Source organism: Vitis riparia, chromosome 14 (assembly GCF_004353265.1).
Source record: "Vitis riparia cultivar Riparia Gloire de Montpellier isolate 1030 chromosome 14, EGFV_Vit.rip_1.0, whole genome shotgun sequence".
In the NCBI taxonomy this organism is placed as follows: Eukaryota; Viridiplantae; Streptophyta; class Magnoliopsida; order Vitales; family Vitaceae; genus Vitis; species Vitis riparia.
This window is the reverse complement of record NC_048444.1, coordinates 13,665,611-13,809,789: the sequence shown is the minus strand read 5'-3', so window position 1 is coordinate 13,809,789 and position 144,179 is coordinate 13,665,611. Positions and strand designations below refer to the sequence as shown.

The window sequence follows — 144,179 nt, the reverse complement described above, 5'->3', positions numbered from 1 at the left end:
CAAGGCGTGGAAAGTTTGCAGCCATTTCGCAGCTGCGAAATGAGTGTACAGGGCTGTGAAATGGCACTCATGTGCCAAAGGGTGGTTTCGCAGTTGCGAAACACCCTTTGAAATGGTGTCTCAGCTACGAAACGGTGGATCTCAAGGCGTAGAAAGTTTGCAGCCATTTTGCAGCTGCAAAACGAGTGTACTTTGCTGCGAAATGGCACTCGTGTGCCAAAGGACCTCTTTGCAACTGCGAAAATTTTCGTAGAGGGAACTAGGAGGCTGCGAAACCATTTCGCAACGGAAGGCGATTTTCCCAGCAACTCACTTTAGGCTGCGAAATTTTGCAGACCATGCTCACTCCTTGCTTTTGAGCTCCTCTTGATTCCTAGCCTCCTTATTTCACTTCTTTTGATATTCCTCCTGATTTTGATCACCCAAAAACCTATGTTAAATCAAAACAAGTAAAATTAAAGCATTAAAATCAAAATTAAAGCATTGAAATCAAAATCAAAACAAGTAATAAGTAAAACAAAAAGATATGGACTAGCTAGTCTATTAGCCCAAGGGTTCTCCTAATCGGGTTTTGATGATAACAAACCATGGTTAAGTAACTAATTGGTTTAATGTTTAAGAATCTCAGGTATAAACTCGAAAATTCATCAAATGACCAAATGGATACAAGATCGAGATGCTTGGAAGACTTGAGATCATAGGAAATGAATGTAAGATGATAGCATGAGTGCACTTAGGATGTTCATACATTTTCATGCATCTTAGAAAACTCGATTTATTCTTTATAACTTGATTTTCTTTAAAACCCGAGTTTTATCAAATATACCTTAGGCAAATTGATTCAAAATTGGCATATTAACTCACCTATAGACCTTGCCTAAGTGTTAAAAAAGAAAGGAATCAAAAAATAGGTTTTTCGGGGCCAGAAAGGCTCAACCGGTCGATCGACTGAGGTCGTCCAGTCGAGGACCGGTCGAGGAAGGTTAAAAACCTTCTCTCTCTCTCAGTAGCCTTCTCTTCCTGGTCGAGGTGATTCCTTTACCGGTCGAGATCTGGTCGAGGCAACGGTAACTTTTCATGCATTAAATGCTCCAACGGCTAGTGAACCGGTCGACTCCTAGCTCGACCGGACGAGGTTGCCTTTTGCTGTTTTTGACTCCCGAGCTTAGAAACCTATAAATTGAGAGCTCCACTTCATTTATTAACAAGAGAACAATTGCATTCAAAGCCTACCTACCTGCTCTTGATCAAAAAGCTCTCCTTTCCTTCTTAGTGCATCAAACCATCACTTGCATATTCTTAGTGCACTCTTGTAATTCATCCTAGCTTTCTCTTGTACTTGAGTCATCCTTAAGCTAGGTTGAGAATTTCATTTTTGTGTAAACTGAGTGTGAAAGCCTTCAAGTGGTTCAAATCTTGAAGAGATTGTGTAAGAGCCCATTGGAGCCGGAATCCAAGTGTAAGAAGATAGAAAACTCGAGTTTGAATTCTCTAACTTATCTCTTTCCTTTATTTATTTTGTGCATATATTATTGTGTGGAAAACGATTTTGAAAAACCCAATTCACCCCCTCCCCCCCCCCCCCTTTTGGGTATTTTCCCTAATTATTCATAGCCTTTGTTTTATCAATTGGTATCAGAGCTAGACCTCTTGCTTAAGACTTAATCGTCTAAGAGGAAAATGGCTATTCCATCAAGCTCATCTCAAACTGAAAATTGTTCAAAACATAGAGCTCCATTCTTTACGGGAACTGACTATCCCTATTGGAAAGCTAGAATGACTTGGTTCTTACAATCAACTGATTTAGATGTATGGGATGTCATTGAAGATGGCCTAACTTTTCCCACTAAATTAGTTGATAGAGTTTTGGTTTCAAAACCCAAGAAAGAATGGAATGAGCTTGATAGAAGAAATTTTCAATTAAATGCTAAAGCCGTTTTTACTTTGCAATGTGCTATGGATAGGAATGAATATAATAGAATATGCCAATGTAAATCTGCTAAGGAAATTTGGAGATTGCTTGAAATAACTCATGAAGGAACTAATCAAGTGAAAGAGTCAAAAATTAATATATTTGTCCATTACTATGAATTGTTTTCAATGAAAGAATCTGAATCTATTGTTGAGATGATCACTAGGTTCATTGAAATTGTCAATGGCCTTGAAGCATTGGGAAGGGTCATAAATGAATCCGAAAAGGTGATGAAGATATTGAGGTATCTCCCCTCAAAGTGGCATACAAAGGTCACCGCTATTCAAGAAGCTAAAGATTTGACCAAGCTACCTATGGAAGAACTCTTAGGGTCATTAATGACTTATGAAATCAGTTTGACAAAGCAACTACAAGAAAGTGAAGACAAAAAGAAGAAAAGCATAGCTCTCAAAGCTACAATCAAGGAGGAAGAAGATGTTGAAGAAGAAAAACCAAGTGAAGAAGATGATGATTTAGCTCTCATCACAAGAAAACTCAACAAGTACATGAGAGGTGAAAGGTTTAGAGGGAAAAAGTTTACCTCTAGAAGAAATCCCTCAAGAAGGGAATCCTCATCACATGGTGACAAGGAAAAATGGGAAGAGAAAGGAGATTTGATATGCTTCAAATGCAAAAAGCCGGGACACATTAAATATGATTGTCCTCTCTACAAAATTGAAGCTAAGAGAAGAATGAAGAAGGCAATGATGGCCACTTGGAGTGAGAGTGAAGAATCTTCCGAGGAAGAAAAGGAGAAAGAAGTGGCAAACATGTGCTTCATGGCAATAGATGATCTTGATGAGATAAACTCTAACTCTAATGATGAAGATATGCATGTTATTTTTGAAGAGCTATATGAGGATTTTGAAAAACTTAGTTTGAAAAATAATTCTCTTAAAAAGAGAATTCAAGAACTTGAAAAAGAACTTGAGGAAGTGAAAGAAAAGTTTTCAATTGATGAAATCTCTAAAACTCATCTTGAAAAAGAGAATGGGATTTTAAGAAATGAAAATGAAATTTTGGAAAAGAAAAAATGAATGGTTGACCTCCTCTCTTTCAATTTTCTCTTGTGGACAAAAGTCCTTTGAAATGATCTTAGCAAGCCAAAAATGTGTTTTTAACAAACAAGGACTAGGATTCAAATCTCCAAAGAACCAAAAGTATTTTAAAAACTATTTTGTAAAAGAATCCTCAAGTGAATGTCCTTCCACTATTTGTAACTTTTGTGGAAGAGGAGGGCACATTAGTAGTACATGTCCCTTAAGAAATGGTGCTAAAAAGAATTCAAATGCTAAGGTTAAAAAGGTTTGGATTGAAAAATCCAAAGTCACTAACCCTCAAGGACCCAAAAAGACATGGGTACCTAAACCAACTTGAATTCTATTTTGTAGGGCTCAAAGGAGGATAAGTGGTTCTTGGATAGTGGGTGCTCAAGACACATGACCGGGGATGAATCCAAGTTTGCCTTCCTTACAAAGAGAAAAGGAGGATATGTCACCTTTGGAGACAATGCAAAAGGAAGAATCATTGGTCAATGTAACATAGGTAATGGTACATCCTCCCTTATTGAAAGTGTTTTATTAGTAGATGGTTTAAAAAACAATCTTTTGAGCATTAGTCAACTTTGTGACAAAGGTTTTAAATTAATTTTTGAAGCATCTCATTGTATCATCAAGGATATTCAAAATGACAAAACCATCTTCATGGGCCATAGATGTGAAAATGTATATGCTATAAATATTTCAAAATATGATGGCCATGATAGATGTTTTTCAAGCATGCATGATCAAAGTTGGTTGTGGCATAGGAGGTTGGGACATGCTAACATGGACCTCATTTCCCAACTCAACAAAGATGAACTCGTTAGAGGCCTTCCCAAAATTAATTTTCAAAAAGACAAAGTTTGTGAAGCTTGTCAAATGGGAAAGCAAATCAAAAACTCTTTTAAAAACAAAAATTTCATTTCAACATCTAGACCTCTTGAATTGCTACACATGGATTTATTTGGTCCTTCTAGGACACCTAGTCTGGGAGGAAAATCTTATGCTTATGTCATTGTGGATGATTTCTCTAGATACACATGGGTCTTGTTTTTAAGTCAAAAGAGTGAAGCTTTTTATGAGTTTTCAAAATTTTGTAACAAGGTTCAAAATGAAAAAGGATTTACAATCACTTGCATTAGAAGTGATCATGGGAGAGAATTTGAGAATTTTGACTTTGAGGAATATTGCAATAAGCATGGTATCAATCACAATTTTTCGGCTCCTAGAACTCCTCAACAAAATGGAGTAGTTGGAAGGAAAAATAGAACTCTTCAAGAAATGGCTAGAACCATGCTAAATGAAAACAATTTGCCAAAGTATTTTTGGGCCGAAGCGGTAAACACTTCTTGCTATGTTTTAAATAGAATATTGTTGAGGCCCATTCTTAAGAAAACTCCCTATGAGCTTTGGAAAAACAGGAAACCCAACATTAGCTATTTCAAAGTCTTTGGGTGCAAATGTTTTATATTAAACACCAAAGATAATCTTGGAAAATTTGATGCAAAATCCGATGTTGGAATTTTTCTTGGCTACTCAACTTCAAGTAAAGCTTTTAGAGTTTTCAACAAAAGAACCATGGTTGTAGAAGAGTCCATCCATGTCATTTTTTATGAATCTAACAATTCTCTTCAAGAAAGAGAAAGTTTTGATGATGATTTAGGATTGGAAACCTCCATGGGAAAATTGCAAATTGAAGACAAAAGACAACAAGAAGAAAGTGGAGAGGATCCCAAGAAAGAAGAATCACCTTTGGCACTACCTCCTTCTCAACAAGTGCAAGGTGAATCAAACCAAGACCTTCCAAAAGATTGGAAGTTTGTTATCAACCATCCACAAGATCAAATCATTGGTAATCCATCAAGTGGGGTAAGAACTAGATCATCCCTTAGAAATATTTGTAATAATCTTGCATTCATCTCTCAAATTGAACCTAAAAACATAAAAGATGCTATAGTTGATGAAAATTGGATGATTGCTATGCAAGAAGAATTAAATCAATTTGAAAGAAGTGAAGTATGGGAACTAGTACCAAGACCTTCAAATCAAAGTGTTATTGGAACCAAATGGGTTTTTAGAAACAAAATGGATGAAAATGGCATCATAGTAAGAAATAAGGCAAGATTGGTAGCCCAAGGATATAATCAAGAAGAAGGAATAAACTATGAAGAGACTTTTGCCCCCGTAGCTAGATTGGAAGCAATTAGAATGTTGCTTGCTTTTGCATGCTTCAAAGACTTTATTCTATATCAAATGGATGTGAAAAGTGCTTTTCTAAATGGCTTCACAAATGAGGAAGTATATGTTGAACAACCACCCGGTTTTCAAAGCTTTAACTTTCCAAACCATGTTTCTAAACTTAAAAAGACACTTTATGGTTTGAAACAAGCACCTAGAGCTTGGTATGAAAGACTAAGTAAATTTCTTTTGAAAGAGGGTTTTAAAATGGGAAAATTTGACACAACTCTTTTCCTAAAAACCAAAGAAAAGGATATGCTTCTAGTTCAAATATATGTTGATGATATTATTTTTGGAGCTACTAATGACTCTCTTTGTCAAGATTTCTCTAAGTGTATGCATAGTGAGTTTGAAATGAGCATGATGGGAGAACTCAATTTCTTCCTTGGACTTCAAATCAAGCAACTAAAGGAAGGAACCTTCATCAATCAAGCAAAGTATATAAAGGATCTTCTCAAGAGGTTCAACATGGAAGAAGCCAAGGTGATGAAAACTCCAATGAGCTCATCCATCAAGCTTGACATGGATGAAAAAGGTAAATCTATTGACTCAACTATGTATAGAGGCATGATAGGATCCTTGCTTTATTTGACCGCTAGTAGACCCGATATCATGTATAGTGTATGCTTGTGTGCTAGATTTCAATCTTGTCCTAAAGAATCTCACTTAAGTGCCGTTAAAAGAATTCTTAGATATTTGAAAGGGACAATGAATATTGGTTTGTGGTATCCTAAGGGTGATAACTTTGAATTGATTGATTTCTCGGATCCCGATTTTGCCGGTTGTAGAGTTGAAAGAAAGAGCACTAGTGGCACTTGTCATTTCCTAGGACACTCACTTGTCTCATGGCATAGTAAGAAGCAAAATTTGGTAGCTTTGTCAACGGCAGAAGCTGAATACATAGTAGCTGGTTTGTGTTGTGCACAAATCCTTTGGATGAAACAAACACTTAGTGATTTTAACTTGTCTTTTGAGCATGTTCTTATCAAATGTGATAACACTAGTGCCATAAATATTTCAAAAAATCCCGTGCAACACTCTAAGACCAAGCATATAGAAATTAGACATCATTTTCTTAGAGATCATGCACAAAAGGGTGACATTACACTTGAATTTGTAAGCACAAAAGATCAACTTGCTGATATTTTTACAAAACCTCTAAGTGAAGAACAATTTTCCGATATTAGAAGACAACTAGAGGTTATTTCTCTTTGATCTGATGTTTGTATAATGAATTCTTATTGGAAATGCATTATGATTGCATAAATTTCATCTCATAAGCATCATATAGCAATTCCTTAGGAAATAGGTCAATTTTTGACCAAAATTCAAAATTCCCTTGGCATTGAACATCAAAAATTGGGGATTTCAACTGAAAAAGGCAGGGGGGGATCACAAGACAAGAAAATGCAAGAAAATTTGGAAAATCTGACTGTTGACCGTTGACCGTTGACCAGGCGGTCGACCGGTTCGTCGGGGCTGGGAATTTAAAAGGCCCCCGCGTGTCAGTTTCTTCCACTGTTCTCCACCGTTCCTTGCAGCCTCTTCATCTTCCCGCCTTCAGAGACCAGTTTGGGCTATTCCTTGGACCGATTTCAGGCTTTTGAGTGATTTTTTTACACGATTTTGAGGCTAGGGTTTCATCTCTGGACGGATTTGGACTTCGGATCTGGACGGGTTCATCTCTGATTGCGCGCCATCTTCTGGTTTGGTTCCTTTCCCGCGTACCTAGGGCTTATTCGGGTTGGTCTTCTCTCTTCGCCTGCTCGCTTTAGTTCTTCGAGCTTATTTCCATTTTTTTGGGATTTTGGATGGCTCCTAGGTTAGGAAAGCCGAGCGACAGGCCCAAGGACATGATCAGATACACCCCGGAGTAGAGAAGGAGGCCGAGATCAGAGAGATGGAGGATGGGTTGGACCCTCAGAGGGACTTTGAGCAAAGAGGGCCCGAGGTTGACATTCCGCCTCTACATCAGTCAGAGGGCATTCATGTTGAGGCTACCTTCTCCGAGCTTATGATGACTGAGCCGTCCTTCACAGCAGGCCCTTCATCTCAGCCATCCTTTACCGAGCTACCATCTCAGGCTCCTCATGCTCTGATCATTCACCTTGGATGGATTTGTCAGCACAGATCAGCTCTCTTGGGACTCGTATGGAGGAGTTAGCCGTAGTCCAATATACTCGTTTTTATTCCATGGAGGATCGCATCGATCAGTATCAAGTCGGCTTCACCTCTCAGTTTGAGCATCTCGTACAGAGGATTGAGCATCTTGAGAGCCGCCAGGAAAGTCAGCACGAGGAGATGATGGCTTACCTCCGTTTTGTGTTTCCACCACCACCTCTTCAGCCTTGAGTTTGTTTGGGATCCCCCTTCGTTTCTTTTTTATGTTGCCAAAGGGGGACATATTTATAGGATCTAGGATCTATAGGATCTAGGAGTCTCTCATGCATGTCATTGTTATCATTGTCATGTCTATCTTATTGTACATGTGAGATTTCCATATATATATGATATGATATTTTTATCCATTGATTCTTCGTGTTTTACATTGCTTATCGTTTGATTGATCCATGATTGGTTTGAGGGGGAGATTTCTTTCTCTCCTAGATAACTAAGGTTTGTCATCATCAAAAAGGGGGAGACTATTAGCCCAAGGGTTCTCCTAATCAGGTTTTGATGATAACAAACCATGGTTAAGTAACTAATTGGTTTAATGTTTAAGAATCTCAGGTATAAACTCGAAAATTCATCAAATGACCAAATGGATACAAGATCGAGATGCTTGGAAGACTTGAGATCATAGGAAATGAATGTAAGATGATAGCATGAGTGCACTTAGGATGTTCATACCTTTTCATGCATCTTAGAAAACTCGATTTATTCTTTAAAACTTGATTTTCTTTAAAACTCGAGTTTTATCAAATATACCTTAGGCAAATTGATTCAAAATTGGCATATTAACTCACCTATAGACCTTGCCTAAGTGTTAGAAAAGAAAGGAATCAAAAAATAGGTTTTTCGGGGCCAAAAAGGCTCAACCGGTCAACCGGTTGAGGAACAGGTCGATCGGTTGAGGTCGTCCGGTCGAGGACCGGTCGAGGAAGGTTAAAAACCTTATCTCTCTCCCAGTAGCCTTCTCTTCCTGGTCGAGGTGATTCCTTTACCGGTCGAGGACCGGTCGAGGTCCGGTCGAGGCAACGGTAACCTATCATGCATTAAATGCTCCAACGGCTAGTGAACCAGTCGACCCCTAGCTCGACCGGACGAGGTTGCCTTTTGCTGTTTTTGACTCTCGAGCTTAGAAAACTATAAATTGAGAGCTCCACTTCATTTATTGACAAGAGAACAATTGCATTCAAAGCCTACCTACCTGCTCTTGATCAAAAAGCTCTCATTTCCTTCTTAGTGCATCAAACCATCACTTGCATATTCTTAGTGCACTCTTGTAATTCATCCTAGCTTTCTCTTGTACTTGAGCCATCCTTAAGCTAGGTTGAGAGTTTCATCTTTGTGTAAACTGAGTGTGAAAGCCTTCAAGTGGTTCAAATCTTGAAGAGATTGTGTAAGAGCCCATTGGAGCCGGAATCCAAGGGTAAGAAGATTGAAAGCTTTATATTGAAGCTTCAAGTTAGTGGAACCCTCACTCGGTTAGAAGATTAAGGAAAGTGGACGTAGGCAAGGGAGTGCTGAACCACTATAAACCCGAGTTTGAATTCTCTAACTTTATCTCTTTCCTTTATTTATTTTGTGCATATATTATTGTGTGGAAAAAGATTTTGAAAAACCCAATTCACCCCCTATTTTGGGTATTTTCCCTAATTATTCATAGCCTTTGTTTTATCAATCTTTAGAAAGACTAAGTCCATCAAAAATTTTGATCCTGATTTAGCTTGCCCGGATCCCATATGAAGTTTGCATCTCCTACTTAAGACTTGCTCTGTATGATTTTGCCATACAAAGCTTGGGGGAAAGGAGGAGGCATGTGTTTCATCATTTCTTCCTTAATGACTATCCTCTGTGGTTCTTCATCTATATAGTCATCTTTCTCTATGCTTTTCCCCTTTTTCTTTCCTTTGATTTCCTCCCTATTTCCTTTCTCTGTTTCACTCTCTACCTTATGCTCTAGCTTGGATGTGGGCAAATCAACCTCTTTACCACTCCTCAAAGTGATAACCGTTTTAACTTCCTTCACCATTGAATATTCTCCCTCTTGAGCGTCCACTTGATGGATACCCTTAGAATTTTGATAAGGTTGAGAAGGAAAGTTTTCTTTCTCTTACACTGTGTTGAGGTTGGCAAAGCTTGAGATTGAATATTGGAGATTATCTATCTTCTGAGATAAATCATTTTGCATTCCATCCATCTTTTTGTTCAATGAACTCTCTACACTGTCAATTCTTTGACTGAGATGAGCATTGATGGATTTCTGAGCTCCAACAAAGTCTCCCACGACCTTGCTAAGATTCACCATAGCTTGTTCAAGGTTCGAGGCTTGCTGAGGTGCTTGAGCAGGTTGCTTGTACTGAGGTGGATGTGGTTTCCAAGAGAAATTTGGATGGTCCCTCCAATTGGAATTGTAGGTGTTGCAATCACCAAACATTTCCCTCACTGCTGGAATGGTAGGACACTCTTCCACCAAGTGCTCATAAAATAAACAAATGACACAAGGCATAGCTTGCACTAGTGTCTGAGAGATGGCTTGCACTTCTTGCATCTTCGTCATTTCTAGCTCTTCCAATCTCCTTGCCATAGCTGCAATCTTTGCCTTCATGTATATGCTGTCATTCAAAATATACATCTCACCCTTAGCATTAGGTTGAGACGTCATTCTCCCCATATCTCGAGCATTTGGTTCATCACATCCTCTTGAAACTTCAGCCACATAACTCATGAAGTTCATGGCTTCCTCTGCTATCTCGTATCTAATAGAGCATGCACAACTAGCAATTTGTGAATTAAAAACAGAGAAAACAAAAGAAAACAAAAGAAAAAGAATTCTAAGAAAAAAAAATTAAGATAAACTAAAAACTAAATAAAAGGTATACTAAAATATGAACAAAGAAAGAAAAAAGAACAAATAAAAAGAGTTAGTAAAAGGAAAAGAAAAGTCACCAAACTTGTGATGAAGATCACAAGTACTCTGGAAAGGTGATATCACTGTAAAGTGGCACCATCCCCGGCAACGGCGCCATTTGATACATTCCCAATTGGTGTCTCAGCTGATTCATGTCCTCTCAATGGTCCCTGACAGTGGTGCCATTTGATTCATGTCCAGCTGGTGTTCCTTGATTGTGGTCCTCAGAAGGGAGTAATCAACAAAATTTGTAACCTATTACACCATGTACTAGGATAGCCTTAGCTAGCATAGCATAGTGGCTCTAGGGTCGTTCACTGGGATGGGTTTTCATTTCACAATTGATATCAATTCAAAGCTGAATTGGTGTTTTTTCATTTCAAGGTTAGCTTTAAAAGAAAACATAATCGTTGGTGGAAAAAGGATTGGTTTTAAGCTAACCAAAAATAGTAACTGATTTTAATTACAAAGAAAAGTGTTCCTTGGAGTTTCAGATCACTAGGCTTAGATTCCTTGTACAAAAAGGGAGTTTTGGTCACTTGTTTCTTTTTCTCACATTAGAGAATTAACATATAGTTAATTCTCTAACCAGTGTGGTACAGATGCTTCCCCTTAATGGGTTCAAACACTAAATCTCTCTCACTGATGCATCTTGCAATGGCTCATGCCTCTCACCTAGCATTTTCCATTCAAGGTAATCCTTAACCTTGGATTACCCGTCAAAAGCTCGCAAGAGATAACTAATGGATGTCTTCTTGGAGTCCAAAAGCTTACCAAGTGTTGGCTATTCTAGAAAATCCTACCTTCAAGTCACCTCCCAAAGGCTCGCAAGAGGTAAAGTAGTGCATCTCAATGGATGGAGATCACTTGCCTTACCAAGTGTTGGCCCAGGTGATTTAAAGGCGTTTTAAGTTAACTAAAAAGATAAAAACCATTAACGGGTCACACTTTCTCTTCATTAAAAACTAAAACAACAAAACTTCCAATTTATTCATGAGGAAACTTACTCAGCTTTCTTCACTCCAAGAGACAAAGAGCCTAGCCACTCATCCTCTGAGAAAAAATCCTCAGAGTTTGATTGGCTAGAAATAAAAAGTAAATAATATACAATACAATCAAAACGAGAAGGTAAGGCAGAGCAAAGGCTCTGTATTTTACTTCCTTGCAAAACTGTACAAAGGATGCATATGAGAACAAGCTTCTGACTTGATTATTATGTAAAGAAAATTACAAACTATATATAAGAGGCTATTCACCCTTTGTTCTTACTTAAAGACTAAGGAATCCTATGATAGGTGGGTTACAAGGAGAGTTTGGGGATTTAGACATCAAATATTTAAAGCAAAAAATCTCAAAATGTCAGTCGCAAATATCGGGAAGCTTCAGGAGAAATTCCGTTGCAAGAGGGCTGCGAAATTTCGTAGCAAAAAGGACATCATTTCGCAGCCGTGCGAAATTTGCCTTCAGCTTGGAGTGATCGGCTTCCAATGGCTGTAACTCCTTCATTTCAACTCCGAATCGTGCACCGTTTGAAGAATTGGATTGCTAACTTCACGAGCTTCGAAACAACATATAGTATGCATAAATTGAGATCTAGGAAGTGCCCCAAAAGTGACTAACAGTGATTGTCCTCAGGTATACTTCATGGTAGATTTCTCTTTGCTTCCCCTCCTTGCATTCCAGATTTGCTTATGGCAAAGGACTTCAAAGCTTCAATACTTTGGTTCTTCATGTTTCTGAGCTTTCCCTTGCTTCACTATGGATTCCAAAGAACTCTCCTCAATCTCGGATTGCTTTGGTGATCAATTTACTAACAAAAACACCAAAACTTACACACTTTGATTAGAAATGATTGCAAAGGTCCTTAATATGTTAATTGGGTTAAAAGGTAATAACTACTACTCAAAAGTATTTAAAAGAGTTAATTAAAAGCTATTGCTTTGGTGATCAAATTACTAACAAAAGCACCAAAACTTACACAATTTGATTAGAAATGATTGCAAAGGTCCTTAATATGTTAATTGGGTTAAAAGGTAATAACTACTACTCAAAAGTGTTTAAAAGAGTTAATTAAAAGCTATAAAATAGCACATTTTGAGTAGTAATCAGTATTCAATTTGCATGTCATCAAATTACATAACAAAATGCATGTAGAGTAAATGACTACCTCGCCATGTCCGAAACTACCAAACTCACTGATCTTAGTAGCTAAGCGCTCCTTTATCAACTCATCTGACCATGCGGAGAGGAGGGGCACTATCATGGGAACATGAAATGAAGGAATCTTGAATTTAATTACGTACTAGAGTTGCACCATGGAAATAAACATATGTGCATTCGTTACTTGATGGTAATGATGTTAACAATTAAAAAGTGACCAAGTAATCAATGTAAAAGAAGGGCAATACCTGGAGAAAGAGGATGCAACCATGTACCCACACACTGTTCTGTTGCTTAAATCGTCTTATACCCTCAACAAGCTGGTCAACAACAAATTGGCCCCAATTGACATCGTTTCTAAAACCATCTTCATGGATGGTATGCCACAAGTTTCGGCATCCATCTATCCTTGAGGTTGGCGCCAATATCGTCACACATGCGTAGTAAAGGAAGCATCTACGGAACTCCTCCCCGACAGGTAAGTTGAGGAGTCTCTCCTCACAAGTGTTGAGTGTATCGAACGGATAATCAGATGGGTTGATGCAATTTGTAAAATTTGTCCGATTGTCGAGAGGCCAAAGACAAGGCCCACATCAGCAGTTGTCAGATCATAGCTTTTGTCAGATGATATGTCTATGCGTCTGAAGCCAACATTAAAATGGTCGATTAGCCATAGACATATATTATGTCGTATCTCCTTCAAATTTAATTTTAGAAGACCTTCAAACTGAAGGTCTCGAACCATTTCCAATTTCTCAATTGGGAGCCTATTGCATAGTTTTAGGAATCTTGAAGATGAACAACGTGTGAACAATCTGGTGGCCTGCATTAAAATTGTAGGAGATCATTAGTATCTTACACATGAATTTTAGTAATCTGCAAAAAAAATAAGAAAGTCAATATGAATAACTAAACGCAGTAAAAAAAGAAATACAATTGAATGAACTAATAAACAAAATAATGTGAATGAATAATTTACTAGTGGATGTTTATGTAATAATGAATCTTTAACACCCATAACAAGTAATTGTGTTAAGTAGGTTAAAATATCAAGTATCTGAAATAAGTGATGAAAATTAAAAAATAAGAAATAATGCATTACCTCCGCAGTGGCCATTGAAGAATGAATTTATTGTTGAATGCTTGAACCTTGGAAGAACTGATAACTTCAAATGGGTGCTATAGTAGTTATCGCTGACCTGGAGAAACTAATAATAAAGGGAAAGGTCATTTGACTATTCGTATCATTAATCAGTTGGATAAATTTGGTAATGGTCATTTGACTATAGTTGCTTTGATTAACCAAAAATGCTTGATAATGTAGACACACTAATGGAATTAAATAACAAGTGAAAAGAAACCACATTCAAATCGCACTTTCAATTAATTTGGTTAATCAAAGCAACTATAAATCATGAAAATAACAAAATAGTGCATCGTGCCTATAACGAGGCCAATACATAAGAACGAAAATCAACAACCCCGTACCATAAACCTTATAATAAAATGTATGGGATGATACAAAATATGAGAATCGTACAAGCACAAAAAAGGCACATGTCACAGCAACGGATTATTACATTTAGAGCGGTTGTGACCTATGTCATTGCATCGAGAGCAATGAATTGCTCTCTTATGACTAAACTGTGACTCAATGCGTCTTTAGTGGGGTCTTCCAGAAGGATGTCTCATATGAGGGGGTTGGAGAGTAGGAAAGAAGTCACCCGCGCAATCTTCCAAACTCCCATCGTCACAAACTTTCGACATATTGTGTGTTGGTAATGGTTGAAACTGACCCGAGTAAATCAAATGTTGTGTGGAGACATGAAAACATGGGTCAATAAACTCATACACGTCATGTCTCAGTGTGCGGATGACAGCACATACATGTGAACATGGCAAGCCGGACATTTTCCATGTCATGTAAGTACACGTACGTTGATTGATATCGACAACCAAATAAACCTCCCCAGTAAACACCTTAAAAGTCCCCCCCAAATACGGCAACACACTAATCAGACCAGACCTCATGATATTTGACATTAGCTTCTCTTCAGTTTTCGGTCCAACCACGCTCTTCCACTTTTGTGTACCACGCATATGGGTGTCCAACATGGCTAGCTTATCCATGTTCATTAACAATAACGTATAAATTGTTTGGTGACGCTCATCTCTTAACCACACATTGAAGAACTCTGCAATGTTAGTTGTCATTTTATCCCGTCGTTTTTTAAGAAACTTTGACATTGCCCAATGTTCGGGATTGTTTTCCGCAACCCATTTTGCGAGGTTGTCATTGAAACGCACAAGTTTTTCAAATGCCTCATTGTAGTCTATCTCCAACCTAGCATACGCAATGTTGTCTAAAAGTAACAAAGCATCTTCTTTCCCTTTCTTTCCTCTAATGTTTTGCTTATTCAAGAAGCTAGAAAAGTTTTCCTTCACATGTTGATAACAATATGCATGATTTCCTGTCCCAAACAACTCGGAAACACTACCAAGATTCCCTGATGTCTATCTGATATAATAACAACTTCTTTACCATCTAAGACCCTCTTTAATTTCTCCAAAAACCAATACCAGTTCTCATAATTTTCTGAACTGACCACACCAAGGGCTAAAGGGAACATTCCATCATCTGCATCATATGCAATGGCGGACGAAATAGCTCCCTTATATGGTCCGCTTAGATGGCAAGAATCGATAGCCAATACTAGTCGACACCCCATGATGAACCCTTGAATTGAAAATGCATGGGCAATGAACAATTGCATGAAGTGACCTTCATGGGAAGTGTACTCCGCAATTGTGTTGGGGTTGATTTCCCTTAGCCTATAGCATAACCAAGGGACAAACATGTAGGACTCACGTGGAGCTCCATATATGCGCTCTTTTGCCTTCTCTTTAAGGTGCCATGCCTGGTTATATGTCAAGTGAACTCCATGACCACGTTCAAAATCCTTACAAATTTGACAGGGAAGATAGTTTGGAGTGGTTCTAAACACATCTTCAACAACAACTACGCCTCTCTTTGAAGAAACCTTGACCTTAGATGAACACTCATCCTGAGCTATATGATTATGATTCACTTGGTAAGTATGAACTCACAAGATGACATTTCCCTCTACAGCGTGAGTTGTTATCTTCCAAGGACAACCCTCAACCAAACACTTCATAGACATATGCATAGGGGAATTTTTCTTGTACTTGTATTCAAACCTTCCACCTAATGACATCTGGTAAATTGCGTTGCAAAACTCCTCAGCATTTTTAAATGTATGTCCCGACCCTAATATTGCCTCACAAAAACGAATCGATTCCAAAGGGGTGTACTCACTATCTGCACAACGCGACGCAAAACCTCTTGATAGCATCATAGTATTAGGAATTGCATCACATGATGCATTAGAGGAAGGAAACGTCGCAGGTGGACCTCTACATTTACATACATTAACATAATTAGACTATGTGATGCGTAAAATTGATATTCACAAAATTTTAAATAGACATTCATGTTAAAGTCCATTACCCAATTGCCAACTCTGTATTCGATATATTTGCTTCAATGGCTTCCACATAGGGTAAGTCTACTAGGTATACATTTGCAAAGTCATCACTATGGGAAACCACGTCATCCAAGTCATCCTCATCTTCTAAATCTTGGATGACTCTGGGGTTGAACTTAAGGGTGTAATGCATCTTCATCACATCAAAGGAGATGTCGAATTTCTCTAAGATTTTTTTGGTGAATTCTTCAAATGGCATTCCTTTATATTTGTGAATACCTTTGCTTCTTCCACCCACGTATTCCCATTGCCCATCTTTTTTTTAGACAAGTTTGCCTCCCACGAAAATGTAGCAATATATCCTATTAGTTACACCCATCAACCTATACAAACATAGAACAAATTTCATATTATAGAACAAACAATTATGCATGTTATAGAAAATGGGGTTGATCTTTTCTCCTATGTGGGCTTTTGCTTTGAAGTTGAAATTATTATTAGTCGCCATGTCAAGTTTATCAGCCATCATTTATAAATATACTTTTCCTTTTGTTACTTCACTTATTTTGTTTTTTTCACAAATTGGTTGACTATTTCTCTATTTTTGCATATTGCTATGACCCTCTAGATTCCAATGGGAACATCACACTTACTTTTCACACTCATAAATGGACAAATGATGGCTATGCAGTTAGTGTTTTGACTCATGCTCAATAGTCAACTTCAAATTTCTCTGAATTTCATTCTGGTTGAATTGTATGCTGAAAATAATATTGACTTGCATGCGTTTGATATTCAGCATCAGTGAATAGTAAACATGGATTGTTGGAAACCGTTTTGGATTTCAATGAGAAATCCCTTGATTCATTTGTTATGTATTGAATCCCTAGTTGTTGGTCTGATTTAATAGAATTAAGGGTCATTGAACTGGCTTTGAACTGATTTGTTTCTTTATTTTCCATTTATATTCATGTTAGGTACAGATTTCATGAAGTTGGAAATGATAATCTATCTACACATACTAAGTAGCCCACAATATCTCATACTATAGGGTCACCAGAACTGGGGTTTTATTGAAGAAAGTTAACAAACGAACTATCGTACTTAACTAGACTACCACACGAGGAAGTCAATATAATGCTAAAAGATTTGATTTGAACCAAAGAAGGAAAAATATGTCTGTAAAAGGAAAATCAATTTGCATTGACTAATCATATATTAGAATCAAATTGCACGTATAAAACAAACTTCTTAAATGAATATGCAATGCTAAATCAAACAAACATCAGTGAACCAAGTAAAATGCAGGCAAAATCAAAAAATATTTATATGTCATCTTCATCATCACCATTATCGTTCATGCCAATCGCGGGTTGTCATATTGATGGAAAAACAAGTCAATCATGGTGAAATCACGGGTTAATAAAAAGAAGTGGGTTTTCCATGTCAAGCCTATCAATCATGTAAATTGAACACAAACATAATTATCTAAACAAAAACTGTTGATACCACAACATGCAGCTGCAATTAACCCATGAAGATCCTCACTATTTCAAACTGAGCCATGTCTTAGAAACACGATAACCCACAATGAAAGATGGCTATCAAGAGATCAAGTCATCCACAAAAAATAAAGAGTTGATAATCATAATGCTAAATCAAAAAATACCCATAAAAAAATATATGTTAAACCAAAAAACATCAGTTACGGGGTTTAAGCTTCAAAAAAAAGACTACTTTACCTTATGGTAAGAGAAGCTCCCTCCTTAATTCAGACAACAAGCAACCTCCAGAAAGTCCCACCTAACATCAAATATCCAACAATGCTCAACACGGAGGGCACCGCCGATGGGGATCGATGAGGGAACAATATATGGCAAATTGAAATCGCGAGATAAATTAGGGCAATGTATTTGGGCTGAAATCAAATGGTCCGGATAGCCGAAATGAAGCATAAAATGAAATTGTTGAACCTACTAACCTCAAATATCAACTACTTCGCCACAGAGCCCAAAGCCAGTGGTGATCGTCGACGCCAATGGATCGATAGAGATGAAAAACTCCACTTCCTACACCTAAAATTAGATGGCCGGGAAATACGAGATTGAGAGATAACGAGATTGGCATAGAGGATTAAGCATTCTTTGGGCGGAAGCGAGGGACGAAGTCAGGAATGTGAAAACGCCTAATGCAGACTCCAATTTGGGGAAAACAAAGGGAAAAATCCTACGTGGATTTTAGTTTTTTTTTTTTTTAAATACCCAACAAAGGGCATTTTCAGCAAATTATACATTGGATATCCTTCTTATCAATTTTGAGACTTTGCTTAGGTGGTGGGCTTAATTTTGTAACATCTATGGACCAATTGTTAATTTTTGGGCCCAGTTGGACCCAAAACACAATTCTCCCACAAAAAAAAAAAAAAAAAACTCCTACATAAAACGTCACCTTCAGGTGGCTAGCATCTCCATTCCAAAAAGTGAAAAAAACTCAATCCCTTCTCCGTCTCCTCTAACCGCCAAAAATGTGTTATCTACCCCTAGTAGAGATTGTCCCTCATATGCCATGGCAAAATATTCCTCCTAGAGTGGCAACCTATTCAAAAATATCTGAGAAAGGACATTGTGGGCACCCTAGGCAATGAGCCTGACAAATAGGTAACTCATTTCGTGCAGAGTTCGCCCAATTGAGCCCAATTGAGCGCATTTGGCCAAGCTTGTCCAAGCAGAACCGATAAGAGTTTGAAAGCAACTTTAAAAAGTAAATGTCAGACTTAAAAAAAGGTCATAAAACTACATGAAGGTTACAAAATACAAGAATGGCAAAGAATTTCTCCCCAAAAATCCATCAACTGCATAATTTAACTAGATCGTCGGAGGAGTTTACCCAAAGCACACTCAGACACACCTTTTTGTAGGAATCTCTAGAATTGGAACTCAATCAAGAACCAACAAATATATTTTTTATATTATCATTTTACTTATATTTTTGTATTTATCACATTAATTATATTTTAAATAATTATAATGTTAGTTTTATTTTAGAATTGTATATTATTTTCTTCAATAAAATAATTCCAGTATATATACTATTATCATTTTATATTATTTTCTTTAATAAAATAATATCAATGTATGTATATTATTTGTTTTATCATACATAGGTTATTCTTTTTAATAAAACAATTTCAGTGTATTTTATCATTTCCTATAGCTTCTTTTTTTTATTAATATTTTTATTAATTTTATTTTAATCCTTTAATCCTTGGTTGGGAGTTGGGACTATGCTAGCCTTTGATGTCCTCCATTGTGAGCGTGTAGAATTCCATTGCAACTCTCAAGCCCATGCTTTGCTTTCTTTCAAGGCTCCCTACCCATTTGAACACATTGTAATGCTAATAAGACCAACCATCCCTTCAAAAACAATTACAAATTATTCCATCAAATGGAATGTCAAGGTCTTAGTGATCTGGAATTCAGATGGTTGGACCAAATATTAGGAATTCGAAGTGTTTGGGCCAACGGGCAACAACCTCCCAGGGGTTCTCAAACACAAAAAAAAAAAAAAATCTTCTCCAACAAATCATTCTTTCCAAGCATAAAAATAACTTTAAATTTTTTCACTCTATTTCATTTCCATCCTTGTATCCATGTTCCATGTAAACAAACTACTGTAGTAAAATAAAATGTAAAACCACTATCATAAAATTAAAACAAGTCACTGCCCACTGGAATATGACTCTCACCTCAAAATCCCATTAGACCACCCTTCGAACTCTGTAAAATGTCAGCACACAGACCTCGCTGCCTCCCCTCCTATTTCTAATTCCACTAAACCCAACCATGACTTGTGTTTGAAACTTTTCCTCTTAAGAAAAAAACAAAACCTTCCTCCTCCGCCCCCTTTATTGTTGGGACATCTTACTTGACTCAACTATACTTGTATTGTTGGTACTAAATGCCATCCGCTGCTGGTCAACCTCTCTACAAAGACGATGAGGTCAGAAGATCAAACGCAGTTAAAACTTAAACACCTCCGGTAGCCTTTTCCAGTCATAAGATTGCAAGTTTGGGGACAGAAGTGCAAACCCAGCAGCAGCACCCAATGCTAATGCAGCGGATGCAAACACCTTGCTCACTGTACAACCATGGCCTCGTGACAATCGTCCCAAGATCACCTTGCAATACTTGTCTGCATCCTTAAGAGATGCATGGCGTGCACCATGTTCACCACCACCCAACTCTTTCTCATTCTGTCAGAATACAGAGGAAATTAGTTAGCTTAAACATTCTATTTATACCACTAGCAGCAAACCACACATCCACAATATCCGAGACTAGATGAAGTACTTTTCCTAAATACTTATATTTTGCAACTTAAAAAATAGATATCAGGTTGCTGTTGCCGCAACAAAAATTTAGATCCCAAATTCAAAATGTACCATCTTTAATCTCATTATACATACATGCCATAACTGAGATGACTTCTGCACACACAATTAAGTTCATCTCAAGAGGAAAACAATTGGCAAATTTGTTAAGATGAAAAAATAATGAAACAAGGTTGATGAATGAAGTCAAGGAAAAAAAAATTGTTTTCTTGTCTAGAAAATCTAAAAGATTGTTTACCTTCTGCTGGAAACTCTTTAGAGCATCTTTTAGAGGGTCAAGACTACGATTTTTAGCAGAGAGCTCCTTCCATTCATGGGAAAGCATTTTTAGAACAAGAACACTTGCTTCCAGATTATCAAGATAAATTAGGTCCTGGATACAAAAAGAAAACAACAAAACTTAGTGATGTATGTGCAAAAAAGAAAGAATCAGTCTCAAATAAACGAATAAAAATCAACCCAAATAACAACCAGAAACTGCTTACCCATTGCTTGTAACAGTCAGGATTCTGATTCAAACACCAAGTGAAAATATCCACTGCTTCCCTTGATAGATCAAGGATACCTGCATACAGCCAGTCCATCAAAGGTGCCAAAATCAAAGTTAGAAACCTAATCACTTGTACTTTCATATGAAGAGAAAAGCAATTAGAAGAGTTTGGTCTCACCTTCTCCAGCAGCTTTGATGGCAAAATTCATTATCTGCAGTAGAACTTGTTTCATGGCTTTGCTTCCGGAGGATCCAGCAAGGGCCACCTCTTTTAAGGTAGGATACATAGCTTCAAACCTCTCAGTTGCCTAAACAAGAGATAAAGTGAACTTTCTCAGACACCAAGTTCTGTTCAATCTACTGATTTAATTGCATATCATATGTACAAACACAAAAAATTAAAAATTAAACTTAAAACTTAAAAAAAAAAAAAACAAAATGCACCTTAACTCGAGCTGAAGGTGCTGGGAAAGTGGCTCGCATTAAAAGTTCAAGAGCTGATGGTGGCACCAGGCGCTCTCCCTTTCTCACAGCACCATTTATTAAAATAGTGCGAGATTTTGGGGAAGATAAAATTCTGCAAGTAGGAAGGGGTAAAAGTTTTAGATCCAAAAGAAAAGTTCAAAAGAGAGAACTCTTCATTCCTGGACGTCGGAATACATAAAGTTTTAGATCCAAAGGAAAAGCTTAGAAGAGGAGAGAAAAACTCAATTTTCATTCAATGCTATACAACCTTTCTACCAACTGCAAAATTAAGTCTCTGGACTGTGGATTACAACTTGATTTGCCACTCAGCATAGGCAACAGCATATGTGTCCACATGTACAGCCCCACAGCCAAATCTCCTTGAGAGGCCTATACAAACCAAAGTATGGCATCTGGTTCAGAAAACATGCTCATAAAGCAGCGACGTTATCCCCCGGAAAACCATATCCATTAGACTATAAAGGTTTATTCACCTGAGAAATCATCCATACTGTGACTGGCAGCTTATCTTGTGCTTGATACTTTGGATTTTCCTTCATTATTGGCAGCAAACTGATCAACACTTCTGGTTTTCGTCGTAACGACATTGCTAACACGACAAATATGGCAACCTACAGTTCCAACATTAAATACATCATATTACTTTACTAACCAAAAGAAAATATTTTGTGGATGGTGCCCACTACTATGTAATTAATCATTCCTTGTTGATAATTTGTCTTGCCTAAAGATGTGTTACATATCTTGATGGTTCGGCAGATGCTTTGTTTGAGTTGACCATTAAAAACGGTTCTACAAATACATATACATGCATGAAGGTATCCATGTTTCTCAAAACACAAACTTGCCAGCATCTCATGAGAAAGTTTAAGAGGCCAGTTATGTTTGGTTTGAGTTCATGGAATTAATGAGTTTATAATCACATCAAATTATTACACAAGTTATTTATATGATTTCCATGTAGTAGCATATATTCTCAGGTTCTCCACCAAACAAAACTTATAATGGCCTATATGTCATAATCTTCAAGAGATAAAAGCAATTGTTGCCTCTTAGAAGCTATCTACCACAAGTATTTAAAGAGGATACCAACATATGCATAAAGTTTTCAAGCCCAACCCATGATATTTCAAAGGTTAAAAGAGGAAAACACTGTAGAAAAGAAAATAGTGAATTGGAAAAAGGAATATCCATTCCTGGTTTCCTTTCTAATGAAGCTAACAATAATTTCTAATTATTCAACAACTTGCTTCAAAACTTCACCAGATATGGACACCATTCCCTATCAGTAATCTAACATACCAAACACTCATTGACATGGCACATCTAGCTACACATTTGCAATGCTATCATTTGCTTTTCAATTATGCAGGAAAGGAGTATTCATATCCACATTATGTTGGTCAAATTATGGCTAGAGTTAATTACTTCTCTAAAAAGACAATGTCCTAACTTTTAGGGAGTTGACATCTCCAATGCCTCATGTCCAGAATGACAAACACGACAACTGTATCCTTATCCAAGGTTCAGACTAGCTATATAACTTTGTAGCCAGACCCTCCTTTAAGATTTAGTTAAATCTTTCTCCTACAGTTCATGGCGAACATTTACGTCAAAAGTTATAACAACCACACCACATCAAGCTCATGAACAGATGTTTAACCCAAAAAAGGTAAGATAAAGACTAAAAACATAAAGATACCTGAGATTTTGACGGTGCTTGCTGAGCCACCTTTTTGGATCCCTTGACAGTTCCTTGATGGATTGCTAGATCAGCATGAATGTTATCCAACAACCATAACACAAAGGAACCAACCGCTTCAAAGGATCGTTGGTTGATCCAGTCACCTGATGTCTTATAAACAGGTTCGGGTATATGAGAAAGAGGAACCTGTTGCACAACAAAATAATTATTCAACTTTAAAGAATTCTGGAAAATCTAGTGACAGGTTTCCTTGAAAGTGCATAAAAATTTAAACAATAAATAAAAAATTAAATTAAATAAATAAAAAAGGGATAATGCAGCCAAAATCCTTCTCAAAAAATATAATTGAAGATCATCAAACAAGTCCAGGGATGGACATTGAAGAAATTACTAAAACTGATCATAATATGCAGCTCATTTCAAGACCCTTTATTAGCATTGTCTTAACCCAGAGTTAAAGCGAAGAAGGAAAGAGTTACAAAATCACCTAATTTATGAAAAATATAACAACCTAACACTCCCTTATGCGTTATAAAACATAACCCACATCACATAGCAAAATAGCCATAGCTTGTACTAGGGAATTTCCGCGAATTCGAATAGCTTGGGGTTTAGTTTCACGCATTCAATATCACATTTCAGACAAAGAAAGTATCCACCATAAAAAGATGTCACCTTTACATACGGGTCTCTACTCAGGCGAATTGCCCTTTGTATCAGAGTAGTGCTAAAAAGGGCTTTTTTTTTTGCCACATTTATCAGATAACATTAAATTGAATGGAAATGAGCAAGAAAAGGGGAAAGAGAAACTGACTTCAATCATCTTTGCAACAGTAGACTCCTTCAATATCTTCATCCAAGGGAATTGCGCTGCACTGACAGGAGCAAATGCACGGCCGAAATAGTCAGCAAACCGCATGAGCTGTATATCCTGATGAGTTTCATAGGAAGCCTAACCAAAAAGGGAAAAAGAAAAAGGGAAACTTTTTTTAATACAAATAATCCAAATCCATGAAAAACCAGCGGATCAGAGTGTAGCGTACGGAATCAAATCACAAAATTTCAAAATTGAAGCTCACAGATATATCAAGAAGGAAAGCAGCGAGATCATCAGCGTCCATCTTCGACGCCGCATCACCAACAGAAACCTTGGGCTTCTTGGGCTTCTTGGGCTTCACTTTCTTCACCTCCGCACCCCCATTGTCGACGGCGCCGGCTGGAATTTCGGCATCGCTGTCGTCGTCATCTGAATGCTGCTTGGATCTGACAGCGGATTGGAGGGCGGCTGCGGCAGCAGCAGCAGTAGCCGTGGCCTCCTGGGCGCGCCGGAGGCGATCCTCGGAGTGTTGGTCGACGGAGCGGAAGACGTCGGAATTGTGGAAGGGGGTGAGGGAGGGTTGGAGGGAATTCTGAGGAGGGTTCTTCTTACGCTTGGAATAGGAGACGGTTTTCCAGCCGGAGTCTTGGCTTTGGTGGTCATTGAGATTGGTGGCGTGGTCGTCTCCTCTGAGAATTGCTTCTATAATTTCTGAATTCTCATCCATTTTCTCTCTTTTGCTCACGTCGACGAGAGAGAGATCACACAGAGACACTCACTGTGAGACTCAAGACTCGGGGGGTGAAAGAGGCCTTGGGCATTGGGGCCTTTAACAGTAGGGGCGAGTTGGGTTTTAAAGGACAAAACGACAAGAAACACGCCCTGCGCCTTCGGACACGTGGATCTATGCTTTTCTTTTCTTTTTTTTCCTCTTTTCTCCTTCTCTCCTCCTCCTATTCACACTAATGCCATTATCCATACATTTGTGTTTCATCTCTTCCCATATTTGTTTGGATGACTATACCACCACTGTTATATCTATATCCGTTTTGTATTTCACCTCCCTCATCATTGGTTTCATTTTGGTGTCACCAACTCACATTATAGTGAAAAACCCTTTGTTTGAACACCCTTCAAGTCTTCAACTAAAATTTGAATAAGAATATTTTACTATTTACTAAAAACTGTGGACTTGGAATTTTCACCTAAAAAGTTTATTAAAGCTAAGCATGCTAGTTTCATATTATATGATTATAATTAATTATCTTCGATATTTTATCCTTAAGACACATGTAATTGCTTCAATTTTAAGATAAATTTTAACATGTTTAACGAATCTTTCTAACCATGAATCTGTTTACAGTTTATTTTTCATTAAATTGTAACTAAATGTGAAGTTCGTTGTTTTAGTTTTTAGTTGTTCCAAAACAATCTAGATAAATTTAATTACAAAGATTTATAAATTTTCCCTAAATAATATATTTAGATTCTTTTTTCCACGTGGTGATAATTTGATAGATCTCATGTACGTTTCACGTGCGCTAGGCGAATCAAGAGGGAATAGGAAAATTTACAAACTTGTCCTAGATAACATATTCAGATTCTTTTTTCCACGTGGTGATAATTTGATAGACCTCTTGTGTGTTAGATGTATGCTAGGCAAACCAAGAGGGAATAGGAAGATTTATAAATTTGTCCTAATTGACATATTCAAATTCTTTTTCATGTGGTGATAATTTGATAAACCTTCCGTGCATTTCACGTACGCTAGACGAGCCAAGAGGAATATGAGACAATGACATGGAAAATTAATCAATGAATAGCTTTTATTTTTCTTTGTTATTCATTTTATTATAATTTTGTTGTTTTTTGTTAGTTTGTGTTGAGCTAGATTCAATTAGACTACATTAAGAGCTCTACGCCGAGTTAGTTATAGATTAGAATAAACGAAGAAAGAGAAGAGAGAGGATAGGGGATTCTTTGGTTGAAAGTTATTGGGCCGGGTTTGTGGGAAGAGTTTGTAGACCTCTTGAATGTCTATCTTTGTATTTTTTTATTTTTTTTATTTTTCCTTCTTATCAATGCAATTTCCTAATTATTGGCTCTTTTTCCATTGCTAATAGAATTTTATTGCAAATATGTGGTGTAAATCTTATCATAATTTTAACCCTTAAGGAGCACACGTTTTTATTGAATGAAATCATTAACTTTTCCATCTAAATGGCACCATATCATGTCTGGGAAACTATTACGTTTACTTATTTAGTAATGTTATAAGTTTCAAATTTTAGTTATAAGACTTTGTATCAATCATAACTCATGTAAAAACATTTGATTTAAACAAATTATTTGCCAATAAAGAATATGAAGACCTTATCACCATAAGAAACCCTAATACTAACATTGGATAGAAAAGGTGCAGCTAATTAATCCTTGGTGTTATTTTTTTTCCCCTAAAATCATATATATATAATCGGAGAATCGTTATTTTACCATCAATCACAAATTTTTTTATTTGTTTCAATAAATAGAATAAAAATTTTCATAATTTTAAAATATAGATATATCTACACAATTCAATTAAGAACGAACCAATCTAATAGCAATAACGGTTTTCTTTTTTTCTTATAAATGGGAAATTAATAACATTATCGAGTGCAAATGAGAAAATACTAATGATACTTAGATTTAATAAGATATAATTTTGAGGATATTGTAGGTTTGTAGGTTGAGGTTTATAAGTTTTTCAAAGAATTGAAGTTATAAAAGAACTCCCCACTTTGAAAGAGAAACATATCAATTGGTAAAACCCTTGTAAAAAATTAAGAGATGGATAGAAATCTTTAAATTACTAATTGCTGTAATGTATAGACAATAGCAGATTAATATTGGAAATAGGCTACTAGTGTTATAAGCACTCATCACAAGGATGGCAGTTTGTAATTGTAATAGGCTGAGAAGGGCAAAATAAGGATAATATTAAATCCAATAACAACCGCCGTTGTGGGCCACCTCCCACACTAATCTGCAATTACTCCCAAAATCCAATAAAATCAGCTCGGATTTCTCTTCAATAACCCCCGATTTGCGCTCTTTCACGGTGAACCGTCTGATCTTTCTTTCTTTCTATCCACGACTTGGATCTCAGAACGAGAGGGTGGTGATGCACTGATGCTGAATCGAAGGGTTAAGATAGTTGGTTGTCTTTGGAGGGAGGAGGATGGGGAAGAGGGCATTTGCAAGGAAAGTTGGACATCCTTTTTTGTGTCAGGTTTGAGGATTAGGAAAGCTTTTACGGTTATGGATTTAGGAATTATCTGCTGCTCCCAAGGCCCATTGCCAATCGATTTATGCCACGCTTCATTTCATACCGATCCAACCTCGCATTTGAGTGGGTTGGAAAATTATTTTTAATATCTATGTTAGGCTTATGTAAGTTTTTTTTCAGCTGAATTTTGATGTAGGTCGAGTCAAATTTCAAATAACTCAAAACCGACCCACCAAAGTCAATATTTTCATCACATTTATAATTTAGAAGGATAGTGTGTTTCGAGCTTATTTATCTTGATAATTGACTATAATGATATGAGATAATAATGGATAAAAATATCTTTGACTTTTTTTTTATTTATTTATTCTATCACTCTTCACATGCCACTATCAATAAATTCATCATTATTTAATCATTTTTTGATTTTTCATTGTTTTTTTAAACTGTTTTATAAATTATTAAAAAATCAACATTATTTTCTTTTTTTTTTAATTATAAACAAACAAAAATTATATTAAGGATTCAAAAACTATTTTGGAAAATAATTTATAAAATAAAATTAATTTAAATAAATAAAAATTATCTTTTACATTTTAGAAATAAATAATTTAATGATTAAAACATTATTTAAAATAAATATATTCACTATTTTCTTTCCTTTTATATTAAAAAGTATTTTAAAGTCTTTTTTTTTACTATTATAAAATAAAAGGTTTAAATTTTCTTTTAATCTTCTTCCTTCCTTATTTTAATAAATTTTTGAATATGACTTTTGGTAATAAGTTATATGAAATGTTGGAAATTTGTTTACAAAGGATATTTTTAATTATTTGAATTAATTGAAAATTTATCAAAATAAGAAAAAGAAAAAGCAAGAAAGAGGAAGGATGAAGAGTTTTATTTTAAATATCCAATTAAAATGTTTTCGTATAACCTAAATTTAAAAGTAATTATATCTATCACGCCCCAAAACCCACTATAAGGGCATAACAGTCATTTCGCACCTCAAGCCCAAATGTTTAAAGTGGAAACAACACAAACATTCATATTGTAACTGAAAATTTACCAATTATCAAATTCATATTCAAAGTAGCAGGACAAAATTCTAAAATCTCCAAGTATCAACTTTAAAAAAAAAAACTAACACATCAACTAGAGTGTTATTGTTCAAATAACTCCAAATTCCAATAATTTAAATGAGAATTAAGTTTTAAAATCTAAATAATATCCAAAATAAATTTTGAACCAAAATCCTAACAAAGAAAAATTCCCCAGCCTAGCCATCACTCCTCACCTGAATTGAGAGTACCTGAATAATTATCAATGAAGGAGCATGAGCTTAAAGCTCAATAAGGAATATCAATGCAGTTTCATGGATCAAACATTTTCAATCATACTTACAAATAGGAGATATAATATATACTTATTTTCATAAAAACTTTTGAGTTCAAAATACTAATATATTCAAACTTTTCAACAAAACTTTCTCATAGCAATTTCAAAATAATTTTTCATCAAAACTAAATCAAATGCATTCAAAATATCTTTACTCTAGTTATCAAATAACAAATGGTGCTCAATTAGGTGGGACTTCACAAATGAGTGACTAGTTTCAAATTTGTTCTAGTTAAGGTGAACAAAACCAAATGTCAACAATTATAACTCGTTGACTAAGGCTATAAGGTAAACTATTATAACCCGTTGACTAGAGTCATATAATATCAACTATTATAACCCGTTGATTAGGGTCATAGAAATGTCGACAATTATAACCCGTTGACTAGGGTCATAGGAACCAGAGTTGAACACTTTATTCATTAATTCAAACTTGTAAAAGAAAATATCATATCTCCAAATTTTTTCATTTTTCATAAACAAATAAAATTCTCAAATATACTTTCCATACAAAATGCTCCAACAACCCCACCAATTCTACTCATTATTATTATTTTAATTTATTCCACTACCACTCTTTGCCTCTCACCATTATATATATATATATATATATTTTCCTTTCTTTAGTGCCTCAAATCCAAAATCTAGAAACATACAATTCTTTTTCTTATTATTTGCCAATCCCTTAAGCCACATATAATCATAGATTGATTTACTCATTTAATTTTTAAAATTTCATTGTTTAGATCTATTCATCTAAAAATAAATAAAATTGAATTTCCCTATTTTCATCAATGAAACAACCTATATTCATAATTTCAATCTTTTGATCTTAAAATAAATTAACTAAACTAACCCTAATCTAAATTAAAAAATTTCTAAAGAATATCTAATGTGTTCAAAACTAACTAACAAATATTATATATTAACTAGGGTTAGAATCTTACCTGAAAAAATCTAAACTTCAAACTCTAGACCTCCAAACCTTTAGCCCTACATTCTCCAATTATCTGATTTTTGGTTAATAGAGTTTTCTAAATAAAGAAGATAAGAGGAAAATCTAATTTATACCTGGGATTTTTAATTGTAAAATGACTCTTTTACCTTTAATGAGTTTAATTAATTAATTAATTAATTTTTAATTTATTATTTTGCCTCTAAAGTTTATTTTGGGGTGTTACATCCTCCCCTCCTTAACAAAAGTTTAGTCATTTAAACTTGACGTACATAAATCTTCAAATAATGAGGATGTTTTTCTCTTATCTTCTTTGCTAATTCTTGAGTGACCTCTTGAATACTAAGATTGCATCACTAAACCTTTATCAACTTGGCAATAATAGATTGAATTTTTATTTTTATTTTTCTATCATGCACCATATAAGCATATAACCCTTAACAACCCTTTCTAAGCAAGGAACTAGCCCATAAAGCTAAGATCATACACAATGGTCTAATTACATGTTTTTCCTCAAAACTAAATGCATGTTAGCTAGGAACGTGGATTGTCACCCTTTGTACCAAAATAATTAATATAGGCATAGAAAGAAACTAACCAATCCATCTCTAAAATCACATCAAAATTCTAATGGTCAAGAAGTACTAAGTCAACTAACATCCCCATATAACTAGTCATCATAAGATAACCTCTAAACATAATATTTTCCACAATAGAATGTCCATAGGAAAAACAATAGTCAAATCAAAGTTAAGAGACTGATTCCCTTAATAATTAGTATCAAAGTAGGCAATCCACCTAAAAGTCGGACCCCAACTGAATACCAACAAGCATACCCAACAAATCAACAAAATATATTGAAACAAAGAGTGTGTTGAGTTTAAGTCAATCAAGGTTCTAGCAATAAATTGCAAATTCGAATAGTACCTATTGCCACATCAGAAGTGGCTTGAGCATCTTGATGAGTCATAGCAAACATCCGCCCTTGGACTCTAGGTTTTTGTTTATCCTCCTTATTCTCCTCCTTAGACTTCCCAATTATAAACTTCTTATTCTTTGGACAATCCTGAATCATATGTCCATGCTTCCCACAACCAAAGCAAGCTCTAGACTCTTTATAGCAAGGTTTACCCTAATATTTCTTACCACAAGTAGAACAAGTCACATCTAAATTTTGCATTACTTCATCCTTAATCTAACTCTCAGTTGAAACAAACTTTTTTGGTGCTTGGTTGTCATGGGCATTATCACTCCTACCCATCTTCCTTTGTTGCTCTCTGTACTGCTAAAGCTCCTTATTATCCTTTTATGCTATAAGGGATTTATCTACAACCTCTGAATAGACACTAAGCTTCAAAATAGATATTTTGTTCTTCAAATAGGGTTTCAATTCATCTTGAAACTTTAATGCATTTTCCTCCTATGTAGCAATCAACCGTGGAGTAAAACATGACAATTCTGTAAATTTAGCTTCATATTAGGCCATCATCATATCCCCCTATTCCAAACAAACAAACTCTCCTACTTTTTGTCGTCTAACACTATCGAGAAAGTGTTTTTTTTGTAAAATGTTTCCTTAAATTGTCTCCAAACTATAGGTCCCTGATCCTCTAAAAGCCTTTTGGTCATACACCACCAATAATCTACTTCTTTATCTAACATAACTGTTGCATAAGAGGCCTTTTGCTCCTTAAAGCAATCTATAACATCGAAGAATTTCTCTATCTTAAGAATCCAAGCTTTGCTTCCGTTGGGTTTGAAGTAGCAAAAAAGTAAGGAGGGCCTAACTTCTTAGAGTCATCAAATGAGCTACCCCTAGAAGATGAGGGTTGTCCAAGAGCTTGAGTCTCAATAACTCTAGCTTGAAGCTCAACTAGACACAACATTCTTGTTGTGTCTTATGGGATTGCGGGGTCAAACAGATAAACACCTCTTATAGGGCCAAACAAACCCCCACACCGGGGTAAGGGATACCATTTGTAATGACCCGGTCCTAACCGTGTAGATATTGTCCACTTTGGGCCCAAAGGGGTCCTCACGGCTTTAAAACACGTCTACAGGGTTAAGAGAAGTTCATACTTATATAGCGCCAATAACTTTCCCCTCTATCCGATGTGGGATGTCACAACCCCTCCTATGCAGACACAACATCCTCATTATGTCCCATGGGATTGTGGGACCAAACAAACAAACACCCTTATAGGGCCAAACAAACCCCACATCGAGGTCGGGGATTGGCTCTGATACCATTTGTAACGATCCACTCTCGACCGTGTAGATATTGTCCGCTTTGGACCCAAATGGGCCCTCACGGCTTTAAAATGCGTCTACAATGTTAAGAAGAGTTCATACTTATATAACATCATAAACTTCCCCCCCCCCTATTCGATGTGGGATGTCACAATATCAATACATAGTATAGTAAAGATTGAATTTTTCTTATATACTCATTTTAGATGAAATCAAGTAGTTAAAAATTATATAAATTATGTTTGAGTTTAGTTTAAAAATATTTTTCTAGTTTTTATTTTTATTTTTTAAAATAAATTTTATTTTCTTTATTTTTTTCTTTTTGAAAATACGTTTAATTAAAAAATGAAAACTATTTTTAAAAATGAAAATTGAAAACCTTGTTTAATACTATTTTTTATATGAAAATAATAAAAAGAATTAAATTTCATTTATTGATTATTCTTTTTATTTTTTCTATTAGTTATTTTAATAAATAATAAAACAAAAAATATAATATATTCATAATTAAACAAATGAATTGACCAATTGTTTGTTTTTTCACAAAAATATTATATATTCACATAAAAAAGTTGAATTTAAGTTTTTTGTTTTTTTTCTCAACTAAACTACTGGAATCATGTTTAATACATTTATAGGCACACATTCACTATAGGGATATGAAATTTGTGCCACTATATAAAGGTATTCACTAACTATACAAGAGGTGTACAAGCCCCCATTTTGTGAAAATTTTCAATTGATTTTAAATCACTTCTTTATTTTCCTTGTTACCCATAAATTGTACACTCATCTCATACACTTTATTTAACTCCCACATGGAAATTTCAATACTTTCCCTAGTAATAATGTTTGAGGAAAAAAAATTGACCTTAAGTCATCCACCATTTTCCCAACCAAACCATCGAAAACATGGTTAACACAACTACGTAAACACATAACTTAGGAAGGATATGGATTTTGTGTCGCTGCACAAGGTTATTACACTAACTATACAAAGGAAATGTATTAAGTGTACAAGACTACCCTTTGTAAAAAATTTCAATTGATTTTGAACCACTCATTTTTATTTTCCTTGTCACCCACGGATTGTACACTCATGTCATAAACTATATTTAACTCTCACATGAAAATTCTAATACTTTCCCCAGTAAAGATGTTTAGGGAAAAAAATTTGACCCTAAGTTATGCAATATTTTCTCAACTAAACTATTGGAAACATGATTAACACACCTACATTGACACATAACTTATGAGTGATATAGAATTTGTGTCGTTGTACAAGGATATTACACTAACTATACAAGGGAAATATACTAAGTGTATAAGGGTGTATAAGGGTGTACAAGGTTATCCTTTGTGAAAAATTTCAATTGATTTTGAACTACTCTTTTATTTTACTTGTCACCCAATGATTGCACACCCATGTCATACATTTTAATTTAACTCTCATATGAAAATTTTAATTCTTTCCCTAATAATATGTTTGGGGAAAAAAATTGACCCTAAGTTATCCACCATTTTCTCTACCAAATCATTGAAAACATGGTTAACACACTTACATGAACACATAACTTATGAGAGATATGAAATTTGCACCACTATACAAGGATATTACACAAACTGTACAATAGAAATGTGTCAAATGTATAAGGGTGTACAAAACTCCTAATAAGTTTTGTACGATTTTTAAACAACTTAAGTTTGACATTGGGATGATGATCAATATATATATATATATACATAAACCCCAAAATTTGTCCAAATTTTATTTTTACATTAATTTTTAGCCCAATTTTACTCTTAAAATTAAATCCCGATTACATATGTTTTTTTTGCTCACTCACCATTTTATTATTATTACTTTTATTATTATTATATTTTATTTTTTATTCTTTTTTTTTCTTTTCTTCCTCTTTTTTTTTCCACTTTCTCTTTCCTCTCTCCTCTCTCTCTCCCCTACCTACCCTCACCTACCTCCCATCCCCCCACGTCATGGAGACATGCCCCCCTCTCCTTTCTTCTCTAATTTTCCTTTTTATTTTTTATTTTTTTTCCTACCCCCTCTCATTTTCTTCCTTTTTTCCCCACCATTCTTCTTCTTTTTCTAGCACCGTCGACACCCAAAGACGGTGTCACTCTCTTCTCTCTTCTTTTTCTTTCATTTTTCTCTCCACTTTTTGTTTTTTTTTTTTTCATTTTCGGATTTTTGTCCTTCCATTTTCACTTCCTCATCTTCATTTTTTTTCCTCTCTGAACACCCACTTCCAGCACACAGCCGGTCAAGACCGCCCCCCTCCCCCCCTCCCCATATTTTTTCTTCCCCATTCTTCTTCAGTTTTTTTCTCTCCCCCAACACCACACACGACTGACGACCCATATCTTCTCCCCATTTTTTTTCCTCTCCCCCAACACCACACATGACTGACGACCCATCTCTTCTCCCCATTTTTTTTCCTCCCCCACAACACACACTCCACTCTGAACACCCACACTGGGCCGACCCCCATTTCCTCTTGCATTTTTTTTTTCTCGCTACCCCAACACCCATTCTCGCCGCCACCCCTCCATCCCCATTTTCTTTTCTTTTTTTCTCTCATTTTTTTATTTTTATTTTTATTTTATTTTGTTTCCCAAAAACCCGTCAACCCTCATTGGTCACCAATAGGATCACCGGCCAGTCACCGCTGGCGAGCTACTGCCGGCGACTCCCCCTTCTCATTTTCTCTCATTCTCTCACTTTCTCATCACACCCATTTTCTATTATTATTATTATTATTTTTTCTTTATTTTTCTTGATTTGATTTTAATAATAATTGTTGTTGAAAGTGCATTTAAGTGTGTTTGTGAGTCTTATGTTTGAACTTTGTTAATTAGTATGGAATTTATGTTAATTTGTTTTTGGTAAATTAATATGAAATTTGTGATAATTTATTATTGGTGAATTAATTTAGAATTTACTAATTTGGGTTAGATTAATTGATAATTTATATGGTTGTGTTCATTTTAATTATTTAATTTGGATATGATATAATATTGTAGTATATTTTGGATGTGAGTTTGCATATTAAATTGGGTTTATTTTGGTTGTGGATTTATGTTTGCATATTAAATTGGACTTGGATTATGAGATATTAAATTTAAGCCTAATGGAATTTATTTTAATTTATCATATTTTGGGTTTGATTAATTGAGCTTATATTTTGGTTATTAATTTGAAAACTTTAAATTATGGTCTATGACATGTGAGATATTTTTGTTGGATTATATTTGTTAATTTGGGTCCATTTTTAATTGGTGTAATTTATTGGACTAATTTAAAGTTTGAATTTGGGCTTGAATAATTATTTTCGATTCTACATATTTTTGGATATTTCCATTTGTGCTATTTTTGTTTTTGCACGGGTCTATTATGCAATTATGTTGGCTAAGTACGAATTTATGATACGTGGAGCATGAAATTTTATGGAAGAAAGTGAGATTGAAAAAGTTGTAGGAAGACATTGAGCTTGTTGTAAGCTTATTGTGGTACATGTTTTATTTCCTACTACTATTTGATTTTATTTTTATTGATTTATGTAAATATTTGTTTGTATATATTTATTGAGTGTGTACAGAATTGGATATCGAATAAAGCAGATTTTTTTTTTTAAATAAGAGGAATACTTCAGTAAATATATTTTAATTAATTAATAATTTTAAAATATTTTTTTAATAAAAAAGTTTTTTATTAATAAAAATTCAAAAAAATGCTTTTAGAAAAATCCAAAAAAAAATTGTTTTTAATAGAATTTGAAAATTTGTTTTTAATAATAATTGTCCAAAATTGTTTTGTAAATAAATTTGTCCCAAAAATTATTTTTTAATTAAAAATTCTTTTGCAAATAAAATTGTATTTTTTTAATAATTTGTATAAGTCACTTTTCTTAAATGAAACCAAATTGAAATACTTTTTTTTTTAAAATAAAATTGTAAAAATTCATTATTTTTTAGTAAAAGCAAGTAAAAATAATTTTTGTTGTCAAATTGAAATTTTGTAATAAATTCTTTTGGTACAATAAGTGTAAATAACTTCTTCTTTTTTAAAATTAAATACAATTGAAATTGAATCAAATCATTTGTAGAAAATATTTTGTAAATAAATAAATTGAAGTCACTCATTCAAAATTGTTTTTAATAAAATCCTTTGAAATTTTTGGAAAACTATCTTTTAAAATATTTTTTTAATTAGTTCAATAAATCAATTTGTCATTTATTTTGTACATTCTTGTAATTTTATTTTGTTATCACTTTTGTATATATTGATTTATGTTATTAATTTTGGTATTCATGATTAATTAGTTAATTGTCACAATTACTTCAATTTGTTTAGTAGAGACCGTATGTATACGGGTTTAGAGGGGTGCTACAGCTCACCACCGTACCTTCCCAATAGGTAACCTAACCCTCGGACCCAGATTCGATTTTTCACAGACCTGTTTTTCCTTCTAGAGTCACACTTAGTGTTTTTCTTTCTTATTTTGTTTTTCCTTTTAAAAATAAAATAAAAATAAGTGGTGACTCCAAGTTTTTTTTCTAAAAATAAAATTTTCACCAAATAAATAAAAAGCGAATTGTGCCATTGAGTGGGAATGCATCGAGCAAAATGTAGGTCCACAATATATTTACCAAACTATGTCATTAAGACCTTAGCTACCAAACTTAACAAATAGGAAATAAAATTAAAATTAATCATGTTTGAATTTTTTATAAACTAAATGAAATATATATTTTTACTATTTTACCTTTATAAACATAATTTCATTGTCGTCAGTAAAGATTAAAAAAATCATATTTAAATGAAATTAAAAATAAACAAAAATGATTTTTGCAACATTTCTATTTTTTAAAATCATTAATTTAAATTATGAAATTAGTTTATATATATATATATAGTTTTGAAGATTTCATGATATTTATCTTATTACTTTTAAAATTTTGCTTTAATAAGAAAATATTTATTTTAATGGTTTTAAATATTTAAATCTTTATTTTAAAATATTTAGGATTAGTGTGAGGAACAATTAGGTAATTTTAGAATGGAGAAATTTTGAATATCTTGAAGTGCATGTGTGACTATTTACATTATTTCCGAAATAATATGGGAACTAATAAACACTTTGCGTCTAATTTGCAAGTTAAACTCTTTTTTAGCTATTTTAATTATTTAGGATTTTATTTTTTGCTAATTATCTACTTATTTGGTTATCTTTAGGAAAGAATGCATATGATATTTTATTTGGAAGGATAATTTTTATTGATTAATACATTAGTTATATAAAATTTAGAAAAAGAAATTAAATTTATATATAATGAATATGAGGTTAATTTCATAAAATAAATCATTTTATTAGATTCAATACTTAAAATTAAATGATATCAAATGTTTTTCACTTTTATTAATTCAACTTTGATAATATGTAGCTCTTAATTTTTAAGTTTTATCAAACACTCCCTTAGTATTTGTATAACCTATTATTCTCTCAAATCTTAAATCATATCCCGACCCTACTTGGCAACCATCAATATAATGTATTCAAGACAATGATCCCAAACAAGACTCCCCATTCATATATGGAACCCTTGTAACACATGAAATACCAAAAATGCCCTTAAGGCAAATGTTACATGTTTGCTGTAAACCTTCCTATTTTGACTCTAAACCATTCATGAGTTACCTCTATTAATCTTTGAACCATTTTTCATTGTCAATCATTTTTCCAAAACCAAAAGTATAAGTATGCACAAGGTCCATGAGAAACCTTCATCCTACCATTATTACATTGAATTTTCACTTGGATTCTTTTAGAACATTCCTTAGTTTTTATCTTTCATCGTAGGTATACGATGCATCTACTGATTGACCAAAGTTGTAACTATTCCTAACAGAAGAATATTCTCTGGAACTATATTGTCGTATTCATAATAATATGACTCATATCCATGTTCTTATGAATATGATCTAATGATCGTGTTCTCAAGAACACAGTTACAATTAGGTCAACTTGTATTTGTATCCGTGTTCTTATGAATACGATCTAATGGTCGTGTTCTCATGAGCATGAACTCCTGATCGTGTTCTTGTGGACACAACTTATCGGTCGAGTTCTCAAGAACATGGTTTCTATTAGGTCAACTTGTATTTGTATCCCAAGACGGCTATCCTATGACTCATTGTATTCACTATGGTGCCCACTTCACCTACTACTTGGCTCCTAATCAAAGATAACAATGTTCCAATCAATACTCATAGTTTCTTTGATGTTAATAAACTTAAGCATAACTTAGTGCAAAGTCATGGTTGCACTACAAAATATAGAAAACAGTATACTAAGACCACCTAATATTTGAAAAAGTTTGGATAGACGCTTTTAGCACTCGGGTCAAGCTTAAGTTGAATTTTATCAACCCAAACCCTGGTTGGACTTGGGTAGAGGATTTGAATAACTCAATCCTAATACAAACCCGATTTAGTATCTTATAATATTTCATAATTTATATTATTATATGTGATTATATTTAATTTATATACTTTCAAATAGTTTTTTATTTTTATGATCTCAAAATGATGTGTTATTTAATATTTAAGTTTTAATATAAATGTATTAAAAATAAAGTTAAAAAGGTCCAATTCTAACCCAACCAACCCAAACTTAAAAAATAGGAATGGATCAGGTTTGGATTAAGCATCTTGGATTAAAAGTCAAATTGAAATGGGATGGATTACATTTGAGTTAGGCATCTTGGTTAAATGTCAAGTTGGGTTAAAATTCAGTCATCTGTCTTTTAATTCAAGTTAGAGGTAAACCCAAGTCAACAACCTAATATTGAAAAGTACATTTTACATGCATATCTGAAAAAAAATTGAGTGTGGGTGGAAATGGGCAAGTGCTGGTTTGTTTTGGTGGAAGAAAAAGAAAATCTGATCGAAGATGGAGGAGGTTGATTATCATAAAATTAAGCTCGTCTAAGCGCACACGCGCACACACACCACACCACGATGCCGCTGGGCATGGAGGTGGAGCAAATCCATCCTCATTTCATCAAACACCTCTATGCTCCTCTGATTTTTAACGTTTGGAACACTAAACCTGTCTTGCAAGGCACTCCCTCATTAAGTAACTGAGATTGCTAAACTTAGAAGCCATTTCTGAAATAATAGGTTGTCTCCATCATTTTCCCCTTAAGAAGAACCTTCCTTTTTATGGAGGACATCTACACAATTTCTTTTAGGAATCTGTAAGGTTTCAAAAGTAAGATTCGGACAACATCCATTCAGAACTCAGGATTCAGTTTTTCTCAAATGCTACCCCTGCACGAATGATATATGATAGCATCAAATTCCTGCACATTATTTAACAATTTGCATTTTTCAAACACCAAAAGGCAAAATACTTTTGAAAGCCAGTTGCACATCAACTGCTCATCTTTCATTCCACTTCCCTGGGGTAAGTTTGTATTGTAGCCAATGCCCTTCTCAATTTCAGTCCTCCCTATATCACAGTAAAAGCAAGTTGTGCAGGGGGGTCAACTCATTAAGTTCCCATTGAAATGGGATCCACACAAGGAAAATGCATTAGGAGCATCCCGATTTCAGCACATTTTCCAACCATTAGACCCACCATTGCTTAAATTTCTTTCCATAAAAGATTTATTATCTAAATATAGATTTGAATTATACAAGCAGAAAGGGCCAAATGTTTAGCTTTTCTTGTCAAGAATAATTAGATGATAGGGATTACTACAAACTCAGAAAGATCATATAACTAATCATACTTTGTTCATTTTGTTTCTATAGATGTAACCAGGAACTTGCAGTTAGGATGTGGAGGTTTCTTCGCAATTCCGTCACAGAACACCGCGGCCACTCTTACAACCCTCTTCAAAACAAGTGGCCATGTTTGAGATTAGAAGCATAATGCAGGATAGTCTAGCCATAGAAGGTTACCAATTCCCCATTCAAGTTCTCCAAGTACTCGGATCAAGCATTAAAGTTAGTTCAGGCTCCAGCATAAAACTAAGCCCACCCAGTAGCATTGATCTGTTCATCAAGCCTCCCCCAGCCCCCAAAATCATCACGTCACAGGGGACCAAACCAACCAATTTGGCAATATGAATGGAAATAAAAAAATGAAGTTCCAACAACACAACCCCCAAGAAATTAACAGGGCATGAAATCAATCCAGGCATTCTGGGTCGAATAAAATCACAATGGCAGCTATACTCTACGACAAACACACACACGTATAGAGAGTAATCAATTGTCATTAAATAAAGTGTTCAACCAATACGGATGAGCTAAGTAGGATCTATGATGGAATATACAAAAAATCACCCAAAGGTAGAAAGAAAAAGGGAAATGATTAATATGGTAAAGTAAACGAATAAACAAATGGAAAGATCCATTTCATTTACAGATGAAGAGTATCATACCCACCGCTGTCCAAGAGAGTTCTGAAGAACCAACCTCAATCGACGAGTGAACACATCCAGCTCTGCCACCCGTTGTTGCCGCCACTTGTTTTCAAAATCCATAGCATTTCCCGGAGCTGACATACTATCTGGACAAAGGATCCCTCGGCGAACAAGGACCATACTGACCTCTTTAAGAGACTGATCAAACACATCGATAACAGTTTTGGCAGCAAGCCCACCAATCCCACCAGTGTCACCTGATTCCTTTTCTTGCGTGCCAAAATTTGGAGACTCCAAATTCACAACATCCACCTCAACAATGCCATCAACCTTATCAACTTTAGCATTATCACCATTATCATCACCATCATCAGTGGAATCCAAGATGTAATCCTCATTCCAATTGGAAAGATGAGTTTGATGAGAAGCCGAATTCAATGGCAATGTAGGTGAAAAGCTAACCTTCACCCCAACCAATGTAGATTTACTCTTTTTGCCACAAATGTTACTCAAATTGTTATTAAACGGAGAGGCAGAAGAGTAGTCAGGGTGCCACAGCCTCTTCGAGAGGTCAAATAACGCGCGATCGTGAGGTGAGAGCTGCGCCGGGTGGAGGCCGCGGGCGAGGCGGGCCGAGATGACCCGGAACTTCTTGCGCAGGCGGCGAAGCTTCTCGGAGAGCTGAGATTTGGAGTAGGGCTGGGACATAGTCTGGGAGAAGCGAGCATAGAAAATGTGGAGATCTCTGGGGAAGGAAAGGTCTTCGGAGGAACAATCGAGAAGGCCTCGCAGGAAGCGAATCTCGTCGGGCTCCGTCCATATACGGTGGAACTTGAAGGGCGGTGTCTTGGTGTTGCCGGAGTCGTCGGGGTCGTCGTCTGCGGTGGATTCTGTTTTGGGGATGAGATTAGGGTTAGGGTTAGAGTTAGGGCTAGGAGTGGAGGAGGAGGGGTGAGGGGTTTTGCGTTTGATGGGGAGTTTGCGAGCAGAGGCTTTGAGAGAGAAGTGCGGGGTTGGGAGTTGGGGTTGGGGTGGGGTTGGGGTGGAGTCCATGATGAATGGGTTTGAGGAGGGGCTCTGGCTGTGGCCGTGTGCGTAATTTGGTGGTGTGAGACGGTTCGTCTACTGTGTGTCTCTTGATCAAAATTTATTTTGGTTAGGGTTAGGGTTAGGGGATTTATGAAAACACTTGATGACAAAATTATAATAAAAAAATAAAAAAGGAAAAATCATCTCCCCTAAAAATTTTGTTCCGTTACTCTTCTTTCCTTTTAATAAAACAAAGGTTTAACAAATGCTACTTTTCACCCAAAAAAAAAAAAAAAAAAAAAAAAATTAAGTTCGATGTACATCACTACACTTCTTACCTTTTTTTATTTATTTATTTTTTATTTTAAAACAAAGGAAGACACCAATAAGATGTTTTTGAACATTTTTTTAACAAGGGTAAAAATCTTTTTATAAAATATTAGAAAACTAGCCCTTATATTTAAGGTGAAATATAACCCTTATAATTATTATTATAAAGGTTATTTGATTAAAAGGGTGGTTAGAAACCTAATTTTGGAAATTTAACTCTTTATCATTTTTTTAATCATATTTTAACAAAAATATCATTATTCTTTTCTTATAAAAATAACTATTTATTTTAAAATTTATATGTAAATACTTGAAATAATTAAGGACATTTATATAAAAAATGAGTTATTCTTCAAGTAAAAACATAAAAGAGGTTAAATTTACAAATATAAGAATTATTTCATTCCTTTTAACCAATTAATTCTTATTATAACACTTAAGTCGTATCAAGTTGTTCTATTAATAGATTGTTATATACAATTGACATATAGAAAATCAATTCATTTTAGCAATTTAATCATAAACATATTAAAATTTTTATTACATTATTTTAAAATAAAAGCAAGGAAAAGAAAATGAAAAAGAATAAGGAAAAACCTAAGTTATTATTTTTATTATTTTTCATCTAAGTGGTTATTGGTAAAACTTAATACTTATTACTTAAGGGCTTAAGTTGATTTTAAGATAAATTATTCTTAAATTGTTAGTTTAAAATTTATTACTTATTTTTATTTTAAGTATTAATATTATTTTGATAAAGTCAACTTAAAATTTATTATAAATCATTAAATTGATACATTCATATCCTTCCATGTTCATCACATTTTTAGTTGAATAAACAAAAACATCTCATATATTCATCTCTAAGGGCTATGAGATGAATAAAATATCCCAACAAAGATGAGTTTGTGCATCCTAAAATAGTTCTAGCATGCTAAATCCTATCCCTACCCTAGATCACTTAGGTGAATACAAACCATTCCCAGGGTTCTCTAATTCTAATTAGCAGAAGTATATGAACATAAAAACCTAGAGATAAGTACTTTATTTATGATATGGATGTTCACAAATCCAATCCAATTGGTGAAGAGGTGATGTAGATCTTGAAAACCAAAAGATCTTCTGCCTAATGGCTTTCCTTTCTTGGTTTTCGACATTGGAGGCGTTGGAAGCCTCATAGAGGGATGGTGACTAGGGCTCTCCTCTCTTTGAAGTGAATAAGAAGACTAAATTGAAACCAAACCCCTAGGTGGGTTTATATAAGCTTTCAATGGGCTTAATTGACTCGAGTCTATCTTGAGTTTAGGTCGCTTAATCCAGTCTATTTGGGTTATAATTGATGTAACTTTATTGGACACTAATTAATTAATTAGTCTAATCCAAAAACATTATTTATAAGATATAGTGCAACCATGCATTTTTATCAAAATACCCTTATGCACATATATGAATAAATAACTCATATATCCCTCAAGTGATGTGCCAATTAGGAATATAAGCTCCAATAGGACCATCGAGACCTATAGTAAATACTAGCTTCCAAATAATCAAATTTTAAAGTTGACTCGACATCCTACTATAAAGAGTCAACTACACTTTATTATCATATGATATTAAATTCAGACAAAAAAACACGGTGTTAGCCCAAGGGTTTTCCTAATCATGTTTTGATGATAACAAATCATAGTTAAGTTGCTAATTATTTTGAATTAAAAGAATTTCATATTTTAGTTTGGAAATTCAATAGGATATCTGATAAATTCATCAAAGGACCCAATGAATGCAAGATCGATACATATAGAAGACCTTTTAATCTTAGAAAACATATGTAAGATAAATGCATGAGTGCACTTATGATTTTCATTTATTTTCATGCATCTTTAAAAAATTCGATTTATACATTAAAGTTAAATTTTCATTAAAACCCGAGTTTTCTTGTACAAACCTTAGGCAAATCATTTTAAATTTGTCTTATTAATACTTCTAAAGGGCTTGTCAAAGTGTTAGAAGTGAATGAAATAGAAAAAAATAGGTTTTCATACCAAAATAGGAAAATCGGTAAAGAGACTAGTCAAACAGCTCAATCGATCAGGGTACCGATTGATCGATTAAGCTTTCTCGGTCGAGGACTAGTCAAAGGATGCAAAAATCTTCTCTTTCTTCCAGTAGCTATGCATTCCTTATTGATGGGTAGGTCTTCCTGATTGAGGTTTGGTCAAGGCCCAATCGAGGCCCAACGGTTACTTGTTATGCATTTATAGCCCAATGGCTAGTCAATTGGTTGACCCTCAGCTCGACCAATCGAGGTTACTTTTTGGCATTTTTTGCTCTTGATGCTAGAAACCTATAAATTGAGACCTCTACTTGATTTATGAGTATGAGAACACCTACATTTAAATGTTTAACTACCTATTATTCTCTTAAAATGGCTCATTCTCTCCTTTGTGCATTAAATCCTTACTTGCATATTCTTTAAGTGCACCCTTTTCATTCTTCCTAGTATTCCAGTTGTATTTGAGTCTTTATTGAACTAGGTTGAGAGTTTCCTTCATTGTTTTTAAGTGAGATTGTGTGAATAGAAAGTTTCAAGTTGGTGAATACTTGAAGGATTGTATAAAAGCTCATTAGAGCCAAAATCCAAGTGTAAAGACGTTAAAAACTTGGTTGAAACCTCAAAGATAGTGGAACCCACATTCGGTTAGGAGCTTGAGGAGAGTGGATGTAAGCAAGAGTATCGAACCACTATAAAATATGTATTTGTTTTCTCTAATCCTATTTCTTTATATTTACGCTTCTTTTGCTTGAATTTTTTGTTTGAAAAAGATTTTTTAAAAACCCAATTCAACCCTCTACCTATTTAGACTTATGGGATGTCAATGAAGATGTCCCAACTATTCCTTCAAAATTTGTTGATGAGGTCATGGTTCCAAAACCCAAACAAGAATAAAATGAACATGATGAAGAAATGTTCAATTGAATGTTAGAAGTATTTATACTTTTACAATTTTATTTTAAAAAATATCAACTTAATCTTTATTTAGGGAAAAAAATGATTTTACAAAGAAAAGGTTTTCACAAGTTTCATTACAAAATGAAGATTTCTATTCAATTTTATTAAGATGATTTTTCATAACTTTTATTTACAAAAATATTTTTAATTCAATTTTTTATTATTAAAATATTTTTATAACTTTTATTTATGAAAATTATTTCCAAATCAAAATTTCATTTTTAAAAAAGATATTGAATTTTTTTTTAAACATTTCTATTTAATAGGATTTTGTGTTTTTCTTCCTTAAAAAGCAATTTTACAAAATTTAATACAAAAAAAAAAAAAAAAATACTCCAACCCCCTTTTTCATTTACTAGAAATGATTTTTTATTCAATTTTATAAAGAAGATTTTATTCTTGTTTGGTTTAAGGAAAAAAATTTCAATTTTATATTAAAACTTTGCAAACTATAAATTTGTTAAAAAAATTATTTATTTGTTATTTTTAACAAAAGGGGTTTTAACAATATTTAGAGAAAACAATAAAAAAGGACCTTATCCTTATTTTTATTAAAAAAAAAAGGAGTTTTTCAATTTTATTAAAAAAAAAAAAGGATGATTTTGTAACTTTAAAAGAAGTTTCAACCAAGTTAATGGAGATATCATGTATGCATTAAAAGAGAAAAACTTGTTCTCTCCAAAGAAGAATAGGGAACGTGCCATATGATTTTTAATAGAGAATAAGGAAGGGATACACAAATTTTTGGAGCGGGCTACATTGGGGAGAAGGACACTATCATCAGTTTTGGGGATCTCCACCGACACAGCAAGGGAATGCAGATAGAAAGCAACAAAGAATGCAGCATAGGGAATGGTTCCCAACATGGCTGCATACTGTAGCACACTTGGAGATCTTTTGGGAACACACATCATTGGAGGAAGTCATCCCACACGCAGCAGATTGGCATTCTCCAAGACTTACATGCACATGCCATGCCGCCTCAAAGGATTTCCACTACGGTTGCCATTCACGGCTGCACCTGTTTTAAATAGAAACACCATGCTACAACATGTATTTTTAGGCTACCTGGATGCACTTTCCATGGGCTGCAACTTGCAAAATTTGCCCATAGCCACACTTAGGTACTCTCCATCAGTTTCAGAGCGATGTACAAAAATTAGATTAGAGGGACACACACAGTCCAAGAAAATCCATTCACGCCTACACACACCGTTTCGAAGAGGTAAGTTGTTTTCTTGTTTATTAGTTTTGCTTTTTTTTTTTTTTTTTTAAAAAAAAATTAAGTTAGATTTAGAGTTTTTTTTTATTCATTAGCTTTGATCCTTATTGTTAGTCCGATTTTTATTATTATTATTATTAATTTTGATTCATTTTCTCTAGTTTAGATTTTTTTTTTAAAAATTTTTTAGTTTATTAGTTTAATTAATTCCATGCAACAAAGTTTTTACTTTTACATGAGTTTAATCCGTTTTAGTTAGTTTGGCAGCTTTATTTTTTAATTTTTTAGTGCATTAGATTAAATAATTCCATGTGACAAAGTGTTTACTCTTAAACTTGTTTTGATTTTAGTTTAGTTTAGATGCATTAATATTTTTTTAGTTTGTCAATTTAATTCATTTCTATATGATAATATTCTTATTTTCTATTTTTTTATATTTAATTTGATTCATTTTAGTTGGGTTTAAATGTTTCTATAATTTTAATGGATTTTAGGTGATGAATTCTTATTTTTAATTTTTTTTTTTCTAATTTAGTTTGATTCTTTTAGTCAATTAAGAAGTTATTATAATTTTATTTATCTAGTTTTATTGATATTTTAGTCTTAAAAATATTAAATTTAAATTCATGATTCATCCTATTTTAGTCAACTAATGTGGGTTTAATTGACTCCCCATTATTTCCTTTAATTTTAGTGCCTGGTTGATTCTATCTAATTTATGTTTTCCAGAATCTAAGTTAAACAATTTATATAATCACATGTTATTGTTTCATGTTTTCAAGATTGGTAATTCTTAGCTTTTGATACATCTTGTTTAGTCTATCTACTTTTAAAATTCTAATGGTTAATTCTTGATTGTTATCATATTATTCTATTTTATCAAAAAATGCTTTGCTTATTGCTTTGGTGAAACCCTCTATAAAAATCATTTTCCAAAAAACCTTCTATCGTTAGCCTATTCAATTAATTGCACACTGAAAATAAAATTTGATTTGATATTGTAGACATCTTGAACATGAATTTAGAATTTTGTTTGAATTAAAAAAGTAATTCTAAAATGGAATATATAAATGAGTCTTTTGGGGGTTTTGTTTTCACCTGGTTATGGACACTCATTTTTAAAAAAATAAAAATTATTAGGTGACTTTATGAATCTGATTTGATATTTTTCTTGATTCTAGACTTCTTGAAATTGATTTTAGACACTTAAAATATTGAAAATAGTTTTCCCTATTGAAAGTTATAATTTTTCCTTTCTACGCTCACTGCACTACCCTAATTTTGAACAAAGAGACTATTTTATTGTTTCTAAAATTGATCTGTGTCATCTAACTTTTTCTTTGTTTTTCTTGTAAAATAGACATTCTAAACATGTTTCATGATTTTTTTAGCACTTCTATGTTTGTTTAAAAAAAACAGTTTATGCATGTTATTAAATTTTGCCTTGGTCTGAACCTTTTAGGATTTTTTTTTTTTGTAAACTAGAATCAATTGGAGCTTTATTAATTGTTTGGCCTTTTGGATGATAATCTAGACATATAGAAGAGGTTCCTTGATTTTTATTTTTTTGTAGTTAAATTCATATTCTAAACAATTTTTTAGGATTTATTCTATGAACCTTCCTATTCTAATTGCATGTTGTAATTTTTGTATAATGTTTGCTTTATTAATTCATGTAGTGTCGTTTGGCATATCTTGACTTGGTTTTAGCTTTCATTCTCTAATTTAGACATAATGAGGATGTTGGTTGATTTTTTTTCATGACAAAATATTGCTTTTAGATAATTGTTTAGGATTTTTCATGTGAATGCAATTGTTCTACCCTTTGCTGCATGTTTTTGTCTTAGTTATCGTCACACCTTGGATTTTAGACTTACTTAATACTTAGTGCTTCCAAAACAGGGAAGACAAAAATTTAAATGTTGAGTGATTTTGTGCAAAATGAGGATGTGGAAACCTCTAATAAAGAAGTATACATCCTATAATAAACTTTGTAACCATTAATTAACAAAATATGATTTTTTTTTTCACAAAAGAAAACATGTACCACATTACTTTTTACATACCAAAACCCCATGGTTCACTAAGAGTAGCCTATACTATAAGTGTACAAAAACAAATATAAATTACATCATTCCTTCAAAAATGATTTAGAATGCATTTGATAATGCTTCTAGAAAATGTTTCTAACCTTTTTAATACTTGAATTATAAAAAAAAATTTAAGTGTTAAAAATATTAGAAACACTTCTTAAAATCACTGTCAAATGAGCTCTTAGTCTTTGTATGATACAAAGGCAAAAACCTCAAAACACTTTCAACACAAACAAAACACCATTCAATCAACATACAAGCAATGCTCAAGCATTAACCCAACTGATGTCTTCTAACCTGCATCTAAAGGTGGAAGGGATAAGGTGAGTTCACAACTCAGTAGGAAAGTTTATAACCATCCTATGCATATTCTTAAAAACTTTGAATTCAACATATAATAACATGCATGATAAACGGTTTTATAACCACTAACACATGCAATAATGTCAAACATGTATGCATGTTGTTGATGGTTTCCTTTCTGCTTTGTCTCATATATCATCTCATACCTGATAAGTTGCTAACCCTCACCAATGTACATATCAAATATCAATACTCCAAAAGATACTCAGTCATAATAATGACTATTATGGGACTATTACCCAAGGGTAAGTTATATCATGTGTCTTCTGGGACTCATACCTAAGGGCATGACCAACCCTGTATCTTTTGGGACTACAACCCAAGGGCAAGACCAATCCCGTGTCTTTAGGGACTAAAACCCAAGGGCAGGACCAACCTCATATACTCACATCGGAGTGTCTTTCTTGAGGGCTTTAGGAACTTTCACTCAAAAACCTATGGTCCCATATAAACAATATATCGAAAGATAGTGTCTGTAACTTTAGATAAACACTTCCCACATATCAATCTATTCTCTAGTTATTATCTACCATTATTCCATATTGTTATTGCAATGCAACCATACCATGAACCATTTCCTCAATACTAAACCCATAAATCGTCATACCAATACATATCCAAAAATCATTGCATCATTTTAATACAATAAACTGAGAACACCATGACACATTAAAACACTGCATGATATCATAGTAATGACATGAAAATTTCAATAAATACTTCAAGAATTGAAAGCAAGATACACAATGGAATAGTGTAAAATTCCCTACCTTACACCAACTTCTCTTTTGCAATCATTTTATGTGGACACCCTTAGCTATTATAAGGAACTAAAATTAAACAATATAGTTTAGGTTTTCTGGTCATAAAAATTTCATTCTTAAAGCTTGACATTCTTCCCTTATTGTTAATTTTAACAATTTGATGTTGATAACTTAAATTTTCATATTCTCTAATCATCATACCTGCATGTTTACAAATCTAATTTAAGGTGAATTGAACAATCTTTGCTATGCATACTAATGTTTCCCAATTAATTAGCATACGCTACTTATTCTGATTTTTCTTAGACCTAATCTATTAGTAGCTCCAAGTATTCAGATAAACCTAATTAATTGCAAGATTCATTAATCTAAATTTTTTCAATTAAAGCAAACTAAACAAACAAGCATGTTGAATCTTCCATCAAGAGATATTTAAATCAAAATACTTAAAACCCTAATTAACCTTGATTTATAATTAAAATATGTTTATACCTAATTAAACTCAACTTTTAAACAAACTTTACCGTTAATTTGCTTCAAAAGATCATTTGGAACCCAAATATACCAAAATCACTACATTTATCTTCTTCCTTACCTTGATTCTTCACTTTCTCTCTCTAACTCATCTCTCTAAACCCACCAACTTGCTATAGAGACATGGTTGGAAATGGGAGTGGGAAACCCTTATAAAAGGGTCCCTAAGTTGGCGTGCATGAGGTGGCTAGCCCTAAGGTTGCCACTAACCTCAAGTTTCCCATATTTGAGGTTTTGTCCCTTTAGTTATGAGTTTTTATGCCCTTAGTTGCTCATTAATCCCTTAGGTTTTCATAATTCTAATTAACCCTTAAGAACCAGATAAGCATGCTTAAGTCGTTAACTAACCACACTTATCAAAAATCCCAAAAAAGACAATTAGCACAAAGTGCACAAAGCTCTCATATTTTTTCCCATTAGTAGGGGAATCTTGGGGTTTGAAAACCCATTTATTTTCAAATGACTTGCCCAAAACATAAGATTCCCATGTGGGTTAAGGTATTTAACTTATGACACTCCAAATGGGATGAAATTTAGCAAGCGAAGTGAGGGTGGGTTGGACATGTCACATGGGCTTTCATGTACATGTCATGAATTAGAAATGGGCGTCCAATAGTTAAAAGATTGGGCCGGCCCAGGTGAAGCCCATTATCATCTGAAGAGAGTGATAAACACAAATAAGCTTTCAATCATTTCATCTACAAATGCTGCGTTTCCATCTCATCTGAGTTGAAGTTGAAGACTTGAAGGTACGGCTTCAATCCCTATTCCCAGTTCAATCGATTCCTCCTAGGTTACATGCAATCTTTCTTGGATGCTGAGATAATAATGAGAAAACGAAACAAAATTTCGAGTCGTAAATTTTTCACCATTTTCTTAGACAAACTCCTTGGCTTAGTTGATCTCAGAGTTTTTTTTTTTTTTGGATTTTTGGCATCAAACAAACTCAGAAAGGGCATAGAAATCCTTTTTTTTTTTTTGTCCTTCATTTTCTTGGTGACCAAACGCGGGGGTCGAATTTCACTCTGAGTGCTTTATAAATTGGGAATGTTATTGCTGGAAGTTTTGAATTCTAGGGTTTCTCTTTGAACGGCCATGCTAGTTTCGCAGGTTTGGATTGGGTCTCAAACAAATGATAATGGGTTGATATGTGAATGGGCATGGCTCTCTTGCGTCGAGTGATTCCGTCTTTAATTTCTATATCCACCAACAATCCCACCCGTACCATACATCTTCACGTTCCTCAATTAACATTGGGTGAAACAAATAGCAATTCTAAAGTCAACATGTTATGTGATTCATTGAGAAGAGGCTTGAATTGGGATGCATTGAATCAAAGATTTGGCTCACTTGAGTTGACTGAATCATTTGTTGGTAGGGTTTTGCTAGAATTGAAGAAACCGATAGATGCAAAACAGGCTTTGGGGTTTTTTCACTGGTCAGCTCAGTGCAAGAATTTGGAACATGGGGTTGCCTCTTATTGCATCACAATCCATATTCTTGTTGGAGCTCACCTGCTCATGGATGCTCAATCTTTGCTTGAATCAACACTTAAAAAGAATGCAGGGTCAAGATTTTTGGTGGTGGATTCGTTACTCAGTAGTTATAATATTACTGGGTCCAACCCACGTGTGTTTGATTTATTGGTACAGTCTTATTCTAAGTTGAGGATGTTTGAGATTTGTTTTGATGTTTGTTGTTATTTGGAGGAGCATGGCTTTTCTTTAAGTCTCATCAGTTTCAACAGTTTGTTGCATGTTGTTCAAAAATCTGATAACTACCCTCTGGTTTGGAAGATCTATGAGCATATGATCCGAGTGAGAAAATACCCAAATGAAGTGTCAGTTAGTGTGATGATTAGTGCATTGTGCAAAGAAGGGGCATTGCAAAAATTTGTGGACATGCTAGATAGAATCCATGGGAAGAGATGCTCCCCAATAGTGATTGTTAATACCTGTATGATTTTTAGGATGTTGGAGGAGGGAAGAGTTGAACAAGGAATGTTGATATTGAAGAGATTGTTGCAGAAGAATATGATTCTTGATACAATCTCTTATTCTTTGATTGCTTATGCTAAAGTTAAGTATGGAACCTTAGACTCTGCATGGGAGGTATATGAAGAAATGCTGAATAGAGGATTTCGTCCAAATGCTTTTGTATATACTTTGTTCATAGGATCTCATTGTGTAGAGGGGAGGATTGAAGAAGCAAATGAATTGATGCAAGATATGGAAAATGCAGGTCTGATGCCGTATGATGAAACATTTAATCTTCTCATTGCAGGATGCTCCAAAGCAGGAAGATTGGAAGAAGGCCTAAGATTATGTGAGAGGATGATGCAGAGGGGACTTGTTCCTAGTTGTTGGGCCTTCAATCTGATGGCTGGAAAGCTTTGTGAGTCTGGGGTTGTGAAGAGGGCTGATGAGATGTTAACTCTTTTGCTAGATAAAGGATTTGTACCTGATGAGATCACATATTCTAATCTCATTGCTAGTTATGGAAAACTAGGTGAGTTTCAACAAGTTCTCAAACTGTATTATGAAATGGAGTACAGGTCATTGTCTCCTGGATTATTGGTTTTTGAATCATTAATCAGAAGTCTATGCCAATGTCGGAAGTTAGAGAAAGCAGAGAAGTATCTGAGAATAATGAAAGATCGGTCCATTGCTATAAGCACCTGTGTTTATGAAACATTGATCAGCGGCTACTTTGAGAAGGGAGATGAATTGAGGGCTTCACAACTTCACAATGAAATGGTTTCTAGAGGATTGAAGCCTAGCTGCTCCTATATGGTTCATCCATAAAAATGTTCTGATTCACAGTTGACAATGGTGCAACATCTACAACACCTGAAAAGGAAAGAGCTAATGTAAGTACAAGGGGCGTGGCAACTGTCAACCCAAAAAATATCCCACCCTGTCCCCAGTATACTTGCATTTACCAAGTTACTTTTGTATTATATAGAATTATGAATTTTCATTATATGAAGTTCCTATTTTCCTATAATCAACCAAACTTTTTTGATCAGTCCCCTTCTAGAGTTATTCTGTTAGCAGGTCATGTCTTTACTGCTACAATGTTCACCAGAGCAACACTCACTGTTGGCTCTACATTCTATTCCTTTCATGTCTCTGCCAAGCTATATTGCTGGAGCTTCATTGATGTTTGCACATTTACTTGCCAGTGATATGACTTGAAACTCTTTATGGAGTAGTTGCGAGGCTAGAGGTGTGCTTGTTAGCATTCCTACGATTATGGTACTGAAGAGATGGTGTTCTACAATATACACATCCTACAATCGTTGCAGAGGATGTTCTTGTTGACCACATACTAATTCTGATTCTGGCTGTGAGGTTTTGGGGATATGTTTTTAGCACCATCCTCTGGCTAGACCCATAGCTTAAGGTAAGGGTTCTACACATTTCTGTAGATACTAGGACTAAAATCAAGTTTTTAGTTTCCTGGTTGTCCTAAGCTGTAGCATGAATACTGGATTACATTTTAGTATTAGTATGCCCTTTTATTTTTTATCCATATCAAGTGGTTATCATTTTAAGTTAATCCTAGCTAGTTGTGTTCTATTCAGCTGAGTTCCACACTCAATTAGATTCTTTGCCCTGTACATCATATCTTCATTACATTGAACAAATGCGCATGGAATGCATTGGATTTTTCACTCACAAATTGCTATCTAAAGGTGTACAAAAATGGTTATTCAAGACTGGGAAACTGCTAATGAACAAGTGACGTAATGTTCGAAACAAGGTTTGTTTATCCCTAAAAGAAGGGGAAAACTGGAGTCCCGAGTAAAAAGCTGCTTAACTTGTGTTTTTTTAATTTTAAATTTTTAATTTTTATTTTCCCCTGCTGCCTAACATGCTGTGTGCGCTCTTCTGGCTTACATGCACATGCTACTCTCTCTGCATTTGTGTGCGTGAGGATTGATTGGCCTTGTCAGCATCGCAGGAGTAGTGGATGTTTTCCGCCTATGTGGAACAAGAAGTTATCCCTACATGCCCTGTGGGCTTTTATGTAATATTACATCCTTGGGTTGGTATCCCAGAACGACACTAAAATTGAGGCCAAATCCTTTGAGCCTATGAGGCTATGAGCGATGACCAGATGGACTCAACCTTGTATGATAATACAAATTAGCGTGTGCAAAATTAGGAAAAAAAAAAAAAATCACAAGAATTTTCTCACCATTTATATCCAGGCACCACTCCCCAAACAAAGTCACTCCATATTTGGGCAGGGAGCAAGGCCCGCTGGAGAAAATGGTTATGGAATTGAAGGATGAAGTAGTGATACTGTCATACATCTAGTTTGGGTGTTACACTAATAATAAGACCGACTATAGTATCTTCAAAATTCCAACATTTTCAACAAAATTTGAATTAGACATAAAAGGAATTGGAGAATGTGGATGGTTGCCATGAGCTCAGAGCCACTATTAAAATCAGATTGAATCTCAGTTTGTCGAAAGGAAAATCACCTTGTAACCTACGACGTCATTGACAAATCTTTTGAGAGTTTGAGGCAAAGTTAAATCACTGAACAAAAGTAAAATGGCATTGTTGTCCTAAACAAAAACAAATATCTCAAATGTGCTAAAACCCTCAAATAGGTTTTATTACACAAGTTTCAACAGTCAAAAGATGAGTAAGATTCTCACTTTACAGCTGCCGGTGAGTTTGACTGGTTCAGACTACAGAGATCAATTCGTTGACTTTAATGCTTGGTATCTAACGATGATACATGTGGAATTGAATTAAATTATCATGGAATTTTACAGGAGAATAAGGTCATGTATAAAAAATCAATTGTGGGCGGAGGCAGATCAAAGTTCATACACGAAATGCTGCTGAGTTATATATAAGTAAATTGTACATCAACATTCCCACACCTTCTGTTGGCAGCTTTGGGCTACAAGAGAAGCCAACCTCTGTATACGATTAATTACTACTTGGGGTCCACTGAAGCAACAACTACAAGCCAGCAGCGATTTGATGCAGATTTCATGATATATTTATTGGCCTCATCTTATTGCACTATCCGCCCTCTCAGCATACTGGTTCATAGCCCATGGTTACAATGCACAAGATCCAAAATTTGCATTATTAAACCATGGGCGAGTACCAAGAATGGTGCATTGATCTGGCAGTCGAGACAAATCCAAAGGAATGGGAACAAAAATAAAATAAACTTTGGGATTTCAAGGAAAACATGATGGAGAGCCATTTGGTTAACTATTTTGAGACCACAGCTGTTGATTGGAGGAAAGCTAGACGGTTTTTGGTGAGAGTTATCTTCTCTTCAGCTTCTGCTGCCTTTTCTCGAACCCCACTAACAATTTCTTCAGGAGCTTTCTCTACAAACTGTCCAGGGCAAAACAGAGATGTCAGGGGAATATTGTTTTTGTGTATTCGATTACAGCCATGAGGTGTGAGGTGTATTGTATTCATGCATTTGATAACAGCCATGATGTGGGAAGGTACCATAAAGTGATCGGCCATTTAACAGTACATCCTCTAAGAGGATATCCTAGATTACATTTATAGCTGGGATACGAGTTCTGTTGTTTTAAAAAAAGAAGGTATATGGTTGGTTAGTCAACAGAATTACAAAAGCAATATAGCCTCCCTTTCTTTGGAAAAAAAGGAAGATGATACAGTTCCAAATCAAAGTACTACACAATTATGTCACTACCTCATCTTTATATAATTCTAATCTCAAATGTCTTGAAGGTTAGGGTTTGGGTTTGCATATTTAGAGACAACAGATTTGGATTTGATTTGAATTCCCCAATTTGATTGGAAGAACATTTCACAATGTGGATTTATATTTTCGTTAAACATTTTATGTAGTTCAAAAGGAATTCCACTTTCTAACTTCTCTTCCTTTAGTACTGCAACTTCAGTTTAGAACTACACGTGCTAATGCTCACTGGTTGAAATAACACTACCCACCTCCAGATCAAAAGCTAGTAAAACACCTGCTTTTTACATAGGAAGTAGTGACTTCATTTCCAAGTGATTTTAAACTGGGGATGAGGCACTTATAGTTTATTGAAAATAAGGGAGAAAAGGGAATTTTGGTAATTTTTGTTAATTTGGCTCATGACCAGTAGTATAAAATAGATGAATCCCCTTCAGTAACAGATTAGAAAGGCTCATATCCTTTGATTGAGACAAAACTAAAAGTGATAAGATCTTTGCTTAACGCCCAAACCCTCTCTAGCAGGTTTGGAAAAGGCTCTCAACACTATACCATTAATCCAAGCTGCATTGGGCGGCTACCCAAAGAACATCTATTGAAGTTTAACATAACAAAACCCTCTGTAGATGGGGTTGACACTGCTTACACCTGCATATCTATTGTCTTGGATTTACAAACAAGGTTCCAATATGGCAAAAGGAGGGTTAAAGGCATGCCCTCAAAGGCTTTAGAGGCAGAAACCCAAAGAGAAGAGAAGAAAAAAGCTATATTCCATACTGTATCCAAACAGCTCCACATCCTCAAAAACTCTAGCATTCCTTTCCCACCAAATTAACCAAATCAAAGTGAGGCTAGCCACCCACTAAAGCACCCTACTTCTAAGGAGTCCCTCAAAATCCATGAAATAAATCATTATCATGTCTATCATGCTCCTGGGGTTACCTAGTCTCTTCCAAAATGTTTGAACAACCTTGAGTAAGCCCCAAAGCTATCGGGCAATAAAGAAAAGATAATCAATTGATCACCACTCTTCACCTGTAGCATGTCCTTAGTATTGACCTTATTACCACAAACCATGCAAAAGTCTAAATTTCCAGATGAAACTGACTGGGAAAACAGGGTTTGGAAAGAACTAAGGAAAACATTGACTAAGAATAAGCCTGAGGAGGTCAAAGACCAAACCTTCAGTAGGTGATAAGTATACATGGGTTATATGCATGAGGAATGCAGACTCAATTTCTTGATCAAACAAGCTGTGAAAATTTAGGTTATGATGAACTAGAAAAAGAGAGGCCTAACATGGAAGAAATAGAAACTCTTATAGATCTTGCCACTTTGAAAAGATGAGGGAATTGATCACCTAGGGGTTACTTCCTCAACCAAAGATGTTACTAGAAACAAATTTTTGTACCATCACTCACCAAAGAATAGGTGAAATGGGGAAAATCCAAGAGAACTTGTGCATTGCTTTCCAAGGGAATAACAATTACTACATAGGTTAATTTCCTTTTTATGGTTTATATGGTTTTAGGGTTTTTGGAAGCTTATAGAAGTCTTACTGCTATAAAACAAAAATATAAATGAATGATAATAATTTTTGCATTCTCAACATCCTCTAATGATAAAGACTCCACTATTTTCTTCTAGGAGAAACTCCTAAAAAGCCCAAATGAAACACTATGATTTATGTACCTCTTTTCATTATTTGCTTTTGCAAGTGAGACCCATAAGAGGCTAAAAGCCTTAATCTCTCTTTTTTCTTGAATTTTACTTTATTTTCCACTTCCATAAACCCTAATTCCTCATTCTTCACCATAAAGGCTAAAAAGGTGAACCCAAGTCTGCTGTTATTTGATTGTAGTAGCCACCTTAAGGCTTTTACATCATTTTAAAGTATCCCCCAACAGAACTGGTTTTTGTCTGAGTTCACCAACCTGTTTTAAGTTTTTGCACTTATCATCAAGAAACTCTCTCTATGCCTATTGACGCCTTTTTATGATCACAAATGACATGGCAAAAATTGAGCGGAATAGCCAGCTAGCCAGAGTGTAGCTCACAATTTGAATTGCTAGGAAAATTTTGACACTGTTATGTGTTAAAATATCTGCAAACATTTCATACTCTTATAAGTTTCATAACCTAAAACCATGTTATATAATTGCATCATTAGGCCTGCTAAAATACTTTGTTCATATGCATGTATCAAAATAAAGCTGAAGGAGTTCACAAACATAAGTTCAGTTCTTACTTTAGGAGAGCTAAGGCGAGCTGCAAGCCTGTCAAACTCTTCTTGCATCTTTGAAAGGCGCTTGGAAAGTCGCTCAACTTCAGCAGAAACATCTATCATATCAGAGAGAGGGAGATATGCCTCTAGACCTTCATCAGCAACAAGGTGGACCGATTGATTTGCATCTCCTGAAACATAGCAGCATATTTACATCCACATAAATAAACAATGGCTTAGCTACACATAGTGGTAAGCTAAATACAGGGTCACAGCAACTACTAATTGAAGAACAAATAAATATCTCCCTAGCCTTTGGCTGAAAGAAGACAATATATAAGAAACGTGCCTGGAGGAGAATCAGTAAAATGGACGTTTTGCAAATCTAGCCTGGAGAGAAGAGCTAAAACTTCCTTCTCTTTCTGTATCAAGCAAAAAATACAGATTAATGTGTAACCACACAGGAGGCACATGTGTGCATGAATTCTGCAAAGAGACATGCTTCCAAGTATATAAGTGAAAAACTTAGCAAATATTACACTAGGAGAAGAAAAGTAGGTTGACCTTTGATGACAACAAGATACCTTCGGATATTCTGAGGGATAAGGTCCTATATATCTTCTAAATGTCATGCTGATGAAGGTCTGAAGTTTTGTTATAGATTTTCTTGGAACCTATGTTTTTAAATTTCATTTTTGAAGTTTGTTGGCTTGCTTGATAAATTTGCTGGTTGCATACTTCTCCTTAGAGGGGCCTTGGATTTGTTGCATACTTCTCTTTATAGGCACCTCACATTTGCTTTCCTTATCCATGTTCTTCTTCTTTCTTCTGGGCAACAGTTACAGTATCTATAACAGATGGTGATATTGCAAGAGCCATTTCTATTGCCTTCACAGCCTCAAACAATCACCCATCCAATGAGATAGATACTAGGATTTGATGTATAAAACAACAAAAGAAATCTGCCAATAACAAGGCCCAAAATCACGTATAAGTGAATAAAGTCCGTATAGGGTTTCTTATTTTTTTGCATTTTTGTCCTTTTTCCTAAATATTTCAATGGCCAACAAGCTTTCAATGCTTCCCTGTTTTTTGAAATCTTACATAGATCAAAACCAACAGAACCAAAACCAACCTTCAAAATGTAATTCTGAACCATGATAAAGTGCAAATCATGATGGATGTTTGAACAACACAATTTTCAGGAATTCAGTGAGCTCTAGCTAGTTCTCCTTCACTTAAAATAGTCAAGCCCAGTCAACAGAACGTTACTATTCAGACAGCACTATGAATGGAGTGCAATTGAATTTTGGCTCAACAGAAGCTAAGAACAGGATTCCTAAGAGGCAAATTCTCACTTAACCGTCAATAGTGCACCAAATACAAGGCATACGAAGAAAGCATGTTTGCAATAATGTTTCTCCTTTTTCAACAACACTCATAAGCAACCTCCCAGCTAGAGTTGTAAATAGATATCAAATACAAGGCATTGATTTTCACAGAGATCATGGGGAAGGAAATCTATAGCACTTACAGAAATATACTGGATGACTTCATTGCCTGCAACTATAGATGCAGATATTCGCTTTGCTGGTTCAACAGAGTATTCTGCTCGAGCATTTCGGATTGCTCTAGTCTAAGTCCCACAAAATAGACCCAAATAAAAAAAAATGATGATTCTTTCAGGATGGCAACATAAGGTAATAAAAATTTAAGCTATGGTGGGTTGGGTGTGGAAGCATTGGGGCATTACTGAAGAGCATATTTATTACTCACCAAAGATTGTAAATTTTCAAACTTTTTTATTGAGCTTGCATGCATTGGCAATGAAGTCTGAGGCCAAGAAGAATTCATAAGAGCTTCTTTTCGATTGGGAAGTGCCTGTATATAAGTCAAAGGAAAAATAATATTAAAACATGAACAAATTAACTGTTATATCATACAGAAATCTCCCAGGAGCACCACAGGGCAACATTGAATACTATCTTTTGGAGTTTATTCATTAGCATGAATGATTGTAGGTCAACCATTATCCTTGGAAGTTGAGATACAATGCGACATAAAGATAAGGTTTTAGAGGAAACATGAAAAAGCCACCTCCTGCTTATGTTACAAATATTGGGTGATGCAGTATTTGACTACAGAAGTGCTTTTAGTGCTAATGGGTGTTTTAGGAACAAGTGAAGCACAAAAAGTTAAAAAAAATAATCATTACAGTCACCCATTTACATACTATCTTTCAGCACTAATAAGGTATCTTGCATGTAGTCTGAAAAACATGTAGAAATATACATGAAATGGTATCAGCAACAAGTGATGCATCATATCACCTATTCACATATATTTAAGAAAAGGCCTATCAATGTAGACATCTGCTACCTATAGTTTAAATTGAAGAAATACTAAAGAAACAACCATAGAAACAAGGCATTTAGCCAAATTTGGTATGCCATTGCATCCTACAAATTCCTTGCATCTCTCTCTTCACACTAATCATTGTACCGCATAAAGGAACACTTTTGAAATAACTTGATTCATGATACACCATATATGAGATATGTCTTATTAGCTATCACAATGAACTAGGCATGACTGAATAGATCTCAAATTACCTTGGATACGTTTGCTGCGGGCTGATACCAGACAAAGAATTAGCAAATACTTTCCATATTTTGAGTGCAAATGAAATGGTTTCAACTAGGCTAACTGGCTAAAGTTGAATCTAATTTGGTGATTGATTTCTGAGACTGCAATAAAGAAATGCCAGTAAGGATGTTTTCCTATTATTTCTACTGGTAGAATTTTTTTTACCAAGGAAACTTCACTAATGGCTAGGCTTAGAGTTAAATAACAAACAATAATTTTTACAATTATAATGTATAATGTCATTCACCAGCCTTTGAAGTCAGCAAAATATTGGTACAACCTCTGTAAGACAGTGGTTGAGCATAAGCTACAGATACTGAACTTTGAGCTTTCAATCAAAAGCATGGTCATTATGGCACTGCCATGTAAAGGACATCTATCAATTTTCAAAAAAATCCTCCCAATAAGATATCTAAGCAGAAGATCACATAGAATGAGCGACTAAGAAATTATGGTGTATAGCTAGAGGAATTTAAATTAACATATTATCATTAAAATAACAAGACCATTACCTGCCATAATGCCTCGGTTACAAACGGCATGAATGGATGTAGCATTTTAAGTATATTTTCAAAAACATATAAAAGAACTGCCTGAGCAACTGAATGACCTCCAGAGTGATAAAGGCGAGCTTTACTGGCTTCAATATACCTAGAAAACAAATTCAAATCATTGACCATTGCTAGAAGAAATAAAGTCAGGAAACAATTATGCAAAACATTTGATTCAAACAAGGGGGGCTCAATAAAGAAAACACAACCAGTAGTGATCTCCAGAGTTTGAAGAGTACCTACATTCAACTAATTATTTTTCTTTGGAAAAAATATTCTGATAAAATTTCCTTCTTTACAATTTTCACAAGAGTTTTTTACTTTGATTGGGAGATTCTTATATCTCAAATTATACTGGAGACAACAAGAAAAACTATTGTGAAAGGTGACTTCTGACACTTAGGTGTACATGAGGCCCTTCCAGCCTATGATTTATATTTGGCATACACATAACAAGGCTAGGTATATGACTCAAAAGAACACGAGTTTGAAACATCATTCAACCCATGATGATCATAAATCTACAAGAAAATTATCAGTTTGACAGCAAGAATTGAATCTATACTTTTAAATATAGCAGAATACATGTGGGCATGAGTTTGTTGACTTGGAAGAAAAAAAAAACAAATTTTAAACCCTTAATAATCAATATTCTATCTCATTGAAGTGCTTTTTTGTTGTTTTGCCCCAAAATTCTCTATTTGTATTTTGCTGAAGTGTTCATTATCATATATCAGAAAATGTTTTCTTATATCTGAAAAAATATGAACAAATCAAGCTATAGATAATCAATATGTTGACCATTTATTTTAAAGGAATAACAAATTTTCTCCACTCTGGCTGAAGCCTAAAGCTATTGAAAATTATAGAGCACTGCCTTGATGGTTCAGAAATCAGACATTTTGTTCTTTCTGGTAATTTTATCACATACCTCTTCCCACCATTAAAAAAAATGTTTTCAAAAAGGTGTTATAACCCTTATTTTGTCTAGATTCAAAGGAAAGGAGTACTATATTAATTTTCTAATTTGAGAACAGTAAAATAGGACAAAAGAGCTTCATTTTGTTGCACAATAAACCAATGTCTAATTACTTTTACCTTTAAAGGCTTTTACTTGTGAAGTCATTTTCATCTATCTTTTCCAATGTTTTGCTAATGGTAGAGAAAGAGGTAAGAAATTGATAATTTTACTCCCATCAAATTTGTATGCAATTTTAACTTCATAAAACATAAGAGATTGGAAAGCATAAATTATGCCATTATTTATTTCAATTTGGAGCAAATATTTTAGAAATTCCACATTTGGGAAACCTTCCACTTCTAGAATCCTTCTCTTCAATTGTCTTGCCCTTTTTGACTTAAAGTCAAGCTGTTAGGATTTTGGCCGACAATGTATATCATGGCCTAAGACACCCTCTCATGCACATGGAAAGATAAACAGGTAGGTAGACAAATCACAATCTTGTGATCATAGGTAATTAGATCGATAAATAGATCAAAGAAGGGGGAGGACTCAAACTTGAGACCTTTGCTTAACAATAACTCTGATACTATGTTCAGTTACCAATTTTTCTAAAAGCTTAGGTTACACATGGAGTTTTGTGATCATAGATAACTAGAGAGATAAATAAATTTGTGGGGGGTTGTTGAGGGGATGAGATTCAAACTCGAGAATTTTAGCAAATTAGAACTCTCATAACCGTGTTGAATAACCAACTTTTCTAAAAGCTTTAACTACTAGGACTTGTAGGTGGAGAGACAAACCAGTAGACAAATCACTAATTTATAATCATAGACAAAAAGATAGATAAATACATAGGAGGATTGGAACTTGAGACCTCGAATTATCCAAAGTTTTGGTCTACAATGCATATCATGCTTGGTGTGACCTCATATCCTCATGTAGAGAGAGAAGCAAACAAACAAATCACAAAATTTATGATTACACACGAAATAAGGGGATGACTCAAACTTGAAAACATTGGTAACCGGAGCTATGATACTATAAGTTACCGATTTTTCTAAATGCTCGAACTAGTAGGATTTAAACCCACAAAATATATTATGCTCTAACATTGAACCTCATGTGCAGCTGTGAGGCCTCATAGCTGCACATGGGAAGACAAACAAGTAAACAAATCACAAATTTTGTAATCATAGATAAATAGAAAGAAAAATGGATTGGGGAATGACTCAAACTCAAGCCCTCTAGTTAACCAAAACTTTGATACTGTGTTAAAGCTACCAACTTTCCTAAAAGCTTAAGCAATTAAGATTTGGCTTTAGAATGTATATCACGTTGTTCACATGTTTTGTTTTTAACTATTTAATAATAATAAAAAAAAAAAAACACCTTTTAATCTTGCATACTATTGCCTATGATTAAACAATTAATTTTCTTAAAAACTTAAGTTGTTAGGATTTGAGCCCATAGTAGTATATCATGTTCTCCAACACCCTCCTTCACATAATATGTACCATGTTCTCTAGCACCCTCCCTCACATGTAGTTCCATTTCCGCATGTGGAGAGACAAACAAGCTTGTAGACAAACAAACTATGGACAATCTCCTTTAGACTTACACATAAACTCAATGAATCGGGGAAATAAACATGTAGTAAGATTCAAACATAAGGCCTCCCGCCAAACGAGACTTTGATACCAAGTTGGACAACCCATTTTCCTCAAAGCTTAAGTTGCTAGGATTTGGGCTCCTAATGTATACCATACTTTCCAATACTGATCATTCTAACTCTTCTATGACGCAACTTGAAGTGCTTAACTAAGCTTTCTTGATCAGTAATTTTGCATTATCTAAATATTGATTGATAAAGATAAAAAAAAATTCCATGCACAAAACAGCAAGAATATTAAACAAACATACCAATCAGCAAAATCACCCCAAAAGAAATCATATGTTTCTCTTCCTACATCTCCAAAGAAATATTTGTCATAGCTAGTGGTGACCATGTCAATGAGACAATGAAGTTTCGAGACCTGAAAATTAAAGAAAGTTATTTGGTAAACTACAAGGGTGTCATGAACCAAGAATGCAGAGAACACATTACAACAGCAGTCTTACCACCCAACATTCTGGTAAAGGTAACCTGAGTAGGGCCTCCTCTTTATCAAACTGAAAAAAACATAAATAATTTTAACTTACAAACAGAAAATTATCAACCTTTCTCAAACATATATGCCATGATTGCTGCTAAACCAAAATAAAGCAAACATCTTCCATATTGCATCAATATCAATGTGCAGAACAGGGTTTAACAAAAAGGCTGGTGGTAACTGCAAGTTTTTCCTACATAGCATGGGCATGAACAAGGGTGATGCTCAGGAAAATACTTGGATTTTTATTTTTTTTTTGATAATTCAGGAAAATACTTGGATATGCTGACATGGAAAACCTATTAAGGGTAGGAAATTGGGATAGAAAGATCAACTGCGCTATAAAGATAAGTTGTCTAATGTAGATGAGGTGAGGAAACGATTATTTGAATGCATGGATAAGATGTAGGATTACTATGAACTTTCAACAGCTGACATCTTATGTGACCAAGCAAGAGGTGAAAAGCGAGAGGTGAATATTTGTAAGTCGTATTGCAATTGATTGTTGAAAATTAAGAAGTCCTATGAGTTGGTGAACGTGTTTCTGGCTTCAAAACTAGAGTTGCCAAAGTTTGCTATTCAAGTCCTTACCCTCACTTGTAGAGCTTTGGGATGTGAGAGAAATTGAAGCACTTTTGAATCGGTAATACTTCTAATTTTTAGTAAATATATTTCTATTCTAATGTTAGCTTTCTTAGATTTAACATTTTAATATTTGGATATTTCAATCTTAACATATGCATTTGGTATTTATTTATTTATTCATTTGTACATTCATACAAAAAAGAAAAATAAACTTGAACAGAAGAGGATGAATGCTCTAGTATGTGAGGTACAACACAAGATTGGGAGAGCAAAGTATATAGAGGAGACAAAAAATTGATCCAATATTGGTGGAGGAGATTGATTCAAATGATGAATTGATTGTCGAGAAAGAAGTTTCCCTCCTCCTACTTGATACTATTTGGCTTGAAGATGATGAATTATTTAATCTTGATGTCATTAGAATTGTGTCATCAAAAGGAGAAGAGATTCAAACACCATCGATCAACATTGTTCCTTCACATTCTTGCAAAAGAAAACATGATGACTTTGCAAGGAAGTACTAAAAAAATTAGAGTTATAAACTATAGTAAGTTTAATCATCAGTTGTAATATTTTACACCTGCATTGTACTTTATGACAGGTAAAAGTGGAAGCAAAGGCAAAGAGGAGGTGAACTCGGCACTAATTGATGAAGATGAGGAATTAAATGAAATGAGGGATTTAATAGTGCAAGCTTTCCTACTATGGATACATTGGATGAGGATGATGATGATGATATTGGAAAGGAGGAATTAAATTGATACATTTTAACTACATATATTTGACTTATGATTGTTATTTTTGTAAAATATTATAATTTTTTGTTCAATTGTGGAAATATTAGTATTGGTTTTTTTGACTTAAATTAATTTTCTAGAAAGTTTTTCATTTTTTATATTTTATTTTATTTATATATTTCTACATATTTATTACTTATAAAAATTAGGGTCTCAAAAGGCTTATGCCTCAATGATTCAAGGCTTATGCCTCACTCATGGGAACAAAAATGCCTTGCTTTACGCTCTTGCATTTAAAAACTTTGCTCTAGATTGGCAGTAGAGGCTGAGATTATAGCTTGGTTGGATGGTTTAGTAGAAGCAAAACTTATGGGAATTATCCAATTTCAAGTGAAAGGGGATACAAAAGTTATCAGGAACATAGAAATGAGATGCATAAATTTGAAAATTCTTTTACATCTTTCAAGAGAAATGGTGCAATGCTCTCATCTTGAATCAATCATCAACCATAAATAAGAAATCCAGCTCCCTTTCCCACATTTTAAATAAGATCTATGTTGGAATAATAAAGGTTCCTTCTTTCAGTTTGGTTCATTCACTGATTTGAAACTTGCACTTGTTTCCTGGATGGCCTAGATCAACCAAGCATGCAGCAAATCGGTTCGCTAAGAGGGGAGGATCATAAGGGCATCTGTTGGGAACTTACTTCCTCCTAGAGTGATTATTAGGACATAGATGCGCTTGGTGATTATGTCGTAGGGTCACATATCTGTGTAAACTCAAAGGGTCTTCACTTTGCAATTTTTGCTTGCTTGACTTGAAGAATAGCTAATTTATCCTACACCTTTGTGATAAATAAAGTGTTTCTTTCTTCTTCTTCTTCTTCTTCATTTTTTTTTTTTTTTTTTGGGTTTTACAAGAAAAAAGAAAAAAAAAAGCAAAAGAAAAGTTGCCACTTTTTTTATTTGATAGTAAATGTGTCTTTGATCTGAATATATCTTGACTTGACATAGTTACAGTGACGTCCAGGGAATTACTGACTTGTAAAGAAGAGGATTATATGCTGCTAAACATTCAAGAATGGAAAATGTTCTTTAGATTTTATAGGTAAGCTGAGAAAAGAGATACCTGTGTATCTTTATGGAGAGACTTTGTTCTTCAAAGGAGACCATTTTTTATGCTCTCTTATCTTCTACTGGATTGTAAACTTTGTAATGTTGAGAGATAGGGGAATTTCATATTTTAGTTTTCACACCTTTGGGACATTTTGTTTATCCTATACCTTATGCATACTGAAGATTTTGCATTTGGATCCTCAATTATACACTTACTTTTCAAATCCCCCTTATTTTATCCATAAGGGAATTATACACACACACACATATATATAAATATTTCTAAAGTAGGGTTTTGTCCTTGAGAAACCAAAGTTACCAAACATGATTTAATTGACCTCAAAAATGAGCAAAACACAAACCTTACAAGCCAGTATAGTTTCCCAAGCAGAGATATCACTTTGACTAGGCAAATTTTGCAACACAAACTTCCCAGCATTCCATAGTTTGTTAGTGAAGGCCTTGTTAGAGGTCAATCTCTCAGTGGATAGATTAAGGTCCTGGAACAAGAGTGCAAAATTAGTTGTTAATGAACCATTGCTATCAGTTAGGAACCAGCCAAGTGCACAAGAAGCACTAAGGGAAACATATGCTGTCATTCTAGGATGCAAATACACAGCAAGCCTTGATGCAGTAGTTCTAATCATTTGAAGGCAAGACAAACCTGACCAGCAGTTCCTAAAGCAAGCGTAAATCGTAAAGCATCAGTGCCGAACTCCTTGATTGTATCAATTGGATCTATTACGTTTCCTAATGTCTTAGACATTTTTCTTCCCTGAAAGAATTCATTACATAGTTATTCAAACAGGGATTAGCAACAGCAGAATTGCAGGGTGTAAACTTCAAATGCATTGAAGAAAAGAGCCAACAGCTGATCAAAACAAATATGGTTGTGATTATAAATAGAAAGATATTCACAGTTGGAAGTAAATGTTCACTGACACAAGAGATCTAGGTTGTATTGTTCTTCATCTATACAAGTTACAGATACCTATTGATGTTATACCATGCTAATTTAACCAATAAAATGCATTTTTTTTTCCGGTCTATCTCAGGACCAAATGTTACAATATCAGGAATGCAGATTGGATCTGAGTCATCTGACACATATTTGAGCAAATGGCAACTCAGATTCGTACATTTAGGCAATTCATCTCTAGCCCATAGCTTTGCTACTCTTTGTACTTGTGTGCATGTGCATGTACATGCATACGCTCACACACACAAGCATGATTAAAAAAAAACATATATCCTCCATAAAGCAATATATAACAGAGAATCCTGATGTATAACCATGAAGTTCTCAGAAACCGAGGAAATACCCAATTCCGATCCTGGGTAGGATTCACCATTCTCTAGGCCATAGTTGTGAAAAGCGCATTTCAGGTGCGCCTAGGCGCAAGGCAGTGCGACGTGAAACGTCGGCGCCTTGCCTTACTCTAGGTGATGCTTGTTGAAGGAGGTGCGGCTTAAGCAAGCAAAGCGCTCGCCTTTGGCCAGGCACAATGCCCCAAAAAGGTACGCTTCCTCCACAAACCACAAATGAGTTGCAGAGGCAGAGCAAAGAGCCCTAATCTGGGCCTTCTTCTTCTTCTTCTTCTTCTTTTTTAATTGGGTCAAAACGCTGCGTTTTGACCCAACAAAATTCAAAAAAAAAAAAAAAAAAGGCTCAGCCCAGATTAGGGCTCCCTGTCTCATGCGTGCAAAAGAAGAAGAAGAAGAGGAAGAAGCCACTGAGTAGAGGAAGAAGAGAAGAATAAGAAGCAGCAGCAGTGTACCTTTCCAGGCATACTATATAAAATTATATATATAAACTAGGGTGCGCCTCACTTCACTAAAGCCCACGCCTTAGTTGCGCCTTGCGCCCTAGGCTCCAAGAGGACTTTGCACCTTGAGCCTTTTAAAACTATGCGCTAGACATACCACATAGGCCAAATAGAAGACCAATTGCATGGTGTTCTGTCAGATGGAATGATGACCACAGTCTGCAATTATCATGGACACCATCCCTTATTCCCCTACTGCACTGTCCAAGTTAAGGGCTTAGGAATAGGGGCAAAAGCAGGCCTTAAGGTAGAACTCTCTTTTAGAAACAAGTGTTGCTACTTTACTACACAGTATAAAAATTGAAGAGATAATTTTACTCCTGCATTGTACTCACCTGTGAGTCCCGGATAAGTCCATGTAGATAAACATAAGAAAAAGGAACAGCCCCTGTGAACTCAATTCCCATCATGACCATCCTTGCCACCCAAAAGAACAATATATCATGCCTGTACAAAAAGGATAGGTGGTGCTAGAAAAATTAGGGATGAAAATGCAAAACCAGATTCATCAATAATAAAATCTATTTTGCATTCCATGAGCGTTGGGGGTGGCTCCCTGTCTAAAAAGAGGATAGGTGGCTATACAATGTTATGGGCATATTTATTGATCAAGCCTAGAAACCTGTTTCTACATATGAAATCATAATATGCAAAAGTTATTTACTTAAAAAGATGTATATTATTCATGATTGATACAGTTTCTTAAGAACTTGGGCATATAATATTCAAATATACTTGCATTCAGCATAGATGCAAGGCACCAATTAGGCACTTAGCATATATCTTTGATTCAACATATATCTAGGCAGCAATTCACAGTATTTTTTGAAATGAGTATTATACATATGTATTTATGTGTGCACACACACATGAGTGCACAAACACTTCAAAGTTTTCTTCCATATATAACAGAACTAAGTGATGTGGAGGCCATGAAAGATTTTTTTTTTTAGAAAATTTCTCACTTCTCAGAACAATTGGAATTTTTAATTTTCCATTTTAGTTCTTTTTCTATTTTTTAATATCTTTCAGGGTATAATACCAAAAATCATTATCAGGTTGCATTTTCCACATCTATTGTTCCAAAGTAGCTCCTTCCCCTTCTTTCCCTCGTTTTACAAGTCTGTAAAGAGAAGTCTTCCATACACTGTCATTTTAGAGGAAAACTGAACTATGCCTTATTTCTGAAATGAAATGCACAAGAAACAGCAATACTAGGGTAAAAACATTTTTTAATTCACCATCATGTTCAGTACTTCTCTGATTAGACATAATATCTTTAAGCCATGGAAGTTGTTCTAAAGAGCATCCATATCTAGAAGAATTGAAAGAATCCATATTATTTACTTTAGTCACAAATTGGTCTTTCCAGCCACATTTTTGCATCAATAAATTTAGTTGTAGACATGATACACAATAGAAAAAGAAAGAGGGAGTGCTAAGGCAGCACCCGTTAGTGATAGAAGTATATACCCAGTTTCAAGCACTGTAGTCGGATAAAACTTCTTAAAATCCTGTGTAGACACATCTGGCCATCCAAGAGTACTGAAAGGCCACAATGCACTGAAGAAAAACAAACAAGATACATCTAGTCAACATACATAGGATTCATATTGTTTGGATATACTATCATCTTTATGCATGCATGTAGAGTAGGTTTTCATGTCAAATGGAACAAGTCCAAGTCTTCACATGTTTTTTTTGATTGGAAGTCTTCACATGTTTTAACTCTCTTCATTTCAACAAAGCAAAAAATACATATAATACAATTAATATATTTCAACAGCTACAAAGTTTTAGTCATATCTACTAATTAACTATCACAGAAAAATTTTAAAAATGAATTAGACACCTTTGTTGCAGCATCTCCTTAAACCACAGAAAGAAGGATTTAATACAATAAGAAATTTAGAATTCTGAGCCATCTTGAATGCTATACTTTAGCTTTATTTTTTTCTTTTTTCTTTTTTTAATTAAAACTATGCATGTATTGTATTTAAAACAAAAACAAAAAATTGTGTAAAAGAATGAAGGATGAGAAATTCTTCAAAAATATATACATATATAAAGGAAGAAGAAGAAAGAAAGAAAATGTATAGGAGTATCTAAAACGCAGAAAAATAAGGTTTTGTTTGAAAAGTGTTTTCGAAAACAATTCTAAAAATAATTTTTTTGAAAATTGTTCTCTGATATTTTATAGAACAAGTCTATTTAGGAATTGAAATGTTTTTAACTTGTTTTCTATATTTTTAAATATTTCTTATAAAACCAACTTTTATTTGTAGTGCTTTATTTTCAATCATTCTCCATATTTCTATAATTATTTTTCAAAACAACCCTTGAAAAATAAGTGAAAACAACTAAAATATGTTATCAAAAAACTTTTTTTTTCCCTTAAAAACAGAAAACTGTTTTTGCAAAAAGCTTCCAAACATACCCCAATCTTATGTTCTTTTGTTCTGTTTTCAAGGAAAAAAAAAAAAGGTTTCCAAACATACCCCAATCTTTTATTCTTTAAGAACAAAAAATATGGTGCTTTTTTAATAACATATTTTAGTTGTTTTCACTTTTTTTTTTAGGGTTGTTTTGATAAATAATTATAGAAATATGGAGAATGATCGAAAATAAAGCATTACAAATAAAAGTTGGTTTTAAAAAAAATATTTAAAAATATAGAAAACAAGTTAAAAACGTTTCAAGTTCCCAAACTAACTTTTTTTTTCTACAAAAAATTGTAAAACAATTTTCAAAAACTATTTTTCGTAACTCTTTTCAAAAACACTTCCTAAATATTCTCCCACAATTCAATCACCAATCTCCTTGTATCCTAAAACTTATCACATTCCTTCCTATTAAGTTACTCACAAGCCCAGGAAGTAAACTAGGCCATCCTTTCTAATGAAACCAATCTATATAATAGCTTCAAAGCAAGGGTAGTTGGGACAATGGAAAAACAGATAACCAGAATGCCCAATCCCCAAGCACAAGCACAACATACTAACTAAAAGCTTGGTAGATTCTAGTTGGCTCGAGGAGATCATTGGTATTTTACCTTCTTACTAGCCTTCAAGCAAAAAGAGACCCAAATCTTTTGAATTTTAGGGTTCTAGTTAGGTTAACCTAGGGACAAAGGAGGAGGATTAACCATAGTTGTTAACATGTAAAACATATCATATATCCTTTTTTGTTTTTGGTGTTGTGGATCATATATCATTTATCATAGGTTTTTTATATATTGAAAATTAAAGAGAAAAAATATGCATGCATGTACATGTATATTGAAAATATAAACTATAGAACAATATGTAATTAGTTTTATGAAAGTTAATAGGATTTAAAGATTTTCAACTATATCACCATATGAAAACATTGAATACTAGAATTTTTAAAAAAAATTAATTTAACAAAATATGAATTTAATGTAGAGATTCACACTCATCACAAAAATAAACTTTTTAAATTTTTAGATAAAGTTTTAGTTCCAAATTTTACAAAGTATATGTACATATATGTGTTGACATATATGTCTTTATATGTCATCTTTAAACCTCCAACTTTTATATTCTCAAAACTAATATATTAAAAAAAAAGGCTTTTATACATCAATTACCATCATTTTCAATATTAAAATTCAAATCATTCAAATAAAATTCTATAATATTCATTCAAAGAATAAATTCATTTAGCTTCCAACATAACCTTTGAAAAAAAGAATGTAGCTTTTCATATAAGCCTATTTTACCTTTCTATCCCTTTTATGATCAATTTCTAATCTTACCATACATTTTAAACAATTAATATAATAATTCTTTTAACAGGAAATTTTTTAATTTGATTTTTCTTAAAAATTATGAAAAATAATTAAAGGTGTATGCATTGTTGTATCATTAGATCTCATATTGTATTGTGTGTCATAAGCTCTACTTAAGATATGATACAAGTATTTAGGTAATTTTGCAGTATTTTAGGTTCTCAAAAGTTAACATAAGTTGTTGAAATTTGAGTTTCATTTAGTATTTAACAAGCTTTTTGTTGAAATTTTCTCCTTAAAAGAAATTTGTATATTTCTAAAATTTTGATTTGGCAAAATGTCTTTTTTATTTTTTTTTTAGTTTTAAAAAAAGTTTCTATATTCGTGTCCTTTTTAGAATCTAAAAGTCTTCTTTATTAGAAGTTTCTAAAAGTTTTTATAATGTTAAGTTTTTAGTTCAAAAATATAGTTTCTATTTCCTATTTAGTTCCAATTTGGGAAGATTTAGGAGTGATAAGATCATAAGAGTCCTAATGAGTTACTATATAGATTAGGTTTTTTACTTGGTTTTATTGAGTTTTTAAGGTTTTCTAAAGCCTATAATAAGGCTACTTATTGTGAAATGAAATTGATGATGAATAATACTAAGTTGTTTTGCATGTTTTTGCAAGTTTCAATGGTGAGACTCCATTACTTCTCTTCTAAATAAGACTCTTAGAAGGCTTTAATGAAACTCCAAGGTTTCCTGTCTTTTCCATATTTTTGTTCTGGTTCCATACTTTATTTTTTTTTCCCCCTACTGCCATAATTCTGGTTCATTGTTTCTCTCCTTAATCCTAAAAGATTGAAGCCCTAGCACAACTTATTTGATTGTAGAAAACTATCCTAGGGTTATTCTACTTCATACTTGCATCAGAATTTTAAACATTAGCAGATAGGAGGTTGCAGATATGCACCAAATAGAAAAAGCTTGAGAATAAGCTTAATGTTGTGAATACACTTAAAAACATGGTGCCATCTGCAGCTTGAAGGTGAGCTACTCTCACAGTATCTCTACCAACTTGAAAACCACCCTCAACTATATTCCTCAGCCCTGGTTATCAATCTCACAAGTATGCCTATTGCAAGAGTGAACAAGAAGAATTAAAGAGAGGCACTTTGACAAGGCCTTCTAGAGGTGCCAAACCAGCATTTTATTTTCTCATTAACAACTTCAAAAAAATTTTAAAATGATGTACTTCGTTAAATGCACCTCCACTGGGCCATTTTAATTTTTAATATTTAAGGAACTGGACTTTTAATGTAGGCAAAATTTCTAGTACCTAGATGAAATTTCAACAGAAATTATGACTTCAATAATTATTTCAATTCCATTACAACAAAAATTAGAATTTGAAGAAAAGCACAGAATCATAGTATATCAGAAATCAGTATAAGGGACATATATAGAATGGAAAATATGGCAAAAATCTGAAAAATGTTAGCGTAATAGCAGTTGAAAGAAATACGCTACTTCTTGCCCCTTTTCACAGTTTTCTTTTATTTTTTTTCCAAATATTGGTTAAATGTCTAATATTATAATTTTTGGAGAAACTGTAAATACAACTGTTACTATAGCTTCCCACTAAAATTCAAAACTTCAAAGATGTATACAGAATTTGAATGAAGTTTCACATTGCAATACATAGATGTACTTAGAAGATACATTCTCAAGAAAGACTCCTATAACAATAATGTGCTTGAAAAAACCTGGAAGATATTGTCTTGAAACCATATTAGTAGACAAGTAATGTCAAGGTTTCTTAAAAGAGGAAAGACGACAAAAAAGGGAAAGATGGCACCAAGTGGTAAATAATTGCATCTACACTCAAACCACTCTTATTTTAAATGATTACTGTCCTGTCAGATGTGCCAGAGAGAAAAGCTTGAAGGCAATTTTTTTTTTTTTAAAAAAAGAAAAAAACAGTTGACTAGGTCTAGCTCTAAGACACAGTTTTCTTAAATTGAAAAATAAGTAAACATTTGTAGCTATATGCTAAAGCCAAGAGAAAATAAATAGATCATCCACCACCTGAACCAGACAATGATCATAATTATGACAAGGATGCTAATAAGATAAACTTTAGGATTTTTGTATGCAAGTAAACCATAACAAGAACGAACAAATGCTAAATTTCATGGATAACAAACCTTGAAAACCAAGTATCAAGAACATCTGGTTCCTGATAAATTTCCACATCTTTTCCATACTTCTCTTGAGCCTTCTCAAGAGCTTCGTTGGCATTCCTAGCAACTATATATTCTTCTTCACAGTCTTTTCCAACAATATACCAAACTGGTATGCGATGTCCCCACCATAGTTGTCTGCTTATACACCAATCCTTAATATTTGATAGCCAGTGATTATAAATCTGTAATTGAAGCAAACCCATGCAATGTTCAGTATGAGTGGGATACTATTCTGAAGAAGCAACTAAGGGTAGACTAATTTATTGATAACCAATCATATGAAGGTAGTTGAGTTGATGGTTAAAGGTATCTTTACATGAGTTCAAAAAGCATCCGCATGGTGTAGATTAAAATGACCAAAAAAGGAGGTCATAGAGCAGGGGCAGAGCCAAAAATTTAACCCAGAGACGACACCCTTCAATAATAGTAAAAGTATAGAATGATTGATAAAATAGAAATGATTAATAATGCTTATATTCAATAATTTATCACCAATGAGTCTTTTCAGTTATGCATTTATCTTCATTGAATTACATAATTACTTTTAAAATATATATTAAGACATGTCAAAAAATTTTCTATAAAAAATTAAAAGAATATTAATTATTTTCAATTATGAAAAGAAGACAAAGGATCCGCATTTGGCCAACAAGGAATTGGACACTTTGTTGGTAAAAATTTGTTATACTACCAATTTTCCTAAAAGCTTAAGCTTGTAGGATTTTGTTGGCCAATTCTTAGGAATCTGATTGTGAGCCTAGTCAATGAAATGATTTTCTATTAATTGTATTTGTTTCTTCCCCCCTTTTTTCTTGGTAGGTGAACTTGATCCATGATTTATGAGAAAGATTGTAGGATGACAAGTTGTAAGAGTAACTTTACTATTGGTAATTGTGTAAAAATAGGATGTACAAATTGTATTCTAATCCAATACAATTTATATGCTCCCTTTGTTATGCTCATAAGGAGTCTATTGATCATATGCTCTTGCATTGTGAGAAGGCAAGGGTGTTGTGGGAGCTTTTGTTCTCTATTTTCAGGGTGCATTGGGTGATCCATTCTACAGTTACAGAGACCCTTTTAGGGTGGCATGACTTTTTTGTTGGAAGAAAGCAGAAAAAAGTTTGGAGAATAGCACCTTTATGTCTTTTTTTGGACAATATGGAAGAGAGAAATAGAAGATATTTCAAGAAAGTGGAGCTCTTTGTTCAAAGGCTGAAATTCTTGTTTTGTGCAACTTGTTATCTTGGTCTAATTTGTTTATAGAAAATACAACTCTGTTTTTAGTTGATTTTATTGATTGGTTGGGGTCGAATTGAGGGAGGGAGTGTTTTTGTTTTCCCTATCCTTTTTTGTGCTCTTTGGGGCCAATGTATACACCATATGTACTTTGGTGTGCCCCTTTTGGTGCTTTCATATTAATACTATTGCCATTTACTTATAAAAAAAAATGAAACAGAATTTGTTTCAGTATTTTTGTCTTATAATATTGTTTTCCTTTTTGGGGATTTTCCCTTTTTTCCCCTCCCAAAATACTGGAATGGAAAGCATTCAGGTGACACTCATCCATGTATTACAATCATGCAATTCTAAGCAGGTCACCATTCCACTAGCTAGAAGCTGCTGAAAGTACAGAGTTGATTACAGCACCAAATAATAAAGAGAAGAAACAGAAGAAGTTCAAATCCACCTGAAGGAGTCATATGCTGCTGAATAAAAAGATAATTAATCATAAATACCTTCTCAAATCTTTCAGGCATAATGGTTAATTCTCCTCTTTCAACTGCTTGAAGAGCCTTCTCAGCTAATGGCTCCATAGTTACAAACCACTGCTTACTCACTAGAGGCTCTATTACCTAATTAGAAGGGGGGAAAAACGTGAGAAGAAATTCCTTGTAAAAGAGCATTATCCACCAATATTTAACTCTCAAATTTGGAAGAACATAAGAGAAAAGCAATGTAAACGCACTTCTCCACCACGCTGGGATCTGGGAACTCGTAATGTGTGAGGCTCCTTTTTAACAGCCAAACCTGTCTCCTCAAGATCTAACCACAGTTTCTTCCGTGCCTCAAACCGATCAAGGCCACTGATATTGCAAGTGCCATTACACACATTAAACAGAAGCAAAACACTTCTTTTGAATAAAACAAGCATTTAACAACCCCATGAAATTATTCCATAACATTACCAGTACAGTCCAGCAACCTCATTAAGTGTCCCATCCTTATTCATTACATTAAGGATTGGGAGACCAAGTTTTCTAGCAAGAAGGTAGTCGTTATGATCATGACCAGGGCTTATCTTCAGCACACCAGTTCCAAAGTCTTTATCAACATACTGCAACATTGGCAGTTTAGAAAATCTCTAGCAATCAGGTTGTCCATCTTCAATTGTTTGAAATGGATTTAAGGAATAACAAATTGAAAAGAAAAGGCAAAACAAAGATGCAAACTGAAAAAATTAAGAAATTGTAATACATTTAACTTTGAGGGACTATCTACCCTTAGAAACAATCAAGGAATCTGAAAGTGAGGATAGGTTTTGAAAGCACAATAAATCAACAGTCTAGAACTTATACCAATTTGAACTACTACTGATGTAGTGAAAGGCAATATACTGACAGTGTGAAATTCTATTTTGTTTAACAGATCATCTAGTTTTTTTCTATTATTTGAAACCAGACTTTGAATGCAATCCAGCATCTTTATTGTATAGAATACAATAGTAATAAATTAAATAATGATAGATCTAATTCTTTTCTTTCATTAAAAGAAAAGGGATGAAATTAATTTGATGGATTTAAATTTACTCTTTGCTCTATCAATTGTGAAATGTTTTTCTAGAATGCCAATAAGTATGTTATATCTTGTATTAAAATATGTTCAATTTCCAAAACATCTTCATGGAACAAAGCACCACCGAGCCTGCAAAACAAGAGCTATATGAAAATTTTATTTTTCTATTAGATAGTTGAAGATGGCACTAAAATTTGTTTTTGGGAGGATACTTGGTTTGGTGATCAATCTCTCAAGTATCAATTTCCAAATCTTTTCAGATTTATAAGGTTAAGAAATGTGTCTATTTTCAGCTATAGAACCGTCCTCTACCTATCAATCTCGGACTTTCAATTCTTGTTGAAACCTTTCTGACCTTTTTTTTTTTTTTATAAATAAACGCACAGATAATATATATATATATATATATATATATATATGAAGAGGAGGAAAGGGTGCCTGAAGGCTGACCCAAAGCATACGAGGGTATATAAAAGGCACCAAAAGGCAAGAACAAAAAGAAAAGGGGATACAAAAAATCACCAACCCTCATCTAGAACCCAACCAATCAAAAAGTTGATTAAAGGTAGAGGTCCTTCATCTATAACACCCTTTAACCAACTTTGTTTCATTTGCTAATCTTTCTGCATCTCATAGAGTGTTTGTTACCAAACATAATTTCATTGACATACCCAAAACTATTCCAAGAGACATTAAGGGATGAGAATTGGAGGAATGCAATGTAAGAGGAGATGAGTGCCTTAGAAAAAAAATCATATCCAGGAAATTGTGGATCTTCCTATTAGGAATAAAAACAAGTTTGGTGTAAGTGGATATTTATAATAAAATATAAGGCAAATGGGACACTTAAGAGATATAATGCAAGAATGGTAGTTAAGGATATATTCAAACTTATTGGATAGATTACCAAGAAACCATTTCTATAGTGGCAAAGATAAATACTATTCATATATAGTTATCCCTTGCTACTAACTTTGATTGACCCTTGCATCAATTCGATGTAAAGAATCCATTTCTCCATGGGAATTTAGAGAATGAGGTTTATATGGAGATATAACCTTGTCTAGAAGAAAATTTCAAGTGGAAGAAGGTCTCTCAATTGAAGAAGGCCTTCTATAGGCTTAAACAATCCCCTAGAGCTTTCTTTGGAAGGTTTGCAAAGGCAATGAAGAATATGAATTATATTTAGAACCAAGGTGATCATACTAGGGAGATTAGATGTGAAATTTAAGACCCAAAAGGACTGAAATACTTTTTTGGGATTGAAGTTGCTTAGTCAAAGGAGGGATTTTTTATTGCACGGCAAAAGTATATTTTAGATCTCCTTAGAAAAACCAAACTCTTGGGGTGCAAGTAGGCAAATACATCCATTGAGGTTGGTCACAAACTTGATTAAGTGCTGAGTCCTCTAGTTGAGAGATAGAGGTATGAAGATAGGTAAGTTAATTTACCTATCACATATTGTTAGTGTGGTGAGTGAGGTACACAGGGAGGCGGTTACTCGGACACTAGATACTTGAAGTCAACTCCTAACAATGGGATTTTGTTTCAAAAAGAGGGAGGAATACACTTAAGGTTTATACAAATGTTGATTGGGAATGATCAGTCACTGACAAGAGGTCAAAATCTAGCTACCGTATTTTCTTAGTGGGGAATTTGATAACTTTAAGATACAGTTTATGATTGCTGTCAAGTGCTACAGCAGAATTTCAAGCCATGGTGCATGGAATATGTGATCTTCTCTAGATAAAAACTATTATCAATGATCTTAAAGTAAGTTGGGAAGGTCTTATGAAGCTCTACGGTAACAAGAAGTTGGCTATCAGTATAGCTCACAATCCAGTTCAATATGACCAAACTTAGCATGTTGAAATTGATCGCCATTTCATCAAGGAGAAGCATGATAATGAATTAGTAACTACCCCCTATATATCCTCAGATAAGACAATTGACCAATATACTGACGACCAAGGGAATTGTAGCTTAACTATGGCATTTAATCAACAACTTGAGGGGGAGTTTGGTGCAATGATTTTTTTCTTTTTTTTTATCTCTACAGTTGATTTATTTTCTATAATTAGGACTGATTTATTTCTTATAATTGGTGGTTGATTTAGTGGAATAATTTTAGGCTTATAATAGAGTAGTTTCTTTGTTTTCTCACTACAAACATTATGAATAGATTGTAAATATATTCAGTGAATAGACAAATATTATTTCAATATCATTATGTTTTTCAATATGTAACCAATTTCATGAATGATAATAGGATTTAAAGAGTTAAAACATGTTATATCACATGAAAACATTGAAACTAGAGTTCTAAAACGTTCGATTTAACAAAATATGAATTTAATGCATAGGTTCATCACAAAATCCACAAAAATATATATATATATTTTTTAATTTTTAAACATGAATTTTAGTTTCGATTATAACTAGTTATATGTAATTATATGTTTTTTTGATAGGTAAGTAAAGATAGTATTAAACGGAAAACAAGAATGTATACGTACGCATATGTTGGCAATTGTCATCTCCAAAGTTCACACATTTCAAATTTGTCATCATTCCTTTCTTATCGAAAAAAAAAATCCAAAATAACAAAAAGGTATATTATGTAAAGGTTCTTATTTGCCAACCACCATCATTTTCAACATCACCATTCAAATCATTCAAATGAAGATTCCTTAATATCCATTGCACGAATGAATTTACTTAACTTCCAACATCTCATGTGTGCCTTTAACAACAAGAATGAAACTTTTCATGTAGGATTATTTTACATCTTTTTTATTTTTTATTTTTTTATTTATTTTTATAATCAATTTCTAACCTTACCATACATTTTAAACAATTAATATAATAACTCTTTTAAGAAAAAACCTTCAAATTTGATTTTTTTAAAAAATTATAAAAAATAGTTAAAAGTGTATGTATCATCATATCATGTATTGTATATGTATTATAAGAGATGCTTAAGATAAGATACAGACTACAATACATATCAATTTCCTTTCGAAAAATGTACCATATCTTACATCATATCGCATAATGTAAGTTTTTAAAAACTATGGTTCCAAGGCATCCCTCAAAATTGGAAACTCTATGCCATTGAAGTCCTCAATAATTTCTTTTCCAAAACTTCCACAAGTTTTTTCTACATTCATAATTTTTTCATAGCCTCAACTTATATATGAATTAGCCCATCCAAAATGCTTGAGAGGGCCATTTCCCATATCTTGATACTTCAACTCATAAATAGATTCTCATTACAATTTCATGTTTCTAAACATCATGTTATATACATTGTGATGTGCTTTATCCACCAATGCTTATAAGCTTCAGGAAAAATTAGCATTGTATTCACAACAAAACAACAATATAAAATAACATAATTACTAAGAACAATGGTATTCAGATGCCTTTACCCTGTCAGAAATAATAGGAACATGACGGCCAAATGTCATTGGCACAATTGCCATCCTACCAATATACCTAGAATAGCGATCATCCTGCACAAAGATGATCAAATTTAAGGAAACGTTTCACATAAAAACTGCTATCACTCTCATGCAAGAATTTATAGGTTAAATATGACATCAGGAATTCCTTCACATAAAAACTGTCGTCATTCTTGTTAAAGTATTTTATATGAACTAGCAAGAATATAAACACCTAGTGGAATACAAAGAGTCAAAATTCTGAGCTAATGATGTCAAGCATAGTTTAAAATCTGTTTGAGCAGCCATTCCTGTTTTTGCACAAGAACCAGTACAAGACTGATCTAGCGTCTAATTTCAGATCAACCATAATGCAATATATGGAATGAGAATCAGAGGAATTTACATATATCTATAATTCTTTCTTCCATGTAACAAAAAACAACAAAAAAAGAAAAAAAATCAAAGTCTTGAACAAAGGAAGGAGATTTCTCGTTCTCCATTCCACTCATCTTCTCAATAAAACAAAAAGGTATATCAGACAAAAATGAGCCAAAACAGAACATAATTCACACTTTTTGCTGAAAAAAAGCTTAACAGGAAAGGATGATTAGAACATTTTCATTATTCCCTAATAATAGGTGCAGAGTTCAGATATGTGAGAAAGTCAACCCTACTTACATTTTCCAGTATAGTTGCAAGAAGAAAGGTGTTTCAGTTTCACTGCATACCCATTCATACAAGAACCTTTCTCCATGTTCAAAACAGAGGACGGTATTTTCCCCATGTTCAAAGTCAAGCCTACTTACATTTTGCAATCTAGTTGCAAGAAGAAAGGTGTTTTAGTTTCACTGCATGCCCATTCGTACAAGAACCTATCCCCATGTTCAAAATGGATCTCGGATTTTCTAAATCTCATTCTATTTTAGAAGCATTAATTTTTATTTTTTATTTTTTATTTTTTTTATCAGAAACAAACAAATGTACTAATTAAGAAAGAATAAAACATAAGAAGGATGAGAAATCCACCCCATGATATACAGACTTGATAAAAAAGACTTGAAGAAACCTACACTATACAAGGAAGGCTAGGCAAAAGGTACAAAAAAGTCTATACAAGTATAACATCTCCTAACCCTGTACACCCAACCCTTGGGTGTACATATCGATAGCCATCTAAGTTGAATTATACTCGAAGGATAAGGTTTAAAAACGTTTGTACAGTAAACCCCAAAAGAAACATAGAAATGAAGCAAATCCCACATCATCTCTAGCATCTTCCAAGTGTCCTTGAAAATCTTAGCGTTCCTTCCTCTCCACACAATCCACAACAAAGAGAGACACATGATCCTCCAAAAAGTCTTGCCCTCTAATAGAGTTCCCAAAACACTTGAAAGAAATCACTATCATATCGCGAATACTACCTAGCTAAACCCGCGTCATTCCAGCCTATAATAATATCTTATGCCACAATCCCAAAGTAATCGGACAATGAAAGAAAAGATGATCAATCATCTCTCTACTCTGACATAGGATGCACCGGTCAGGACTAAGGGCATTGAAAGGCCTTCTCAACTATAGTATGTCATTAGTATTTACCCTCTTATATGCCACTAACCAGGCAAAGGCCATGACCTTAGAGGGGACTCTTGATTTCCACAAAAAAATAATTGGGTAGAAAGGAACAAAATATGAGAAATTGGATAAGGCTAAAAGAATTTTTTTTACTAAAAATACTCCTAAGGAGGACGATACCCAAGTTTTCACATTTGGAACAAAAGAAGTTAAATGTACATGGGAAAGTAAAGACATTAGTCTTTTAAGATCCTCAATCTCCACATCAGTTAGATTCTAGTGGAAGATAAGATCCCAATATGGCTGAAATGGAAAGGTTTTTAGTTGTGGTGACTTTGGAAAGTCTTGGAAATTGTAAGCATAAAGGTTGGTTCCCCCACCACAAATCTTTCCAAAAATGAATTCTGGTCCCATAACTCACCACAAAGCGAGAGTGTGCAGAAAAAACTTCGTGAATATATGCAATGGCCTTCCAAGGGTAACGATTTAACCATTTGACTATATTGTTAGCGTCTCATTCATTAGGATGTATCCTATAAAGACTCAAGATAACCTAACGCCAAAGGCAAAAACTTTCCTTAGGGTATCTCCAAAGCCACTTCCCTAATAAAGCTTGGTTCCTCAGAGTAATTTTCCAAAACCCTAGCCCACCAAACTCCTTAGGCCTACACACTATGTCCCAACTAACCAAATGATCCCTTTTACCCTCCCTAGAACCCAACCATGGAAAATATCTTTGTATTTTTTCAATCCTAAAAGTTATTGAACTTGGAATCTTGAAAAGAGATAAAAAGTAGCTCAGGATGTCTGACAAACAAGATTGAATTAGGGTAATTCCACCTCCTAAGGACAAAAAAAGTTTTTTTTCCATCCATGCAACCTTCTAGAGACTCCATCCAACACTAGATCCCAAAAGGAAATCGATTTTGGATTTCCCCCGAAAGGAAGACCCAAATACATTAAAGGCCACTCAAAGACTACATAATCTAGCAAAAAAGCCAACCTCGCGGTTTGATCTTGACTAATGTTGATTCCAAAAAGAGTGTTCTTATTTAGATTAATCCTTAGCCCTAACAGATGCCCAAACACCAACAGAATTAGCTTAAGAGATTGTAGATCTTTCAAGGAAGCTCTAGAAAAAAAGATAGTATCGTCAGCAAATTGCAAAAAGAAACCCCTCAAATAAACCTCTTTCCTCTGCTCTCACTACCAACCTACTTAAAACTTCGACCACAATGGTAAAGAGAAAAGGGGAAAGAGGATCTCCTTGTCTTAAGCCTCTGTATGCCTTAACCCAACCTTTGGTGTTTCCATTCACTAAGATTGCAAAAATCATCGACGATAAACATCCCCTCATCCAGGACCTCCATCTTGAACTGAACCCTTTTCTTTCAAGTATATGGTCCATTTCAGAAGCATTAATAACAATGTTTAAAAATGGACAATTACAATGAAAGGCAAGGTAGATAGCACATAGATGGACAAATGTCCCTCCATTTAATCTTTTACTCTTAATGATACCCTTGGCCTACCAACCTAGCCTTATTCTTCACTATGGTACACGATGGACAATTACAATGCAAAGCAAGATGGACAAGATATAAATCAACAAATGTCTCTCCATTTAATCTTTCACTCTTGAGTAATAGACTTGGGCTACTAACCTAGCCTTATTCTTCCCTATGAAACCATTCTCATATTGTTTGTTCCTAAATATTCATTTGGTACCAATGACATTAGTGTTTTTACGCCTATAAACTACGTACCACACATCATTCATAACAAATTGATTTAGCTAATGATACGATAATCATGATTCATCTCTCAAAGCCACCTCTACATTTTTAGGCTCTAGTTGGGAGATATGACACAACTATCCAATTTCAAGAACTTTAATTTCAATTCTTAGAGATCATTGGATCAGCTAGATTAAAAACATTTGGAATGGATGATTTTTTAGTACACTTGATTTATGTTTTTTAACATCCACAATTTTGTATCATCTTCAAGAGTTCCCAATTTTGTGTCATCTTTAATCTTACTATGGACCTCCAAACTTGGCTGATTTCAAGCTCTAAAAGACATCATTGTTGGTACTAACAAAGTAACAATAACTTCTACATCTACGACTTGATCATGACAAGGTAAGGGTCCCAAGTCATCTATGACTACATTGGTAGGTCTCTAAAACTACTTTGTTGCTGGGATTGTCAACACTATAGGTTTTTCTTTTAGGAGAATGACCTAGAAAACTACCTAAATGGACAGTCAAATTTACCCAAGTGTTCACTATCCCCTAGGATGTAGCACCTACCATATTAGATAGTGAATGGAGTGTATCATTGATCTTTCTAGAGGCTTAAAATGCCCCATTGGAGGAGACGAAGATGGCTAACTAGGAAATGTGTAGTTTAGGCTAAGAGGGGAACCTTTTGTTCTTAGAGTTTGTTTAGGACTTTCTCCCTCAATAAGGCCCTATGGCTTTTTTTTTATTTGGTATTCCATAAGGTTATCTAGTCTAGGTTTGGTGCATTAAATGAGTTCTTTTACTGTAGTGTTTCCTTTTGAAGGATCTCTCATCCTTTCTCATACATCCATTTTCTCCTTTATTATAATTCTCTTTTTTCCCTTAAAAATACAAAACAGTTCATCCTTTGAATCTACCCACTAATGTAGTAAAAATAAATGTTAAAATAAGAAAAAGAAGACCAACGACTAATCAAAATCCTATGTTTGAAAATAAAAATTAATAAGCGAAAATCCCAGGGAAAACATGTGAAAAAGTGACTATATCCTGCAACCAAAAGCAGAAAATGGTTCAAAGAATTTCATGGGCATAATAGATGCAAAACTTCTTTCAACTGGTGTACATATTTATCTCCTAACCAGATGTGTTGCATAAACAAGTTAACAGACCTGAGGATGTACTGCAATGGCGGTATCTCCAAATAAAGTCTCCGGGCGTGTTGTAGCTATTGTCAAATAGTCACTCCTTCATTCAAAAGAAACACCACAATAACAATGGTCATCAGTAACCAAACTATGTAAGGCTGCATGACATAGATGTAATTTGAAATTTAGTGGAATACATGTCTTAAAATGTTGACTAAAATGCCAAAAAAAAAATTAGTTGATCAATTGAAGATTATGTTTATTTAAGCATATTAAAAAGGAAAAGACTCAAGGTTGTGATATGTATGAAAATTACTTGTATTTTCTCTAGGTGATCCATCTCATGCACTGTTTAGCTGTCAATATGACAAGAAACAAAATAAAGCTTTGGATATCAAAACTTTGGAGAGTATGTTGGATGGGCTTGATGTGGGTGTCAGGTCCGAGTATGTATCTAAATGTCTGATACTTCACATCTACAAATTGTAGGATATCAGGACTTGGATAAAGGATCTCAAAAAAGAGTATGGAAATTTGGATATGACATAACAAAAGGGAAAAAATGAAAATTTAATAAGAAATCAATCAAAAGAAAAGATATCTTTAATAAGAACTATCCTTCCTTTCTCTTTCATCTCAAATCTTTTTTTTTTCCTTACTCCTAAATATCACCATAAAAATTCATTTAACAACAAACTCTCCTTTCTTTCAATATAATTATTACCTAAGGAAGTTTAAAATAAATAAATCAAAACTAGACAGCTACACCTGAAGCAAAATAGGAGACTTGAACAAGGATCTAACACCCACACTCATCATGTTATGCTAATATGGGTGCATTGAATGGAGTTGGAGAATCCAAATATCATAGTTTGGAAACAAAAAGCTGGTAACAAAGTTCTAAATGTTATTTCCTTGGTTGACCTTTGTTTGCAGGAGAGAACTTCAAGATATGTTTTTCTTTTTCCTTTTTTTTATAAGAAACAGCAATGCATTAAATTGAAATAGTAATTAAGAAGTATAATAGAAGGATGAGGAATCCTCCCACAAACGAGAGCTAAACATACTTAATACCAAAAGCAAAAAGTCATTTGGTAATTACAAAAAAGCAACCTCTCCTTACTAACCCATGCCCTTGGAGCTACACACCGCTAACCAATCTAGTTGAACCACATTAAGAGGAATGCCCTTAAAAGTTGTGGTACAAGATGCCCAAAAAGAAGCAAGGAAGTGAATGGTATTCCATAAAACCTCTTAATTCCTTGTCTTGTCCTAAAAAATCCTAGCATTTCTTTCCTGCCACACAACCCAAATTAAAGCGATACAAAGGATTTACCACAATACTAGACCTCTCTTGGATCTTCTCAATCCCTTATAATTAATGGTCATCATGTCACAAATGCTTCTCAAGGGAACTCAATCCATCTTGGCTATTTGAAATAATTTGTGTCATAGCCCCATCGTCAAAGGACAATGTAAGAAAAGATGATCTATTGATTCTCTATACTCCATACACAACTTACAGATATCAAGACTAAGAGCTTTATAGGGTCTTCTCAACTATAGCATGTTATTAGTATTTACCTTCTTGTGTACCACTAACCAAACAAATGACTTAACCTTAAAAGGGACTTGAGATTTCCAAACAAAATTAGTAGGGAAAGTAGGAGATGAATAAAAAAGGTGGGACAAGACTAAAAAGAAAGACTTAACTGTAAATAACCATTAAGAAGATAAAAACCAAGTTCTCACATCTAGAATAGATGGGGTTAAGTGCAAACAAGTAAGAGAAGACATGAGGCTTTCTAATTCTTCTATTTCGGAATTGGAAAGGTTCTGATGGAAATTAAACCCAAGAATTGAAGAGATAGGAAGATTTTTAGCTGTGACTATTCTGAAAAATCCTGGAAATTGGGAGCCTAAAGGTTGGTCCCCCCACAAAACAAATTCTCTCCCCGTCTCCCACCATAAACTGAGTGTACCTAGTAAAATCTTGAAAAACCTATGCAATAGCCTTCTAAGGGCAACGATGTGACCACCTGACTATAGTGTTGGCATCCCATCTATCAGTATGTGTCTCATATATGCTTAGAGTGACCTAATGCCGCAAAGCAGAACTTTCCCTAAGAAACCTTCACAACCATTTTCTTAAAAGAGCACGATTCCTTAGAGAAATCTTCCCAAGCCCCAATCCCCCTTCCACCTTTGGCTTACACACTAAATCTCAACTAATAAGATGGTCTCTCTTGCATTCCCCAACACCTAACCAAAGAAAGTCTCTTTACAATTTCTCAATTTCTCCAACCACTATAGTGGGAATCTTGAACAAGGATAGAAAGCAGCTAGGAATATGAGAAAGGCACGAGTGGATGAGAGTTATCCTTCTACCTAATGATAAATAAGTCTTTTTCCATCCATCTAATCTTCGCGAGATTCTCTCAATCACTGGATCCCAAAAAACACAAGCCTTTGGGTTCCCCCTCAAGGGAAGACCCACATAGGGAATAGGCCAATTAGAAGTCTTGCAATCAAGTGAAAATACCAACCTAATGAGATAATCCTGATCGAGGTTGATGCTACATGGGCCCTAGAAAAGAAAATGGTGTCATCTGCAAATTGCAAATGGGACACTCTTGTTCTATTCCTACCTACACTAAAGCCCTCCAACAGACTTCTCTCCTTTGCTCTCAACATCATCCTACTTAACACGTCAGTTGCGATAGTAAAAAGAAAAGGGGACAGAGGATCTCCTTGTCTCAATCCTCTAGTTGCTTTGACCCACCCTTTGGCATTAGCATTCACTAGGACTACAAAAGTTACCAAGGACAAGCAACCTCTCATCCAAGTCTTCCATCTAGGACTAAATTCCTTCCTCTCCAATACATGATCCAAAAATCCTAATCCACGTGATCATATACCTTTTCAAAACCAATTTTGAAAACCACTTCTTCCTCTCCTAAGTGTCTTTTCTCATCCATTATCTCATTGGCTATCAGAACCGCATCCAAAATCTCCTTCCCTTGAACAAAAGCTCCTTGAGTAGTATGGATAGTTTCATGGAGTATATCTCTTAATCACCCTTATAAGACTTTGGTTATTATCTTGTACAGACATGTGATCACGCTAATATGTCTAAATTCTGAAATTTTTTTTGGGCGCTAGAGCTATGCAGGTGGCATTAATGCTTTGATTGATTATCCCGCTCCTGTGAAACTCTACAAACACCCTCACTAAGTCCTCCTTGATCACATCCCAACATTCTTGAAACAAAGTAATGGTAAAACCATCAGGCCTTGGTGCCTTATTATCCCTATCTAACTGAAAAATGACTTTACAAATCTCTTCTTCGGTAAAAGGGATGTCCAACCTAGAAGCACTCTCTGTTGAGATGGGGGACCAATCTAAGCATTCTACCCTCTAAGACTATCCAGGGGGCTTGTATAAAGCTTTTTAAAAAAAATGCAATATCTCCTCTGAGATACTATAAATATTATCCAACACTATTCCCCTTTCGTTCTCCAAGATCTTGATAAATTTCATATTTCGTTTACCATTAGCCACCTTGTGAAAAAACTTTGAATTGCAGTCCCCTTCTCTTACCCATTTCACCCTAGCTTTTTGTCTCCAATGTACATCTTCCCTCAACGATAGTTCCTCCAACTCCCCTTTTCTCAAAGTCCTTTGTGTTGAAAGCTCATGAGAAAGATTCCCTTCTTGCTCAATAGCATCAATGTTAACAATATCATTAAGGATGCTCTTTTTCCTTTCCTTTAGCTCTCCAAATGATTCTTTATTCCTTTCTTTCGATTTGGACTTAACAAATTATAGCTTCCTCATGAACTTATGTCCTTCCCACCCATCACCCTAAAAAACTCTCCACCAACTACTAAAGCAATCTTTGAACTTTGGGTGTCGCAACCACATGATCTCAAATCTAAATCCCCACTTGAACGGATTGGTGTCTAAAACAATCGGGCAATGCTCCAAGGCCTGTCTAGAAAGAACTTCAAGACTTTAAGGAAAATTTTACTCCAACTCATTTGAGTATAGAAACCAGTCCAATCTCTTACACACTAGGGAATCTTGCATGTTTGACCAAGTGAAAGAAGCATTCCGTAAAGGGGGGTCAATTAACTCACTTTCTCTTATGAAACCATCGAAGTTCCTCTGCTCTAATTATCATCCTATTTAGAACATCTGCTACTAAGGTAAAAGGAAAAAGAGAAAGGGGGTCTCCTTGTCTCAAACCTCTAATGGCCTTAACCCAACCCTTTGCATTTCTATTAACAAGGATTGCAAAACTTGTTGAAGACAAACATCCCCTCATCTAAGATCTCTATTTTGGGTTGAACCTCTTCCTTCTTGGGCACCAAAGCAATGAAAGTAGCATTTGTACTTTGATTTATTATCTCATTAGTGTGGAACTCTAGAAACACCCTCATAAGGTCCTCTTTGATCGCATCCCAGCACTCTTGATACACTGCAATAGTGAACCCATCTAGGCCAAGGGCCTTTTCCTTATTCAATTGGAAAACTGCAAGGCGTACCTCCTCTTCAGAGAAAGGCTTGTCTAGCCAAACCGCACTCTCTCAAGAAATAGGGACCCAATCTAAACCTTCAACCCTCCAAGAAGCACCTACAGATTAGGAGTAGAGCTTCCCAAAGAAATTTACAATCTCCTTTGAAATAACTTCAATGTTGCTTAGAGTCATCCCTCCTTAGAGACCAATGACTTAATGAACTTCCTGTTTCGCTTTCCATTGGCCACTCTATGAAAGAACTTAGAACTGCAATCTCCTTCTTTTATTCACTTGACCCTAGATTAAAGCCTCCAATGGACCTCTTCCTTAACCAACAGTTCCTCTAACTCCCTTCTTCTTAAAGTCCTTTCTTTACTCAAACCCCCAATGACAATCCACCAATACTTGGTCTTGAATCACCAAAATCAAATAAAAGGCTACAAAAAGACTAAGTTACTCCCTCCTTTATCTCATCCTCCTCAAAAAGCCAGCTACCATTTACCTTAATCTTGGCTAAAAAATTCATCATTTTCTAAGCATTTTCCATTTTATGAAGGAATTTAGTGTTCTTGTCCCCTTCTTTTAACCAAGTTTCCTAGGACTTCACCTCCAAGATGGTAAGAGGCTGAAAGAGGACCTAAATGAATCCAACACTAAGGAACTCTAACATTAGAACCATAACAATGCTCAAGCAAATAAGTTTGTGCATAGTGTCGTTAAGCAACATTAGCAAAGTTGTTTCCTTCCACAAGGAAAATAGGAAAGAAAAGCCTCATTACAAAGTTAGGTCTTGATACCCATTTTGCCTTTCCAGGTTTACAGTTTATTTTATTTTTATCAATTTTATACTTTTTCTTAATATTTGAAACTTGAATTGTAAAACTTCTTTTTTCCTACAAAAGTTTGAGCCTTGAACATAGTAAATGGTGAATCCAATTTTTTTTTTTTTTTTTGATAAATAATAGTGAATCCAAAGCACTACATTAATTTGGTAGGAGCATATTTAACTATAATGAAATTTTGACATTCTTGGTCCCCAACCTTCAAGCAGAAACTGATCCTTTGATCATCTTTTTTTAACCCATAGTCTCTAATGCCTTGGAGAATTCCAGTTATCATAACTCTTGCAAAAGGACAAGTAAATTGTCCAAATATAGATAAAATGAGCAAAATTGCTTTATGCATTCCACAACAGACAAGAGTAATTACCAAACCACTATAATGCACCTGCATACTTGACATGTTACGTCTCAGAATACCATAATTACAAGTAAAACAACAAGAAACTTTTGAACAAAATATGTAAAAAGGAAATCAAGAATACTTTTTGTGCAAAGAGTAGGAAATGATAGTATAGTAATTACTTTGAACCTCCAGCAACGCGATACTTAATATAATAGAGAGTACCAGGTTCTTCAGAATATTCAACTTCCTAACACCACATAAAGAAGGTTTTTGTAACATGCTAAATTTCAAAGCATAAAAGTAGCAAATCAGTGGCACCCACAATAGGACCTATAAATACAACATACCAAATCTGAAACTGCAGTCTGTAGGTTAGGAGACCAGTTGACCATGTAAGACCCTGAAAGGAAGAAAATGTCACTTCGCATGATCACTAACTACAACTAGGTTATCAATGATACAATGAACTATTTTTAAACACCTTATGCTTGAGAAATATGTGACTTAGCTGTAAAAATAACCTGGAACGCCAAGAAAGGAAAAAGAGAAAATAACTTGAATATTATTTTCATTATCGGACTTTAACAATTCATTTTTTTTAAATAGGTAAATATTCATTGTATTAATGGCGTCTAACAAAAGAACGCACTGAAGTATATATAATGCATACAAAGGCACCACATAACTAGGTAAGGGGAACATAAGAAACAACCCCCAACCATTACATGGAGCTTAATCAATCGATAAAGTCGAACATCAACAATGAATCAACTCATATGTGCACTTTAACCCATTCCCAAAAAATTATACTTAAGGATTGTTTGAGTATTTGATATGTTTTTTTGGTATTCTTAAATGCTCACTTATTTTTCTCCTTCCTATGGTCCAAAAAAGGCATAAGGGAGCACTTATCTGAGCATTATTCCTCTTACTCGCTACAAAAGTTTCATGCTAACTCAAAAGATCATTCTTTACTAAGGAGGGTAATACCCACTCTATTCCAAATAGAGTGAAAACAATTCCCAAAATATTACCGCTTTCAAGTAGTGAAAAAGGATATGATCCATCGTTTCTTCTTTTTCTTTGCACATATAGCATCTTTGCAAAATAATACACCTTCTCCTTATAAGCTAGTCTAAAGTTAATATCCTACCCCAAGCAGCTTCCCAAGCGAAGAATCTGACTCTCACCTAAGTCCAAGAATTCCAAACAAAGACGGAATGGAAGGGTCTCAATGCTTCCAATGGACAAAGAGGAATAAAGAGATTTAACTATAAAAAAAATAAAAAACTTCTGGATCCTCTATACCATTTTATCCTCAATTTCCCTTTTTTTTTTCTTTTTTCTTTTTTTTCTTTTCTGATAAGTAATCTTCAATTTCCCTACCAATAGACTTCATTTCGAATTGCTTGAAAAAAGTCTTCACCCCCTCTAACTCTTAATCATGGAATTGCCTCAAGAATTGAGGATTCCAACATTCTCTTTCCCTTTCTTGATCTCATATCTCAGCTACCCAAGCATCTTTAGTGAAGGATATGAAAACAAGGTAGTAAAAGTCTCCCTAAGGGTAAAATCACCGCACCACTTATCCTTCCAGAATTTCACCCTCCACCCATTGCCCCCCCACCCGCCCCCCCCCCCCCCCCTCCCCTAACAAACCCGATCCTACTTCTGACACCCACTTCTTATTGTCTTTCACACTCCCACTCCATAACTTTCCCTAACAATTCTAGCACACCATCCTCTCACTTCCTCACCATATTTACTTTTCATCACCATCTCCCAAAAAGAATCCCTCTCTAATCCAAATCTCCCACACCATTTACCTAGAAGCGTTTTGATAAGGATTGACAACCTTCTAAAGCCCAATCCCCCCTCCCTCTTGTTTGTGCAAATTATTGACCACTTGACTAGATGAAGCTTTTTCTCCAAAGCCCCACCCACCATAGGGGATCCCTTTAGATCTTTTCCAGCTCTAAGCTAACCTTTCTTGCAATTGCAAAAAGTGACATAAAATCGGAACGGTAGAAGGTTGTCAATCCATAGAATAAAATCATTTTACTAGGGAACTTTAACAATTCTATCAACAACATGGAATATAAATCCCAATATTTTAGCAAAAAATTAGTCATTGGGTATCAAGGAAAAAATATTGACGGGTATCAAATCACTGTAAAAGAACCGGCTAGCTACCAATTAAAATCACTAATAAAATTGGGATAATCATTTTTTATGCGACAACCATTATTTTCTTACTTTGTCATAGAAAGCTATTGATTTATTGGCCATCTTCTATGGATTTTTGGGATAAAATGGGTAAAAAAAAAATCAATGAAGCCATCCAATGGTTCCTTCTTAATGCATCAACAATTCAATTCATTGAAAATGGGTAGTGAGATCCAATGGCCCATCTAGACCATGCTCTAGAAAGGAAAGGGTTTAGTACAAGATAGAAGTCTTGGATGAGGAATTGCTTGTCTTGGAAAAACTTTGCGGTCTTAGTGAATGAAAATGCCAAAGGATGAGTTAAGCAACCAAGGGTTTAAAAGGAGGAGATCCTTTTGTCCTATTCCTTTTCACTATTGAAACTGTTGTTTCAAGTAGGATGTTGAGAGAATAGGAGACTGTTTATTGGAAGGATTAATAGTGGGTAGGAGGACTAGAGTTTCTCATTTGCAATTCGCAAATGACATCATCTTTTCTTCAAGAATTGGTATGGAAGATTTGTAAAATCTCAAGCTAATCTTGTTGGTTTTTTAGCACATATCAGGACTTAAGATCAATTTAGACAATAGTACTCTCCCCGATATAAACATGAGTCGGAACCAAATCAGTAGGTTGGCTTTGATGCCTAACTGCAAAGTCTCTAATTGGTCATTATCCTACCTCGATCCACCATTAGGGGAAACCCAAAAGCAAGAGCTTTTCGGGATCCAATGATTGATAAAATCTCTTGGAGATTGAATGGATGGAAAAAAGCCTTTTTATCATTAAGGAAAAGATAAATTCTAATTTAATCATGTTTGTCTCACATTCTTAGATATTTCCCCTCTCTTTTCAAGATTCCATCATCACTGGACTCAAAGATTGTGAATTACAAAGATATTTTCTATGGTTAAGGGTTGGTAAGGGTAAGAGAGATCATCTCATAAGTTGAAACCTAGTGTGTAAGCCTAAGGTGGAAGGCGAATTGGGGTTTAGGAAGATTTTTCTAAGGAATTGTGCCCCCTTAAGAAAGTGGCTTCGAAGGTTTCTTAGGGAAATTTTTTTCTCTCCATTTATGGGACATAACCTAACAGGTGAGACCTCCGAAAGTCTGCATAAGTTTTTCAGGATTTTTCTAAGCACACTTGCTTTGTGGTGGTAATGAGGAAAGAATTTGTTTTGGGGAAGATTTATGATAGGGGAATCAACCTTTGTGGTCACAATTTCCAAGTCTTTTTAGAGTTGTCACAGTTGGAAATCTTCTTATCTCATCTCCTTAACATCTCTTCCTCCTTTTTTTTGGAACCTCAATTTTCGTCGTAATCACACCAACTTGGAGATAAAGGACCTTAAAAGACCTATATCCTCTCTAACTCATGCATACTTGTTTCCATCCGTCCCAAATGCAAAAGCTTGGTCTTTATCTTCTTTCGGTTTTTTTTTTTTTTGATAGGTAATAAAAAAGTGCTAGCAAAAGGCACAGCCAAGTACACATGCAGTATACAAAAAAAAAAGGCCTAAAGGCTAGCAAAAGAATAAAGGGGCAAGCCTAATACAAACCACCCAAACCCAAACCCTTAGAAAGCTAGCTAATCCCTAAGAATGACAATAAGCTGCCCGAAAGCCCTTCTAAACTTACAAACCATCATCCAATCAGGGAAACAAGTCCGCGACCTCAAAGTGAGACAATTAAACCCCCACTGTGGGGCCCTTTCCCCTGATTGAGAGAGGAGAGCAATTGTAATTCACCAAACATTCAAGCTTTCGAATTTCCTTCTCTAGACAAGAAGACGAAGAATTCTTTCACCTTATTTATGGTACCTTCGTCTTAATCTTGTCCAATCTATCAAATCCAATTGTTTTCAATCCAATTAATTTTTTATAGAATCTAAGGTCAAGGCCTATAATTGACTAGTGGCACACAAGAAAGTAAACACTAATGACATGCTACAATTGAGAAGACCTTACAAAACTCTTAGTCCTAACTATTGCATTTTGTGCATGAAGAGTGGAAAAACAGTTGATTATCTTTTTTTACATTGTTTATTGACTTTAAGGCTATGACACAGACTAATGAGACTAGCCAGTTTAGATTGGGCTCCTCCTAGGAGTATATATGACATGATGATCATCTTATATAGGGCAACACTAGTGGAGGCAAGCTCCTTTGGCGAACCTTTTACCTCACATTGATTTGGATAGTGTGGTAGGAAAGAAATGCTAGGAATTTATAGGACAAGTGGAGGACATCAAAGGCACTATGGGATCTAATTCATTTCTATTTCTCTTTCTAGGTCTCTTGCACAACAGCATTTAAGGACACTTCTCTTAATGTTGGTCAACCCTACTAGTTTTAGTGCACAGATCAAAATGGCTTGGATAGTAAGAAAAGTAGAAGGAGATGTGTTAGCCCTCATGGAGTAATGAGATGCTTTATATTGTATATCCTTATGTGGTACTATACCAATGTATATCTCCTCAGTATACTGAAGAACTTCAATCTTACATTTTTTTAATCAATTTTTGTAAATATGGGGAGGATTCTTCATCCTTCTAAAATACTTCTTTACCTACATTTAGTACATATTTTGTTTCTTATCAAAAAAATAAATAAAATTTGTGATAGCGAGAATCTAAAACAACCAATAAAATAAATAAAAAATATTCTTGAAATGTTACAATTAATAATCCTAACATTTGAGCTATTCTTAGCCAATCTTCTTCTTTTTCTTGGAATCTTAATTTTCATCGCAATCTCACTAATTTGGAGATTGAGAATCTTGAAAGTCAATCATATCAACCCTCACTCATGAGTCATGTGCACTTGTCTCCATCTGCCCCATATGTGAGAGCCTAATCATTGTCTAATAACTTTAGGGTTTTGGCACAGTCTATTTAGACAAGCTAGGATTGATTTGGTCATAACCAAGAATATATGCAACATGATGATCAATTCATATAAGGGTTTAGAAAGCTCCATTAAAGGCAAGACCCTTTGGCAAATTGATTCTCACATTGCTTTAGACTGTGAAATAAGAGAGATGTTAAAAAAATTTAGGATAAATGGAGGATGCTAAATACATGCGATTTGCTTCACTTTTATTCCTCTTTTTGAGGCTCTTACACCATTACTTTGAAAGGCATTCCTCTCAATGTTGTCAGACAAGCTAGGATTGATTGTGTCCCATCCAAGATTATATGTGATACAATGATCATTTCATGTATAGGTGGTTTGAGGAGCTCCATTAGAGGCAAGACTATTTGGCAAATTGTTTGTCTCACATTGCTTTGTATTATGCAACGAGAGAGATGCTAGAATTTTTTTAGATAAATGGAGGATACCAAAGACATGGGATTTACTTCATTTGTATTCCTCTTTCTGAGCCTCTTGCACTAATGCTTTCAAAGCCATTCCTTTCAATGTTATTCAGCCTAATTGGCATTCGGTGTATAGATCAAAAGTGTTAAGACAACATTGAGAGGAGCTTAGTTAGGACTTGTGGAGATGACATCAATGTATATTGTTTTGTGGTCTAAACCTTCTTGTATAGGCTCCTTGTATAGTGGAGAAGTTCAATCATGTTTTGATCAGGTTTTTGTAATTGTGGGGAGGACTCCTCATCCTTCTAATGTTCTTTTTATATATAATTAATATATCATTGTTTGTGATCAACAAAAAAAAAAGTTTCATCCAACATTTTCATTTGTTTTTTTAATTTCCACAACTTTTTTAATTTTAACGAACTTCCCATCCCAAAAAATTGGTCACAATATTTCCACCGATATCAATATTTTCAACATTGGTCAACATTGAATCATAGTGGATTTTCAGATGGTTAAACATGAATTTGAGACAACTTGTGATGCAATCTATTATTTAGCATGATTATGCGATGCAGCAGCCAGGAGGAAGGATGTCAAAATGGATGGGTGGCAATACAAGAAAATATGGAATAGAAATGCATGCATTCCCAAGAAGCCAGAGATGACATATACTGAGGACAAGATAAGACAGTGGTCCATGATGATTCACCATGTGCAGCAAACACCAATCACTGACCAGTGCAGAAGAGTGACTTGATTCCAGTTTAAGGCAGAAAGAAGCAAGAGGGAGGGCAAAACAAATATGGATTCAAGCAGTGAGATAATTGGAAGTTATTTAGTTGGGGACTTAAGTGGAGCAATATGGCAGAAAGGATTCAAGTAGCCAACCCAAAGTAACTCAGACCAAGGATTTCTTGCATGAAGTTGAGTGTAGCAGTATGGATAAATCTGACTTACTATTCAATTGTTTTTCAGTGAAAGAGAAGCATTAGGATAATGAAGTTTCAAGTAAACAGAGATCAACAAAATGTGAGCTCAAAACAGCTACAAGAAAGTTGACATTAGTGACTAATGAAAGCTAGCCAACATTTTTTTTTTCTTTTTCTTGGAAAAGAGAAAAGAAAAAAAAGGCTGACTTCCAACTTTTGAATTTTGAACATTTTCCTCCAACTATTTAAGTTTTGTAAGAAAAGGAGAAATGAGTGTCTGCTGAATTTTCTTAGCCACCATCAGAGACATGAGTGCATTTTCAGGAGAGTGAGCAAGTGTCCCCTCTTAAGTGAGTGGCCCCAAGCAATCAACTTATTATTTTTTGTGGAACAATCATATAGCTCTCCTCTTTGTAGACAACAAAATTCTTTTGTCACTCTGTGTTGTTGCACTGCATCAAGTTAGGAATCCAAGCAAACATAGTTCTTGAAGAAATATAGAATTCTAGTGGCAGGAAATTGGAAAAAACCATACTTCACTTACGATTACCAAAGGTATTCTTTATCTGTGTATCAAACTGAAGAGCAAAGAAAACAAGCAGCAACAGTATCATAGAGGAAATACTATCTTGCTTACCATTACAAGAGGCTATTAATAATTCTACTGACACTCTAAGAGAACCGTCGAACATCCATGATGGTCCAATAGAAAGAAAGATTGAAGTTCTACTTTGACACAAACAGACCCAAAGAGTTGCAGGCATTGAATGTAGCTTTCTCTAGCAACCGGCAGATGTTTCTTGAAACCCTTATGTTTAACTTCTTATATTTTAAATAAACTAAGTATCAGCCACATTGCCTAGAAACCCCTTGATGGTACAATTTATAGTTAAACCACATGATATAATAATGTTAAACAAATCAATTATTTATTTGAAAACATCTGGTCAACAAATAACCTAGTTTTTGGATAACGGTGTTCACAAACTTAAAAATCTACCTTAAAATTTTCAAGTTAGGTATCAAAAAAAAAAAGTTGCTATTGAGCTACAACCATCAAAATATTTGGTAAAGTAATTTAGATTATACCTTGATAAATTAAGCCTCTTTCATGAAGCCTAACAAAGGCCTCAATTACAGCCCCTGCAACAATTAAAAATCATAGCCTCAGAACATATTACAAGGTGTTAAATTATTAAACTTTTAATAGACAGTTTCAGAAGCATATAAAAACCGCGGTACAAGTTTAACAAATAATTTGACAAACAACAAAATCAAGCTTCACATCCATGTTGTATAAAACTTAACAATTAGACCTCATATGCTATCCTTCTACCAAATATATGAAGACAATCCAAACCATCTCACAAACTTTTTAAATTGGTTGGAGTTTTACTGGTTAGAAAACTATCTTACGACTTAGCTGCTCATCAAGGGTAAAGTGTTCCCTTGTCCAATCACAGGAAGCCCCGAGTCTCTTAATCTGATTTGTAATGGTTCCACCGTACCTAAAAAATAAAACATCAAATAAAAAATCCAGATAGGGAGAGTAATAGGACAACTTCAGTATCTCAAATTTTCCATCTAATGTGAGCATATCAAGCTTAAACATTGGATATTCTACAACAATATGATACATTGGTTAGAAGAAAAAGTAACTGTTGTATCTGGAAACTCATCTAATGAATTAATAGCCTGTGAAGGGTGGTGGGCATGGTCATTATATTTTTGTGTGTCTAAGCAAAAGTTTACACTTTTGTGTTGAAGAACCAGAATTTGAATTGGAAAATTATCCAAAGAAGAGGAGACCCACAATGAAGATGAACTTAGTGAAGAATGTAATAACTATAATGGTATGACATAAGGCCATAGTCTTGTAATATGACATTTGTTAGCCATCCTAAAGGTGAAAAGAGAAGAAGATCGGTGGCATAGCATTTTCCACACACGTATCTCTTGTCAAGGAAGCTTATGTACCATGGTTGTTGATGGATTTAGCAGTTTAAATATAGCTTAGCAAGAGCTTGTTGAGAAGATAAACCTTAAAACAAAGAAACATCCAAATCTATTCCAAGTAGCATGGGTTAACAACACCTCCATTCGAGTAAGTTACCATTGCTTGGTCACATTCCTTTCTGGTAAGCACTTTGAAGAGTTTGTATGGTGTGAGGTCTTACCAACAAAAGTGAGTCACATTTTGTTTGGAAGACCTTGGCTTTTTTTATAGAAAGGTTCAGCATGATGACTATGAAAATACATATACTCTCATACACAATGAGCATAAGAAGATCCTTTGTCCAATGAAAAAAGTTCCACCTGTTAAGAAGCCGAATGAGACAACCAAAAAAGGTATTTACCATGTGTCAATGTGAAATGGAGAGCACAAAAACTAAACTTATTTTTGCTTTAATGGCACAGGAAGTGGATGAATTTAAAGAGAAAGATAAGGAATATCCAATAGGAGTACAGAATATCCTTGATGATTTTTCTAACTTGAGGCCTGCATAATTGCCTAATGAACTTCCTCCCATCCATGACATACAACTTGCCACAAGCTTGCTAATGACTCATAATTATTTCGAGAACTATCAAATAGTTTCACAACCTTCGAAAATCTTTTGAAGTTTAGTACTTGTCTTACATAAAATTGAACAAGTTCAAAAGATCTTAAGATCCTATCTTACCACAATAAAGAGTCGATGAAGAAAGAAAGGGTGGAAGGAATTGTTTAGGATTTCAATTAGCCATGGAGAATCAATAAAATATTGTGCAAATACTTCAGTGTTCTACTTCCAATATTTTCTTCTGATAGATGTGTCGAAAATCATAAAATATGTGGGAGAGTTTATTTAGTGTTGTAAATGGAACATTGTGATTTGATTTAGTAGAGTAAATTAAGGGATGGAATCAGCTGAGTCAATGTTTCTAATTTAGTTTTTACTTTTTCTATTTTCAGGATAGTGATTGTTTGCAAAGCTGCATCTTTTTATTTTTTTTCCTTTTGCATGTACTCAAGAGTAGTCTTGTATGTATATGTTGTAATCCTAAACTTCAAAGAAAGAGGAACAATTTTTTTCTGAACTTCAAGATGTTATTTAAACTATTTTACTCTTCTCCACATCCTGTTAGGTAGGCCCTTTAAACTTTTTGTCCATTTTATCTATCAACAAGAACATTTCTAACATGCGTTTATAAACCAACACACAAAAATACATATAAGCACATCCTCGTAGTGGGACTTTTGGCTTTTATAACACATAATGACTGCTAGGAACAACAAACAAATAGAGAGAGAAGGAGGGAGGAATGGATGAGAGAGAGAGATGCATGGTGCAACATAACGCTATGCAACAGGTGATAGGAATAATCAATTGAAAACCATAAATAGCATAAAGAAGATCAAATGGGGAGGGACAGCAAGATATACTTCTCTTTCCACTCCCAAACTCGCTTTGTGAACTCATCTCTACTCAATTCAGCCCTTTTTATTCCTTCAGATGCAAGCATTCTTTCCACAACCAACTGAGCAAATAAATAAATAAATGTAAATGATTAAAAATAAAAATTAATGCAAACAAGAGAATTTGGAATATGAAATACCACCTGAAAAGAAAAATGGATTAAACTTACCATAAACATACATAATACATTCAGCTTCATGTATTAATAAAGAAAGAACAAAGAACAAAGAACACGCACCACCTCAGAAGTTTTGGTGTAAAACAAAACACAATGAAATCTGATACTGGATCATAACATTGTAGCCAAAATTGTGGAAGTTGAAGAGGCATTGACTCTTTCAGTGCATTTGGCATGTGATAATAGAATTGGGGGCTGAGGCAGAGGGACCCACTCTCACCTTCACTGTTTGTTTTTATTATGGGAGCTTTCAGCAGATTAATTGCTAAGGCTAAGGAGGGAGGTTTTATTAAGGGTGTTAAGATAGAAGGTAGAGGGGAAGAAAGGGTTCAAGTTTCTCATTTATTACTCGCAAACGATACTCTCCTCTTTTGTGAGGATGATGAAGATCAACTGGAATATTGAAAGTGGATTGTCACTTGTTTCGAGTTGGTTTCAGGACTTGATAAATTTGCAAAAAAGTGAAATCATTCCAATAGGGGGCATGGAGGATGTGGACAGAGCTATTGTCCTATTTGGATGCAAAGTGAGGAGATTTCCTACTTCTTATCTAGGTTTACCCCTTGGAGCCCCACATAGGTCAATTGGTGTTTGGAATGTAATAGAGGAGAGATTCAAGAGGAAATTGGCTGCATGGAAAAAACAGTATCTATCCAAAGGAGGAAGACTCGTCCTTATAAAAAGTACTCTCTCAAGCCTCCCGATCTATTTTATGTCTAATATAGGACAATCCTAGGATGGTTGCCTACACTCAAGGGTAGGTGGGCTAGGGTTTTATTTTTAGGGTGTAAGAAGAGGAACAAGGAATAAATTTTATGGCAGAGAAAAATATAAGATAAGAAATAGAGAGAGAGAAAAAAACAACGAAGAAAAGATCGAAAACCTTAGAGTCTCACTAAAGCTTTCTAAGAGTCACCTAGAAGAAAATCAATGGAGTCTCACCATTAAAGGTTACAACCTTGCAATGAAAGAAAACATAATATTATTAATATCAATCATCCCTTTGATTTACATTGATTAGCCTATTTATAGGCTTCTCTAAGAAATCCAAAGTTTGCTAGGATTCTAATAACCTATTATGATTCTAATTCTAATTATAACATCCAAAGTCTACTAGGACTCTAATAACCTATCATAACTCAAACTCTAATTATATTATAACTCAACTAACTAATCCTAATTAGACTCCAACAAATACCAATCCTAATTTAATTCCAAGTAATATTAATCCTATTTTAATTGCAACTAATACTAATTCCCTTTCTTGATATATATCTTGGAGATTCATCCTCATCAATGTTGCTCTTTGTAATTCCTAAGAAAGTGATAACCAAATTAGAGAGAATTCAAAGGAACTTTTTTGTGGGGGAAGATGGAAGAGAGGAGGAAGTTTCACTTGGTAAATTGGGCAGAGATTTGTAAGGATAAGAAGCATGGAGGATTGGGGCTAAGGCACTTGGAGGGTCTTAATCAAGCCTTGTTAGGCAAATGGTTATGGAGATGTTCCCTTGAGAGGGAAAGTCATTGGAGAAAAGTCATTCTTGGAAAATTTGGGGAGGTGGAGGGGGGTTGGACCACTAGAGAGGTGAGGAATTCTTATGGGCTAAGTCTTTGGAAAGACGTTAGAAAAGGCTGGGAAAAGTTCACTCTTAGAACCAATCTGCATTGGAAACAGTAAACGCACAAGATTTTGGTGGGATAGTTAGGTTGGGGAGATTAAGTTGAAGGATGTTTACCCAACTCTTTTCAAGCTTTCATCCCACAAGAATGCAACCGTGGCAGATTTACGGGGAAGGGGAGGGGGTAGAGGTGGATGTTAGGAGGTTTCTTTTAGTAGACCCTTCCAAGATTGGGAGCTAGAGGAGGTGTCTAATTATTTGGAACACATCTCTTCTTCAAAAGTGTGAGAAGAGGAGGACACTTTAATTTGGAAAAATGATGGGAAGGGAAAGTATAGTATCAAGTCTTATTATATTTCTCTAAGGGCTAAGAACAATCTTTTATTTCCAACTAAAGAGGTTTGGGGATCAGGCACTCCTCTCAAAACTCATTTTTTTGCTTGGGAAGCAATGTGGGGGAAGATATTAACGGTAGATATGTTGATGAAGAGGGGATGGCCCTTGGTTAATAGATGTAGTATTTGTAAAGATAGTGAAGAGTCAACTGATCATATTTTGATTCATTGTGATAGGACAAAACAACTTTGGACATTGTTGTTAACAACTTTGGGTTTGGTTTGGGTATTCCCGGCTTTAGTGAGAAATTTTCTCCTATAATAGAAATTCAAGGGACTAGGGAAGAAGAAAAGAGTAGTTTGGCAGCTGGCTTCGATTTTCTTATTTTGGTGTATTTGGGGAGAGCGCAACCGAAGGATCTTCAAAGATGAATAATTGTCGGACCAAAGGCTGAGGGTTCTCTTTTTCAGATCCCTTGTGGAGTGGTCTAAACAGTTGCTGGATTCGGAGATCCTCTCTCATCTGAATTTTCTAGAGTCTCTTTATTGTGGCTAGTCTCGCTCTTTTCTAGGTTTTTTCTTTCTTTTTTGGTGCTTGGGTTGTTTTTTTTTTTTGTATATTGCCTGTATACGTTGAGTGCACCCCCCCCCCCTCCTTTTTTCTTTTCTTTTCCTTTTTTGTGCTTCTTAATACAAGCTTTTGTCTATAAAAAAATAAAAAAGAATTGGGAATGGAGGTGAATCACAATACCATAGAGAAGAGAGGAATCAAAATCATTATAAGAGGGGATTTTGGCTTCCTTTGATTCTTATTCTCATTTCTAATAACTATACCAATGCAGTGATAAATGGGAAATGGACAGGATTTCCCATTACCATTCTTTATTCTAGCGTTCCAGACATCCCCTCAGAGAAATACAAAGAAAAAATTGCCCTACCAATATGGTTGATGGAGGATTCAGAAAGATGAAAAGTTCTTGGGTATTGCAACCTAAAATAGAGCAACAGTGATATGAAATATAGCATTTCGGTGAGGAACAAACCTGAGTCGCAATACCAGCATGATCAGTCCCGGGAATCCAGAGTGTAGGTCTTCCCTTCATCCGATGGTATCTAACCATGATATCCTATCAAAGTAAATCACAAAAACATATAAAGGGGCACAGCATCACTGAAACTAGTAAAATAGAATGCCAAGAAACGATTATGTAGAACATTTCAAGGCCTTAGTTAGAACATTCAACATATCAAGCAAGAAACTATCTAATGATTAAGCTACTAAACATAATGCCATGAAATGTCAAGAGAAGAATTTAAGAACTTAATATGTAATTTCAACATTATTTAAACCATCATTTAAATAATGATTTAAACCATTATATGCTTGATTCTTAATGTAGAAGAAAATTTAAAAATCCACAAATCAGTTATTCTTGAGCTTTCAAATGTAGCAAAATTTGAACATACGCACAACTCACTGATACATCAGCCAATAAAGATGCTATTAGCATGTATCATGGAGAACAAATGCATGAGAAAAGCATCAAATTAAAAGTATGGTACTTGATCCAGTTCACTAAAATATCTAGAACATTGCAAGATAATCAAGGAAATATCCAAACATTTGAGAAGTAGCCACAGTGCCAAAGCAAGTAGTTCAGATGTAGATGCAGTAGCATGGCAATAAAGTAAAAACATCAACTCATTTATCAGGTGCTCAGAAACCATTTCCACAACCTCAAGAGTCACAAACATCGCATGCCCCATGTGCAGTGAACCAGTAACATTAGGAGGAGGCATCGAAATAACAAAAGGATCACTTCCCCGGTCCAAATTTGGCTTAAAATATCCTTGAGAGTCCCACCTAACATCCAAGAATTACACATTAATGCAAAACAATCCCTGAGATCACATAAATAAATAAACATATACCCTCAGAAGCACTATGAAAAGCAGGCCATCCACCAGTAAAAAATAGAATCACCATGAAAAATAAAAGGAAGAATAAGTTATAAACCTACATTTGAGGCTAACAGAATTAGCATGATCATCACTTTCATCAAATGACGCAAATACAAACCCACACAAATAAATAAATAAATAACAAATGAAAAATATAAGCAACAGCTATCGAGAAATGAAATACCAATTATATATCCTTTCTTCTGAAGTAAAATCAAAGGACTTTGCTGTCTCTGGTGAAGTAAAGACGTCATTCTCTCTTGCAGCAACTGAAAGGTAACGAGAAATAACAAATTCTCAACATCCAATGGGTTATAGATATTTCAGAAACAAGCGTAATCTCCAAAGAATCCTTGAACTGAGGCCCAGTTTGGTTGCACAAGAATTGGAGAAAAGAAATGAAAGGAAATTGAAACCTTGTATTTTGCAACACCATCATTTTTAGAATGAAAATGTGCCAGTGATGTTGACTTAAATTTATTATCGTTTGTTTTCTCGGAAAGTTTAAAAAATTAAATTTTGTTCACCATTTTGGGGCAAATTCTTAGCAACCAAACGTATACGAGAGAGAGAGAGGATACCAGCAAAAAATCTAGGTTTCAAGTGAGAATGAGAAAGCCTAATTCTGAGACGGCGATGAGAGAAGAGAAGAGGATTAAGTCTATAAGTAGAGCAGGAAGATAAGAGGGATGGCGTTGAGAAGGCCATTTGGCGTTAACCCTAACAGGGGCTTCAGACACACTGAGAGCAGCTTCCCGCTCTTTCACCTTAACGGATCACGTATTGCTGGACCGCCAACGGCCAACATCCCGTCTGAGTTGCCCTACCCCACTTCTCGTCTATCAACGGGGCATTTGTTCAAAAGGGTCACTTTCGAAAACGTCTGTCATCCTTCTATTCTTCAAATATTTACCGAATTCTCATCCCCTTTCTTTAAATATCTCTTTGTTGTATGATGGCACAACCGTAAATAATATAAAAAGTTTAAGTTTTTTTTATTTTAATAAATGCAAAAATTTAATCTCTGTTGTATGATGGCACAACCGTAAATAATATAAAAAGTTTAAGTTTTTTTTATTTTAATAAATACAAAAATTTAATTTCTGTTGTATGATGGCACAACCGTAAATAATATAAAAAGTTTAGTTTTTTTTATTTTAATAAATACAAAAATTTAATCTCTGTTGTATGATGGCACAACCGTAATAATACAAAAGTTTAAGATTTTTTTTTTTTTAATAAATACAAAAATTTAAGATTAATGTTGGTATGATAAGTCAACCATGTTGACGTGTACAAATAATCTGGCAGAGGCATTTACCTGGAAAAAAAAATCCACATCCAATGTTTTTATAATCCAATCGAAAAGTTATCAATTAGTTGAATTGGTGGTTAATCGGTAACATGATAAATATATAATTTATATATTAAAAATAAATTATAAAATTTTATAATATATATATATATATATATATATATATATATATAAAATTAAAATTAATAATATTTATTTTTCATCTTTGATATTATCAAACTTAAATATAAATATACTAATATTTTAAATTTTATAAGTAAAATTTGTATAATATTCAAATGTGAAGAAATATATATTAAAATAGAATAAAAATCTTTGATTTATAATTTATTTTATTTATATTACATTATTTTGCTTATATTAAAAAAAATTAAAATAATTATGTTAATTTACTTTTAGTTTGTAATTTTAAAAAAATAATCAATAGTGAAGTGGTCTTAGCCTGAACATGTGAACCAAATGTCCATGGATTCAAATCCCCCCTTCCCAACTAGTTGTCACATATATTTTTGAAAACACATCCCACATAAGATGATAAAAAGATAAGAATGTTTTTGAGTTGATGTAAGTGCAAGAGGTTTCAAGGCAGAGCTCATCTCACCAGACGGAGGGAAAAAAAAGGTTGTCACATGATTTTTTAAAACTTATCCCACATCGATGATAAAGATAAGAACGCTTTTAAATTTAAATAAATAAAGTATTCAATAGTATTAAATAGTATTCAAATAATGATCAAACAATAAAAATTGTCTTTCATTTAGCAACTTTGATTTTCAAAAAGCACATGAAGAAACGTGGTCTTCTTATTTGTAGCCTCATAATAAGATTTAATTTCTTCATATGAAGCATGGAAGAAAAAGGTCAATTGTCTTCTACAATTATTTTCAAATTCAATTCTACTTTAAATCAGCGGATTTCATCAAGACTCGCGTCCGCCCACTCCCTCTATATATGGAGATGTAACTTTCATCACAAGGCAAAAGCACAATGAGATATATTATATTTATATTTAATTTATGAAATAAATAAATAATAATATGAAATATATATTATTTTCAATGTTTAAAATAAAAATTATATCACATTCAAATATTTTCTATTTAAAAAAATGATTTTTTTTTTTTATGTTTAACAATATTCATTATTAAAATATTTAAACTTTACAAATATTTTTTATATTATGTTATTTAATATATAAAAATAATTTATATATCATATATTAATATTATTTTATAAATATTTTTTTAGTTTTTATTTTTTAATTATAAATTTAATTTATAATAAAAAAAATTATTTTGTAAAATGGGTATATTAAAAAACAAAAAATTGATTAAAAAAAATGAATTTTTGATACGTGAGATATGTATATTCTATGTCTTAACATGAAATTAACATATCACATCTGAAAGTGATGAAAAAAATGGTTGAAAATATATTCCACCACTTATCATATCCCATGTTTGGTTAAAATATATGTAATTTTCTTATTCTTTTTTCTATAAATAATTTCTTTATTATATAAAATTATAGATAAAGATGAATCAATTTCAAAATTCTAATAATTATTGGAATTTAAAATTTTAATTTCTTAAAAAATTTAAAATTTAGTCATTTTCTAATTAGGACAGGTGTCATAAAATTGGGGTCAACATTGATCATTTATGGTCATGGAAAATTTTGGATAACAATTAAAATAAACTGGACCATTTGTAAGGTTTGAATCAATCATATTAAGAACAAAATCAGTAAATTTTGTTGACTTAGCATCTCTTAAACCGACAAACACGTGAATATCTAGACCTAAGAGAAACAAGGGTTTGATTACTACTTAAACTAATTCTATATGAATATAATTAAATTTCTTTCTATGTGGGTTAATAGTGTTTTGGCTTAATAATTGAAGACTTTCTAAATTTTGATTAAGAGAAGTAGTTTTTTCTTCAGTTTTAATTGAATAATTTTGACTTAATTCAAATTTTCCTTGTTGATATATTTTATTTATTTTCACACAAGGAATTGACCAATTATGCAATTAATTCTCTATTTATGCTATACTAATTTCTTGACTATTAATAACATTTTGTGTAAGTGTTGTGTGTGCAGAATTATCAAATGAGGATGCAAAACTATCATTAGATTTGGAAGAACTAGATCTACTTAATCTCTTCATAATATTACTCATTGTCACATAAAATAATTACAATCTTATCATTAATCAATTCAAATAATTTTCTGAACATGGACCACCACAAGCTGATCAACACGAGACTTATGCTCTCGTTCACAAAAAATTCAATTTTAACTAACTCAGGATTAAATTAGTGATTAATGATTGTTACAAATTGTAATATCACTTAGTTCTTAAGAAGAACGTGGCTCTGATACCATTCACGTCCAAGACATAAAAACAATTGATACTATCAAAAGATAAATTTTGTTTATGAAACAAAACATAAATTAAATGTCTAATTCTATCTAAAATTTAAAGCAAAAATCGAACATAGGAACACAAAAATTGATTATGAAATAAAACTTTGTATTGAAAATTATACCTTAATTACAGAGTTGAAACTTGATACAAGCTTGTTGACAACAGAGGGATTTGATTACAAAGGAAAAGGTTTTTGAAAGAAAAGAGATTACATAAGCTAAGAGAAAATTTTGGAGAACACTCTTGATAGTTATGGTCTCCACTTTCTCGCATTTGCCTTGTGATGAACTCTTTCTCTCTATTTATAAAGGAAATTGATGGATTTGAAACTTGATGAAGTCCGCAAAATTGAAGTTGGTTTAAATCCGAAAATAATTGAAGTAGACAGTTGGCCTCTTTCTTACTTGATTTAGATGAAGGAAATTACTTCTTGTCAAGGAGGCTTCTAGCAAGTATGCCACGTTTCGTCACGTGTTTCTTCAAAAATAAAAGTTGTCATATGATAGACAACTTTCACTATTTGAGTACTATTCAACACTATTTGAAACTATTTCACTAGTATTTGTTTTGTTTTGTTTTCTTTTCTTTTACATTCTTCCGTCGTTATACATTCTTATACTTCTAACAACCTTTTATTTTATTTTTTTACTAGATAAATACAAGGAGACAAATGTACAAAGATACAATTATATAAAAGATTCTTGAAATCTTTCAATTGAGCATTTTTAGGAGAATTTTTTCAAACTCTTTATGAGTTTGCTTCTTTTAAATGTAATCATTTTTGTATTTATCTACAAGATAATAAAATTGAATTTGGAATAAGAGATGAACTTCTGGAAAAACATTGGTAGAAATGATTTTTTGAATATTGTCTTCGGTGATGAGTTTATAGTTAGAAGAACTATAAATATCATAATCAAGGTCTATTGCAATCATTCTTGACTTCCAATAATGAATTTATTTTTAGAGGTTGAACCCATTTTTAATTTTACAATGTTGAACCCAAAATATTTTGGGTTTCACACACTTCTGGCTGAGGTGGTTTTTAATGCCTAATATGCCATCTTTTCCCTACCAGGTCAACCTCCACATATTAAAAAAAAAAAAAAAAAAAACCAACAAATCAAAAAATCGAAAAAACTTAAAGTGTTTTGCCTTGTTCACCTTCTCCACTAGACACTGAAATCCAAACAAAAAATTTTCCATCTACTCTGCTCCCTTTCAAAACCCAAATCCGAAAAAACCCTAACCTCTTCGAGTCTCTCTCTCCCACCTTTGTCCATGTCTCTCCCGCAACTTCTCACACCTACAACTAGCATGCTTCTTCTCCCAATTTACTAAGTCTCAGTCGTTTATTTCCTATGACGAGGCTTGCAACCAGGGAGTGGAAGATGGGAAAGAAATTTTGGATCACAATGAAGATGAATCATGGGTCGATCGACATTGCTTCTTTCTCTGCTCCTCTGTCTATGGGTTTTTCTGCAACTCAGACCCACAACTTGTTCAATTTCTCCTCCTCTTCACATTAATTGGGTACTTCCCTTGCCAGAAACCTACTTTAGTTTGCAATTTATGCTCAAATTTAAAGCATCTACGAAATAGTGTTCATTGAGTTCTGTAAACTGAGAGTTGAGAATCGTATAAGTAGTGTCTGTAATTTGATACCCAAATGCCTGTTGGTCAAGCTATTACATCATGTTTTAGTATTATTGGAAACAATATATCAAAAATTTGAAATTTGGTTTCAAATGTGTTGGAACGATATGTCTATTTGTTCTGTTGCTTTGGTCTAGGGTTTTCAAGAATTGACTCGAGGTAATGAGGTTTACACTCTTTATGAGTCTATTTGTGTGTTAAACTATGCAAAGTTTCAATGATAGGAACAACCTAATTGAATTAAATTCATTTGTGTCTTGATGCGGTTTACATTTAGGATCATGGTTCTCTCTAGTTTCAGAAATGGGGTTCAATCTGAGCTTGCGGGACATATTATGGAAAGTACTTTTCTTGCTCTATGACTTGTGTCTAGTATGCTGCCTGCATATGATTTGGAAATGAACATTCTCATGTAGCTTCCTTTCTCCAATAAGGATTTGACCCATTCTTAATGTTCTAATAAGGTAATTGACAGTATTGATGGTAGAAGTTGATAGGATGGTTCTTGTTTCTTATGTTGAAATGGTCATATGATGAGGGCACTTGTATTTTGAAAAGAAATATGATGCCAGATGAATTCTCTTCTTGCATATCAAAGACTTTAGATGCCTAATTGAACAAATCTTCATTTTTACTATTGTTTTATGTTTCTAGATACGATTTAATATTATTGATGTATATCAAAATATCTACACTCTCTTATATCCGTCTTTGTCTTTTTGCTCATGTCTAACTATCCTTGCAATTCAAGAACATTTGAGATAAAGGCTTTATTGAGTTGAATTCAATTAGATAGCATAGGATGATAAGAGAAAGTATTTTTCAGAACTTGGGCAAATTAGGAATGTGTCTTTCTTCTTTTATTGGTTATTCATGCATTCTAAGAACGATTCATATTGCCTTTGGAAAAGGAATTTAAGTTATTTACCTTTTAAAAAAAATCTCTATTGGTGCTGAGAAAAAAAAAATATTTGTATAGAGTCTCTTTTAAACTACATTACCAGAACATGTAAAACCAATATTTCAAGATGTTATCAAGAAATGTATCAAGGACTCTAATTTTCCTTAAAGCTTAGGAGCCAGAATTAATTTCTTTATTTTCTCAAAGTATTTTATGGGAGTAGAATTGGGTACATTCACTCTTTTTATTTTTATTTTTTATTTTTTCACTTTGTTCTTAGTATGATTTCCAAAGCATTCCTAATTGTTTAGATAGAACTACAGGCCCGCATTAAGCAAGAAGGATGTGCAATCCTTATCTCACCAGCTAGGCTTGGAGACCGTTGATGTAATGCTTTTAACTACATTCCTTTTTACAATAATTAAGGATTGGTTTTTGCTCGAAAATCTTGATTCTTCATTTTGGTCTCCTTCATAGTGAATGTAAGCATCACTATTTCTACATATTTGTTATCTTTGTAAATAATTTTTTGGATTTAATTGTATAGCATGCTCATACAATTCAAAGTTACAAAAATCCTGGCTCACAAATTACCATCTCATGTGGATTCGGGAGGTAAGAAATTTACAAGTTGAAATACAATGACCTATGATAATTCTTACATAGTCAAAACCTTTTTATTTGTACAATATATTATGATGACATTTCAATATTTATGTTTGCATTTCATTTTCTTTTAAATTTTTAAGTACGTTCAGGGTAAAAAAAATCTACCATTGGCTTCAGAATTAGACTTTATATCTGAGAAGCATTCACTTATTATAATATGAAATGCTTTTGGAAGCTGGTTATAGAATTCTTGGGGAAATGCTTTTAAGTAGAACCTTTTTCACTCCTCAATCTTTTACTTTTAGGAAGATTTTAACTCAAGTTGTATAGTTTCATATGAAAAAATTGTCAAATCTTTTTTTTTTTGTGAAATTATAGTTCTTTAATTAGTGTTTTACAGACCCCTAATATTAGGATCTAGTGGTTTGTGTTGGAATACTCAATTTTTTCTTCAAATCCTTGAACCTAATGTACCATCTTAAACATTTCTTTTTGTTTTACAGATGAATGTTGAAAATATGATAGGCTAAAGAATGCAAAAGAACCAATTTGAGGTAGATTTGGAGATCAATCATTGAATGGTTCAGATGATTTCTTTTTCAAGTTTCATTTGATTTTGAGTAGATTCAGAGGCTATACTTATAGTAATAAATACACAATACCCCACTTTTCATAGTGATCATGTTAGACTAAGATTTTTTTATCAACCTCTACATGTGGCTTATGCCAAGAAGTAAAAGCCATTACTCATGGCAGGTTCCATTTGGGGACTTTTGTGAAGGATGTATGGACCAGAACTTAAGCATTTTTTTACTGAAGATGATGAATAGAGACTTGAATTTGCCCTATTTTGCCAAGCAACAACATAAAAAATTATGCAAGGTTTGTTAACTCATCAATCTATCCTAAACTAAATACTCTGTGATGGAAGTGGATTGTGACAGTTTGCTCTTTGGGATGGAGTTAAGGATTTTTTTATTCCTTCATTCATTTTTTTTAGCATATTTGTGATTCATTCTTAAGTTGTTCCCTTTCCTTTTTATTTGAGTTTGCCAATATGTTCATTCTTAAATATTTTGGCACGCCTTAAAACTACCTTTAAGGGAACATGTTCATACCCTAGATTATGGCTGTAAAAAAAAGGTCTATCTTGGTATATGATGGTAAAAAATGAAAGGATGTCCTTGTAGCCTTAAAATGATATTTTATTCACAACTAATGTACCTTTATTTTGAGTGTTGTGAGAAAAGGGACTTGTTTCAATTTTAAAATAGGTAGAAAATGGAAGGATGTCAATTCTTACCTTGTTGGATAAGTAATGAGCCTTGTCTTCTTGCCTTTCTATACCTTTTGGATGCATCATGCATGTTCATTGTGTGTTTAGACCCATGAGTTCTACCTTTTAGGTTCTATTCTATGGCTAAAGGAAATGGCTTCTATGAGTTCTACACTTTAGGTTAACTTCTATGGCAAAGAAGGCATTGTAGCATTTCTTTAAGTGATAGTGGGATCTTTTATCAGACGTGTTGATTATCAATTGTGGGATCTTACATTATTTATTAGCCTATTTTCCTCTAAGAAAAAGAAAATATTGGTGTGGATACCATTTGATTAAGTTGTAGGTATCGCAAATACTACTAATGCATGATCCCTTTATGGAGATCACTTATTTTCTATTTAATATAATTTTAGTTATATCCAAATATCTAATTAGTTAACTTTTCAATATAACTTTAGTTATATCTCAATATCTAAGTAGTTAATTTTTTGTCAATTATTAACATGTGTAGCTACTTTCCAGGAGTCATGGTTTTGAAATTGAGTTAATTTTAAACCAATATTTCATGTCTCGAAGTTAAAATATTCTTTTACATGTTTTTAGGAAATTTCAGTATTAACTATTGAGTATAAATTTTATGCTCAGATGCCTTGCAAGAAAGTTTAGCTAAATTCAAGAAGCAACAAGAGAAGTGTCGATTGACTTTCACCAGCATTGCAGCCAAAGCAAGATCCCCTGAGCCCAGAGTGCCTTGAGATGCATGTTGAAACAGTTGAGCCTAGTGATTGTGCTTTGGTAGCTGATGATCTAATTGCTACTGGTGGCAATCTTTGTGCAGCCATGAATTTACTTGTTAATCATTTTGTAAAAGTTTGAATGCTAGTTGTGTATTCAAATATTTTGATCCACTAGTTCTTTTGGAAATACTGGTGCTTTTCTCTTTTATTATGAGATGTATCTTAGTTACTACTATTAGTGGAAATAATAGACAAACACTTGATTCCTACATCATCATGGTTGAAAAAAATATGTCATATAACATGATTTATTTTAAATTTTACTCTCAAATATCAAAGATGTGTAGTTTAGAATCCGTTTGGTAGTGATTCTAGGAAGCGTTTTTAATATTTCTAATACTTGAAATTTTTTATCATTCAAGTGTTAGAAATGTTAGAAATAGACGTTTGGGAATGATTTTAGAAAGTGTTTCTAACATTTCCATTTCTAACATTTCTAACACTTGAATAATAAAAAATTTTAAGTGTTAAAAATGTTAGAAACACTTTCTAAAATCACTACCAAACGACCTCTTAATTCAAGCGGTTATTTTATTTTATGAGATCAAAGTTTTGATTTCTTTATGATAGTGCTACTGCTTGACCAAATTAGAATTATCAAAGATCTTTATCCAGTTGAGATTTATGTGGAGAATTAAGATAATATTTTTAGAATTAGATGCTACTACTTTTGGTTTGGATTAGAGATCCTATAACAAACTTTTGATGGATTTCTAAGAACTATTGTAACTTCAGAACTATTATTGTTGGTAATATCTTTGATCTTATTTGGAGTGATGTTTTTTCCCTTAAAAAATCTAGAATAGCAATGTTCAGTCTTTATATAAAATTTATGTTTATAAAATTAAAATGAGTTGAAATAAATACAAAATTAATTTATTGACTTTAATTCTATTGTATTTATTTCTTCTTTTCTTATACTTTTCTCCCCTTAATTTCTTCTCTTCCCACCAGTTCAAGGCAACCGTAAAGCTAAACTGCAAACAACATATCCACGCATCTCTTAAAAAACAATGTCATGTTGTTTTTCATCTATAAGCACCGCCAGAAGAAACCAATAGGAAGTTTCATTCCTCAAATTGTTAGAAGATGGACCATTAGGCAAAACAAAAATTACACCTATCTCATGAATGGAACTGGGCAAAAAAATTTCACACATAATATCAACTTATCCTATTTCATCCTAGCATAAAAATTAGGTCAAATCACAATTGTGGCTCACAACAGGAAGGAGAATATTAAGCCTTCTCCTCTTATGATTCAAAACAAGAAGGATGATTTTGAGCATAAGAACAATTTTTTTTTTTTAAAAAAAAAAAAGACACTTAGGCCATTGTCATGAAATTAAGAGTCTTTAGCTCTGTGATGAAAATAAGAAGCTTCAATTCCTTTCCCTTTTTCAACCTCATCAGGTATTAGGCCATTTCTGTAGTTTCATCCCATTGAAGCTGCAAGGAGAAATAATTTGAGAAAAGCACTATAAATAACAATAAATAAGTAGAAATTCATATGTCAAGAACCAAATATACTCCATCAAAAGCTTACATACCAAAGGCTTACTCAAATTTAACGATTTTGATGAGAGTAATCTCATCTACCACTTTGAAGTGACCCACTAAACAAGTAAAGAATACCATTTCAGAAAGAGAATTGTCACTCATCATCCATGGTTGAAAATCAATATAAGTACATAAAGTATCATATTTTTGGATCATATTGTTTTTTTTTTTTTTTTTTTGTCCCTTCTTTGGTTAGTTAAACTTCATAAGTTATGGAAATTTGCCCATACTTATGTTGAAGAATGACATAATATGCCCATACTCCAATATGAAGAAAAGCATGTTCGGTAACACAATTGCATGTATCAACAAGCCATAATCACAAAGAAATTTTCTCCATTATATTTTTCCATGAAACAAATGAACCCTATATAGAAATGAAATACCAAATTTTGGGATCAAAACACGAGTTAGAAAATTGAGCAACCAAAGAAGAAAAGGGTAATGAGAATGAGCAGGAAATAAACAAGACACTACCCTCACTTCATCACATCTACCACTCAATTCAGTAAACAATCTTGGGTCCTCACCACAACTCAATCATTTGGAAACTAGTTAGAAGAATTTGGATTCAGTAAGAAACACATATCAGTTGACATAAAATTCGAAGGTAGAAAATACTAAATTGTGAATTTTCAAGTTCAGCAAGAAACCTAAAGATTTTAGTTTAAAATTTTCAGAAAGTCAGCTGTTTTAACATATTTTTTAAATTTGATTAGAAATTATAACTATCCAACTAGTTGAAATCGAGAGAAATCCCCAAAATACCAAAGGTGAACCACTTGACCACACAAAATAATCACATAATGGCATGCTTTAAGGGTCACGAATGAAGTTCCGAGGCTTTGGATAGGTAGTACCCAACTTTAACTAAAGTAGTACCTAAGGTCGGTTAAAGTAGTACTTAAGGTCGGTTAAGGTAGTACCTAAGGTAGATTAAGGTGGTACCTAAGGGCTATTAAGATAATACCTAAGGTACAGTTCGCAAAAAAACCAAAGGTGAACCAATTGAACACACAAAATAATCACTTCATGGCATGCTCTAAAGGTCACAAAGGAAGGTCCGAGGCTTCGGATAGGTAGTACCCAATTTTAACTAAGGTAGTACCTAAGGTCGGTTAAGGTAGTACCTAAGGTAGATTAAGGTGGTACCATAAGGCTATTAAGGTAGTACCTAAGGTACAATCCGCAAAAAACCAAAGTTGAACCAATTGAACACACAAAATAATCATTTTATGGCATGCTTTAAAGGTCACAAAGGATGGTCCGAGGCTTCGGATAGGTAGTACCCAATTTTAACTAAGGTAGTACCTAAGGTAGATTAAGGTGGTACCTAAGGGCTATTAAGGTAGTACCTAAGGTATAGTCCACAAAAAACCAAAGGTGAACCAATTGAACACACAAAATAATCACATTATGGCATGCTCTAAGGGTCACAAAGGAAGGTCTAAGGCTTCGAATAGGTAGTACCCAACTTTAACTAAGGTAGTACTTAAGGTAGATTAAGATGATACCTAAGGGCTATTAAGGTAGTACCTAAGGTACAATCCGCAAAAAACCAAAGGTAAACCAATTGAACACACAAAATAATCACATTATGACATGCTCTAAAGGTCACAAAGGAAGATCTAAGGCTTCGGATAGGTAGTACCCAACTTTAATTAAGGTAGTACCTAAGGTCGGTTAAGGTAGTACCTAAGGTAGATTAAGGTGGTACCTAAGGGCTATTAAGGTAGTACCTAAGGTACAATTCGTAAAAAACCAAAGGTGAACCAATTGAACACACAAAATAATCACATTATGACATACTCTAATGGTCACAAAGGAAGGTTTAAGGATTCGGATAGGTAGTATAGTCCACAAAAAACCAAATGTGAACCAATTGAACACATAAAATAATCACATTATGACATGCTTTAAGGGTCACAAAGGAAGGTCTGAGGCTTCGGATAGGTAGTACCCAGCTTTAACTAAGGTAGTACGTAAGGTAGATTAAGGTGGTACCTAAGGGCTATTAAAGTAGTACCTAAGGTACAGTTCCCAAAAAATCAAAGGTGAACCAATTGAACACACAAAATAATCACATAATGGCATGCTCTAAGGGTTACAAAGGAAGGTCCGAGGTTTCGGATAGGTAGTACCCAACTTTAACTAAGGTAGTACCTAAGGTCGGTTAAGGTAGTACCTAAGGTAGATTAAGGCGGTACCTAAGGACTATTACCTAAGGTACAGTACCCAAAAAATCAGAGGTGGACCTATTAAACATACTTATATGGCCTACCAGAACCAAGACTAATTGTAAAAGTTCTTGTCTTGATCTATGAAACCACCTAGAGGGGGGTGAATAAGTAGTCAAAGTGAGATATCCAGAAAGTTAGAATCTTTATCAAGATTTTTAATTATTTCAATTGGTGTATCAATAATGAATAGCTATTGAATTATATTATCACAAGAATGTTTAATCGCAAAAGTGACACAAGATATAACTTAGAAATACCACCTAGAAACTCCAAAGTGTAACAACGGATGATCTATTGACTATAATCAATCCACTAAATTTAAAAAGACGGTACATAATCAAAGGCTTCTACTTCCCAGGGTCTTATACTGCAAGCACCTATACTCTTCTTTCACATCTCCTACAAGTCCCATGCAACACTTACTCAAGCTCTGTGGATCACCTCAAAGACTATCTTAGGGCTTTAGGGACTCAAATCCTTGACCTTTAGATTGTGAGAAGATTTCTTTCAAGTGAAATATTAAGAGATGGAGTTCTTTGGACTATAGGGATGGCTAATATCTTGTGCATCATATTTAACTTGATACAACTTATTATTTATACAACAAACCTAGGGCATGGATCAATGACTAGGCAAAAGAGCTACAAGACTATTTCCATTTTAAATGCATTACAAGACTATAGATTTGTTTCAATTGAGTCGTGGTTTTGAACAGAATTATACCTGATTCAGCATCAAATATCAAATTGTTCATAAGCCTTTTATCCTTAATTTTATTCTTCTCATCCTAAGCAAAAATTGTTCGATAACTTCACCCACCATCTAGAGCCCGAATTCAAACACCATCCTGAATTTCTACTTCCTCAGAACTCTTCAAAGATTTTGAATCCTCAACCTTATAAGACTTCTTAGGAATGTACCTAACTGGAATAGAGCCGTAAGCTCTATTCTTCATACAACAAAGGGCATCGTTCTTTTTCATTCTAAAAACGGGGAAAAAAATAAGAAATTTATTATGAGAAATACCATAAGCTAAATTTTAGACAAATTTCAGCAAAAATCTCGTCACAAAATAAAATATTGTTCAAAGCTGTTTGGTTGATGAGAAATCTAGGCAGAAAGTTAAAAATATAAAAATTTCCCTATGTTGTTTGAGACACAGGAAAAAGAGAGATCATCCACCTTATCACACCTAAATAAATTTTCCCTTTCGATAACCAGTTGAGTAGGATTTTACATTTTGAGATTATTTTTTTCTAAAAAAAAAATAATAATAATTTTCTTTCATTTTCCTTACTTTTATTGGGAGCCAAGTAGAGGGTAGACGAAATCTTCTTACCAGGCAATGGAAAAAGGTCGATACTGAAACTGGAATGAAAATTTGCAACTGAAATTTCTAAGAAATGTCGACATATTAAATGTCAATTTCAAAGTCGAAGCAAGAAAACCCAGATATAAATCTAAGGTAAGGGCTCGTTGATTCACACAAAACATCCTCCACAGTCCCCACCACTCATTTAGGTGCGTGGCAAAATCATATGGAACCTTGTTGCATTACTATTTAGAAAAAGGAAACTTGTGTTTGGAGGGGGTGAAGAAATTTGAGAGAAGTTATGGTCATCTATTGGAGATGAGCACGCTAAGATGGAAGAAGGCCCTACTATTAAGTTTTTTTTTATTTTTGGTTTTTGTTTTTGTTTTTATTTTTTCACATATGGAGGTTGACCTGGCAGAAAGAGGACATATTGGGCATTAGCCCAAAGTGCATGAAGCCTATCTTATTTTTGGGATTAGAATAGTTATATTAAAAAAATCAAAATTCGGTTTCCAATCTCATAATATTTTGACATTACCAGCCCCAAACACAAGTTTCCCTATTTTTCCACTACTTGGTTGTATTGTGGTGGTGCAAAGTTAATGTATTTTTTGAAATTTTAGTGGGGCACGCATCAGTATGGTGTGAGGATCGATGCTCTCATTATAACACATCAAGCGTCAAGTGGCTCAATGATTTGGCTCTTGATATTCCTAATGCATCCTTTTAAAGACTTTCTCATTTTTCCTCTTTTTATATTTTTTTTATTTCTTTTTGTCCTATCTTTTGGTTTTTTCTTTCTCCATGTGCTTTCCGTTGCTTCACCATGGAAAGTATAGGTTCATCATTGGTAGCATCCTTGACCCTCTCTTTTTCTTCATTCACTTCAGTTAAACATATTAGTTTCTTTTACTCATTGCATTTTTTTGTTGATTCTTAGGGTTAGGGTTTTGCTAGAGTTTTTGCTTGCATGGTTCCTATGGAGTGTCATTATGCCCAGATTTTATCCTTTCGGAACGAGTTCTATGTCTCTCCTTAGTTTTTAACCTTTTTTACGTGTTCTTTGCTTAAGATTCTACTCATTTGGTCAGAGAATTTCCTCTTGCTTTCTATTAGATAGAGAGAGACGACTTCAATGAGTAGGAGGACTCCACAACGTGGGAAGGAGGCCTCACTTCAAGAACCGGTTAGTGGATGATTTGTCTAAAGAAGAGTTTCGAGTTTGTTTCCAAATTCCAAACTCAGTTGACATCCAATTTTATCCCAGATGCTAGTCCGTAGTTAATAATCGAACACTCAAATAATGCCATGTATTTCACCAATGAACAATTTGTTGTTGGTCTCCAATTTCCACTTCCATCTTTGGTAAGACAATTCATGCACTACTCTCAGGTCTCTCTTGCATACATTCATCCAAACGTGATTAGGATACTCATGAGGTTGAACGTCTTCAACATGGTCTACTGTTTGGAGTTATCCCTCTCAGAGATCTTACTCACGTACACGATAAAAATGAACCAATGTGAAAGGTTCTTGTTGCTCGCACACACCTTGTCTCTGCAAATGGTCACTAGCTTGCACAACTCAAGCAAAGAGTGGGAAAAAAGATATGTCATAGTATTTAGATTATGGAGTGGTTCTTCAGACAGACTTGACCATGAATTCTGCTTGAATTATATTTTGAATTTCCAAGTACAATTTTTTACTGCTTTAACTTTCTTTAACTATGCTCATGAATGATATTGTTTGAGTTTTACAGGTAAGGAAAAGCGGTCACTTGGTGGAGTGGGTAGAAAAATCCTTGAGGGCATGCCTTAATCATCTATTTGTTATCAATGTTGTCAATTGAAGGTACACTACTCTTCTTACAAAGAAGAATTTAAAAGGAGTCTTGAGCCGTCCAACCCACTTTGCGCCTTAAGTCCTTCCCTAGATTGCCCTTAATTTTTTGTTCTTAGGGAACATTTTTTCCTTGAAGACTTGGAGTACTACGAAGTTGCCTGGTTGGTCGACAATGAAGCTTACCAAGCCCTCCTTTCTACACAATAAAATAAGTGACAAGAAGGCACACTCTACTAGGCCTAATCTATGTGGGCCTTGTCATCGACTGCTTAAGGTTGAGTGGCAAAGCATGTTTGGTCTCAACCCTCTTTCCTCCTAGAGGCAACCTTCACATCCAAGTCTACAGAAGACAAGCAAGCGAACAAGTTAGTAGAGTCATCCCATCCAGTCCCCCTAATCGTTGAAGATGAGGAAAATGATATGGCATCTAGATTATGCTCGAGTTTTAGGCAGAGATAGAAGAAAAGAATGGCTAAAGGATTTACACCTATCGCGAAGCCACTACTACCAAAGAGAACAAACCTTCAACTTTTGAGAAGGAAGCGACTTTAGGAATTAAGCCTCCATTTAGCTCTACAATCCTTGCCCACCAAATGGTTGACCTGGCTACCAATGCTATGAATGACATTGCTTTAGCTCCTCCCATGGGCACAATTCTAGGTCTTGTGCTAGTGCAAGGTTTAAAGCCTCGCTAACCCTATACAGCTCTTACTGCTACTCAACCTCTAAGCACTGAGAAGCTTAGCGCTATTCAAGAGCACATTCCCAACTTTGTTGGAGATGAACATCCAAGGAATTTGGGGAACCTATTCCCCTTATTCAGAGGGTGCTAAAGGAAGTGGTCAATCACCCTAAACTCAAACCAGAGGGCAATTGATTCTTTGTAGTTGGATGTTGAATTAACTTCAAAATTGGATTATGAAAGAGCTAGTACTCTTATGGGTCCTAGTGGTCCCTCCTTTAAGCTCACATACTCTAATGATGCAGTTTATGAGGGTTGGATTGACTATTGGTTCACTTTTGTGCATAAGGACGTTTTAGTAGTTATGCAAGGTTAAATAGAGGATAGTGATTAAGATCTCTATATTAGGTTAATTGATTAATTAAATTACCTTGTGTAGTTAATTAATCATGTATGACCTATTTTGGGCTAAATTAAGTAACCCAAACCTATGTGGGCTTATGTCACTTATGTCCAATAGGGGAACCTTATAAATACTCCTTTATGGGGTTATTGTTTCTTAATGACCTAATGACCGTTGTCTTCCAAACCTAGAGAGGGAATGAGAGTCTAGGCATCCACCCTTCCAAAGTCTACTATTTGGATTTCCATGGACATGGTTTGAATGATCAAGGGGAAGACTTTGGGTGTATGAGATCTCCAAAGTATTCAAACACGTTCTTCATCAAATGAATTTTGATTTAGGAACATCCAGATCGTAGGTATGAGTTTTAATCTCTATATTTGTATTATTCTATGGTTTTTGTAATTATTTTATTTACGTTTTGTTAGATCTAAGGATTACTAGGAATAGATGCATGTACCCTACAAAATTTAAGGCATAGAAATGGAGTAATCCAAGGTTCCCAACAAGGTTCACTACTATTCAAGCATGGAGTGCTTCTTTCATAGGTGTCGTATCAAACAATCAAGAGGAAATCAACATGTTGGTTTCACACAAAAAGATATATACAATCACGTTGATGCAATGCGTAGAATTGAAATTAAAGACAGTGATGTAGAAGCCGCATTGGCTTACTTATGCGGAGAGGCAGAAATGGAATCTTCATTTTTTTATAAATTCAACGTCGATGAAGAAAGTCGACTAGCAAACTTGTTTTGGGCTGATTCAACTGCTCGAATGGATTATGCGTTTTTTAGAGATGTCCTAGCATTTAATATAACCTATAGGACAAATGCCTATAAAAAGCCCCTAGTCGTGTTGGTTGGTGTTAATCATCACCACCAAACAATGGTATTTGGTTGTGCGCTATTGATGGATGAAAGTATTGGTACATATGAATAGGTGTAACTGATGAATAAGAAACCCATATTTGTAGTAACTGATGGGGATAAAGTAATGCATAAGGCAATTAAAAAAGTCATTCCTGATGCGTGCCATCGTATGTGTTCATGGCATCTGCAATGAAATGTTAAGGACTTTACAAGCATCTTTGCAATGTGCATGTTCATGCGAGGGAATCCAAAAGAATTCAATAAGGCTTGGCATGAAATGGTTAAAAAGTTGGGTCTTACTGAGAATCGTTGGGTCACCGAGATTTATGGGAAACGCAAAAGATGGACTGAGGCGTATTTACGTGGAAATTTCTTTGGAGAGAAGAGAAGCACACAAAGGTGTGAGAGTATGAATGCATATCTAAATAGATTCTTGAAAATTCATTTGCAACTGTATGAGTTTGTATAACAATTTGATAAGGCGATAATGAGAATACGACAAAACGAGGTAAAGGCAGAGTTCGAGTCGAATAATTCTTCACCCATTCTTTCAACCAAACTATCCATACTTGAAAATCATGTTGTGACTGTATAGATGAAAGAATCTTTCCTTAAATTTCGTGAGGAGATGAAGAATGCAGAGTTATTCTTTGTGGTAGGACTTGTTAGTGATGATTCAATGCGGGCATACACATTATCTAAGTTTAGACGCCCAAACTTAAAATGGAAAATCCAATTTTGCCCGAATATTGTAACATTAAAATGATCATGCATGATGTTTGAGTCAATTGACATCCCTTGTTGCCATATGGTTGTTGTTATGAAGGTGGAGCATTTGGAAGATATTTCTCTTTCATGTATTTTGAAGAGGTGGACAAAGTTAACAAAGGTGCATCCAAGATCAGCACCAGTGAATGAGATGGATAACGACATGGATCGTTTTGTACGATATGGTTCATTAAGTTCGATGTGCAATAAGCTTTCCTATTATGCGTGATTCGTCCCCAATTGGTGTACTCTTGATTCAATCCTCAGACGGGAGTTATCAACAAAATTTATAAACCTAATTCACCATATACTAGGGTAGCATAGCTAGCATAGCATAGTGGTTCTAGGATCATCCATAGGGATGAGTTTTCATTTCACACATGATATTAGTTTAAAGAATTAGATTGGTTATTTTTCTTTTATAAGTTAGCTTTAAAAGAAAACATAATGATGGTTGAAAAAGGTTTGGTTTTAAGCTAACCAAAAATAGTAACTGAGTTTAATTACAAAGAAAAGGTTCCTTCGAATTTCAGGTCATTAGGTTCAGGTTTCGCATACAAAAGAGGAGATTTCAGATCTTTTCCTCGCATTGGGGATTTAACCTATAGTTATTTCTCAAACCGGTGTGGTACAGTTACTTCCCATTAATGGTTTCAAACACTAAATCCCTCTCACTGATACATCTTGCAATGGCTCGTACCTCTCACCTAGTATTTGCCATTCAAGGTGATCCTTAACCTTGGATTGCCCTTCAAAAGCTCGTAGGAGATAACTGATGGATGTCTCTAGGGAATCCAAAAGTTTACCAAGTGTTGGCTATTCTAGGTAATCCTACCTTTAAACCACCTCCCAGAGGCTCGCAAGAGATAACTAATGGATTTCTATGGATTGAGTCCAAAAAGATTACTAAGTGTTGGCCCAGGTGATTATAAGGGATTTTAAGTTAACTAAAAATATAAAAACCATTACCGGGTCACAACTTCCTCTTCATTAAAAACTGAAGCAAGGAAAACTCCCACTTTTGTATCTGGATCCCTTACCTAGCTTCCTTCAGTCCAAGAAACAAAAAAAGCCTAGCCACTCATCCTCTGAGAAAACATTCTCAGAGATTGTTTGGCTAGAAATACAATCAAAGTGAGTAGGTAAGACAGAGTAAAGCTCTGTATATTTCTTACTAAAAATGTACAAGTGATCCCTAAGAATTTCTTTCGAGATTCTGAGATAGATATTACAAAAAGAGATATGTTAAGACATATATAGAGAGATATTTTTAACCCCTCAATTAGATATCCTAAATATCTAAAAAGATCTTTAGCTGATTACAAGGAGAGAATAGATAATTACACAAAATATCTTGAGATAAAAATCTAACGGAGTCCGTGCAAAAATATCTGAAGATTTCAGGAAGATTTCGCAAGGCTGCGAAAATTTCGCAAGGCTAAAAAGGGGTTGCAAAATTTCCTTCTGGCTTGCGAAAATTTCACAAGGAGTTGCGAAATTCACTAATGTTAGATACCTTCTCCGATTCTCATCCTTGCATACTTGATTGATTTGGCAAAGGCTTCGAAGCTCTCCAAAACTTGGATTCCTCATGTAATTTGGCTTCAATCTTGCTTTGCCATGGACTATACCAAGTTATCCCTCATTCTTGACTTGTTTTAATTATCAAAAAGCTACCAGAAACACCAAAGCTAGCCAAAAATTGATTAGTAACACTTGCAAGGGTCCTTAATGTGCCAATTGAGTTAAAAGGTAATAAATACTACTCAAAAGTGTTTATAAGAGTTTATAACAAGCTATAAAAGAGCACTTTTTGAGTAGTAATCACTCCAACCAACCGACATATTGCTAGTCCCTTAGCAATGAAGGAAAGATAAAGAAAAAATAAACAGTAAAATAATTTACAAAATCATGCTGATCACTCCAAAAAATCATAAGTGGCATGATATAAAGCATACTCTCACATGGGACACTAACGAAGCAAAACTCAACCTTCAATAAGAGTATATAAAATATCTTACCTGATCATAATTCATAAAGAGTGGGTATTATACAAATTTAAGTATTGAGATGATTTCCACTCTCCTAGGCTCAATCATTACTCTTCCACAAAAATCTATGTGTTAAGCTTATTAGTTTCCGAATATAGTACTTTGAACTAATCTCTCCCCCCAACCTAGTTCTTTCTCAGACTTTAGCAAACTGACCACTTCCAATAGGCTAAGGACGCACCTCTTTTATTTCTCATTTTTTTTTCTTGTAGGCATTCAATGCTTAAGGTATTGCTTTCTAAAGTGTCCATGTAACGGGGATCCATCGATGACTCCCGACCAATCAAGGTTTAGGGCATCAAGCTTTAAGGATCTTTCGACCACTAACTCCTCATATTTTACCCCGGACTTTTGAAATTGGAGTTTAATACCCAAGCACCTATAATATGTTAAACTCCACCTATTCACCCTTGCAACGAGTAGTGAGGTCGGTGACTCCTAACCAATAAAGGCTTAGGGCATCGGGTTTTAAAGATTTTCACCATATACCCCTCGGACCTTGCTCGGGTTTCAAAGCAAGTGTAACACTTTGTTCTTTTCTTTTTTTTTTTGAAGGCTTATTGGCCTTTTATAAGGTGTCCTAACACTATTAAAACAAGGTCAAAGGTACCAAGTCTAAATTTTCCTAAGTTTAGGAGGTGAGATAGTTTTTCATCTTATAAACAGAACCTAAAGTGCACAGTGTGTAGTAAGATTAAAGTGGAAGAAATAAGGTTGAAGTGGCAAAAGGATTGATCAAACGAGAAACTGATTCATTTATATCATTTTCAAAAAATAGTTGCACATGCGAATATAATTAAAGGAAAATGTGGTTAAAGTTTGACAATTAGGTGGTTATGAATTAACTATACGAAAGTAACTGATTTGATGTAATTCATATGAAATTGGTAAATGTAGTGATATAACTTAAAATGGGTAAATCATAATTCGGTAATTTGGAATTATAGTTTCCATCATTTCTAATCCTCAATATTGAACTTAATGGCTTAATCACCAATGTTAACTGGTTGCAAATTTTCCTTTACCGTTTATAGTTATTTATCAGATGGTAGTCGTACGAAGAAATTGCATTATTGCATTCAACAAGTCAACCGATTGAGATTTGACCTCAACCGGTTGAGAATTTGTCTCTGTTGGTCGTGTCCATTACTCAACCGGTTGACACTACATCCAATAATTTCTCATCTGGTTAAGAAATTTCATCAGCCGATCATGGGAGATCCTTATCCGGTAGACATTGCATTCAATAGTGTTTTAACCGGTTGCGAAATTTCCTTAGCCAGTCGTGGTCAATCCTCAATCGGTAGACACTGCATCAATAAATTCATCATCCGGTTGAGGAATGTTCTATGTCGACCGTCTTAATTCTGAGACCTGTAGTCACTGTATTCAATTGAATCGGTCGATCGGTTCATAAAGGCTGAAAATAATTCCTCAATCGGTACACACTGCCTTTACAAGTCCTCGATATAATTCACACCTATTGACTACTAAATATGAATCAGCTAACCTATACTCCCACCAATACTCACTATATACTTTTTTAATGCAAAGCTCTTATTACTCACTATATTTTTTAGCATAGATAAATGAATATATATATATATATATATATATATATATATATATATATTTGAAAAGCAACCCAAAGTATATAAGGAGAAAAAAACATCTAAATACCTAACAGATCATAGAAAATCATACATGTCGAAAATGACTGATATTATATATTATAATTTCATTTTGCCTATCATATTCAAAGAAGAGTACAACATATTCAAATAAAACAGACTTTATCATGAACCATGTATGCTTATCCAAGGTCACAACATGACCATATGTGGAGATGGAAATGATAAAAAGTAGAAAAACAACAAATGTCATAATAAGAATCTTTTTATTGCTCTTGTCGATGTATTTGTACAAACAATAGCCAAAATGGTTTGTTTTTCTCTGTTTCCCTCGTGTAAAACTAAATCACTTGCTATTTCCCAATGTATTTTAACAGAATTACATAAGTTAGAGGCCTTCATGCAATCACCATTTTCAAATGTCTGCATATGTTTAATGACATGCACTCCACAGTCCCACCTAAGAAAAATATAAGAAAAACAAAACAACTTATTAAATGGATGTATAATTATAGCTTAGATAAACAATATTAATGTGAGTTATGTATTCATACTAACCCATTATCTTGGGTTGGAATTGAAGGAGCTCAATTAATGGAGAATTGAAAGACATTTTTCCCTGTGTCATACAGTTTGAAGAACGTTTGAAAAAATTCAACCTAATTTATTTTGAAAGTGTTAATAATTGTACAAGAGAAAATAAAATTAATTAAAAGGAAAAAAAATAGCTGAAAACAAACCACTGTTTTGACACTCTTAAATTGAAACTCGTCCTGACTTCTTGATCGCAATGAATCTAAAATTTGGATATGAGAGTTTTTAAAGTCAATCACGCAAAGATACCAATGATCGGGGCAATCTTCATGCATTGGAATAAATAGTTGTAAAGTTAGAAAAACAATATATATGAGTTGGGGCACAAAATATCTACTATATTGTAGGTGAAAACAATATCTACTCTAATTTTGATATATGCAATTAAACATTACAAATAATTACTAACCTTCTCGCAATCATCCAATTCGCTAATGTACTTACTCACGATGGATGTTTTTCTATCAAAAAAAGGTTGAGGACTCCCTCACAAAATTATTTGCTAATAATACAACACAATACGAACATTCGTATATTATAGTTAATATGTAACTAAACAACAAGAGAAATTTAAGCTTATTGAAAATGTCGTGGGAAGATAACATCTTCTAGATTTATTACCTGTTGTTAAATAATAACTTTAATAAATATTTTTCATTAATAAAGCACTCATTTGATATAAATCAAGTAGATACTTACAACATCCAACAAATTTTGTTTGGGACATAAGCACTCAAAATCTCCACTATGTTAAAACATTCTTTACCGAATTGGAAAAATATGAAGGCTAAAATTGTAACAACACATCTATGAATGTTCTAGACACTACAAACCTTTTTGACAATGATTTATTGAAAACATAATCAGCAACAAGAGATTGAAGTATAATGAATGATTGAGCATCCACCACGTTTTCACAAATGGACATGGGGATTGACTAAATCGAAAACAAGACATAATTATTAGCTATATATGTTGAGTATAAAAAATAAGAACATGATATTAAACTATTTGTATTATACCTCTGATACTTGACGTTTTCCCATCTTCCTTAAGTTGTGTACAAACGGGGAGACCTTGAATTTATTTGGTTTCCTCTCCCTCGATGTACGTGTTTTCATGACATGCTTGGGAAAACCACATAGTGCTCATAATGGTTCCTAATATGGAAAATGTCATTAATATACATCTATTTACTATGTAATGGTTAAGTAGTTGTAAAGAAAATAATTTTTTTATATATGATATATACCTTTCCATAATCTTTTCTAGTTCTTTTGATTGGAAGTGGTAAAATATCTACATTTTCATCGGGAATGATATGCACTTCAATTGATGTAGCACATGCATTTTCATTCTTTCCATTCAAGTCCTCAGTGCATAACTTGTCAATTGATAAAGTGTGAACATAATGTTCATTTCTTTTCTTATTGTCCTTATCTTCCAAACTTCTCTCGCATGAGAGAATGTCATTCTTTGTTCCCTCCTCGTGCTCTCTCAAAGGTTTTTCGCTTGACCTAAGGAAAAAACCTTTCAATGTAGTATATTTCTCCTCAAATTCAGTAAAAATAAAAATAAAAAAAAATTCACAACTACTACTACTTGCAACATGACACAAATCAATTAGATGTGTCTTTAATTGTTGAAAGGTTTTATCCATCTCCATTAAGCTCCCATCATCAACCTAGTGATATATAGGAACTTGATTAATAACATCATAATATAAGGGTTCACTACTAATATTGATACTCACGATGAATATCGTAAAACTTACTCGTTTAATAACATCTTTGTTTGGATTGATTTCAAATTTCTCATCCTCCTCATTCTCCTCCTCCATTGTCATCTCATTTTCATCAACGCAATCCCTTATCTCATTTTGTATCACCCATATTTTCACTTACAATATATTCATCAAAATACAACACATATCATATTTAAAATCACTAAAAACTTAAACCAATATTAAACGACTTTTGAAACTATAACTTACATTGTCATTTGCATATCCATCGAGTTTTTTCAATCTTCGTTTCATATCTAGTACTTCATCATCTCCCCAAGCAGTAATCTGAGGAGAAGGTCGAGTATATGGCGGTAGAAATTTGTCTTCGAACGATATATGCTCGTTGTAGAATAACTGCAGTTATATTTTTCATAGATATATAGTTGGTTCACAAATTTTATTATAACAAATTCGAAATTCACTATGATGTAAATTATGTACAGGGACATTACCATTAAAAACAATAAGCAACCAGAAACCCCACTTTGTTGTTTCCTCTTAAACTCTTCAATCCCGTGTATAAGATAAGACAACACAAATTAAGCCCAATTCATCTTCTTTATTGAATCGATGTCTTCTACAAGATGTAAGAAAGAACGTTTCATAAAAACCTTCATTGTTGGGTACAATAATGCACCCAACACAAGTAATGCAAAACAAACTTTGAAATCGTTTCCACCTTCTTTATCCTCCCTAATTTGATTTTCTAACATCACTATGGTGATCACCCCTTTTTATCACAATATTTTTTTTACATAAATCATTCTTATGGCTAACATCTTTGTTCATGTCAATCATCAACCTTCTTGCTCTCAATCCCATAATAAATTCAACATCAATGGAGGATAATTTGATACAAGTATTATACAACTTTAACATATAAGTGTTCGGATTAAAATTATTTATCAAGCAAAGACATAACCCATGATCAATTTTCCTACATCGAAGTTGCAAGAGGCTACCAAATCCTATTTCTTCTACGACTGCTTTGCTTTGGTTCTAATTCTTCAATAATTCTAATTACTCGCTCGAATAAGCATCGAGTTTGAAGATATAACTGAAAAGATACACAAACATCAAACATGTTTACATTAATATAATTTACAACAAATACATAAGTAATGAAATTTTTTATTCATTATAAAAATTTACCTTTGGACCCACACTCTTTTGAAGCAAATATTGTTTTGAACTTTCTTTTGACTTTGCCATGAAATCTTTTTTTCTACTTTTGAAAGTGCATTCCACTTCTTGCTCAATTTTTTCCTCAACTACATTAATTAGTCACTTACTTTAAATTATAATTTTAAAATTTAATTATATTAGCCACAACTATATTACTCCTTACATAATCATTTATCTTCACTCCTTTATCCTTCTCTTTGATCATGCCCAATTGATCGTTACTACAAAACCATTTCAAACAAATATAACTATAACAACCACAAAAAAAAATAAAAAAAACATATTCTCTTACATATTTCTATTTTTCTTACTAGTAATGTATCCAAGCTCCGATAGGCCTCTTTAGATTTCTAACAACTTCAACACCACCGTGCTCGCTCCTAAAAATTAAATCAAATCATTTAAGTCAATTTTTATAATATGATTTCAAATATAATAAATCAAATATACTTCCACCACCACATTATCTCAACACAAGTTTTTTCACATTTCAATAAATTTTATATTCATATCTTACTACAATCAATCAAATGCCAAATAAAATAAAAATATCATTACCACTACAAAATTCTCCCTAAATCTCTCTATATTTTAAATGGTGACAAAATTAGCATATAAATTATTTTCAATGTTCAATTATGGATATATGATTCGTTCTCAATTGGTGTCTCAGCTGATTCATGTCCAGCTGGTGCTCTTTGATTGAGGGAGTAATCAACAAAATTTATAACCTATATCACCATGCATTAGGATAGCTTTAGCTAATGTAGCATAGTGGCTCTAGGATCGTTCTCTGGGAAGAGTTTTCAACTCACAACTGATACCAATTCAAAGTTAAATTGGTGTTTTTTCATTTCAAGGTTAGCTTAAGAAATAAAACACAAACTTTGTTTAAACGAGGTTTTGTTTCAAGCTAACTAAAAAGAAAGTAATGGAAATTACTTATGAAGAAAAACATTCCTTGGAGGTTTGGGTTCACAGGGGAGGTTCCTTATGCAAAAACAGAGCTCTGGTCATTTGGTTCATTTCCTCGCATTAGAGAATTAACATATAGTCAATTCTCTAACCGGTGTTGTACAGATGTATCCTTTAAATGGATTTCAGCTCTAATTCCCTCTCACTGATGCAACTTGCAATGGCTCGTGCCTCTCACCTAGCATTTGCCATTCAAGGTGATCTTTAACTTTGGACTTCCCTTCTCAAGCTCGCAAGAGATAACTAATGGATGTCTCCTTGGAGTCTAAAAGCTTACCAAGTGTTGGCAATTCTAGAAAATCCTACCTTCAAGTCACTTCCCAAAAGCTCGCAAGAGGTAAACTAGTGTATCTCCATGGACGGAGATCACTTGCCTTACCAAGTGTTGGCTCAAGTGAATTGAAGGTGTTTTAAGTAAACTAAAAAAAACATAGAAATTATTAAAGGATCACACTTTCTCTTCATTAATGGCTGAAACCACAAAGCTATAAATTCTTGCACTTGGAACCTTTCTCGGTAACCTTAGCTCCAAGGAACTAAAAGTCTAGCCACTCATTCTCTGAGGAAACTTCCTCAGAGCATGTTTAGCTAGTAAGAAAAATTAGAAGAATATAAACAATCAAAACAAGCAGGTAAGGTAGAGCAAAAACTCCCTATTTTACTTTCTTCCAAAAACTATACAAAGCGTCTGTGTACAAGCCTTGTCTTCCGTCGTCCTTTTTGAGGAAAAACTTACAACCTTTTAAATATGGGTTTATTTACCCTTTGTTCTTACTTAAAGACTAAGGAATCCTATGATAGGTGGGTTACAAGGAGACTTTGGGGATTTAGACATCAAATATCTAAAGCAAAAAAATCTCAAAATGTCTATTGCACATATCGGGAAGCTTCGGGAGAACACTGTGGCACTGTATACTGAGAGAAAAACTCTCCGAGTAAGCGCTAGCAGAGGATCCGGACATGTCTGACCGGGTAAGTTGAAACGCCCTCCTCTCCCATCTGGCGTCAGGTGCCGGATGTGAAATATCCAAAGAAGGTGGAACGTCGGCCGGACAGAATTCCGGATGTGAGATATCCGAAGAAGGTGGAACGTCGGTCGGACAGAATTCCGGATGTAAGATATCCGAAGAAGGTGGAACGTCGACCGGACAGAATTCCGGATGTGAGATATCCGGAGAAGGTGGAACGTCGGCCGGACAGAATTCTTCCCCGGGTGGAATGAGCTATGTCGCGCGTCGCAAGGGGGACAGTCTGCGTGTGCAAGGGAGAGAGAGAGCCACGTGGCATTTTTTTAGGGAGGATCCTTCACTCCTTGCATTCCGGATTTGCTTATGGCAAAGGACTTCAAAGCTTCAGTTTTTCATGTTTCTAAGCTTTCCATTTCTTTGCCATGGATTCCAAAGAACTCTCCTCAATCTCGGATTGCTTTGGTGATCAAAAAGCTATCAAAACACCAAAACTTAACACAATTTGATTAGAATTGATTGCAAAGGTCCTTAACATGTTAATTGGGTTAAAAGGTGATAACTACTACTCAAAAGTGGTCAAAAGAGTTAATTAAAAGCTATCAAATAGCACTTTTTGAGTAGTAATCACTCCCCCCAACCGACATATTGCTAGTCCCTTAGCAATAAAGGAGAGAAAAATAAAAATAAAAAATAAAAAGTATTATAATTTACAACATCATGCTGATAAAAAAAAACAATTTTCATGTGGCATGATGATCTAACTCTCACATGGAACATTAAAGAAATAAAACTCAAACTTCAACAAGAGTTATCAAATAACTTGTCTAATCACAATTCTTAAAGAGAAGACATTATGCAAATTTAAGCTTTAAAAGAGTTTCCACTCCCAAAGGATCAAACCTTACTCTTCCACAAAAATCTAAGTGTTATTTATTAGTTTCCAAATATAGTATGTTGAACTAATCTCTCCCCCAAACCTAGTTCTTTTTCAAAGCTTAGCAAACTGATCAACCTCCAATAGGTTAAGAACGCACCTATTTTATTTCACACTTTTTTTTCATTGTAGGAGTATAAGGCTAAAGGTATTCTTTTCTAACTTGTCCATGTAACGGGGGTCCGTCGATGACTCCCAACCAATTAAGGTTTAGGGCATCAAGCTTTAAGGATCTTTCAACCACTAGCTCCTCGAATTTTACCCCAGACTTTTGAGAATGAAATTTTAATACCCAAGCACCTACAGTATGTTCAACTTCACCTATTTACCCTTGTAACGAGCATTGAGGTTGGTCACTCCCAACCAATTAAGGCTTAGGGCACTAGGTTTTAAAGATTTTCACCATATACCCCTCAGACCTTGCTCGGGTTTCAAGGCAAGCAAACATTTTTTTTTCTTTCTTTATTCTTTTTTTCAAAGGCTCATTGGCCTTTTATAAGGTGTCCCAACACTATTAAATGAGGTCAAAGGTACCAAGTCTAAAATTTTCCTAAGTCAAGAGGGAAATAGTTTTTCATCTTATAATCGGAACCTATTGTGCACAGCGTGTGAATAGCTTAAAGTGAAAGAACTAAGGTTGAATTCAATAGAAGTTTCAATAATTCATCAACTTTAGTAAGCATAATACAAACTCTAAGTCAAGTGAAAAGACAAAAATTCAATTTCTCCCTTTTTCAGTTTGAAAATTTTTCCTTAATAACCATGGAGAGAAAAAAAAAATTAAAATTAAGCAAAAAGCAACTACATTACCAAAATAACTTATCATTAATAACAAAAACTTCTTTCCTCAACTCTCCCCCCAACCAAGCTGAACATTGTCCTCAATGTGATAAAAGCGATTGAAAAATAGGGAGAAAGTGGTACCTCCTGAGTGACGTGGAGTAATGGTGTGGAAATGATGGCTCAGCTGCCTCTCCTGTAGGAGGCTCCTGATGAGGCATAGGCTGATCAACAAAAGGAGGGGCCTGTGATGGCTCTGATGAGCTGGGAATGCTCTTAGAAGTGGCCAATGCCTGGTAAGTGTGGGATAGGCCCCTATACTCGATGATGGGAATAGCTACCCTTGGCTCAGCTGAAGGAGATGGTGTTGATGGAGGTGGAATGACAGGAGAAGGCTATGGTGTGGCCTGAGGAGCAGATGATGGAACCTTTGGTGGAGGCTCACTAGAGGCCACTGCAGGGACAGGTGGCTGAGTGTCAGCAGATGGTTCAATTGGCTCCAATTTCTGGCATAACAGCCTGGGGAAAAGGAGTGGAATGGCATCAGCTCGGAGCAGCTTCTTTCGATTTTCTTGCAATTCCTCCTGATTTTAATCATTCAAAAAAAAATTAAGTTAGTTACAATTAACATAATTTAAGACCAAAATTACAATCAAATAATTTACAAAACTTAAAAATTAACAAATTTAACAAAATTATGGACTTTGGTGAAACCAAGTCCATCTAATCCTTCTCTGATCAGGCTTTTTGTGGCTCAAGGAGGTTGATTTCCTCATTTTCTGGCTTGAACGGCTCAATGAATGGCTTGAGGCGAGGACCATTGACTCTAAAGGTGTCTATGCCATTGGAATTTAGTAATTCCACCACTCCATTGAGATGTACTTGGTGAATAATGAAATGACCTATCGACCTTGACTTGAGCTTCCCTAGAAAGATATGGAGCCTTGAGTCATAGAGTAGGACTCTTTGTCCTTTCCGTAATTCTTTGTTGGAGATTAGTTGATCATGCCACTTCTTCATCCTCTGTTTTGCAACTTTGGAATTGATGTAAGCATCATTTCTTAATTCCTCCATCTCATTAAGGTCTAAGCACCTCTTTGCCCCAACTCTGATCAAGTCCATGTTCAACCTCTTGATTGCCCACCAAGCCTTATATTCAACTTCCACAGGGAGGTGGCATGCTTTGCCATAGACGAGACGATAGGGGGACATGCCAAGAATAGTCTTATAAGCTGTTCTATATGCCCACAATGAATCATGTAGCTTAATAGACCAATCTTTTCTGCTTGTAATCACCACTTTCATCAGTATGTCTTTTATTTCCCTGTTTGCTAGCTCCACTTGCCCGGAAGTTTGAGGATGATAAGGTGTAGCTACCTTATGCTTCACTCCATACTTGGCTAATAGGGTTTCAAAAGGTTTGTTGCAAAAATGAGTACCTCCATCACTGATTATGGTCTTGGGCACCCCAAATCTTGAGAAAATGTTCTCCTTAAGAAATTTGAGAACCACCCTGTGATCATTATGTTTACAGGGGATTGCCTCCACCCATTTGGAAACATAGTCCACCCCCACCAATATATAAGAGTTACCAAAAGACATTGGGAAAGGTCCCATGAAGTCAATACCCCAAACATCAAAAAGATCGACTATAAGGATGGGGTTCATGGGCATTTGGTTTCTTTTTGTAAGCTTCCCGAGTCTTTGGCATCTATCACAACTCCTACACATGATGTGGGAATCTTTAAAAAGCGATGGCCAAGTAAACCCTGATTACAAGATCTTCATGGCTGTTTTCTGAGAGCCAAAGTGGCCTCCACAAGCATTCTCATGGCAATGGTTGAGGATCCCTTGTTGCTCTTCTTCAGGGACACACTTCCTTATGATATGATCTGCACAATACTTGAAAAGGAAGGGCTCTTCCCAATAATAAGCATGAATCTTTGCAAAGAAGTGCTTCCTGTCTTGCGCTTTCCACTCACTTGGAACTTCACCAGTAACCATATAGTTAGCAATATGAGCATACCAAGAAGCTTTCTCTAGCAACATAAGTGATTCCTCAGGAAAGTCATCATTAATAGGTAATACATGGGAATTATGTGTTATAGCTAACCTTGAAAGGTGGTCAGGTACCACATTCTCCACTCCTTTCTTGTCTCTGATTTGGAGATCAAACTCTTGTAACAAAAAAATCCATCTAATCAACCTTGCTTTTGCATCTTGCTTCGTCAATAAATACTTCAAGGCCGAATGGTCAGTGAAAACAATGATGAAAGACCCTACCAAATAAGCACGAAACTTGTCTAAAGCAAACACCACAGCTAACAATTCTTTCTCTGTAGTTGTGTAGTTTCTTTGAGTCTCGTTCAATGTTTTGCTTGCATAGTAGATCACATAGGGCTTCCCATATTCTTTTTGGCCAAGTACAACTCCTATAGCAAAGTCACTGGCATCACACATTACTTCAAAGGGTAATTGCCAGTTAGGAGCCCTTACTATTGGAGCGATTGTCAAAAATTGCTTCAATTGATCAAAACTCTTTTGACATCTCTCATCCCAGACAAACTTAGCATCCTTAGCTAAAAGTTCACAAAGAGGCCTTGCAAGCTTAGAGAAGTCTTGTATAAATCTCCTGTAAAACCCTGCATGACCAAGAAATTGCCTTACTCCTTTTACAGTGGTTGGGGATAGCAATTTGGCAATAAGTTCCACCTTTGCTTTATCAACTTCAATGCCTTTCTCGGAGATGATATGGCCAAGGACGATTCCTTGACATACCATAAAATGGCATTTCTCCCAATTGAGCACCAAGTCTTTTTCAATGCATCTTTTAAGAACCGCTTCCAAATTTACTAAGCATTCTTCAAATGTACCTCCATATATGGTGATATCATCCATGAAGACCTCCATAATTCGCTCCACCATATCACTGAAGATACTAAGCATACATCTTTGGAATGTTGCAGGTGCATTGCATAAACCAAAAGACATTCTTCTGTAGGCGTATGTTCCAAACGGACATGTGAAAGTGGTCTTCTCCTGATCTTCAACATCAATTTCAATTTGGAAATACCCTGAGTACCCGTCCAAGAAACAATAGAAAGGATGGCCAGAGACTCTCTCCAGCACCTGATCAATAAACGGGAGTGGAAAATGATCTTTCCTTGTCACAACATTCAATTTCCTATAGTCAATACACATCCTCCAACCTGAAGTGAGGCGTGTAGCAATTTCTTCTCCTTTTTCATTCTGAACCACAGTAATCCCTGACTTCTTTGGTACCACTTGAGTAGGACTCACCCAATGGCTATCAGATATGGGATAAATAATACCCGCTTGGAGTAGCTTCAGTACCTCAGTTCGCACCACTTCTTGTAAATGAGGATTCAATCTTCTTTGAGGTTGACGAATTGGTTTAGCTTCTTCCTCCATATATATGTGATGTGTACAAACCAAAGGACTGATTCCTTTCAAGTCAGATATTTGCCATCCTATTGCTTTCTTGCACCTCTTAAGAACTTCAAGTAGAGAAATCTCCTGATGACCGGTAAATGATGAAGATATAACAACAGGACATTGGTTATTTTCTTCCAGGTATATATATTTTAACTCCATGGTCAAAGGTTTCAAATTGAGCTTCAGGAATTCTTCTGTTACATCATCTTATCCCTCCTCTTTATTGAATAAAGGTAGGATCTCTTCTTTCCTCGTCCAACCTTGTAGAGTAGCAAGGACATCAGCGGGTTCAGACAACCCTTCTTCAAGATCCTCAAGACTTTCATTCAACTCGTCTTGCATATTCTGATCACAATGCTCCTTCACTAGAGTGTCAATAATGCATACCTCTTCTGAACCTTCTTCTTCTTCCGGAGTAATTAACTTCTTTGACATATGAAAGATATTAAGCTCAAGTGTCATGTTGCCAAAAGTGAGTTGCATAAGTCCATTCCTACAATTTATGATTGCATTTGAGTAGCAAGAAATGGCCTTCCAAGGATGATAGGAACATAATTAGCTTCCTTAACTAAAGGATCAGTATCAAGAACAACAAAATCTACTGGATAGTAGAAATTATCAACTTGAACTAAAACATCCTCAATTATCCCCCTTGGAATTTTCACTAACCTTTCAGCTAAAGATAGAGTGATTGATGTTTGCTTTAATTCACCAAGTCCCAATTGCTTATAAACAGAGTATGGTAACAAATTCACACTTGCTCCCAAATCTAACAAAGCTTTTTCCACTACCTTTCCTCCAATCATAACTGAAATGGTAGGACATCCCGGATTTTTGTACTTCAAAGGAGATTTACATTGTATGATGGCACTCACTTGCTCAGTCAAGAAGGCTTTCTTATTCACATTCAACCCTCTTTTGATAGTACACAGGTCCTTTAGGAACTTTGCATATGTTGGAACTTGCTTAATCATGTCCAGCAATGGAATGTTGACCTTTACTTGCCTCAATACTTCAAGGATTTCTGATGCATTTTTTATCCCCTTTTTCCCATGCAAAACTTGAGGAAAAGGTGGAGATGTGTGTTTCTTCATCAATTCTTCCTTAATAAGTTCTTTCTCCGAATTTGCATTCACTGTTGAATCATAATCCTCCTTCCCTTCACTGATATCTTTATTCTTTCCTTTCATTTCCCCCATCTTCTTTGTCTCTTCTTCTTCCTTCTCTTCAACATATAGCTTGGGTGTTGGTGACTCAACCTTTTTACCACTCCTTAGAGTGATTAAGGTTTTAACATCTCTCACCTGTGAAGATTCTCCCTCATGAGTTTCCCCTTCATGGATACCCTTGGGGTTTTGGTGAGGTTGAGAAGGAAATCTACCCTTCTCTTGCACTGTGTTCAAATTAGTGAGCCTTGAGATTGAGTATTGGAGATTATCTATCTTCTGAGATAAGTCATTTTGCATCTCATCCATCCTTTTATTCAAAGTATTCTCTACACTGTCAATTCTTTGACTGAGTTGAGAATTGATGGATTTTTGGTCTCTAACAAAATCTCCCACAACCTTGCTGAGATTCACTATTGCTTGTTCAAGACTTGAAGCTTGTTGGGATGGTTGAGATGGTTGAGCCGACTGTTGGTACTGAGGTGCTCTTGGCTTCCATGAAAAATTTGGATGATTCCTCCAACTTGAATTGTAAGTATTGCCATACGAAGCATTGATATTGGGCTTGAATTGTCCAATGACATTTGCTTGTTCTCCAAACATTTCTCTAGCAACTGGAATTGTAGGGCACTCCTCCACCAAGTGTTCATAAGATTGACAAATAGAACATGTCTTTACTTGCACTGGTGTTTCAGCAACAGCTTGCACTTCATGCATTTTTTTCAGTTATAGCTCCTCCACAATTCTTGTCATAGCTGCAAATTTTGCTTTAATATCAACATCTTCATTCAAGGTGTACATCCCAGCCTTAGCATGAAGAGCATTTGATTGAGACTTCATCTTTCCCACTTCTCCTCTGTGCGGTTCATCCCATCCCCTTGAGACTTCAGCTACATAACTCAAGAAATCCATAGCTTCCTCAGGATTCTTACTCATGAAATCCCCTCCACACATTGTTTCGAGGAGTTGCTTCATTGAGGAAGACATCCCATCATAGAAATAACTTACCAACAGCCATGTATCAAAGCCATGGTGAGGACAAGCATTAATGGCTTCCATGTATCTTTCCCAACACTCATAGAATTTTTCATTCTCTTTAGCTGAGAAGTTTGAAATTTGTCTTTTCAAGCCATTTGTTCTGTGAGTAGGAAAGAACTTCTTGAGGAATTCAGCTTGTAAATCAATCCAAGAACGGATACTCCTTGGCCTTAAAGAATTAAGCCAACTCTTGGCCTTATCCTTTAAAGTAAAAGGAAATAATTTAAGCCTCATCAGGTCGATTGAAGCTCCTCCCTCTCGGAATGTATTACAAACGTCTTCAAATTCCTTGATATGGGCATAGGGATTCTCACTTTCCATTTCATGGAAAGTTGGCAGAAGTGGCACAATATGGGGTCTGATCACTAGCTGCTCTGTAGGGGGCACTATACATGATGGTGCACTCATACGGGGTGGATGCATGTGGTCCCTCATTGATCTGAATTCATTGGGATTGTCCTGATGACCATGGTGACTATGCTGATCCTCAAGTGTAGTTTCCATGATGTTCAAGCTCAATTCCAACTCCTTGTTATGAGGTGTTTCAAGTTTAACAAGCCTTCCTCCACTATCTCGTATCTACTTTGGCATACACAACTAGTATCAACTGTAACAAAAAAAAATGAAAACAGAGGAAAAAAAATTACCAAAAAGAGTTCGCTTAACTAAAACTAAATTAAAAACTATGCTAGAATATACACGAGTAAAAGAAACACTAAAAGAGTTAGTAAAATGAAGGAAAATTCACCAAACTTGTGATGAAAACCACAAGTACGCTAAAATAATATCACTATGAAGTTGGCACCTTCCCTGACAACGGCGCCATTTGATTCGTTCCTAATTGGTGTCTTAACTGATTCATGTCCAGCTGGTGCTCTTTGATTGAGGGAGTAATCAACAAAATTTATAACCTATATCACCATGTATTAAGATAGCTTTAGCTAATGTAGCATAGTGGCTTTAGGATCGTTCTCTGGGAAGGGTTTTCAACTCACAACTGATACCAATTCAAAGTTAAATTGATACTTTTTCATTTCAAGGTTAGCTTAAGAAATAAAACATAAACTTTGTTTAAACGAGGTTTTGTTTCAAGCTAACTAAAAAGAAAGTAATGGAAATTACTTATGAAGAAAAACATTCCTTGGAGGTTTGGGTTCACAGGGGAGGTTCCTTATGAAAAAATAGAGCTCCGGTCATTTGATTCATTTCCTCGCATTAGAGAATTAACATATAGTCAATTCTCTAACCGGTGTTGTACAGATGTATCCTTTAAATGGATTTCAGCTCTAATTCCTTCTCACTGATGCAACTTGCAATGGCTCGTACCTCTCACCTAGCATTTGCCATTCAAGGTGATCTTTAACTTTGGACTTCCCTTCTCAAGCTCGCAAGAGATAACTAATGGAAGTCTCCTTGGAGTCCAAAAGCTTACCAAGTGTTGGCAATTCTAGAAAATCCTACCTTCAAGTCACTTCCCAAAAGCTCGAAAGAGGTAAACTAGTGTATCTTCATGGACGGAGATCACTTGCCTTACCAAGTGTTGGCTCAAGTGAATTGAAGGTGTTTTAAGTTAACTAAAAAAACATAGAAATCATTAAAGGATCACACTTTCTCTTCATTAATGGCTGAAACCACAAAGCTATAAATTCTTGCACTTGGAACCTTTCTCGGCAACCTTAGGTCTAAGGAACTAAAAGTCTAGCCACTCATTCTCTGAGGAAACTTCCTCAGAGAATGTTTGGCTAGTAAGAAAAATTAGAAGAATATAAACAATCAAAACAAGCAGGTAAGGTAGAGCAAAAACTCCCTATTTTACTTCCTTCCAAAAACAATACAAAGCGTCTGTGTACAAGCCTTGTCTTCCGTCGTCCTTTTTGAGGAAAAACTTACAACCTTTTAAATATGGGTTTGTTTACCCTTTGTTCTTACTTAAAGACTAAGGAATCCTATGATAGGTGGGTTACAAGGAGACTTTGGGGATTTAGACATCAAATATCTAAAGCAAAAAAATCTCAAAATGTCGGTCGCACATATCGGGAAGCTTCAGGAGAACACTACGGCACTGTATACTGAGAGAAAAACTCCCCAGGTAAGCGCTAGCAGAGAATCCGGACATGTCTGACCGGGGAAGTTGAAACGCCCTCCTCTCCCATCCGGCGTCAGGCGTCGGATGTGAAATATCCGGAAAAGGTGGAACGTCGGCCGAACAGAATTTCAGATGTGAGATATCCGGAGAAGGTGGAATGTCGGCCGAACAAAATTCCGGATGTAAGATATCCGGAGAAGGTGGAACGTCGGCCGGACAGAATTCCGGATGTGAGATATTCGGAGAAGGTGGAACGTCGGCCGGACAGAATTCTTCCCCGGGTGGAATGAGCTATGTCGCGCGTCGCAAGGGGGACCGTCTGCGTGTGCAAGGGAAAGAGAGCCACGTGGCATTTTTTTAGGGAGGATCCCTCACTCCTTGCATTCCGGATTTGCTTATGGCAAAGAACTTCAAAGCTTCGGTTCTTCATGTTTCTGAGCTTTCCATTTCTTTGCCATGGATTCCAAAGAACTCTCCTCAATCTCGGATTGCTTTGGTGATCAAAAAGCTATCAAAACACCAAAACTTAACACAATTTGATTAGAATTGATTGCAAGGGTCCTTAACATGTTAATTGGGTTAAAAGGTGATAACTACTACTCAAAAGTGGTCAAAAGAGTTAATTACAAGCTATCAAATAGCACTTTTTGAGTAGAAATCAATATAACCACATTATTTTTCATTAATGTGATCAATCCATAAATCTAACAAAAAAACATGAAATATAATGGATACAACATTGTAAAACACATTATCAATACTCACATTTTTTTTTCTTAATATATAACTCGACAAATAATTACGACACAACCACCTTTTGATTAACAAAAAATTGTGTCATTCTCAGTTTTCTTTTTCTTAGTACTACACGGCGTCTTCTTTCTTCTTCCTCTTCCGGCTACGTCTTCAATACGGGTATTCAAACCACAAAGTTTAGAACCCGAAAACACCCCCTTACACCTCTTAAACAAAATATAAAATATGAAGAAAATACAAGGGTTATTAAGAGGAGAGAGGGGGGGGGGGGGGGGAATATCGCACTCTTTACTTCAAAACTTAAAAAAAAGCTCAAATATGAAAATTAAATATGGACATAAACAGAGGGAGATACGGAGAAAAGAGAGAAATCAGAAAGATGTCACTTCTACATCAAGAATTTAGCACCCCAAACAGCTACAATATCTCACCCATAAACACCCAACAATACCAAAACATTCAACAATACACGAAGACAACTGAAAACACCCGAAAATAACAGTCAATGGAGATGAGCGGATAACACAAGTACTCGGAGAAGAGCCGAGTATGGAGAAGAGAGAAAAATATGGGGAAACTCGGTAAAAAGGGGAGAGAACAATTACTCGACCGGATTGTGGAGGATGAGTGGAGAAGATAGCAAATTAAGGGGGAGGAACGGGAAAAGGGAAAGAGAACAAGAGGGGGAACAATTACCCAGTTTGGCCATGAATGATGAGTAGAGAAGAGAGGAAATTAGCGGGGGAAAAACGGGAAAATGGTGAGAGAATAGGACGGGAAACAACTACACGACCGACTATGGAGAATAAGTGGAGATGAGAGCAAATGGAGGGAGGGAGGAGTGGGGGAGAGAGAGAGAGAAAGAGAGAGAACGAGAAAATGGTGAGAGAATAGGAGGGGGAAGAGCTACAGGGACGGCTATGGAGGAGAAAAGAGCAAATTAGGGGGGAACAACGGGAAAAGGGAGAGAGAGGGAGAAAGAACAAGAAGGGGAGGTGCTCGGTTTTAGCCGATTTTTTTTTTCCTTTTCATTTGGATGTCTGAGATTAAATTTGTTTCATCCAACGGTTGAAAAAAAAAAGAGGCATGATACCTCCGGAGGCACTGTAGAATTCTCCTAACTCTCACATATCTCACTTACCACTTGTCACGTTCCCACTTTTTTCTTTTTTCTTTTTCTCTCTTACTACCATAATCCATTGTCACATATTATATTTTTTTATTGTTATTTTTCTCTTTCCTTTGATATTCTTTTTAATATGCTCATGTATTCTCTCATGAAACTTCTTTAATTTTAATTTTTTTTCACTCTCTAATCTCCCCATATCTATTGATTTTAAATATTTTTTGGACATATTAACTTTAAAATGATAATATATAATAAATAGTTACTATAATAAATTAAATAAAAAATATGTATAATGGTCAAAAATAAAAATATTCTCCCACAAATAATATACTTGATATTTTAAATATTAATTATAATAACACATTTGATACATTAAGGTTTAAATTTAAAATTTCTATTTTATTATTTAGAGGTTTATGATATAAGATTTTTTATATTAATGCTAAACAAAAAAATTATTTATTTGGTAAATTCTATCACTTGTAAACGTAAAAATATCTTTGTAAT

The 144,179-nt window shown here is 34.4% G+C and overlaps 5 protein-coding genes and 1 long non-coding RNA gene across 7 annotated transcripts; 2 read left to right on the top strand and 4 right to left on the bottom strand.

Moving 5' to 3' along the window:
* Nucleotides 1-14,925: 14,925 nt before the first annotated feature.
* LOC117930473 lies at nt 14,926-16,249 on the bottom strand. The gene is made up of 3 exons (XM_034851129.1): nt 16,014-16,249; nt 15,822-15,919; nt 14,926-15,554 (listed from the first exon to the last, which is right to left on the bottom strand). Exons 1-3 carry the CDS (start codon nt 16,247-16,249, stop codon nt 14,926-14,928), a joined length of 963 nt encoding a protein of 320 aa, XP_034707020.1.
* A 3,329-nt stretch (nt 16,250-19,578) lies between these two features.
* On the bottom strand, nt 19,579-24,689 carry LOC117931095. The gene is made up of 10 exons (XM_034851962.1): nt 24,141-24,689; nt 23,876-24,013; nt 23,059-23,247; nt 21,830-21,967; nt 21,604-21,725; nt 21,315-21,447; nt 21,049-21,178; nt 20,866-20,945; nt 20,619-20,753; nt 19,579-20,242 (listed from the first exon to the last, which is right to left on the bottom strand). The coding sequence occupies exons 1-10, from the start codon at nt 24,603-24,605 to the stop codon at nt 20,009-20,011; spliced, it is 1,764 nt and encodes a 587-aa protein (XP_034707853.1). The 5' UTR covers nt 24,606-24,689; the 3' UTR covers nt 19,579-20,008.
* A 15,346-nt stretch (nt 24,690-40,035) lies between these two features.
* Nucleotides 40,036-41,320, bottom strand: LOC117929768 (probable transcription factor At5g28040). Its single transcript, XM_034850167.1, has one exon. The coding sequence runs from the start codon at nt 41,254-41,256 to the stop codon at nt 40,216-40,218; it is 1,041 nt and encodes a 346-aa protein (XP_034706058.1). The 5' UTR covers nt 41,257-41,320; the 3' UTR covers nt 40,036-40,215.
* An 8,936-nt stretch (nt 41,321-50,256) lies between these two features.
* On the top strand, nt 50,257-53,133 carry LOC117929505 (pentatricopeptide repeat-containing protein At1g66345, mitochondrial). The gene is made up of 2 exons (XM_034849811.1): nt 50,257-50,297; nt 50,659-53,133. Exon 2 carries the CDS (start codon nt 50,703-50,705, stop codon nt 52,350-52,352), a length of 1,650 nt encoding a protein of 549 aa, XP_034705702.1. The 5' UTR covers nt 50,257-50,297; nt 50,659-50,702; the 3' UTR covers nt 52,353-53,133.
* A 1,202-nt stretch (nt 53,134-54,335) lies between these two features.
* LOC117930769 (valine--tRNA ligase, chloroplastic/mitochondrial 2) lies at nt 54,336-105,191 on the bottom strand. 2 transcript variants are annotated; one of them, XM_034851478.1, is made up of 28 exons: nt 105,050-105,191; nt 104,653-104,737; nt 104,244-104,370; nt 103,550-103,633; nt 100,341-100,435; nt 98,330-98,421; nt 98,003-98,056; nt 90,803-90,855; nt 90,635-90,702; nt 84,775-84,850; nt 80,272-80,355; nt 76,234-76,382; nt 76,014-76,131; nt 75,784-75,900; nt 74,006-74,226; nt 69,538-69,627; nt 68,400-68,511; nt 66,903-67,013; nt 66,601-66,738; nt 63,770-63,820; nt 63,572-63,684; nt 60,649-60,787; nt 59,267-59,371; nt 59,025-59,126; nt 57,840-57,912; nt 57,515-57,681; nt 54,790-54,926; nt 54,336-54,755 (listed from the first exon to the last, which is right to left on the bottom strand). In XM_034851478.1, the coding sequence occupies exons 1-27, from the start codon at nt 105,174-105,176 to the stop codon at nt 54,798-54,800; spliced, it is 2,880 nt and encodes a 959-aa protein (XP_034707369.1). In that variant the 5' UTR covers nt 105,177-105,191; the 3' UTR covers nt 54,336-54,755; nt 54,790-54,797. The 2 variants fall into 2 exon arrangements, with proteins under 2 accessions (XP_034707369.1, XP_034707368.1); XM_034851477.1 differs by having other exon boundaries at nt 54,336-54,926.
* A 4,949-nt stretch (nt 105,192-110,140) lies between these two features.
* Nucleotides 110,141-113,667, top strand: LOC117930971. Its single transcript, XR_004653956.1, has 2 exons — nt 110,141-111,386; nt 111,884-113,667. It is a non-coding gene; the product is annotated as an uncharacterized LOC117930971 (long non-coding RNA).
* Nucleotides 113,668-144,179: the final 30,512 nt, after the last annotated feature.

Excerpts from the sequence above, each read along its gene's own strand:
- LOC117930473 (XM_034851129.1), bottom strand. The coding sequence starts at position 16,249 with ATGCCATTTGAAGAATTCACCAAAAAAATCTTAGAGAAATTCGACATC. Across the intron at positions 15,920-16,013 it reads AATACAGAGTTGGCAATTGG|AGGTCCACCTGCGACGTTTC; the intron begins GTAATGGACTTT and ends ATGTAAATGTAG. Across the intron at positions 15,555-15,821 it reads TGCGTCGCGTTGTGCAGATA|CTCAGGATGAGTGTTCATCT; the intron begins GTGAGTACACCC and ends ATAATCATATAG.
- LOC117931095 (XM_034851962.1), bottom strand. The coding sequence starts at position 24,605 with ATGGATGAGAATTCAGAAATTATAGAAGCAATTCTCAGAGGAGACGAC. Across the intron at positions 24,014-24,140 it reads CTTTCCTTCTTGATATATCT|GCTTCCTATGAAACTCATCA; the intron begins GTGAGCTTCAAT and ends CTTTTTGGTTAG. Across the intron at positions 20,754-20,865 it reads CTGACTGTTACAAGCAATGG|GACCTAATTTATCTTGATAA; the intron begins GTAAGCAGTTTC and ends TTTTGTATCCAG.
- LOC117929768 (XM_034850167.1), bottom strand. The coding sequence starts at position 41,256 with ATGGACTCCACCCCAACCCCACCCCAACCCCAACTCCCAACCCCGCAC.
- LOC117929505 (XM_034849811.1), top strand. The coding sequence starts at position 50,703 with ATGGGCATGGCTCTCTTGCGTCGAGTGATTCCGTCTTTAATTTCTATA.
- LOC117930769 (XM_034851477.1), bottom strand. The coding sequence starts at position 105,176 with ATGGCCTTCTCAACGCCATCCCTCTTATCTTCCTGCTCTACTTATAGA. Across the intron at positions 63,821-66,600 it reads AAACTATACTGGCTTGTAAG|TTTGATAAAGAGGAGGCCCT; the intron begins GTTTGTGTTTTG and ends TGTTTTTTTCAG. Across the intron at positions 63,685-63,769 it reads CTTTACCAGAATGTTGGGTG|GTCTCGAAACTTCATTGTCT; the intron begins GTAAGACTGCTG and ends TTTAATTTTCAG.